Source organism: Dicentrarchus labrax, unplaced genomic scaffold, assembly GCF_905237075.1.
Source record: "Dicentrarchus labrax unplaced genomic scaffold, dlabrax2021, whole genome shotgun sequence".
NCBI lineage: Eukaryota > Metazoa > Chordata > Actinopteri > Moronidae > Dicentrarchus > Dicentrarchus labrax.
Window position 1 is genome coordinate 26,328,976 of NW_026136715.1, and position 137,498 is coordinate 26,466,473.

The window sequence follows — 137,498 nt, forward strand, 5'->3', positions numbered from 1 at the left end:
GAACGTATGTAAAACACGGCTGGGCATCCTGGCAAGCTTTGCTCAAACAGCAGGAAGTACAGCATCTGTTGGACTATTTTGAGTCAAAGATTAATACACGTTAGGGGCGCTCCTGGGTATTTTCAGCAGCAGGAAATAATCTAATTTAAGTAAAATATCTCTCGATTATCCATTCTCAGTGCCACTTTCTAATAATAGCCAATAATATGGGGGATGAGGCTGAGCCTGTAATTGATCCCATTCTTCTTCCTCCTCATCGTCACAGTATGACATTATTGCAACTAACGTTCCTTTGTCATTCACTGTAATAGATTAAATCATGATTTGGTGTACAGCTGCAGCTGTATAATGTAGCTGATTTTTAGGCTGTTCAGCCTGGTTGGAGAAAAGGTATTGATCCAGAAGTCAAGTTGATTTTATTTAAATGCCTCAAGGGACTTATAACTATAATCTGTACAGCAGCCACAGAACAACAAAGTACTCCCAAAATAAAAACATACCGTCCTTTTATCGACAAACTCATTAACACTTTCACATTGTGCAGCTGCTATTTACAAGTGATTACTTGACACTCAACCATAAATGATTAATTTCTACAATGATACTCAGCAAAGGGTACTTGCACCCCAGTGGGTACTTCTGCAGTTACGGGGGGCTTTTTTTAGTCAAGTATGTTTTATTAAAGAGGGGTTTCAAGATGTAGGACATGAGAACATAATCTACAAGAAAAACAAAGATAGTATCCAACATAAATAAACACACCACAAAAATATATACAGGCTATTTAAACCTAACATACCCTCCCTCCCTTTCTGCTCAGTATGTAATATATGACAATAAAGGTTGCAATGGTTGAAGTGAAAAGTAATAATGGATTGTCGACTACAGAGGTATGGCTTATATGGGTTGATTCTTAGGTAGCAGATCAAAGGCAGTCAGATCTATTGAATTGAATTTCTCTGTTCTTCAGAGACAACCTTATTTTTTCAAGGTGAGTGGTCTCACTCATTTCACTGAGCCACAGCTTGAAAGTTGAAACTTTAGTTTCAGCTATAATCAGACCATAGGAGACAAACTGCTGCTGTACTATTTTTAATACAGATGTGGAATCTGAAGTTCCCAGTATGTATATTTTCCACATTAAAATCCTTAAATCCTACTACTTCTACCTCATTGAAAATTCCTGAATTTTTCAGAAAGACGCTGTACTCTCAGGCAGGCATAAAAAAAACAGAAAGGAGAGCTGCACACTCACAACTCTGATGCCTAACGATCAACATTTCGGCAAACAGTACTCTTCCGGAGAAGAATGGTTACCTGACTAGCATTTTTACTACTTTGAACAGGTGTTACAAAGCAAGGCGGTGAACTTGGAGCTGACTGAAGAACTAACACCAGAACCCTGTACACAGTACCAACGAAATTGATGGGTCACAGGTCACCCAGTTCACTCTTAAATTATGTCTATAAACCTATTTCAAGGTGACCTTTGACCGTTTAAGTCACTAATTCAGTGTCCGACCATCAGTTGAATTGGTTCGTCCTTGAGTCCAAGTGGACGTTTGTGCCAAATGTGAAGAAATCCCCTTGAGGCCTTCCTGAAATATAATCTTCATGAGAATGGCATAGAATAGACAAAACAGACTATTAAATGAAAATGACTGATGATAAATAAAAGGGACATCATAGTGGGTGCAAGAAGTATTATTAAATTACACAAATGAAATATTCTGACACTTGTTATAGAATCAACAGCAGAATAAAACATCACTGAGGCCGACAACAAAAATATATAACCAATATAAATTTCACAGTGACTGCATCTACAAACATGCATATTAAAGCAAAGAGACACACACAGTATGCACAGACATTGGTGCGTTGCTAGGCAGCGGTTGCTGACGCTTTTACCTGTACAATGAGTAGAGTTGCAACAATAAGTGAGTTTCTTGTTGTACTCAACTGCCTGAAGGTCAGTCTGTCAGCTTTATGCAGTTCTCCACAGTCTGTCCCTCTTTAACCAGTCTACCCAACTGCTCTCCCTCTCACCGATGGCCTTTGCCACCAATTCAACACATCGGCTGGAAAAGCCGCAAACGAGGGCCGATGGCGGCTAAAGAGTGCAACAGTGTGGAACACACCACAAAAACTATAGGCTACAGACGCTCATCGACAGCCCAACATTTTCCAATGGCCGACCACCAGCCTGGTGCATCAGGACCTTTATAGTGATGTGGATTCTCAAGATTAAGAGACTAAGACTAGGCTCTGGATGAACGACTGTGTTAGCTCTTTTAAAAGGTCCAGTGTGTAGGATTCAGTGACATCTAGCAGTGGAGTTGCAGATTGCAACTAACTGAACACTGCTGGTATGTGTATTTGATGAACTGGCAAGAGAGTAGGACAGTAGCTGCAAAATAATGCGTGTTGTGGAAATGTAAAAGGCTCCATCTACAGCCAGTGTTTGGTTTGTCCATTCTGGACAACTATAAAAACATGGTGGTACGACATGGACTCTTTGGAAGGTAACCATTCTAAGGTAGCAAAAACACAATGATTCCTATATTCAGGTGATGGCACACTAATGAAAACATATCTAAGAATATTATATTCCATTTCTGCCAATAGATAAATGTTACACACTGGACCTTTAAATGTACATCTCCTAGAGCTGGGAGTTTGTGGAAATCCTGCCACGTACAATATCTCGATTTAAAATAACAGATTTTAATAACATGGGTAAGAATGCCACATAATGTTCTAACTTTGTGTCCAATAATCCATAAAATAGTTAAAACATTGTTGTTGACCAAATCTTGTGTTTGCACTATTCTTTATACCATGTGGCTTGTTCTTGTACTACTGCTGTGATTTAAGAATTAATTAAACGTCTGTATTTAAAAGCAGAGAATATCATACCGGGAAAACCTCCAACTGGTCTTTGTAAAGATGAAAATGATTTATTCAGAATACTGAGAATCACAGCAGTGAATTAAATAACAAAAGGGTGGAATAAAATAAAGTATGATTCAGGAAGTACAATAAATGGAGGAAGTGATAGTGAAATATGGAAGATGTGTTTGAGAAAAGATGGACTTTAGATGATGGAAACAACACTGCAACTCTGTCCTTGTGTGCCCTCTATAATAAATAACTTGTTGATATCTGTGTATTTATGTTCCAGCTTATTTTAAAAATTTCTTAGAAGGTCTTCTAGCCTAGTCTTCTTCTGGCTCTCTTTCCTCTTCCCTTAAATCTACCATCCGTAATCTAGGTGTTTCTACAGACCAGCAGGAGTCTTTACCAGCATGTAAATTGTTTGGTTCTACCAGGTGAAGAACATTGCTAAGTTCCCCATTTATTTCCTCCCATCTTGACTGCAGCAATTTCTTTTCCACCTGCCTTAGAAAGCCATTCCTGAACCGCTTAGAAGAAGTCCAGTTTGCTACTGCAGAGATATTGTCCATGTCCTCCAAAAGGTCTCATGTAACACCAATTTTGATTTCTTTACACTGGTTTCCCATCAAATTCAGAATCAAAGTCCTGGTCAAGTCAAGCTCAAGACCTATATTTGTTTAGACTTGCTTTTGTTTGGTTTTAGTGTATTTAATCTTTACACTTTTTATGTTTTCAGCTTGATGTCTGCATTTCATGGCTGCTGCTCTGTTTGCACTTTTGTGTTGGTGACTTCTGCTCTTGAAAGGAGCTATATAAACTTAATTACTTACTTATATAGAAAAGATCTGAGGTCAAATTCTACATTGAGATTGAGCAGATCCATTGTCTGTAACCTGTGGATCTAGGTTGCCTCTCTTCTCTAGTCCACGTCCCAAACATTGTTGGGGTAGGTCAGCCATCTCAAAAGAGGCGAATGTCCGTCACACAAAAAAAGGTTGGTAACAACAAAAAGAATCTATAATTCCACTGTGGGGAATTCTGTCAGATCAAAGGAAACAGCAATAATATCCTGTGTTTCCTCTCAGGGTTAGTGTTTCAGTCCTGCCCTTTTATTGCAGCACCCTCCACTGTCTTGTTTCATCTTTTTAGGGTTTGATATAATGTTGTATCAGCCCATCAGCGTGTAGGTGTGTGCATTCAAGCTGGCATGTCTGACAACAACGCCCATGCTTTCTTTTCATCCATGCACACCTTTTAGATGCATCACAAAATTTTATGGCAGGATTCAATTTCATGGCTGATGTGCGCTGGATAGGAGTCTGAGGAACAATTCTGTGATCAAACCTCTGTGTAGGGTTAAAGGGGCTATCAAAGGTGTGATGGCAATAGCAAAACCATTACAACAGATAGACACAGGTTCTCCTACACTGAGTGTCCATTAACTTAGTCACTCAGCTTCCTTGGGTAGTCCTAAATGGCTTTGAGGGGCAACCAAAGGGAATTGAGCTGTGACAGCATGAAAGAAACTACAATGTCTAGTTTCACTTCTTTCAACCATTTTCTCCATTTTTGTCTTTTTTGTTCTCACTGGCTTTGTTGTTGCTGAAATGCATTCAGAATACCGCTCGGTTATTTAGTCTGTTAATGTCTTTTGTGCTTAGAGAAATTCATGTACAGATATCAGATGTAATCCTGATCTACACAGGAACAATACAAATGATTTTGAGAAATAACTGGCAGAAAGAGATCCCTATGCACTTAAATGTTCTCATAACAAAAAAGAAAATCTTAACCCTTTGATGTGTGCTCATGTGCTCACACATTCCAACCGGAACCGGGGATATTATATATTCTTTACAGCACCTGCCACCTTTGAGTTCAATGAAAGAGTAAAAATGTTAAAATGCAGCATTAGTTGAGATCCCTTTATGACATAAACAGGAAAAGTTCAACCAGTGGATATCTTTAATGATGTTTCACAATAACATTCTTGCATCACCAACACTGAGTTCATTTAATAAACTATTAATATGGGTCTTATACAGATAGTACAGACATGTGGCTTCACCCTATTGTCTGTTTTAATCCGTGTAAGCCTATTAAACCTATTTTTAATTAGCTATATATTGTGGAAGACACAGCTAACATGTCTGACAAGTTTAAATCTGTAGAAGACTGAAGACTGTGACGATTTGGTCAATTGCACTGCAGATCCTCTAAAGCAGGCACTGGAAATTAAGTCTAAACATGTTATTCATTTAAAAATTGATAATGATTTAATTTAATTAATTAAGGTTTTAGAATGCCTGGGCAGATGTTATTAGTAAGTGAATATCACAGCAGCCTCCTCATTTGGCAAAACATGACTCATACACACAAATGTATGTTCTGTGTTTCATTACAAGACTGAAGATGAAACTGATTATCCACACTCTGTAAACATTTGCACGCTTCATTTATGGTTTATGGAAGAAGAGTAATTAGTTAAAGGTCCTGTGTGTAACATTTAGGAGAATCTATTGACAGAAATGGATGAATTAGTGTATAATCATCGGAATATAGAAATTAAGTTTTTGTTACCTTAGAATAAGGCTTTTATATCTTAAATGCCATGTTTCAACAGTACACCAGAAGGGACAATTATTTTTGGTGTAATACTCCACATGGTTCAAAACTAGGTCCTTGATCCAGAATGGAGCCGGTTTCCTGCCGTTGGAAAAGACCTATAGTGGCACTAGAGGAAAAGTCAGGGGATCACAACAGTAATACATCTAGGAACCAGGAATGTCTATGCCAATCCATGATGAAGTTGTTGAGATATTTCACTGGATTAGTGAAAACTCTGACATATTGGTGATTACCAAAGTCAACAGGCCACAGATTTACACACTGGGTTTAACTTCCTCCATCCATTCAAACAAACAATCCTACTACAACATTATGGCAGCAATAATGAGATACTTTACTAGGTTTACAACACCAGAGGAGCTTGGATAAACAAACTCTTAATTAAAGTGGGTAAATCAACGTCAAACTGTTATTTACTTGTGCAAACGCTGCTTATTTTAACAGAAGGGGCTGTAAGAAAATGCAGGATTTCAGAAAATTTCAAAAAGAAAAAGTACATACTATGTCTAAACAGTGTCTTATGAAAGCCTCAGTTCCAAAAAGCTCTGTAACCTTTTGGCTTCAGAAACAGTCAACATGAACTGTCTCAGTTGTGTAATCTGGGTCAAGCCACTAACAGAAAGCATCTCTCGTCATGTTTGCAACGTCAACTCCATGTGGCCGTCTCTACTGTCAACACACTAAAATGGTCGAAAGAAAATGATTGACTTTGTAATACAAACAAGCACCAAGATAGACTGGGTGCAAGTTCACTGCACTGGGCAAGCATCCATAGCCTGTGAGATACTGGTGTTTAGTTCCCATAAATATAGTTGGTATTGACTGACCCCTTTCTCTGCACATGCAATGTGTCCTCTTCACTCAATGTTTACACACACACACACACACACACACACACACACACACACACACACACACACACAAAGAGAGAGAGATAAGTGTGAATATGATATGGTAGTGATAGATTTATATTGTATTGTCAGAACACATTACATCTCTACTGTTATGATGCACAAGTTCAATTACACATATGCATGAAAAAGGTTTTACTGCATTTTACTGCAGGTAAAGAGTGCAGTAGGAATATTGAATACAATATGTGGTTTATCAAACTTAAATTTACATTTTTATTAAACTAACAAGTTTAATTTTTATTAAACTAACAATTAAACTAAAGGACCCCTTCAGAACTCCAAAGTGCACTGGTCTGGATTACTGGTGATACTAGCAAGGAAGCTGGAGTACCAAGGTGAATAATATAATGTTAGATATGAATACTTACATTTTTTTATTTAAAAAACACTAGAAAACTGTGACGCCAGGCCATGGGAAAACAATGGTTTTGCAAGCGACACGTTTATAGCAACGCACCTCTGCCCTTAAATAGCCAATAGTATGGCTGTAGACTTGTAGTCTTGTTAATTTTGTCAATGATGAAAAGCCACTTTTCATATTAAATTAAATTTTTGAGTTGTTCAGAGGGTGCACTGAAGGAAATTCAATGCTCATTGCTAAATATATAAAATAAAAGTAACAGGGTGTTGTTTTACGAAAAATGGTTAGAACCTGAACTAAGAATGAGCAGACAGGAGTAAGTGAGAAATCAACAGCTTTTGGACTGTTATCACAGTCAGGATTCTCCCACACATCCACACTGCTGGGAGGAAAGTCCATAAAGGGAGATTTTAGATGGAACTGCTCTCAGTCAGTGGAGCACATTATTGCAAAGTCCAGAGGCTCTGATGAAAAGACCCTGGTAACATTTTCAGTGCAAACTTAGGAAAAGTGTATCTGCCTGAGTATCCCAGGAAACTTTCCAGCTCAAAAGAGTCAAAAGGCTGCAGCCAAGGGTCATAAAGTAATAAAATGAGTTCCTAAATGCATTTTGAAAGTCTGTTAAAGTTATGGGATACTTATTGGGAAATCATAACCAATTACTACCATCTAAATATTACAATACATAATAAATACCTCACATTACACTATTTTAAAGTGCAAATGTACATGAAGGTTTTGACATGTCTTATATATTGGAGGAAGAAAACACTTGCTGCCTACCAGATTACTTCAGCATAACCTTGACAGGTTTTCTTTATTCATACAACACTTTTATGCAGGGTGATGAATTACTGCAAAGTAAAGACAAGGACAGCAATTCAAATTCCTTTCATGCAGCAGGAGAGTAGGTAATGGAAATGAAACAGAAAATGTAAAGATAAAACAAATAAAATCTTATATGATGCTGTAACTGTGCTAACCTTCAACATGAATGAGATCAATGTGGCCTCCTAACTGCCTCTCTATCTTTGATGCCTTGTCACAGAAAATCATGTTCATTTTGATACAAGGGTTTGAGGCCTTTCTCAGTTTCCATGGCAACGCCCAAAAAGTTTTATTTCCCTCAGTGTCCCTGAACACACCTAACTGTCGGACTAAATTTCTAATGAGAAGTGAGAGCTTAATGGTGCATGTATTAATCTGTGTAAGCATAAAGGCCTCATTCAAGAGAACAGGTTGTGTTTATAGTCCCAGCAAAGTGATAATCTTCCTCTTTTCTTTACCAGCTTCTCAATTGCTTAGGCAGCACAGAAGTTCATTTGGCTCAGGTTTTCTGGTGTGTGTGTATGTGTGTGTGTGTGTCTGTGCCCATCTTTCCCCTTAGACTCCCATTGCCATTTTACCAATTGAGCATGATATTAGAGCTGTGTTCAAGCTATTTGTAAGTGTGATATAGTGCTTTTGTGTGTGTGTGTGTGTGTGTGTGTGTGTGTGTGTGTGTGTGTGTGTGTTTGTGTGTGTGTGTGTGTGTGTTGTGTGTGTGTGTGTGTGTGTGTGTGTGTGTGTGTGTTTGCAGGCAAATTTGACATGTGCGTCACTGCCTGTATGTTGTTGGGTGTTTTTGTCACCTGGACAGACTGAGAAGGTGATTTTCTCACACTTTCATTTGCCACCTGTAAAGCCTACAGACAAAAAAACAAACAAATAAACTAAGAAAACAGTGATATCTCTGCTAAGTTGCTCCCCTCTTGAAACTTTCAAATTGAACTTGAAATTGAATTCTTGATGGACCTGCTCCTCTGTAAAAGTGACGGGTAAATAGCAGGGGGAAGGGATAGAAACTGAATACAAATACAGAACTAAAGAAAAACCATAATGCATGTTTGCGTCTACGGATTGATGAAAGGGCTACACAAAGGATGGCTGACAGACGCTTTGAAATGGAAAGCCTCTTTATCTGTCATGGGACATCTTTCCCACAGTGAGAGAGGTAGTCACAGACAATCAGGAAAAGGCTGTTGCCTCTCTAATATGTCAGAAAGACTGAAATAAGTGGTCTAAGTTAAGTGGACCCAAGATTGACCAATTGATAGCACAGTCCTCCTTAGTCACTGTGGCCACGCCTGTCTACACTTTCCAATCGTGCACGGTGCGTGTAGTTTACAGGGATATGGGTGCCAAATTTACCATCAAAATTTGTGGTATTCATGGATTTCAGACAGGCACACAAAGGTTAGCCTCTCATTCTAGCCGCGCCCATCGCTTTGCCAACTGAACCGACTACTGTCGCTAATGAAGCTAACATTAGCTCCGTGAGCTAGTTAAAAAAATCTTTGAAATGTCTTCAGCTGATTGTTTTCAAACGGGAATCTTGTAAAACAGGGCTGAAATACTCAATCAATGGCAACATACTACATATCATTGGTAAGAGATTGAGGCTAAAGCTACATGACACAGGCAAAAAGTTAGCATCCTCGGTTGATACAGTATAAACTTCCCCAAATTCAATAAAGAGCAGGAGAGCTAGGGTGGCCATTTCCTTCACATCAAACAGGAGGACACTTTGCATACACGGGGACACGCAAGCAGATATTTGTTTGGTATGATCCAGTTTTAAATTTGAATGTTTTTCCACCAGATTACATAAAGGTGCACACACATACCACATAGCTAATAATAAATATACAAGATACAGCTCATGACAACGTGCCCTTCCAATTCAGATTACATAGGTCTAATAAACATCATACAGAAACTGTTCTTAATGTTTTTATCTGGATAGATAAAGGGGGAAAAACAAAATACAGCACCTTCTGTTTCAGATGTATAGGCTTTACCTAGGCTTTGTCTATACATCTGAGTATCTGAGTCCATCTGTGTCTGTGAGTCCTCAAGGTTGCTTCACAGAGGCTGGACAGAGGTAAGTCAGAGGATGGTAGGAGGCAGGTCGGAAGTTGGACAGAGGCTGGTTGAGGCAGGCCACAGAAGGCCTCAGCATGGTGGACCTGTAGCATCAACAATGAAACACAAGAGAAATCCCACTGATGAAACAAGTTGAGACACAGAGGCTTTCCTTATCCATATTGCTAACTAACATGAACAGGACAGAGTTGTATGACATTCTCACCTGGAGTTCAGGCAGCTGGTCGCAGCTGGCCACAGGCTGGTTGAGGCTGGGTAGAGGCTGGGTGGAGGCTGGGTAGAGGCTGGTTGAGGCTGGGTAGAGGCTGGGTAGAGGCTGGTAGAGGCTGGTTGAGGCTGGTAGAGGCTGGTAGTGGCTGGTTGAGGCTGGGTAGAGGCTGGTAGAGGCTGGGTAGAGGCTGGTTGAGGCTGGGTAGAGGCTGGTTGAGGCTGGGTAGAGGCTGGGTAGAGGCTGGTAGAGGCTGGTTGAGGCTGGTAGAGGCTGGTAGAGGCTGGTTGAGGCTGGGTAGAGGCTAGTTGAGGCTGGGTAGAGGCTGGTTGAGGCTGGTTAGAGGCTGGTAGAGGCTGGTTGAGGCTGGTAGAGGCTGGTAGTGGCTGGGTAGAGGCTGGTAGAGGCTGGTTGAGGCTGGTAGAGGCTGGTAGTGGCTGGTTGAGGCTGGGTAGAGGCTGGTTGAGGCTGGGTAGAGGCTGGTTGAGGCTGGTTGGGTAGAGGCTAGTTGAAGCTGGTTGAGGCTGGTTGAGGCTGGCAGAGGCTGGTAGAGGCTGGTAGGGGCTGGTTGAGGCTGGTAGAGGCTGGTTGAGGCTGGTAGAGGCTGGGTAGAGGCTGGTTGAGGCTGGTTGAGGCTGGTAGAGGCTGGTTGAGGCTGGTAGAGGCTGGGTAGAGGCTGGTTGAGGCTGGTAGAGGCTGGTTGAGGCTGGTAGGGGCTGGTTGAGGCTGGTAGAGGCTGGGTAGAGGCTGGTTGAGGCTGGTAGGGGCTGGTTGAGGCTGGTTGAGGCTGGGTAGAGGCTGGTTGAGGCTGGTAGAGGCTGGTTGAGGCTGGTTGAGAATCTGATGGTAGAAGTGAGGTCTGGCCTCTTGAGACTGGCACACAGTCTATTTGTGATACTTCAGCCCTTTCCTGGCTGCTTCCAAGAGTTTCTTGTTCGCAAGGAATTTCTTGTATATCTCTGTGCACTGGTCTGTGAAACTGATGCAAAATGGCAGCTCTGCCTCGACACTGTCCACTTCCAGTCGATTTCTCTCATTTCTTGCACTCCCATTGTTAGCTCGATGCTTGTCAGTGCTAGCATGCCTGTCGATAGCTGCTTTCTCTTTGCTGCTGACATCTACATGGCTTCGACACAATGTACAAAAAAAAGAAACTTATCCTTTCTACTTTTTGTGTTCTTTTGCCCATTCTGGGTTAAAGGAGGTCTTTCGCTTCGGCATTTTCAGAATTTCAGTCCAACAACCGACGTTAGCTAACATTACGCTCTCTGTCGCTGAGAGCCTGGTGGTAGCAACTGCCAGGAGCCTGTTGTGGAATCAACACGCGGCTCATTTGAATATTAAAATTAGCCACGTGTTGTACACACAACACGAAAATGTTACCAGTGAAATTACTTATTTTGACACACATTTTTAGCCAATAAGTATTAAACTAACAAGGTAATGTTTCACAACACGGCTCTCACCACACTTGGTTTCTCTACAAGCCATGAATGGCCACTGAAGCGTGCTCTACCTACGCAGGTTCTCACATTCTGTTGTTGTTTTAAATCCTCATCTTCAGCTTGTTTAGCTGACACACTTTAGCCTTACTTTTGTTTTTAGGTCCAACCAAACATTGAGCAGTGAAATGCCTGTAAATGTGTGAGGTAGATGTTATGTCATGAATCACATTCACTCACACACACACACACACACACACACACACACACACACACACACACACGACACAGATAGCATGACAAAGCACATGTGCTCTATATTTTCTCTTCTTACTTTATATTAGCCAGCTGAGGGCCAGATGATCAGAGAAAGGAGCATTAAATCTTCTATGGATCTGTCAGTAGTGCAGCTCGGGGCTGTAGCAATGATTTATGTCTTGACAATATGAAGTGCTGTCCCTCTATGCAATTTCAGTGTCTGGCCCTTTGCTTGAGGGCATTTAGGTGCTCCTTGCAGCTCATTTGACTCCCTATCCAGACAGACGACAGGAGGTGTCAGTGTAGTAGAAATGTGGAGCTCCACCGTCGTCTTCATCTTACCACTGTCTCTATATTCCATTAAACACATCTCAGAAGTTGAGAGGTGTTTTCATCTCCCACTATTTAATATTGCTATTCATTTCTCTGACATCTACTTGAACCTCGGCTTCTTTTCACTTCATTCTCCCCTGTTATCTGTCCATCTGTCACTTAGCTAATTGCAATTCTCTACCTGCCGTCCTGTTGCATTATTCCAGCCTACAGTGGATGACCTATGTGGCAGATTCTTTATTGTCCTTTCCAGGAAATGTGTTGCCACAGTGTGTACATAGCCTCATATACATACATATATACACGATAGACATCTACAACAGCAAATTTGTACATACATTCCATTTACATAACATTTACACATAACGGCTACAGAGGTGTTTTTTTGAGTAATGCTATGGCAGAAGGGACACAACTTTACACGGCAGTGATCTGTATCTGATCCCGGATGTGCAAAATGGGTTGAGGGGTGTTGTGCGAGAATATAATATTCATAGGTATGTTTTCATTAATGTATAATCACCTTGAAATAAAAATCACTTTTGTTACCTTAGAATGAGCTGTTTTTATTTACAGAGGGAGGGGTCCTCTTGAGTCCGCCATGTTGAACTGCCATGTTGCTACAGTAGCCCAGAAGGGACAAACCATGGCCACTGTAGTTTCTCCTACATGCTTGATGACTTGTTCTAGTTGTATTAAGCTGGTTGCAATCTGCAACTTCACCGCTAGATATCATCAAATCCTACACACTGGCCCTTTGAATAATGATAATTTCTTTTGTATTATATGAAACCGTAAAATAGGTATACCAATACCACATCTTCAGTGGATGCTGCAGGTTGCAAACTGTTATGTATGTATGAGCCTGTGCTCCATTGTGGTAACACCACAGAGGAGTGGGGAGGAGGAGGAGGAGGAGGCGGAGGAGGGCCAAATGCCTCAGGAGCCAGACCCCTAATATTTACCATAAAAACTGTTCTGTGTTTTAACATGAACATGATTAAGTAATAATAAACATAATGCAACATTTTTGGCAGATCATTTGGTGGTATTGAATGTTTTTAGTCTATCAATTATGCATTTACATCATAAATGGTAACACATGGCTCTCCCCTACATAATAACATAAGCCACTATTATTAATAAAAAGATTTGACACTGGCTCTGGTATTAATTTTGTGGTATCAGCCACCTCTACCCTAGAGCTCATAGCAAAACTGGAGGCCTTCATCAATCATAATGAATACAAATTGATAAGTTCTAAACATATAGGCAGCGGGAGATTAGTGTAATTGAAACAGCTGCCTGTGGACTTACACTTCACAGTGTGCCAGAGGAAAAGGAAATAGACTCTGAAACAAAGCCCCCCCAGGTTTTCTTATGTTTAAAGTCTGAGTGGATTGATAGATTTGATAAAATGGAAGTGTATCGGTTCCATCAGACTGGCGAGTGACGTCAGACAAGGGCAACTATTTACAGCATAGCTACATAAAAATAATAGCTACAGTAAAATAAGCTTATAATGAGTCAGATCAGCCAATGTCAGAAAACACACTAGAAACACAAGCTAAAGGCTGGTAGCTCAGTGTGTAGGGACTTGGCTTGGGAACCGGGGGGTTGCCGGTCACTCCACCATCTCTCTCCCCTTTGCATGTCCACAAGTGCATGAAGTGTGCATTTCAGCCTGTGTGTGTGTGTGTGTGTGTGTGTGTATGTATAAAAAAAAAAGGTGAAAAGAACAATTTCCCCTAGGGGATCAATAAAGTATATCTTCTTCTCCTTATTCTTCTATTTGTCTCTTTCTCTCAAGTCTTCTTGTCAATTCGGTATCAATATAATCCATAAAGATAAACCATATTCTGTACAAACGTGTCATTTTGTTGCCTCAGCGCATTCAGCCTCTGTTGTAGTTATGATCTTTCAGTAGAAAAAAAGTGTAGTATTTGAGTGGCGGACTGTTTCAATAATTAGCCATTTCTCACTAAAATTAGTGCTGTTTGGTAGATCAGATACACGCCAACGTGAACACCGACTCACAACACTGCTTATTCACTGTCCATTACGTGTGTGTCCGTATCTGAGTAATGTTAGCTTTTTTCAGCTGTTACCAAAGTACCGGTTCACTGCTTCCTGTCTGGTGCTGGAGAAAGAGGCTACCTGTGTCTGCTCTCGCTGGCTGTAGCTCATTGCATGGCTCCCCCAGTCGTCTCCAACACCACCAGATATTTAGCTTTGAACTGTAAATTAGCCAAGCATAGGACCATGACTTAACTGCAGCAGAGGAAGGTGAGTGCATTATGATAAATGACCTGACAGTCTAATATTATCACCACTTACATCTCATCAGTTATGCCTGTGTTCATGCCATGCTAAGCTATGATACAATCAAATTCTCTCTGCTCACCTGTGAAGTTTCCAAATGTCTGTCTGGACGTCTGGAGAGATAACATCCCACAGAGAGTTTTCTGTTTCACAAACAATGAACCCAAAAGCTCATGGCTATCTCAAACTTTCAAATAGTTGGAAATAGAAAGCTATACCTGTGTGTATGTGGGGGTACTTGATGAGGGGCATGACAAACTGGTTTGTTTATTTTACGTACTGCAGTCTTTCCTGAATGAAACAGTTGGACTATCATTTCTCAATATCAAGCTGAAGCACAGTCTCATATTTATTTTGTCTGACGGGAACTTTATCGTTGTTATTTACAAGGTTTCCAACAGTTGCTTTTCCTGCATTTTTCAGTTGAATTCTCAATGCATTACTCAAAAACATCAACCCATATTGTCTGAATGCATGTATACCATAGAGTGTTTACTGCACATGCGGTATACTGAAGTCTACTACGCAGTAATTCTCAACCCAGGGTCGTTGTGGAAGTTCCAGAGGGTCCATGAAAAAATGGAGAATATTTTAATTTCATGTAAATGTAACCTGCACGCCTGTTGCTGGTAGGAGCCTCTCTACACCCTCTGGCACTCTGCCATATGTGTGATGGGGTGCTGTGTGGAGAGAAGGAAGCACTGGGCACAGGGCTCAAGATTGTGGTTGAGACCTTGGATGCACTTTAGTGATTCACCTCTTTGCTGTGTCTCACAGTGGCTGCTGGCTTCTCCACCTGATAGGTGCAAGATTTTGCAGAACAAATTTAGTTTTTACCACAACTGAAGACGGACCAATGATTATATCTGAAACTTATGTTAGCTTAAATCATGAAAAATCAAATTTAGTTTTTACCACAACTGAAGACGGACCAATGATTATATCTGAAACTTATGTTAGCATAAATCATGAAAAATCAAATTTAGTTTTTCACTGACTTAGAATTAGACAGAGAGAGAGAATGTATAATAATGACTGTTCATAGGTTTCACATTCCTCACTGTTAATCTACAGCAGGGGTTCTCAAACTTTTTGGGGCCAAGAACCCTTTACAGGGGAGAACGTTTTCCAAGGACCCCCTTATATTCCTCATGCTGATTAAACATATGTTTACTGACATTTGTACTCCTAGATGGCATAGGAGTTATTTATATTTTAAACTTTTCAACCTAAATATTTAAGGCCTAGTTTCATAGAAATGAACTTAAACAAATTAAATTTGAATAAATGTTAATACAATTTCTATACTTTTAAACACAGGGTTATTTTTATTCAGATTACATTATGACCTTACAGGATTTCTAATTTTCAAGTAACAGATCTTAAAGCTTTCAGAAAATGAACAGTAACAAGACTGGCAAAGTTCTAATGAACACGGTTCATTTTTCAAGTTTCATGGCTAAAGCGCCTTGAGGGGTTAAATAAAACCAACAAATGAAAAATCAACACATTTTCGAGGAAAGGAACAAATATTTACATGGTAGGGCCATTCGAGCCTTATAAGGATGACATATTTTCAAATGACTATAGATATGGACATTACAAACCTTTACTACTGGTTGTCTCTAACCTGAAAAATCTACAGTTTATGAGGTAGCTTCTGTCCATCTATCACAAGAGAATGTAAAACACTGAAAAGGGAATGTCAACATAAAGATACTGTGTATGACTACCTTTAGATCCGCTGGTGCTCTTACCGTCGCTGTTCTGAATAAACCCAAGCTCGAGATAACTGTCGACATATCTTCTCAGTTTAGCTGTTTTGGGCTTCACATCACTTGATGAAGTGGACGGTCTTAAATAGGCATCCATCGCCACTAGCCAGCTAAACATCAGCAGGAGCTGTACGCTGAGTGCATCCTGAGCAAGGTGATGCGAGCGAGTGATGTGTGTCAGATTTACGTGATACAATCCTTTAGGAGTTTTGATTGGCCCAAAGCTAACGTAAGCGGGAGTAATTGGATCAGTGTTTTTGTTTTATTGGCGCAGTGGTTCCCATGTGTACTTATGCAATTTTTAATGATACGGCATAACTTTAATAATTTATTGCAAATTATTTCGTGGACCCCCAAGCTATGGCTCGCGGACCCCCTGGGGTCCGGGGACCCCAGTTTGAGAACCGCTGATCTACAGTATACACAGTTATGGAATAACTCAATCTTATCAGACGGGGGTCACTGAGACTACATCTTATCAAATTTGGGGTCCTTGAGGTAAGTGACCCTTCCTAAGCCCTGCCCCTTTTGGAACCTCATTCTAGTTTCTCCTTTCCGGCGCTATGTGTTAGGCTTGTCTATGTTGGAAAGACAAATGTTACACAACATATACTGTACTGTGTATATAGTCACATCTTAAGTTAGCTAATCTATATCAATCGTTAGAAAGCTAATAAGTTAGAATTTGCTAACATTAGGTATCAGTAACTAGCTAGTTAGTGATTAATGTAAATTAGCAGGCTAGGGTTTTCTCTGTAGCACACTAGCTAACTAGCTAACTAAGTACAGGAAAGGAGAAAATTGACTGAGGCTTGCTCAACTGTTATTGGAGCACAGAGCAAAAAGGGGCGGGACTAAGGAAGGGTCAATTATGAATCTCAGTGCTTTTCGTGCCAAGACAAGCCCTGCGTAGCATTCAGGTGCTAGGCAGGTGCCTGGTGACATACAGAAAGCTTATTTTAAAAAGCCTATAGGAAGAAAGCAGTGGTGGCTTAGAAAAATATCATGGTTTGGGTTAAAATAGACACTTTCACAACATTAACCACATGTTACAAAGCCTTTCAGGCAGAAAGCGTCTCACCCTTGCACACGTCATTGACCCCAAATATATTTAGATTGAGAAACACTGCTCTACAGTGACATACTGTGCAGTATGTGTTGCACTATATACCAGGGTCCTTTTCTCCTGGAACAATGTGTGCCTGTGTCACCAGAACAACTCCTACACATTTTCATTGTGAGTGCTGATTCTAATTCTCTGCTGATGAAAAATAAATTGCTTTGTTTTATAAAAGGAGCTGGTTCTATCAAATTTACCCATCAAAGAAAATTGTCAACCAACAAATTGATTATCAGTTTGAATTACTTTTTTGATAAATTCCTAACCCTGAATGACATTCGAAGGAACACTGATTCACTGACTGGATCACATACATGATACTTTACAGGCCTACACTTCACTTACTGGGCTAGGGCCAAATTATACTTCTGACATGCTTTGTGACACACTCTGACAATACAGTGGCTTTCCATTCACACAAAATCTTTCCATTCACTACATCGTGCTAACAGTTGACATTTCAAGCTTTCATGTTCTTTTTGTATAAAAACATTAAAACAGGTGGATGGAAATGCAGTTAACAATTCTACAAATATTTGTCCCTGCTTTTATTTTGCTATTTACTAATTGTATAGCTGTAATTTTTCATTAGTGTTTTATGCTGTTTTATTATTTGCAATTTCTAAAGATATATAAATGAATTGCCTCACCTTGCCAATTAAATTACACAATAAAACTGATTTGTGCTGCAGCATCTGTGTGGCTTTGAAACAGAATGCCTACATCATAAAAGCTGAGTTTACAGTAATAAAATATTTTACCCTGACCTAGTCAAAATTGCATATAAATAAACATAATTAAATTTTTATAAACACTGCTGCCATTTTGAAATTTTTCTTTCATACATGAGAATATACGATCATCACTTACCAATTAAATTCTCTTGTGAGAAAAATGATCTGCCAGTGCTGTAAATTGCTTTGAAAAATATGGAATACCAGATAAAACAACTTGCTGAGTGTGCTTTTTTTCTGATGTGGGCCGTTTAAGCAAAGCTGTCAGCCGAGAGGAAATCAGTAAAATGACGCTGATCCTACAACTGTGGGAGCCTGTTTAAAATACAGGGAAATGTGAATACTTGTGTATGTTTGAGGCCCAAACAATGTGGTTTTCCTCTGTATGGTGATCTCACCTGGACTGTGAAGTCTATTTATTATATATAATACTATATAGCTTCTGGCTCCAATAAGGTCTTAAATCATGTGTTTTACGCTATCTCAGCTGGAATCACACAGTTCTTGAGGTATGTGGATGCACAGATATGAAGCACATAAGAGCGTAAACACCCTCTGTCTGAGCCCTCTCCCCCAACACATACTCCCATTTCGAAGTGAAGGCGATCATGATCTATAGGGGCTGCATGAAGTGACAATGAATCAATTACGATGTAACCAGCTTGAGGCTCTGTCAAGAAAAAACAACAATACACACACTGCGAGCTGACATCCAGATAAAAGCTTTCTGCTGCATTCTGCTGTTTATGTGGATAGAAGCTGCTGCCTTAAAGAGAGGTATGTAGAAAATCAACATTCTCTCAGACCATATTTTGTCTGGAATTCGCTCAGTACACACAGATACACGAACACACACTGCACCATGGTAAATCAAAGTCACTTCATAAGCAGTAGTTTTCCCCTAAATACCCAGTAAGAGTTTCAAACTATGTGGGAAGCAGAGCTTTCAATGTGTATGTACCAGACTAATGCAGTAATTTCTTGTAAAATTATAAAATGTGTTTCTAAAGTCTTATTGTTGGACTTGATGTTCCCTCATACAGTTTCTTGTGAAGGTTACTGGAGACCACCTTTGTGCTTGTCAATCCCTGTTTTGTGGGCTTTAACCCAGTGGTTCCCAACGTTTGTCATTAAGGGACCCCTTTACTACAATTATGTAAACTGACCTCTGCTTAAGTGACATGGTTTATGGATAGTTCATATCATTTTCAAAACTGTACATTGAATCCAAACAATATACTTTACATTTAAATTACTTCCCTGAAATGCTGAGATATAGGCCTACTGTGTATATTTTTTAAATTCTCCTACGCTCCTTAAAATCAAAATGGCCTTGCGACCTCCATGAAACTTTGGCAAACACTAGTGGTGGTCCCAGCCACTGCTTTAACCCTTTTGTCTTCATAAGGGGATACTGTACACAACACACTGTCCCATAGGATTTTGTTCAGCCAGGGTTGAGGACCTCTCTGTAGTCCCACTGTAAGGGCAGAATTTTACACACAGAGGTGTGAACCCGTGGCCGAAACCATGACACAAACGTCCACAGTCTGGAGTTGTGGGTTTGTCTTCCAGTGTTTTGGTATCACCTGTGTTTTGTAAATATACACACGTACTCACACACACGGAACAGAAATTCTAGAGTATTTTAGCGGCACACTAGTTGTTGGTATCAGCTGCAGCAGGCTAGACTAAGCTGATGAAGTATCTGTGTCCCACTGTGTGGGAGCAAAAATGGTCAAATTGTGTGCCGATATTGTTCAACTGAAGTCAGGTTTATCTGTGGGAACCCATATAACCTCCAATAAAAGGGAAGACACATCATACAGCTAACTCACAGGCTTGGGGAGTAACTTTTGGAGAGTTATACGTTGTGTACTGGTTACTTTTTGGGTTATGTATTTACAGTTCAGTAAGCCCTCTGACACCAACAAAATTATTACTCAACCCTAAACATGTCACATTCAAAGAGAGATTTTTCTGCCACAAAGCCTCTGGCTACCTTTTAGCTGTGTTTTGCAATATGACACTTTTGCACAGAGCATATACGGGTACACTTATTCGTCCAACGTGGTGCTACAATTACTGGACCAATGAGGTGACATATTTGTTCCTGACTGGCTCAGAGGGGAGCTATATTTTCATAGTACTTTTCATAGTACTAGTAAAAATTGTAAGTAAAACTAACAAAATGTATTAAGTTAAAAAATTCTTCATGAAGTAGGTTTAGTAAATTTAAGTAACACTGTTTAAACAAAATACCTAGTAAAAAGTACTTAATCAAGAATGTTTTTTAATTTACAAAACTGAGTTTGTGTTCCCTAAAACTTTTGATGTAACCCATTTCAACCATAATCAATCCATTCAATTTTTTTTTTTTTGTTAAAATAATTTATTGCATTAGTGTTTCCAGCATTTAGCTAATCAGCCTGGAGAGGCTAATGTGTTGTTTTCCTTCAGTCAGACACCGACCCTACATGACCTACTTGACCAAATAGGCTCCTGCAGTAAAGCTGATCACCATGCAAGTGTTTGAGGAGCCAAAACATCCATGTGTTTACTCGTAGTTTCCTCACAGCCATATTTGCGACGGCATGCATATTCTGTATGTGTCAGATTAGATTAAGAAGTGCAGTAGGGAGGTTTTGTAAGAACAAAGACACTGCTCAAAGACATTTCCTCAAAATATGAGATGATCCAGTTTATGTAAGAGATGATTGACTCATTCATTATTTATTTCTGTAGATGTATTCATGGCCATGACACAGAAAATGGACATAATAAGGTGAATAAAACTTCATTAGAGTGGCAATTATGAATGCACCAGATGAGTCACTGCAATCAATCACCAAGACAGTGAATACGTAAGGAAGCCTTTTCAGGCGTTACATTCATTTCTATGATAATAAAAAAATTATACATTCGTAGTAACCATAAAATGCAAAATTAAAAGAGGTTGGCAATCATCAGGAATAAAGCTGCATTAACTGTTAAACTGCTACTGCATAATGTAGTTGTAGTGAATACTGCTGGAAGGAAAGTACAGTACATGAGAATGGAAAGTCATTTTAGTCTAAATAAAATAAAGAACTACATAATAAATAATCAATAAAGAAATATGCCTATTAAATTAATACTGAAATTAATTAGGCAATACATGTATACATAAATGTAAATGTAGGAATACAAAAAAGCTGGGAAATAAACTGGTTGGTTTAATGGATATGTAATAGAAGATATCAGTATCGTCACCTAGATATAAAGTTAAAAGAAGAGGTGAAAATATAAACACAGTTCCTAATTAGCAGTTAGCAAAGCAACGTTTTCTATTTTTAACATAAAACATACATGTGTTTATTATGTGTCTTTATCCAATCACACTGTATGGCCAAAACAACACCTTAAGAATAGTCAAATCCTTTATTCAATCAGCTCCACTGAAAAGCTTCTCGAGTTGCTAACAGCAGTCGATTCTATGATAGCTTTCATTATGTGTTTCAAGTATAAAACGACATGAGTCCAGAGAGACACATTTTAATATAAAGACACCACAAATTTGGTTGTTCTTGTGTTGTAATATATATGGCTCATTGGCTCAGTGTAGAAACAAGCCGGGGCATTCTTGAGAGCAGTGGAGCTCAGATAGGAGCTGATAGCTAAAGAATGAACTTTAGCTGCAGGGAGTAAAGTAGATGGCGAATTTTAACGTCAGGCAGACATCCTTGATTCGGTGAGAGGATAAATTCTTAATCCCCTTCCCTGTCTGAGAGTAATAAGATTAGAGAAGCTGAGATGGAGCGTGGTGTGATTGGCAGAATTCCTGGCAGAGATTTTAACTTTTGCTCCCCATGTGGCCCTCGGAACCTTTTCCTTTTCAGCCGTTGCTCATTATATGTCTCATTCCCTACCAAACGCTCCCCCTCGTCTCATTCATGATTGCCAGTGTGGAGGAAAACATGAAAATATCAAAGAGTAGGCCCAATTTGCTTGGTTCCTCTTAGGCCCATAGGACATCATGGTGGAGCCCATCCCCTGCTATAGCGGCTTTTTATGCTTTGTTTATGCATTTGAACAACACTGACATGCTTGGAGCGCCTCTGTCTCGTAGAAGGGACCTGATTTCTTCCCAGTCAGGTTAGTGACAGGATACTGAATCACAGGTCTAATCATCCCTTATATGATGAGTATGATAAGATCAAAATGTTAATTTGTTCTAACATACTGCATGCATTACAGTTGTTTTCAAACTGTTTTTCACTTTTAATGTTACAGAAGATATTGTTTTGAGGATGAGGACTAACAGAAGTGTGAGTTGTTAAAGCTTGTATAGCTGAAAATGTTTGTTTTAGTTTAGTGTTTGATGCACCAGAGTGCCAGCTGGAAAATCACAACACAGCAGTACAGCATCCAACAATGGTGCTTTCACTGTCAGGATCTAAAGCTGGGATACAGCAGGAGACCACAGCAGCCCCACAGGCGACCAGGAATAACTCTCAGAGCAGGTGGAGCAGCACTGACATCCGCCCACCCGTCCATCCCAGCAGTCCTTAAGCTGGGTTTCCTTTAGGAGCAGCCTGTGGAGACCCTGGAGCCCAGGTGAATACTAAGATCGGACTGGTTGTGAATATCAGCAGAACTGAGAAATGTAAATATGCCCCACATTAAAATGTAGTTTCTAATAACAGACTCTGTTATGGAAGTTAAAAGTATTACTGTCACTGTTCAGACAGTGTCGGTCTGATGTAATACTAGAGCACAGAACAATGATGTAATGCAGCAGAATATAGGACAGGTAGATTCTGGCTGCCTTTTATTTCATTCTCATTAAACCCACTGACCTTTAATAACTTTCTGATGCCATGACTGCTCTCTTTAAATCTGCTGTCTGAAGAAACCGGGTCCCCGCTGTGATCTAGCCGCTGCTTCCGGTGGTTGACTCATACAGTATATTTTATTTTCATTTCAATAGCCTCAAATCTCTTATAATAAGTGCTTCATTATTGGTGGAAGCTGTAACCTCGTGTGATCAGTATTACTCAGAACTGTATTCTCAAAATATTATGACTTTTCTTAAAATTATTTTAACTTTAATCTCAAAATTTCTTAATCTTTCCCCATAACAGTGGCCTTAATATTCCTGAAAGCTATCTGATGAATTAAAGTTGTTTTATGGTTCCTTTGTAAAGCCCACCTATAGTTAACATAGTCCAATTATTTGATAAAGATAAAATCTAAAACTTGGAAGTAAGACGGCATCTGAGCTGCTCTGTTATTAAGCCCAGTATTAAACTGCTGCAGTGACTTTTGTGAACTGATCCCTGCTCGATCCTGATTCGTGATGGCGGACCGGATTGATATCTGAGTCACTCAAGGATGAGTAAGGAACGATCAAATAAAGGAATCAGGATGAACCCAGAGACTGAAAATCCACCTGGGAACTGGCTGAGTCATAGCTTCTCTGTTATCTTGTATTTATTGTAGGCTTGAAAAAGAATCCAGATTTTTTTTTTTGTGTCTTGAAAGATTTCAGTAGTTGGCAGTGCGGTAGTAATGACCACCTTTGTTGAGTCCAAGACAAGCCGAAGACCAAGTCCAAAGAGGTTCAGGTCCAAGTCAAGACAGAGTCAAAATGAGACAGAAATAAAGGAAGGTTTTTGCCATTGCCAATGAGATGAGCTTTGGCTGCCAGGCATACGACTGCAAGTGACATCGACTGGCTATAACTTAATTGACACTGACCGATGTCAAAGCCTGTAGTTAGATTTTGAATCAAGCCAATATTAGTTTTCTGAACAAGTGTGCTTCATCAATGATCAACGTCAAGAGCAGACTTAAGTACTACAGCACTGGTTGTTGGTGAAAGTCTATGGTGACTCATTTTCCGTAATTACATTTCTTATAAATACTGTTAAATAGTGGGTCTCTGTTTGGCTATGTTGACTGTAAGGTAAGAAGGAACTGCGTATCCCAGGTTGAAGCAAAGGTGGATGCAGAATTTAATCAGGGACTAGGATCTCAAACCAATCAGAGGGTACTTGATACACACTGATGAGATGCAGTATAGTGATGACCATATGAAATGCTTCAAGTATCCATACTGTTACTTGTTCTTGCCAGAGGTCTTGTCCCATAAATGGAGCAGTGTGGTTAGAGAACTCTCCTGGCAGCTTTGCAAATGGAGGATGATTTGCATGTCTAGAAGAACATCAGAGTGCTCCATCAGTGTCCTTTTATTTATCACTAATTCCGCCTACTCTGCTGCAGGCTATGCTGTTGTATGTTTATGTACTTAAGGAATTAGTAATGATAACTAAAAAAATGAATTTTAATGAGGCTACTGAACTGAATCTCCAAACAAACTGTTGGTGGCTGAGTTGCATTGTGGGTAATGTAGATACCAGGTTTTTGTTTGAGGAAGAAGAATGTGTGGAATATAATAGACTATATTTCTTAATCCATTTTGATCCTTTAAAAAACAACAACAACTAGCTATCATGAGTAGCCTACAACAATTTTGCAGGAGTGCATGCTTATTATTAGCTCTCCTTATTTGGTGAAGTACTCCTTCTGAAAGCACCGTTACATTGGAATCATGTTAGGAAGGTTTCTCTTTACAGCTTGTGTAAAGAGTCGGACAAAAACTGAAAAGAGAACCTAAATAGAACCTGTCCTTTAACAAACAGAGAAGTCAGATTCTCATGTGAAACTGCGCGACTCTCTCTGTTTACACTCTCCGCTGACAAAAGCAAAGACCGTAAGTCGACAGACAAATTTATTGGGAGGAAACTGATCGAATCGGAAATCCCAGTACCTCTGGCTGCTGCTGCTGACCAGTCTGGCCAGACTTTTTGGTTTCAGAGAGATTAAACAGGGATGTCAAACAACAGTCAGTGCAAAGCATTCACCAATCAGCCATAACATTGTGACCAATGTGTCCTAATGTTCTGCAGTCCCATAACAACAGACTGTGATGCACTGTGTGTTCTGACACCTTTCTATCAGAACCAGCATTAACTGTTTCAGCAGTTTGAGCTACAGTAGCAGTAGCCGATCTGTTGGATCGGACCACACGGGCTAGCCTTCTCTCCCCACGTGCATCAATGAGCCTTGGCCACCCTGTCTCCGGTTATTTTCCTTCCTTGGAGCACTTTTGATAGGTGGTGACCACTGCAGACCTGGAACACCCCACAAGAGCTGCAGGTTTGGAGATGCTCTGACCCAGTCGTCTAGCCATCACAATGTGGCTCTTGTCAGAGTCGCTCACAGTCTATTACATATGTTCAGTCATTGAAACTGAGGTCTCTGTTTACTAAAATGTAAAACCTGAAGGCCTGCTTTTCTTAAGATGTCTTTAAGTTAAATAAAGTTATAAATCTAAACTCTTAAGTCATTATGATAACAAAGAAAAAAAGAGAAATCTAAAAACCTGAAATAGAAATTTCATGTCCCCCTCCTGCATGTCCCTTCCTAAGTGTGCCACCACAATAACACATCATACAGTAACACATTCTATATGCTCTGCTTTAAAAAATCTCCTCAATGAAACCAATTTCTCCTGTTGTTCAAATCTCTCTTTGATCAGTGTCGTCTCATCTACACCTCATTCATTTTTTTCCCAATTTCATTTACCTTCATGTTCACTCAAGCAAAATGTGAATGCAGTATAATTCTAATTAGCAGTGAATGATAAGACCAGATAATAACATTCAAGTGCATGCATGCTCACAAATACAAGAGCCACTTATGATGTCATTTGCCTGAGTGTGATTTCTAAGTGTGAGAGCTGAGCAACACTGTGGTGTCACTTTAATCACTCTTAACCAAATTCAAGCAAAGTTGTACATGCGTGTGTGTGTGTGTGCTGGTCTGCTGTCTTGGGAGAAATAAGTGATAAAGAGCAATACGGCTAGATGTCTTTCACTTGCAAATTTTCAAAGCCACAGTGATTGTGTGCTGTCATCAGCTGCTCCACCAATAACCTGCAACTTTGGAAAAAGGTATGTTCACAAGCCTCACACATTCCACAGGCCTCTGCGTCATGAAACCAATATCACTGCTAAAAATGAGCAGCACAACTGCATTGCCTGTGGTGTACGCAGGCCTGTTGATTTCCTGGTTTCTTGGCTGAAATTCCACTTTTAAAATGTAATGTTTCAAGTTTGTATTAAATTATGTATTTTATCTGATTACAATGTAAGAAATCGTGGACTGGTGGGTTTAATTTCTCCACACAGTGCTTTCATGTTTAGACTGTGGAGGTCGGACAGAAGCATTACTGTAATTTTATTCCCAAAGCCTGTTTCACACCTGTGTTTTGAGACCCAATAACAGGCAGTTTTCTTCTGTTGATAATCAAGACCACTGCAATAATGGTGATGTCAGTGTACAGCATAACCCATGAATTAACCAACAGTTTAGTCTATAGCGAATGACAAAAGACACTTACCTTCAGCGCATACACAAATTTCAAGGTTAACTTGTCACACTACAACACGGGTTGCACAACAAAATGCAAGTTGTAATCCTTTTATGTATGTGTGAGGATGAGTTGTTGAGTCTTACAGCCTGAGGGAAGAAGAAGCTGCTCTGTAGTTTGGTGGTACGACAGTGGATACTTCTGTATCGCTTGCCAGACAGCAGCACGGTGAACAGGCTGTGGTTGGGAGATTTGGGGGGTGGGTATGGTCTTTTAGTATGCTGTGGGCTCTGTGGCTCACCTCACTGATGCTCAGTAGAAGGGTACCAATGATGTTCTTGGTGATTTTGGGTGGGTGGTTACAGTCGTAGGTGTATTGCGTAAACAAGAAGGGGCTGAGTACACAGCCCTGGGTAGCTTCCATATTCAACACTAGAGTGGAGGAGGTGTGACAGCCATTCCAAACTGTCTGGGGTCTGTTTGTGAGGAAGTCAAATATCCAGTAGCAGAGTGTGGTACCGACATCAACAAACAGCATTCTGACGTAGGTGTTGTTTTTCTCTAGGTGTGTGAAGACTGAGTGGAAGGGAGTTGAGATGTCTTCTTCCGTTGTTGGTTCTAAATGCAAACTGGTGAGGGTCCAGGCTGGCAGGAATGTTATTTTTTATGTGCTGGAAAATCAGTTTCTCAAAGCATTTCATCAGAATGGGGGTGAGTGCCATAGGGTGGTAGTCATTTAGACTAAATACTGTAGACTTTTTAGGTATAGGGACGATGGTGACTGTCTTTAAGCAGGTGGGAAAAATGTCAGTAATGACATCAGCTAGCTGGTTGGCACATGTTCTTTTTACACAGCCAGGGATGTTATCAGGCCCAGCAGCTTCAGTCATATTCACTCTCAGCAGGGTTCTTCTCACATTTACTGTGGATAATGAGAGTGGCTTCAGTAATAAAGACAAAAAGAAAACAATACAAAAATGTAGCTATGTTTATGGAGCTAATGGACCCGTCAACATGGTAACATGTTATAGACTTGCAATATCTGTTGCATTAGTCTGTTTTATTTTGGCAATTTAAGTATAAATGGTGGGACATAGTTTGCATTTAATAATGCAGTAAAAAACTTTATTAGTTTGAGCAAAATACTCAACTGTACTTGTAAAGAAAATTGCTAGAAATAATTAGTTCACCATATCATTAATATGTAAAAAATCACACCAGCGGCATCATTGAAAACGGCTAAAGCAACAGGGCTTGCTGATAAAGATAATTAAGTTGTCTGCATGATTGACGGACCATGGGAGATGACTGAGATAGAACATAACAGCTTTGTGTGTGTGTGTGTGTGTGTTCATATTTGTGTGTGATAATTTATTAATAGGTCTGCATTTTGTGTTGGTTTCATATTATTGGTAAACAGATGTGCAGTTCACACAGATATGGTTGGCTGACGTTAAATGACGTTATGGTTGGCTGACGTTAAATATGTTATCTGTTAATTCAGAGAGTGGCGGACCTGAGAGTCGAAACAGCTCTGACAAAGTGTGTGATACCTTCTCTTGGTGGGAAATCAACAGTGCCTCTTTGGAGGTGTGGGAATTTATGCATTTGTCTGGGATGAGAGCCAAAGAAGGGGATTTTATTTAGCTACTTCAGTGAAATCTCTAGCTTTCCTGTCTTCCACCAAAAATGATCTGTAGACTCCAGACATTCATTAACCATTGGGATTACCTCACTGCTGCCTGGATGATGCCTTTTAGCTGATTTAGTCCAATTTTTACTTACCCTATTAAGTTTCTTGTAGAAAATGCGAAAAGGAAAGGTGGAAAGTGTATTTGATTAGGAAACACAAGTAAAGTTGCTTTCGTAAATTATGTTATATATTTTTATTATATTTTTCCTTGATCCATTATGATTCAGAAATCAGATGGTAGGTGAGAGAAAAAGTCACAATTAGGAAAGGTGTTCAATGGCAAGCAAAGCTGGTGGGAAGAAATTGGGGCAGAACTCTGAGAGCTAGGCTAGCGAGCTAATGGTAAGCTCACTAGCAACAGCCGTTTACCAACTAGCCATGCAATCAGTAATCAAATAGTACATCACCAGGCTACCGGCTCACATGTTTCATGTGGATAAACGAATGTCACTTTATGATCTGTCAGCTGCTTTAGTGCAATAAAATGAATTTCGCAATATTTTCTACAATTAGTTTTGAATTTTATTTTGTAACTTAGCTATGTGGCTTATTTCTCCTTTTATGTTTTTATATATTGCTCTCCCTTCTCCTCCATCTCCCTCTCTCTTTTCTTCTTCTGTAAAACAGTTTGTAACTACTTTTTTTTAAATGTTTGCCTGCTTGCCCTTAAATTACAGTGCAGTCTTGTCCTATTCATGAGTGTCCTGAGCATCCATTTGTACTATTCAAGCTGGTAATAATCATCTGTAGGCCAAATGTAAATGGATCCACTTACTATTCCATGTCCCCGTCAGTGAATGCATAGATTATCCGACAGCTCTGTTTGTGGTTGGCGTCCTTCTATCAAGAACTAAGCTTTAATAATAAGCAGAGGAAATGCTTTAATTGTCATGGTAATGATTTCTACTTTCATTAATGCCAAATTTATTCAGAAGGCCTTCCAGAGCATCTGTGACCATTTTATGACTGAATGATAACCAATTATGCTCCCCAGTGTAACTGGAGCCCCGGCTCAGCTCTAGAGTATATTTTCACAGCAGAATAACTTTGGACCAGTCAGTGTCAGTCGTTTAACCTGAAGGAAAATGTGACTCTGCACCCTCAGGAATTCAACACGAGTGCCATTATTGACTCTCCACCGCTGTTTGTGTACACAGCCATCATACAAACAATAATTTTGACTCACACCACCCAAGCGCTGTTTATGTTTTTCAAGTTGCTCATTTGAGAATCTGCTTTTGTTGTTTTTTACTGCATGTTCTTGCTCAGCTGCACAGCTTTTTTATTTGCCTATCATACAGCCTGAACACAACGCCGAGACATGCAATCCATCACATCCAGTCACAGTCTCATTAGTGCCATATGAATGTCAGACAGACTGCCATAGTGAAGGTCAATCAGCATTTCATATCCAAGGTTTAGACAAGACTTGGCATGAATGAGTCTCTATAATTGATTGATGGGTCATTGCTTCGTCAGTCTTCTTCCATCTCTCTCTCTGTCTGTCCAACCTTTGCATTCTTCCAATCTCTACACAGTTAGTATGTCTGTTGTTGCTCAGTTTTACTGCACTGGATTGTGATTTATTCATACTCACTGCTTTCATGCCTGTCTGTTCATTTCTAGGAATGTTCTTCTCTCTTTCTGCAGCTTTAGCTACAAATCACTAGGTCAAAATTAGGCCGCAGACTGAAAGTCCCATGGCAAGAAATCCTTTATTCCATCAGCTGTGGCCATCCTCAGTGAATCTGTTTAAATAGGCCTCTTGGAATTTGTCTGGCCCCATTATAATATACATTTATTTTATTGATCGACCCATTACATTACACTTATATGCCACTGGCGACTCAGTCACTTTTATTTTAATTCTCTTGTAATGTAGAATTATTGTCTATGTTATGTATTGTTATGTATGGTGTATGTTGTCCCATATGCCAGTGCCACAGGGAAATTTAGATTTTATGTAAATTTAATGGACTGAAGAGCTGTTGTGGAGCTCAGTGTGATTGGCTCTGGCTGTTACCTTCTTGGCAGTCCTGACTCCACCGGCAAAGACGTGTAGTGAGGGTGGAGCTGAGGTGGGCCAAATTAAGCCTGGTTGCCTTTAACCAGCCACCTGAACGCTGAACTGCCTTAATATAATTCAAACAGGTGAGTAATATAAAAATCCCCCCCATCATTTTTCAGCCACAGAAGTTGCCGCTTGATCGACACAATACTGTCTTAACTTTACCAAGTCCCACAGGTAGAAAATCAAACCAAAGACGAGGGGTTGTTTTGAGCCAGTGTTGGTGTCTATTATTTTTGGGTTATTTGCCCAAACTGCTGACATCATGTCCAGGCTAACCTCTGTTCAACTAGCTTCTGAAACAATGCAGTATGATGAGCATTTCCTTCATTAGACAGTTTGAAAGAAAATTAACTGCACTGTAGCACTTACTATTAGAAATTACAACCAAAGTGATTTTAATAAAGTTAGACAACGATTACTTTGTGATCACAGAAAAAACATCAGCCCTCATGAAAATCTACAAGCACAGCAAGTACTTATGTCATTAAGTCATTTCCCACATTTATAACTGTAATCTCTGCTCTTTTATATCAGAATTGTTATTGTTTTTCATTTATTTTTCTCAGTTTTCCGTGTTGTATACTTTGTATGTATACTTACACGTAGGATGTTTATGTAGGGGTGGGAAAAAGGGGAGTCTGATTAAAATGAAAAATGAGTGATATAGAGGTACTGTAACAGAAAAACTAGTAAGGGTCTACCACAGAATTCATCCCACACAGTGTGTGAAAAGTATCAACACGTTTCCTTGTCTGCATGCCTCGTCAGGTCCACGTCTGCCAAACACTCTTGTGAGCGTTGAACAACTTCCAGAACAATGTCAGGAATGAAGCCAAACCTGGAAACAATGCCTTGCACGGCCTTTGCTCAAAACTTTGGATAAAAAATACTGAACTTGGTATGACCTTCACTGTAGGTGTTAAATAAAGGTTACCTAAGGGAAATTATATTTTGAATGTGAGCCGTGCACTGCATTAAATATGGTGCATCAAGTGTAGTGATACTGTGTCACAGAGGTTCAGCCTATATATATTTCAAATTCCCATGAGTACAGGGTCATCTTGGGGGGGGTGCACAACAAGGATTTTCCCGAACAATTTAAAATTAAATGAAGTGCAGAGGTCAGATCAATACAGACTCAACAGTCAGAATGAGGCTTATTTGACACGTGAAATGCTGCTGCAGTTGGAGGCCAGCTCTCATTTGAGAATTGTTATTGGGTGAGGGTGGTAAGGAACAGACGAGATTCCTCTCTGATGGGAATGAAATCTGCCACTACCCCATATAAAACCTGAAATTACAGATGTCCTGTAAAACTATTAAAATAAGAACAGGACTTAAGGCTATTACTGTACCAACAAACGCACTTATACTGTTACTTCACTACAAGGGCATAATTGCATATGTTTAAGCTATTTCCTCTGCAGTGGGTTCTCTCTGTATTCTTTACACACATCAATTAATTGCATAAATAAAAATAAACCCACAGCAATTGTGCAATTGTCCCCTTGTGGTGAAATGAAACACATTTTGTTTTGAAGGATGGGTTTGGCTTTGTTTGCTTTACTCCACAGTAAGCTCGGCACACCAGGCACTTCTCTTTGACTGTCCTAACCTCAGAATCATTCAGGACCAGGATCACCGATTGCCTCGCTTAATCCTTGGGCAGGCAGGACCACCACCCCAATTTAATTCCGCACCATGTCCAACTCCCGATCATCATCATCTCTGTGTCTTCAAAAACAAGTTACGTTTGAGCATATTTGCATTGATTTAAGATATAGGTAGGGCCTGATGACCATGATGTTACTGCAGACGGAGAGAAGAAGAAAGAACATGAGAGAAAATATTTGGTTGACTTCTAGGTCTGCAAACATGTTGGAATTTTTTGGGGGAAGTGTGGTCTTGAAAAGCTTCAGAATAGTTCTAGAAAACTGGAGGATCTATACCTACAACGCTCTGCCCTGCATGTTTTAAATGTCTCCCTTAGACACACAGACTCAAAGATCAGATTGTCATGAAGCTTTACAGATGCTTACAGTCATTGGAATCAGTTGAGTCTAAAGAGTCCCAGACACACCTGACAACCCAATGTCGGGCTGTTGGTGTTAGTGTTAGTGTTAGTGTTAGTTAGTTTTTGTTTTGTGGTATGTTCTGCAAATGTAGTGGTATCAAGCGATGAGGTTGTGAATTGCAAAGCCTCAGTCCACCGCTCACAAAAGCATTTCTGGACACTCCAGTTATTTGAATTATGTAATTGTTTTTTGTTTTTTTAGATATGCTCAATTTTATTTTTGAGCTGCTCCTCTCCTCCGCGGCGATCAGCTGACGCCACTGTGCATACCAGTCACCCAGAGTGCAGAACATGATGATGTCAAAGATGGTAGCCTTAGCTAAAGAAAAAGAAAAAAAATGAATGCTTTAGCTATTATAGTTTTCATATTAGATTGATTTAAACAGGATGAAGCAGGTCCGTTTTTAGAGGGTAAAGGCATACAGGGCGGGGGTCCCCAAGAGGACAACGATTAACAAACACTGTACGAAAGGTATGGAATGCGATTGATCCTTCCATCATGTGGTATCTCTTGACAGGGCTCAATTTAGTTGAGTAGTTTTTGTCTGCTGATTGTGAAGGAGACCCCTCACGCCTTGTGGATGGGGACCAATCCTATTAGGATATTAATGTTTAATCTTAGAATGAAGGTGATCACTCAGAATATGTTTGTAATGATTAACCACTCACCCTGAGGAGAAAATGTACATGGAGAGTATGCTAAGAAAGCAGTTCCCATACCATAACAGACAACCAGTAATGGCTAATAGCTCAAAATGATGTGTTCACCGTAAGGGTTGGGTTTTTACTCTAATCCATCCCTACCGGTTAAATGATTTGATTAAGTTGTCAGATCAAAAAGCCCTGTTGTGCTGTGATAGAGTCCTGATTAGATTACTTACTTAAGTCAAAATGCTTGCTTTGGTTTGGGAAACAGTAGAACCGTTGACTAGGCTGCTGTTATGCTGATGCAAGCAGGGTAGCAGGAACACAAGGCATTGGACATAAATGCAAGACAGCTTGTGGCAGAACTGTGCCTCAAGATTTATTTCACAAAAAGTAGGAAAGCAACACAGATAACAAAATACAAACGAACAGGCAAAATCTACAAAGTCCAGAAACACTGGGGAAAATGCTTCACACATAGACAAAGACAGCGACAAGTAATAACTTATTTTTAAGAGGCAGAAATCTGGTGCTGACCCCGGCTCCAGTCGGGCAGCTGTCTGCCTCGCCTTCCTCGGTTGGGGTTAGAGAGAGAGGGAAAAAGGGGAGGGGGCGGGTAGTAAAGAGTGAAAGACAAAGATGCACAGCAACACCCACCCGTTACGAATAATAATAATAATGATGATGATGATGGTTAATGAATAATAATAATAATAACAAGAAGAAGAAGAAGAAGAAGAAGAAGAAGAAGCAGTGGGGGTCAAGCACAAACAGGATCCATGAGAACCTGAAGTGAAGTTAGTAACATGCATTAATGGGACATGAATGAGTGCAGAAAGAGAGGGACAGGAAGAGAAGAGCTCAACTTCATCATGCAATAAGTCTCTGACAGATTTCTGTCTTTATAGGGCTGCCCTCGCTTTGCTGCGGTCAGTCAAAGAAAGAAAGCAAACAAACACCGGCTGGCAGGCGGTGGAAGTTGCTATTGACAAGGTGTCAGGTTCCAACGAACTGTGGTGATAGTGTTAATTCCTGCCATGTTAACACCACAAATCATGCTTATTGATGTCATGTCTGTCTACATTTGTCTTGACTGGTTGTGACTGGTTAGTTGTGTTGCAAACAATTCCCCCTAATTGAGCTTTCTAAATGGACCTGGTAGGGTAGCTTAGATAACAATTGTGGCAATCACAGAGCTGGTCTGTTAATCTTTCTTGTCTTTTCTATTTTTTATTAAGTTATTAATTTAGAAGAAAAGATTTCCGACAGTGCTGTTTCATAATATGACACATTACACAACAGGGCAATCAGCAGTGCTCAAATGTCCTGCTGGATATTGTTCTGCTGCTATTAGCATATAAATAATTCTTACCAAATGTATAATCATATTTTACAACCCACACTCTGTCACTCTCTCTCTCTCTTTATCTTTCTCTTTAGTTATTTTGGTTTATATAAATAAATAAAAGCAATACATGTGGTATATGATAACCTCCTTATGGGTGCTGAAATAAATGAAATAAAATTTAAATGGCTCAAGACCTAAGTTTTGGTATGCGGCAAATCCTTCCAAGAAAAAGAGCAGCATCAGTTGTTTTAGCATAGTGAGGATAAACGTGTGTCATGTGACGTATAGAGAGGTTTTTACCAAAGATATGATAATTATAAGATTAGTTTGATAATTCAGCCCTTTGTATCAATCGGTATTTCTAAGAAAAACTCAAAATGTATGATAATTTCTAACTGACAAGGCTGTATTTACCCCCTACAATAGTAAAATGGAGCTGATTTCTAACCAGTTTGATTATCCATTCTATAGCCTGTCAGTAATAGACAACTGACCCAAAATGTGCACATTTCATTCTTCTGAAATGTCACTCTCACCACTTACATCCTTTTCTTTGTGACTTTCTTTCTATAGAATAAAAGAAAGGTATGCAATAAATTTTTTGTATTGTATCTTATATGTCAACGTTTATGGCTTATATGTATCTCATGGGTTATTTTTTTAGGAACAAAAACATTTACATTGTATTTATTTTTTATTTCCCTTTTTTTAAAAAAAAACAACAAACAAAAAACCCTAACCATAACCAAGTTGTTATTATTTTAACCATGATGTGAAAGAGTCCCCAAATCTTAATAGTCAGTTTAACCCAAACCATAATGTGTCCTTAACTCTAACCAACAATAATCAATAAAACAATAAAAGTAACTTTCTTAATTTATTTAGAAGACATTTGAAAATCTAACCTGATTGTAAGAGATGGAAAGTTTGTTTAACCTGAGCTTTATTGGGATCTTTTTTTATTTCTTAACAGCCTGACTCCAATCAGCATGGCTTTTTCAACTTCAAACCGGCTGAAGCCCTCGCAAGTCTCCGGGACTCTCACTGTCTCCTGGGAAACACACAGCATTAATTAGCACAAGGATGAATACTTTGTACATTGATTATTAGGTCACACTGTCCATTGTATAAAGGGTAATTTCCATTTGCCTCGGGAACAATTAATGGAATCATATATTAAATACACCCATACAAGATTCTCTGTCGTCACAGTCAAGCTCTTGTTGCTTCTTTGTACTCAACAATTAATAGAAAATCATGGATATGACTCAAAGTAAAGTTTATTTTACATATTCAATAGTTAAAAGTTCCCTATGTAAGATTCTGAAGCATTTTATATATAATTCATTATTATACATGTTATTTGTATATATCACTTTTTATTGGCAATGAACTAATGAACAGGTTGTAACACATCTTCAAAAATGAGACCTCCCCCAACTGTCTTGGTTGCTATGGAGCGATTTTAATGTTTCTATGTAGGGATGTGGTTCGGATTTTCCACAAAAAGTCAAAGCATATGAGGTTTAAGTGCGATTTAGTGCCTTCTCCCTCCGCTTCCCTACAGTGTCAACAGTGTGCAAAACTAGCTAATGTTAGCTTATTAATGGAGTCCACTGACATCAACAAACGACTGACACCCACCAAAATACTGCGCAGTTTTGACTTGTCCGTAGCAGGAAACACTGGCGGCTCGCCTGGTCACACACATTCTCATATTACAGATAAACAGTACACTATGATGTTTCTGAAACGATTTTAAGTGAGAAATAGTCAACGCAGTAACAGCATCTTGATACATACTTGATCAGCACTGCCTAGTTTGACAGTTTGATCTGAGTTTGGTGAGCTGGATAGACTCACTGAGAATGACCTGTCAATCAAACGGTAGCCCCGCCAAAAACCTTATTGTCTATTTTACTCTAAATAGGACCATAATTAACTAAATAAACATAATTCTGTATGGAAGACGACTTGAAACTAGAGATTGAGACCATAAACTCATCAGGAAACTGTTTACTGAGCTCATAAATCAAGTGACAAGTCGACTCATTCACCATTAGAGTGAATGGGATCAGTGTATTATTGCAGCCAATGGAGCTCCCCCTGCTGGCCTTTACATAGAATGCAGGTTTTAAGACACTTCGCGTTGGGTTCACTTTTCAGACCTGGAAGCTCTGTCCATTATATATACTGTCAATGTTTCCAACTAGCCAACTGTAGCCTAAGCTAAGCTGGGGTTGGCTGGCTGGCAGTGGGTCTGACATTGGTTGCTTTGTGGTATTGGCTAATGGGGTTTTTCTCATTTTGGATTCTTACACACACCTGTGTGGGGGTCTCCGTCCAGACATTGTTTGACTGAAGGGAGTCTTCAGGCTGTACTGACTATTAATTAGAATTTCTCTCTGGTTGTTGTGACCGCTATGCTTCTTTTATGTCATGCAGAGGGAATGTAATCATTTGAAAGCATAACCCCGGCACCAACCCATTGAGATGGCTCACTGCAGCTTTGTGGCTAGACTCCTGTGGGAGTGACATACACTGTCTTCCACTTGAGTGTAATTCAGGCGACGACCATGTTGCCTTAAGGCCACAAGTGCGCAGCAAATATTTTATTGAAGCTTCACTGTCATAGCTGGTGCCAAAGGTTTTTGAATATTTATATAGTATCTTAAGATTTAGATGGTCTAAGGACCAGAGATCAGATTTGTTCTGATTGCATTGCTCTGTAACTGCTGATGTTGCTGCTGTCTTTGTGGATGTCATTTGAGAATGAATAACCTGTGTGTGTGTGTGTGTGTGTGTGTGTGTGCTTTGTTAATTTGTCTGTGAGAGCTGCTTAATGTGTGCATCAATAGAATGGCTTCAGCGGCACTACCAAGCTAAAAGACATCAATTAATCCTGACAGATGAGCGTCCTGTATTGTTGCAAACACCTGACTTCCTGAAACCTCTGGGTGAAACAATGATCAACACGGCATCTTGCTGAGTCTGAGTAAGGTTTATTACTAGGTATTTCTTGCAAAAATAACCCAGGGAGAGGAATGAGTAAAAGGAGAACAGAAGAAAATCTCTTACTATATATCTTTGACTTGTAGTGACATTGGTTTTCTGTTGACACTGTTCCATTGTAGCCAGAGATAAAATGAGTGACCATTAACAAGTGAGTGTGTTGCCCGCTGGGCTTCTATGGTGTATAGAAAATGGAGGATGTGACACTTTAGCTCTCTGCTGCCAATATGCTGCCAACTCTGACTCTACTGATAAACTTCCTTATCTGTCAGCTTGTGCTATATTGAACCTGCTGCATCCTTTTCACAGCCAGTTTATGCAAGAAAAGTAATACTGTGCTGATATTTTGGTTTTTCATATTAGGGTGGGCAAATTAAAAGTACTTAATCAATAAAGTTGTACTTGTTGAACTTGAAGCTTGTTAAGAATTTTAATATTAACAATTAATAAAATAAATGTGTGTATGGTGAAAGGGGTCCCTTGTAGTGACCATTGACAGTAAATGGACATAATTTCTGGGTCTGTGAAGTGACACCTGAATACAGTGTAATGGCCAGCTGGGGGCAGCTCCACTGGTTGTAATAACACAGTGATACCATACACTCTTATGGAAAAATGACCCTACTTCCCTCTTGATGTATTAGCTTGGTAAAACGTTTCCTAATGAGTTTATGATATTGATTTAGTAAATTATGGTCCCATTTAGAGTAAAATAGACAATAAAGCAAAATATGCTTTTACTGTGTTGACTATTTCTCACTTAAAATCGTTTGTTTAAAATCAGTGTAATGTTTATCCGTACACTAAATACGAGATTGTGTGTGACCAGGTGAGCCGCCATTGTTTCCTACTACAGATGGGTCAAGGCACACAGAATTATAACCTGACTTTAAGGTTTTCTCTCAGCTCTATAAGGTGTTATAGTGTCTTTTAGATCATTGTTTCAGTTTTCTGCCTGCTCAGACATGCTCAGCACCAAATGGTAGACAGACAAGGTTAGTGATTAGCGTTGTGAAAGAAGGTTCCAATGTTCCATCAATCACCACCTCTGGTTTGTTCAAAATAAATCCTTAATGAAGACATAAATGAGAAAAACAACTGTTTCAGTCGGTCCTCTCTTAAAAAGTGTTAAAAAGAGTGTCTCAAATGCACGTGCACGAAGAGACTGGCTTTGTGAACAAATCATTGTGTTGCTTTAAAAGTCTGTGCTCCTATTGTTGTATTGAAAGAAAAATAGACTTCAATAAGCCCATCACACAGGGTGACAGATTGAAAATATTGCTCAAGCAAGAAATTGTATGGATTGTTACATAAACAAAAGTTCTGAAAGGGGCCATAATTCAAACTCCCACTTGCTCACTAGGGATTGCAGAAGGAGCATATGTGAGGTAGTTACAGACAGGAATGGAACTGAACTAATGAACTGATAAGACTGTACTGTTGTGTACTGTTTATACACCTAATAACTGTGATTGTTTGAGGTTTCCAATTTCAAGTTCTTTATTTGTCAGATGCACAACAACTACAGTGAAGCGGTGGTTGACAATGAAATTCTTTGTTCTCGGGCTCCCTCTGACAGTGCTCATACAAAATGTATAAAAAGAAAATCATGCATGTAAAAAAAGGAGAGTCTAAGACATAAAATATGCATAAGTTAAAATATTGGAATAAAACATTTAAACAGAATACAATAAAATATAAAACATGATACTGTGTTAGACTGGTGGACAGTAGTGACTAAACCAAAATTAATACATTTTAATGTAGACAGGTTGAGCAGTAATGTAGTAAATGTATATGTTTTTTTTAGAATGAGAGGCATCCACACTTTCCTAATCTAAGTATGGATTACTTTGATGGCAGTAAACCAAATCAAAATGGGGATGTTGCTGTGTTGATCATAGCTTGCAGTAGAAAAAATATGTACACCCCTTTTTAGCCAGTATCGGAAAATAATTAAATATAGGCTAGTATTACATTTTATATACATGAATGTAATCAGGCAATATATGAATTCAAAGTTAATGCTAAACATTTTCATTAGGGTTGACCGAGTACTCGGCTGAAATTATGTACATTTTATGAGACTAAGCATCAACAGAGTAAAATCCGTAAATTTAGTACATTTTTACGAAAATTAGGATAGAGAAAATGTATAAAATATTCAGTTCTGTAAATACTTCTCTTACGCATGTTCCCAATAAAGGCTGGGTGAGTTCAGTGATTTAAGCAAATAAACGCCAGGGTATTATTAGACATGTTATGGTAATTGGGCAGTCCTATCAGTAACCTATGGGTGACATTACAGATACATGTCCATTTTTATTTATACATATATGTCTATTATTTTGCAGCCACCGTAGTTTCTCCTTTGCACTTGGTTGAGTCTACGGGTTTCAGTTGGTTGCAGTTTCCAATCTCACCACTAGATGCCACTAAATCCTACACACTGGGCCTTTAACACATTTATCAGTACATATAACTGGTATATGGTCTATGTTATTTTGTAACAGGATTCTGTATATTCTTCAAATACTGTAACAGAAGTAAATTACTTTAAAACCTTCAGTTTGGGCATTTTGTGGAAACCCTGTTGGCCAACAAAGTGAGGAATGTTCCAGAGTGTTTTGTCTGTGACCCGGCCATTCTATCTGACTGCTTTCCCTCTTCTGTCCGGCTGCAGCTAATGAGGGCGACAGCTCCCTCATGAAAACCTGTGGGAAAGCCATCTCTAAGCTCCTGTGTTGGCTCTAAAAACAATTTGTTGTGCAAATTCCGCGAGATTGGATTTGGATACCTCCTGTGTTGGTTTACCTACCTCCACTGACTGGGCAGTAACATGCTGTTCATACGCTTGACCAAATCTCTCCCTCTCTGTCTGGTTCTCTTCCTCTCAGTTTATCCGTCTATCTATTTCTTTTTCACAGACTTTCCCTGTTTCTCTCAGAACATCCTCCCTCATGCCTCTTTTTATTTCACTGAGTCCTTCCATGCACGTTTCTCTGTTTTGCTGCATCAATGAATCTTGTTCTTTGGGTGTTTTAAGGCAGGTTTCTTCCAGGTTGTGTAATTTTCTTCAGTGTGAAGAACTCTACCCTGGAGGCTGAGGAGTGGAAGGAGGAGAGTCATGGCTCATTCACTCAGCTAGTGAGGCAAATGAAAAGGACATCAGGAAATATGGCATGTGGCTGGCTCTCTTCACTTCAAATGCAATTTATGACAAAACATGCAGCCAAGTTGGGCTGGATCCATAATTATGACATTTTAAGTATCCCACATGACAGGATCATTAATTTACCCGTCTCAACTGTGCTGCAAAGTCTTTGCGACTAAATAAAAACTAAAACTTCCACATTACTTAAAATGATAAAGTATTTGTTTTTGGAAATGTTAATTCATTATTGTAAATTGGTATACATTGTTACAATTTAATACAATTATACAGGACTTAATCAACCTTAAAGGACCAGTGTGTAGGATTTAGTGGAATCTAGTGGTGTAATTGCAGATCGCAACTATGTTGCTTTGCCCTCCTCTGCAAGCACAAAGGAGGAACTATAGTGGCCGCAAAATACAATTGCCCACTTAGATTTTGGTTTGTACCTTCTGGGCTACTGCAGCAACAGGTTCAATGTGGCGGACTCCATAGCAGGTAAAAAACACAGCGATTCTTATTTTCAGGGGATGATACATTCGTGAATACATACCTAAGAATATTATATTCCATTTCTGGATGGTGATTATGATTATAAATCAAAGAATTAATTGAAATTTCAAGTCCTTTAAATTACTTTAAGTTGCTTTCATCTTTTCCACTGATATTTCAATTACTTTCAGTGCTTCTGACGACTAAACTTCATACAGGTCTTAAAGGCTGTTTTCACATACAGTTACACTAACTGCTTTCACTTTCACTTCAAGACCTTCAACTTAAAGTGTAAGTGCCATACCATATTTTACATGCAGAGAAGTAATATTTAACCTGTGCCTGCAATCTTCAATCAGTGTAATTTATTTTGCAAATGTTAAAAATTGAATTTTTTACATACATATCCACAGTGGGTGATGCATTAAATGAAACAGAGGAAAATACAGTTACTTTTATTCGATGTGAATCGTCTGTGGCACTTGGATGTATTATTAGTATTAGAATCCTTGTGCACTCTGCCTCGCAGGCTGCAATGCATCATCAGGAGTGTCCAGCCTCAGGGTCGGCCAGGCTGCAAATGGTCCTGCCGACTGCCTGTAAGGCTGCTTTGTCAACTGTCATGCCAAAACTGGTCTCTACTGTAAAGCAGCTTACCCGTGTAGGAATGTGTTAAGGTGCTCCCCAGAGCTGGGTGAGTAGGAGTAGCCATGCGAGTGACAGACTAAGAAAGGAGGGATTATGGTTCCTCCTATCTAACTAAGAAGCAGGTTCTTCCCAGAGCCCCAAAGCTTTGATCCACTTTGCCTTATTTGTGTGATTTCCCAAATTCCCGCAGTAGTTCCAGACAGCCAGGTCAGATATGAGAAGAGTTGGTTAATGTTGGAAGAAGTTTACTCTCCTTTCCTCTTGCAAAACAAGAAACCAAAATGTAAAGAAATTCTTATCATGGAAGAAAGAAAGCAACATAAAGAGTAAGAAGCTCTTTTTCAGTTCGACCAAATGGTTTGATTAGTATCTCTGTTTCGATGGATACAGAAAGCTCTTCTGCTTTCTTGAAAGATTAGGTTAAGTGTGTGTGCTTGAATGTCAGCCTGCTGTGATAGACCGATTCAAATGCTGCCACTTGTCTTCCGCAGTTGGTCATTAAAGAAGTGATATATGGACTGGTTAGCTGTGTTCTGCCATGTGCTTAAATTTCCATTTGGCAGACTGCAATAGAGTGGACAGAGATGGACAAGGGAGAGATTTGTAATTTCACACCCAGCTCCTCATGGCAAACTGGATGGAGAAAGGCTTGAGAATAAGGGCAAATTAAAAATTGGAGGTTAAATTTGTGCAATTTAAAATATAAATAGACCTCTAAAATCAGGTAAGTCGCTTACAAGTTTAAAGGTAGGGTAGATGACATTGGGGAAGCTAGCAAGAGACAGCTAGATTTTTAAATCCCTTCCCTTCATCCCTCTTTCCAAAGCCAGTCCACCAAAACACATTCATGTGCAATGAATGCACAGAGTGCGCACAGGTAGACAGGGGGGTAGGCTTATTAATGACCTGTGAGAGACACAGACACAGATGTTTTTTCTCAGATCATTTGATTTGTTGATCGGATTCAACATTTTGCAAAGCCATGAAACAATGCTGAAATTTAAACTACATTTATCTGTCAGGTGGGGGAATACATAGTTCATCTAACTAATGTATTGGAAAGAAACAATCTAGCCTAAGTATAAAAAAATGAACTACATAAGGAATCTGTCATTGTGTAAAATATGTTGGTCCAATCAGAAAAGACAACCTGGAACCAAGTATGAAGAAAGGCTCGAGCACCAGTCCTGAACTGGTCTCGATTATGTTTACAGAACAGGAACTGTTATGCTTATCTAAGCCCCCAGTCAACTGACTGTTCACAATGTGCCTCCGCTGACCAGCAATTGCCTAATCATTGCCTTAGCAACCGTAACCAGGCACAACCACAGGCCTGTTGAGACTAAGGATTTCTCTGCATGTTAAAGTGGCATGGAGCTGTAGTCAGAGATTAGTTAGCAAAAGAAATTGTGCTATGTGTTTAGCATGTACAGCTAACTAGCTTGTGTGTTACTTTCAAAGCCAATTGGAAGATATCATGAACTAATCTAATTATGTTAGTTTGTGGAGCTACAGGTTATGTAAATGGATAAAACCCAGTTCAGACCAAAGTTGAAACCTGCAGCTACTAGTTCATGCAACCGGACGAGATAGTGTATCCTCTTCATAGCAACAACTCTCGCACTATCTATAATTTGTAGCATCCTAAAATATAAAATTATAATGGTGATAGTGAGTTACTTGCTACAGTTGCATTTTATTGATGAAACAATGAGGACTGTCAGTGAAATAAAAGGGTTGAGAATTTGGAGCCATCCACAGGTGCATGGGTGCATTTTAAGGTTTGTGTCAAACAAATGAATGACGTGATCCTCTCTTTCGTCTGTCCAAAATTTTGTTTAGCTGATGAGCCGATTGGCTGTTGAAACAGGTAACATGTCTTACACACTACAACCAGCCACTTGAGATCTGACAATGCCATCAGCCAACTTCTTTCAAGGGGTCTGCTAAAGCCAAGTGTGCCGAATAGTAGCAGTCAGACGAGGTTGTACACTCGATGTTCCTCCGACCGCCTGTGGTGCCTCAGCTCTGCTGCCTCACTTCAGTGGCAAGGTAACATTAGCAAGTGAGTCCACAGATTTGTTGTCATTGTAGAGTTAGACTGCTGTCCTACAAAGTGGACAGAAGCTTCTAAGATGCTTTGGTGTCGCAACAGTCTGCTCAGGACAGCTTTGCTCGCTAGTGTCCATTTTTGTAGCAAACAACATAACATTACTGCTGAGCTGATAATGGAGCGCCTTCTGCTGGATTTTGAACTTAAACAGGTTACGCTTTCAAATAAAAAGCCGTCATCTCAGTAAAAACATACGATTTGCAGATACAAACGGGTATGTAAGCTAAACAGCTTAAACACTAAAAGTACATAAGTATAAAATGTAATTATTAAATCTTCCTCCCAGGAAGATAATATTATTTATTTGAGAACGTGCCTTAGGTGACAGTGGACACATAAAGTGAAGCACACTGCATTGCTTTCCTCCCCTGCTTGGATCCTCATCACTCTTGCAGCATTTTTTTGCAGAGACAGGTGTTCTGCTGTTGCTAGGAAACATGTACTCAGCTTTCAACCACTCGCGTGCTGTGGGAGACACATGATAACAATCAACAGCAGCTACGTTCAGGTGGTCAAAAACAGTAATACGGTCTAAAGTGTTACTGATCCTCGCTTTTATTCCTCTAAACTGTCTATGAAAACAATATTTCCGGCTGGTCAGCAACTAGAAACTCTTTTAGTTTCCATTGAACAGCAGCCACAGTGCCATCTTATATTCAGCTGATATTTCCAACATCCTCTAATATTTACTGTACACTCTGTAGTGGGGTTTGAGTCTGTGCTTCACATGGTAATGTCCCATGTTATTCCTCAGTTATCATCTTAAAGCTGTAATATGTAAGACCTGAGACTACACTCCACCTGTTGAAATTCATACTCCAAAACGGTATGGGGAAGCAAATCACGCATCAGGTCTTAACTGCTACTAACTGCCTTACTGAGCTAGTGAGCTCAGTTATCTGTGCAGCTGACATCCAAAATGGACCAAACACAGTCCGAAGGAGGGCAGTTTGTCAACAGGGAATACAGTAGGTGATTTAGTGCCGCTCCAACCAGGACTGTGACTCTGTAATACCAGGGATGGCACAGACATGGTGGGTTCAGGTGGGGAAAGCAGAGGTGTCCAGTGGGAGAGGAATGAGAGAGAGGTTGTTACGAGTTTGTGTTAGAGTTTGAATGAAGTGTTTTTTACGATGAGTTAACAAGGCGATTCTGCATATGCTAGTCTTAGTTTGATTAAAGGGTGAAACTTGAATTCAGAAGGTGTATGCTTGTATTTTTCTGTTTGATAAGGAAAACTGCATAAAAATATTTCCTTGTAACATCACATAGTGTAACATAGGAAATAGCTAGCTTGTTAGTATGCTAAGTTTGTTTAATATCTTGGCAACAGATAACATATATGTCTTTGACATAACATCAACACTATTATTTCCGCACACTTGATAATTTAGGTCATTTTTTTAATATTTTAAACTAAATATAAAATTCTTATACACTACTCACAAAAAGTTAGGGATATTCCACTTTCGGGTGAAATTTATGGAAAATGTAGTTGATGCTACAGTGATATTATATCATGAAAGTAGGGCATTTAAGTAGAAGGTCAAATTAAGATCACCTGGAAAGGTTATAGTGCATTTTATGTACATTCTGAAATTTCATCCGAAAGCCGAATATCCCTAACTTTTTGTGAGTAGTGTACATTGCACCTTTAAGTATGCCATATGGCTTGTTTGATAAGGCAGCAGCCTTCTGTGCCTACATGCTTTGTGAGTGACATTTCTTTTTTCAAGCCCTCACCTGTTAATTGTCATGAGTGTACTTCAGAAAAGGTCAAACACTGTTCTGCTAAGTGGTGAGTGTGTGTGTGCATGAGTGCATTTGTGCTTGCATACCCGTGAGAGAGCCTATGTGGCAGCATACTATAAACAGCAGTCAGTACATCAGAGTGTTGTATATCTTCATTCTTTTATTATTTCTTTTTAGAATGAAATGAAATAACATTGTTTGAGAAATGTGTGATATACAGTTAAACATGGCTGATCTCAATGAAAACTAGGCCAAGACACATTCAGGTTACAATATTCATGTACAGGTCTGTACAGAAGAGTACAAAAAACAGATTTCTAACTGCATTTGCAGTTTGAATGGTTTGCAACATTAAAGGGCTATACAGTGTTTTTTCATGTATTTCATTCAATGCGGCTGTCTGGTGGATCTGTGGACTGGGGAGGTTGATGTTGGGTTGATTTAAGTTCTAAAGGAGTGGCTAAAGCTTCAACAGATTTAACAACTACACAGATACTGTACAAGAACACAGAGCCACATCAACCAATACAAAGCATAGCTAGTAACCGTCACTAATATTAAATACAAAAAGTTAAAAATGACCAGTCATGGTATGATAAAAACAATACATAGCGGCTGAGCTTTTTTTGAAAATGTACTGCTGTTTTATCATCAGGAACAGTGTCAAATATTTTCAACACTAAAACTGGGGCACTTTGCGAGGTTCAGTGGGCAAAAGCTATCGTAATGCATCAAGGTAGAAAATACCCTTCACACCACTGTAGAATTTTTTTAAAAATTTTTTTATAGATTACCCATGCTAGCAACATGCCTCTATAGAGTGCTTTAGGAATGAGTCCTAAAACTCAGAAATGAGTTAGCATTTTTGCACTTCCGGTTCCCTTGCTGCCAAGTCAATGGGTTCTTTGAATGGGTTTTTCCTGAAGTAAGGTCTTTGGTTAACACAAGAGTAAGAGATTTTCAAGTTTTATTCTGCAACATAAAACACATCAGTGAATGAGTGTCTTAAAAAAGGTGGTTGCTAACAAGTGGCTAAAAGAGACTACAGAGGTTGTCATGACAATGTCAGCGTGCCAAACACGAAGACTTATCTACTCACTAATGCAAACTATTCAAACTAACTAACTCAAACTTTACAACTTGTAGGATTTAATTTCAATTTTTACTTACAAGTTGGAAGTGGTCATGTGACCGTAGTGTAGTTTATTGCCTGATGTTAACTTTTTACTTCTAGAATCACAATCTTCATCTGTGAAAAAACTAAAAATGTATCATAAACCTTTGTTTGCCACAGTTTTTTTTCTGCAATAATCCAAAATCCATCCCATTGACTTTTGTCAAAGGAACCAGGGTGATGCTCAATTCCAGGTTTGGCGGACAAGAACATCTCTGTAGCACTATGGATGGCAATGTTGGTCATGAGCCCTGGTGATTTTGGTGATCTCCTGACTTTTCCTCTAATGCCACCAGTATGTCAAAGTATTCTTGTGAAATATCAAATCATCTACTAGATGGATTGGCAAATGTATACAAATACTCATTTTTCATAAAATTTGGTACGGATATTCATGTTCCCCTCAGGATGATTTGCAGTCAATTTCAATTTGTCCAATACTATGAATCAGCCCCAGATGCATTTTTGTGCCTAAGTACAGCCTTACAGAGCTTCTATCATTGCAGCAGATGCTTTTATAATCTGCTAAATTGACTCCACTCTTTCATGGGACTTTGTATACACTCACAGTACATCTCCTCAACTTTTGGTGTTTAGCCTGGTAAACATAAAAACAGGCTACATAATAAAAAATTATAAAGTAGGACTTCATAGTAACGTAATCACTACAGCCTATTATAATGAAATACATTGATTTCCTTTTGCAGCAAATTGAAATAAGTGTATAGAAGCTTCTCTCATAAAATTAAGTAAAACCCTTGTGAATAAAATGGTCAAGTGTTGATTCATTCATCCCATTTGTTTATATTAAAGCAAGCCAACTTCTGCAGAAGCACATTCACATAATATAAATTGTAAGTTACATGTTCTCTGCGGGTGCACGCATGGAGAAAGCATTACTCTTACATACTGTGCACGCCTAGACTTCAGAATACTGACAATACAAGCAACAAGTCACTGCTAGTCCATTTATTTTCTAGAAAGGAAAACATTTCGAATAATATGATTATGATGAACCATTAAAATGCATGTCTATGGCTCCTGGGAGTGTATTTCAGGGTTATTTGTGTATAACTGAAAAGAATAAATGAGTGAAAAAAAAAATTTCTTTCACTCATTAAAGGGATTATTAAAGTAGTTCTGCTTCTATTTTACAATTTGCTTATACAGTGGCTCAAGTTTGTAATCAATACAGTCAATAACAGGGTGGACGATTAATCTTACATGGCAGAAATTAGTAGTGTACGGTAGATGCCAGACAAAACCGTCAATATTGCACAATCCTGCAAAACCCCTGATTCCGTTCAGTGCCACATCTTTTTAAGTCCATTGCTATCATTTTCATAATTCTCGCTACTGTAATCTCTACGCATAGAAACTATGGTATTGTTTGTAAAGTTTGTGGTTATGAGCTACCCGACATCATTCATAAGAGAGCGACTCATCATACAAGCTCCATTCTCTTGGCCTTTCAAAATGCTTAGAATCATAGATAAATGCTAATTCTCCGTAGCATGTGAGAGCCCAGATTGTTTCACATCTTCGTGTTGCTCCTAAAGGAAACTTTGGAGTCCCCAGATCACTGCCTGCCACTGATTCCTCAAGCAGCAGCTGGTGGGGAGACATCAGAACAGGTGCTCCTGTCTCTGGCCCCCCACAGACCCAATGTTACATTTCAGGTAGGCATGCTTGTGTCTATGCATCACTTCATTTCCAACATGTGTTATTTGCTCCACATGCTCACTACTGTTTTGTACAAATCCTTAACCAAATAATTGCTCACTTCTCCGTGTCTGTGTCTACCCACTTCACATTTTTAAAAGGCTGTTGTGAATGCAGAAAACTGTTATCTATTAACAATTCCAATAGACATTCATATTACAGTCTAAGCAGTGTGATGATTACCTGGACCCACCCTCTATTCAACAAAAAGTGTTATTAAAAAGCTGCTTGTGACAAAGCCAAGAGAGGCAAGAGAAGTCAGTGGTAATGATGTAAGTGATTTATACAGCTGTCACTGCAACTTGGATTCAATAAAGAGTAATACCTACTCTCTGCCTCTCTTTCTTCTAACATCAAAGCCAGGTTTATCCACAGATGCTCACACAAAATAGCACAAAGGAAGGTTACATCAGAACTTTTGCGGTGGAGAAAGCCAGAAGCCAGTGTTCTAGAGAAAGTACGTTCCGAAATGTTAAATATTAAAGCATACAAAACACAGAAATAGTGGAGTTATTTACACCATAGAGCACCAAGCAAGTGTGAATGATCTAAAGTCCAATAAAAACACTTACATAGAAATATACTGTATAAAACATTTACATATCAGTATTTTAAAAGATACTCTTTCACTGCTTGTCCTTCCTTTTTTTTCCTTCCATTGTCATATTTTGTTTTTTGATTTCACTAATGTGTTTTTATTACGTTATACTAAATAAAAACACTTACAATAACATATAATAAAATATGCATCAGAAATAAAACCACAGTGGGCACTTGACCGCACATGACAATGACGGTGACCCCAGTACCAGATCAGCCTGTGCTAACAGTCTCCAAACCGGTACCAGAATTTCATTGATGAAAATGAATCAGTAACCACGAGGTGGGTTTACAGTATGAGAGAGTGTGCCCCATCGCAGCCCAATCAGTACGCCGTCTCTTTGATGATGTTGGTGGAGAGGGTGTGGTTGCTGGAGATGCTGATGGAGTGGCGGGTGAGGGGGTGGGGGTGCCTCCTGGGTGTATGGCGGCAGGGCACACAGAAGTACCGTAACGTGGAGAAGAAGATCTGGCGGTAGGTGGCAGACACCAGGTTGTAGAGGATGGGATTGATGGCCGAGCTGACGTAGAAAAGTACGTTGGTCAGCATGTAGAAATAGTGGTAGAAGTCATACAAGTCACTGTGAACAAAACAGAAGACAGAAAGCAATTGTTATGTGTGGCATATTTAACATATTTCTTGAATATAAAAAGGTGGCATCAATGCAGGATTATCAAATTATATACACAGACTTTTTACTGCATTGGGACACAAATAACTTTTGGTCATGACATTTTTGTGACTTGAGTCCAAAATCAGTTTTGTCCCAATGTCTGCAATTAAACACAGCAAATCTCTTCTACAGAGAGCACCTTGCAACACCACGGACGCCATGAACGCAGCATTTTCATTGCCAGGTAACTTTATGAAGGAGTAAGCCTCCTAGAGCTCTTTAGAAATGACTGACAGCTAACTGTTAGCATACTGACAGGTAGAAAGAGTCCTAGGCTACTGACAGCCTTGACAACTGACTGACACAAATACAGATCAATCAACCAGTATCGAATTGCATTGCTTAATTGTTTGTTTTTATATTGGAACAGAACTGGGACAGAATATTAGAAACATCTATTTAAGTGCTGAAAACAAGTATAATATTATAATAATATTTTAATTGTGGTAAAAACTGGGACAGTTCAGTGTTTGAGATAGGTGTTCAGATGTCAGGACTCAGGACACCCAGTTTGAAACTGGGACAATCCCAAACAGACCAGGATGTCTGGTCAGGGTAGCTACTTAGCATGTCAGCAGTTAGCTCGCCAACTTCAGAAGTTTGCCTAGTAGCCCTGTGAGTAGTTTTACAACCTTTTAGAAGTACATATTTCACAAAGGATTGGTGCGACTTGGCCTTTATAATTATTTACTTAATTTAATTTAACATCAAAACACTAAAATATAAACTGTAATATATCTAGGAGGACAAAGAACATGTGGTTATGTTTTTTCCCAAATGTATGCATCTGAAACAAATATGAAGTACAGTACCTATAAATACGTCTTTTGAATTAAGTATGTCAACTGTCCCGTCAGCGAGCGAGCCAACAACCTTGCTCGGAGAGTTGTTTTTCCACTTTCTAGTGCTAACATTTTTCCGGGTAGCCAGCACATGGATGTAAAAAGGGACCTGGATACAGCTCAGTTCATTCCTACAAAAGCTGCTCAGTGGCGCATGAAGCCAAAACAGCCCCTTCCCGCTGCAAAGGAACTACATGGATGAATTCGTACACTGGAGACTTTTGCTGGCAGGGGCCAACTAACTTCTGGTTTAACCCTCTGTTAACTTGAATGGAGATAAATAATTTTATGTTGCAAATCTTTTAGACTTTATAAATGTTATCGTTTTACATCCCTTTCTTTCACAATGTAACCTTATGGGTCTCTTTGAGTGCATTACGTGACTGACGACATTGCTTTAATTACACAGTTGTCAAATTGGCTTCAGAGCTTGCCGCTCTTCCTGGGGGCCTGGGCTAGCAGTGTTAGCGGTTAGCTCCTCAACGACAGTTGTATACTAACTAGTATACAAAAAAAAATCCAAATGGCTTATCCTTGTTTAACTGTAAAGAATGAACTGTATAGTGGAAATCATATCTGTCTGTATACCACTGGGCACATACTTAAATAATTACTGTGGTAAGAATTGACAAGGAGATTTGTTCAGCCAACCAGAGAGCAGCTGGTGGTGAGCATGTTTGACACGAACCCAATAATCTTCTCTTTAGATGTCACTGCTCATTTTAGACTAGAAATGCTTCCAATGTCATTAACAGATCAGCTATTCAGGAAGCGTCTCCAAGATTGTAGTGTGTTCTTCCCACCAGCCTCTGGCTTTATTAATACTGTCAAAGCTACAGAAAGAGGAAGGGAAGAAGAGACATGTTCTATGCTGGAATTAAACAGATGCATACCCAACAGTAAGATTGCTTTTAAAGTCCTGGTACGGATCTAATCTTACAACTATACATAGAATCAGATTTTTCTCTGCATCACAACCATAGAGAGCTCTACATCCTTACATATTGCAATCCAATAAGGAAGGATTTGAATTTCTTATACTACAAACTATAAAAATGTAATCCTTTTATCTTTTCCAGGTTATTATTTAACATTGAATAACATTTTTTGAATATATGCCCTGCAGTACACAAGTGTTTAAACCTATGTTTTTAACTGACTGATCTCATTGGTTGCTGTTGAAAAGGAGGAGGAAGAGGGAGATTAAACTACACAGCAGGAGACGAGGGGACATTAAGGATATAAAGATTACATAAGATGGGACAGAGGATGGAGGGGTACGGAGATATTAACAAAAGAAGGAACCAGCAGATGAGGGTAGAATAAAAGGGACTACAACATATAAGTATGTAAGAAATACTGAAGTAGTAAGACACACTTTAAAGGAATACAAAGTACAAGTCACCAGCTGTTTTTCCCAATTTTTCAAAATACCATAAAACTGGTTTTAGACACATTTGTGGAAACTGCATTTAATCTTTAAGCCTCAGATTGGCTGTTTTCCATGGCAGCAGTTGACTGACATTTGAGAGCCAGCATTCACACTGTCAACTTTATTTTGTACACTACTGACTAGAGCACATCATATATTGTATAAATACTGATACACAGCAGTGACTTCCCTTTTTTTTAAAAGCGGTAGCTATAAACCACTTGTGATTCAAGTTTTCTGTCTCTTTACAACATTAAACTTTTGGGAGGACTCATGCTGTTCTTCTCGAAAGTGGACCTGATGTTACTTTTCGTTTATGTAATTTCAACATATGCCTTTAAAGTCGGTCCGTGTATCTTTTGGTCATTCGATTTTCCTTTCAGAAACGGGTATTAAAAAACAGAAAACGAGTGGTTATTTGATTTTCGTTTTAAAATACAAAAATTAAAATTGAAATACAAGGCGTTTCTCTTTTTCATGGTCAAAAAGGGATGAGCTTTTCATTTTCTATTTCATATAACAAAAAATAAAATCACTAGAAAACAAAAAAAACAAACGGAAAAAAGGGCATTTTTTTTCATATTCTGAGACCGGATGTTGTCATTTACAGGACGGTGCTGTGTAGAAGAAACAGTAGGCTAGTAGACTGCGGTCAAGCCAGCTGTGACTCCGATCTCCGTGGTCAAATCAGCCGCACTTAAATTTCGAGTGTCCAAGTATTCTCAGCATTATGGTAAATGCGGAGAAACAGCGTATTAGTATTAGTAGACAAGTTGAAACAAACACCAATGATCTGCATTATATGCTGATTTCCAAACCAAAATACATTTTAATTAGTTTGCATTGGTGGAGTGCCAGAGCTAATGATTTCCCAAGGAACATATATGTGATCTTGATGGTTATGTTCTCATCTCCTTCTAGATAATTCAACCACCAAGATGTCTCTCATGAGCTCATTCAGCATTGTATATCCGTATGTGCAGAGGCAAGGATGAAGCAGGGTCACACATGCGACCAAAATTTTTAAGAGTGCGACTAATAATTTTTCTAGGTCACACTGGTGCACCTGACGCTGCCCGGGTGAAAACATAACACAATTTATTTCGCAAGCGCATCATCTCTCTGTGTTCTTCTGTGACCAAACTCACACACTCATGGTAGGATCATATCGTGTTCTAAACCAATAAGAGACAGAGCTCGGGTGGGTCTTTGCCTCTGATTGGCTGTGGTCCTGTTCACCGTGCTAAGTTGCGTGTGTTTAAAAATTGCGCGTGACCTTAGCGCGAGAGTAGCTGTCTAACTGAAACGGAAAAAAATTAAGAGAGGCAGAAATATTGAAAGTTTTTTCATTAAGAAAACCAAGCCTACTCCCATCCATACCCACTACTGAGAGTCCTTCCCGTCAAGACACGGAGCCCTCGGTCCCTGGTGAGATACCAAGCCCCGGTCCTTCGGCGACAGCATCAGACTCGGAACCAGAGGAGGAGACAACAGAGTCTGGGATAGAGCCCGGCTCCGAGAACCAAATTAAAAAGGCCAAAATATATTCCTTCAGACAGGACTGGCTGAAACTATTTCCCTGGCTGAGGTACAACAAAGGACGTAACGCAATGCACTGCGTGTACTGTCAGCAGTGCGGTCAGAATATGGCCGGAAATAGTGCATTCGTGAGCGGGTCAACAACGTTTCGTATTGAAACTTTAAAAAAACATAACATGTCTAAAAAACACACGATATGGCGTGACAAGTGTGTGTAGAGAAAGTGGCCCCTCTGCCAGCTGCATTTCAGCGGCAGGTAGCAGTAATCATTATTATTATCATTAATAATTATTTTACTTGAAATGTTTGAGTTTGAAATGTTCAATTTCAGCTCAGTGAAGCAATTTAAGCACAAGCACTTTTATTTGGAAATGTTTTATTTTGCTTAGTGTTTTAGTTTGAAATGTTTAATTTCAGCTCAGTGAAGCACTTTAAAAACTTTATTTTTATTTTTATATACAATTGTGCTTCAAATAAAGACAAGCATTTCTCTACACCTTATTCTTGTTTAAAAATCATTCACATTATATGAAAGTTATGGAGAGTGATAAAAAGGTGACCTTATGGCGTTAAAGGCAAGGCAATGAAAAATTTAGGTGTACCTAAATTTTGTGCTGGTGGACCTAAAAAAAAAAAGTTAGACGCACCAGTGCAACCAATGCAAAAAGTTAGTCTGGAGCCCTGTGAAGTGTTACTACGTTGGAGAAGAAAAGACTAGTTCACATACACAAGTGACGCAGCAGACAATAAAGGAAAAGCAAAAGGTTAGAAGTCATAGCACATCAATATTTCCTAACATATAGTGTAGATCCTCCTGAGCGTCATCTCAGTTACCAGAACCTGGTGTATTGATCTGTTCTGCTCTTGCAATTGACAAGGGTCACTAGAGTGTGCAGAGTCAATGATGTGTGTGTCTGTGTGCATACAGGGACACCATTAAAGATGAATGAGGACAGGATTGAAAGGGACAACAGGGATAGTATTGAACATGACCTTTTCATTATATATACTCAGGTAATTCTGTGGGCTGTTTACGTAATGGGGGATGACACATGAGCCATGAGCTAGTCTTGTCTCTGGTAGAATTTCACCTTTGATTGGAATCCCTCAAGCAGCTGACATTTTTCATTGTAATTACACGAGACGCTGGGCATACTGTGGACCACAGGTGCAGCATTTTCAAACGTGCTGATTCTGTTCTTCACGCGCATCAGTCAGTCAGTTTTCTCTTGTGGCAGATTCACGCAGGACCCATCTCACTGTCATGAATTGAGAGAGGACTGCTATTACCAGCAAAGAAAAGCAAAATATTTGACTGGCTGTCACTGCTACCAGCCCCTCCAACACTGACTGATAGACCCTAATCCCATCCATCTGCACTGGCTTTTTAGCACAAAATCAGCACTCAATCAGAATTCAGTCAACATGCCCTGAGCCTCCTGTGAAACACATTTTTTTTCCTGTCCATTGCACCACTGATTCCAGTCATTTTTATTTAATATTTATTATCAGGGTAATTCTATACCCAATATGTGGGCCCAATGCAGAACTATAGTGTGTCCAGTAGGGATGGAAATGATAAATCAATAAATTGATAATTGTTTTATTTTATTTTACTAAGCTTATGTAGGATGTGTATGTATAATATATCTAAAAAAGATCTTTTGTTCTGTTTATCTTACTTTTTATAATCTCTTTAGACTGTTAATGTGTTCCTCTACTTGTTTCCACTTGTTTTGTAACCACATTATTGCACAGTGTAATAGTGATGGGAATTCCAGCTCTGTATAGTGAGCCAGGTCAATAGGTTCAGCTCAGTAATAGGAGCCGGCTCTTTTGGCTCACAAACGGCTCTTCGTTAAGTTCTAGTTCTGGATTCATTCAAATGTTCTTTTTTTTTTTTTTTAAACCTATGATTGCTATATATGCACGTATATAATTTTAAACCTTATATAAACCTTATAATGATCTGTGCTTTGTATATTGGCGACTAGGGCAACATAAAACATTTTCACCATGCTGTTATTGTTATTGTTATTTTGTTGTTATTGTTATTACCAACAGTTTCTGGATCATATTTAACAAATACGAATACAAATAATGAGAAGACGGTTATCGGAACCTCAGACACCTGAGTGCAGAGTGTGTTGCCTGCCTGAGGTTGTTGGGTTTTTTTATTGTGTATTTTGTATCTTACAAACAAAACCAAAACGGTGTGTTTCTCCGCTTCAAGTCACCTCTAACCTGCCTCTGTCTGATTGACCTCTGGTCTGGTGCCACATTGATGATGTACTTTGAAATTCAATCTGGAGTCTGGAATCATCATCATCATGGGCATATTCCCAGGCCCCTTCCAAGACACCTGCGAGAGTGAAGAGTTGGTCTGTTGTTCCACGACCAGGACGGAACCCGCACTGTTCCTCTTCAATCAGAGGTTCGACAATCAACTACAAAAACAGAGTAAACTTTCCCAGGGAGGCTGAGTAGTGTGATGCCTCTGTAGTTTGCACACACCCTCTGGTCCCCCTTGTTAAATAGGGGAGCCACCACCCTAGTCCGCCACTCCTTCGGCCCTGTCCCACGCAATGTTGCAAAGGCGTGTCAACCAAGACAGCCCCTCAACACCCAGAGCCTTCAGCATTTCTGGGTGAATCTCATGAATCCCTGGGTTTTTGCCACTGTGGAGTTGTTTGACTACCTCATTGACCTCTCGTAGGGAAATTGATGTAGATCCCCCCATCATCCTCCAGCCCTGCCTCTATCACAGAGGGCGAGTTTGTTGGACTAGTCGGGTTCAGGAGTTCCCCAAAGTGTTCCTTTCACCGCCCAATTACCTCCTCTGTTGAGGTCAGCAGCGTCCCATCCCCGCTGTACACAGCTTGAATGGTTCCCCGCTTCCCCCTCCTGAGGTGTTGGACAGTTTTCCAGAAGTGCTTGGGTACCGTCTGAAAGTCCTTCTCCATGACTTCTCCGAACTCCTCCCACACCCACTGTTTTACTTCCCTCACAGCTGAGGCTACAGTCCTTCGGGCACGTCGGTACCCTGCAACTGCCTCGGGAGTCCCCTGGAATAACAAATCCTGGAAGGCCTCCTTCTTCAGTCCAACAGCTTCCCTGACCACCGGTATCCATCACTGTGTTCGAGGGTTACCGCCCCTTGAGGCACCCAAGACCTTAAGACCAACCACTCTGGTTCAATGTCCCCAGCCTCCACAGTGATGCCAGAGAAGCTCGGCCAGAGGTGGGAGTTGAAGGTCTCTTGGACAGGGGCCTCCTCCAGACGTTCCCAGTTCACCAGTAGGGGCAGCTGTGGCTCAGAGGCACAAACAACAGTCAGAGTTTCCCCCCCACAGCCCGTAGGCATAGGGAGGCAACCTTCTCGTCCACCGGGGTGAACTCCCGGCCGGGCTCCATGGCAAGCCTGGCCGGGCATAGCCCAGCCGCTTGCTTCCGGGCCCCCCCTTCCATCTTCCTTCTCTTTACACCTTCCACCTACTTTCATGGGGTCTTCTGTGAACCATTCTTAGTCTGGCCCCTCACCTGAGACCACTATGTCTTGGGAGACCCTACCAGGAGCATATTACTCCAGACAACACAGCTCTCAGGTTCATAGAAGCACCCAAACCTCTCCATGATAAGGTGATGGTTCCCGGAGAGCATCTGGAGTCTGCAAGCTGTATTTTATTTAGGGAAATTGACTGATCTGCTCTGTACAACTTGGCACGAGTGGGTCATGGCTTCCTTCAAAAATAGACCAGACAGAGCGTAGTGACAACACACTTCTGCCTTTGGAATGCTCCACAGCGCTATCACCCCCCAATGGGGGGGAAGTCTGCCCATCAAAAGGAGGAGGCTGTCCAAATATAGATATGAATGGCAGACTGACCACGAGTGGATTAGTCCCATCAGTGGAAATCAGTATTAATGAGTATTTTCTGTTTCCCATGGTTGGCTGTCCAACCTGAAGCAGCACTGAGCAGGGGACTACCACATCTGAGTTATTTTGACCAAACATTTTACTATAATTATAATGTATAATTCTTATTTATCTATTTTCAATGCTTCAACAACAGGAGGATCTTTAAAATCTACATTAGTTGATATTAATTCATATTAATATTTTGCCAGCAGTATCACATTATTTACACGATATTCAGCCTTCGTTTTCATTAGAATACAAATACCTGACTTCTTTTCCCTCAAAATAAGAATAGGCTGCTGCTTCAGTCACACTACCCATCCACTCCTTCACTGTCTCTGTCTGCAATGTCACAAAATTGATAGCTAAGGACGGGTGAGCAGAAGAGATTAAAAAAAATCTCATTTTCTGGATATCCTTTCTAACTGACTTTGACTGAGCTACCTTATTTATTGCTGCCTTTTACCACGCAGAACAAAAATATCTCCAGGATAACACTCTTTTACATCTGAAATGTAGCAAAACTGAAGCAGGCTGTCCTTTTATACTGCAGGAGCTTTGACTCACACAGCTTTTATGATGGCCGTGCTGATGCCTGTGGATTCTTTGGTGCCTGTGGCAAAAAAAAACCTACTGAGAGAATAATAACAGTGCCTGCCTCTTAATAATGCCTCCACTGCAGGCATGATAGAGAAACACACATCAACACACCAATGCAGTATTAGCATAATCCACTTATTATAACAGCTGCAACCACAACCAGTGTTCGACGGCAAGTAGCTGCTTAGTGATGTGATACAACAATCAGAGCAATTTCTTGTAAATAAATAATATAACTAATTTTCTAATTTCAGTAATATTACAGTTCTGTTGCCTCCCAGATAAATAAAATTGAAGTTCTTTCTGCCTCACTATAATTTAAAGAAAACAAAGATTGCTTGTTCATTCCTCACAAAAACTGAAAATTGTAGATAGAATAGTTTAGCTGTGCACCAATAACAGAAGCACAAAAAACTGAAGACAGAAGCTTTGGTCTGAAGCAGCGGACAGATAAGCAATACGTTGGTAGCTCAGTATTTCTCCTCAGGCAGCGATAGAGATGAACCCTAGAAATAAGAAATATGACACGGTGTTATCTGAGACACACTCTCACTGATTACAAAAACGTATTACAGCCACTGCAAGTCTGCAGTATACAATAAAATTCTCTCTTTACAACAGTTATTACAAAGTTTTCTCTGATGAGCTCTATTTGACTTTAGCGTAACAAAGTCCAGTTGATAGCTGTGGCTCAGAGGAAGAGCGGGTTGTCCACTAATCGCAAGGTTGTTTGTTCGATCCCTGGCTCCTCCCACCACATGTCAAAGCTTGAGCAAGATACTGAACCCCCGAATTGCTCCCAGTGCTGTGCATCGGCGTGTTAATGCATATGAATGAGTTAGTTTCTGTTCGATGGGCTTTGCCATCACTGAGTGAATGTGTGTGAAAGGGTGAATGTGGCATGTAGTGTAAAAGCGCTTTGAGTGGTCGGAATACTAGAAAGGCGCTGTACAGGTCCATTTACCATTACCATATCTGAATTCTGCCCTATGATCTATACTGACACTACATCTATTGAAATATTTATAATTTTTTTCAGAAGTGTAATAATCTTACCAGGCTAATCTTGTGCTGTGGTATTGAGCAATCAGCGTCCTACTGGCAGCTACAGCATGAGCTATGGGTGTGGTTTAACACTAGGGGCTCTATCTTGCCAATCTGAAACGCAAGTATCAAACGCAAAACGCAAGTAGCTTTGTGGGCGGATCTCGCTGTTGCTATTATGCCAGCGGGATAAATGACTCTTGCGCCCGGCGCAAATCTAAAATGGGTTCGTCTGAAGTAGCTACATTAGTCATAGGTGTGGTTTGGGCGTAATGTGCAAGAAACCAATCAGAGCATCATCTCACATTCCCTTTAAAAGCAGGCGAGCTTGTTCCATGGTGGATTGCTATTATAACGGCGGATTTGACAGGCGCACGCCAGGAGCGGTTCACAGCCGAGGAGACCGACGTTCTCCTCAAGGCCGTAAAATACAGAGAAGTGACATTATTTACATGAAATAAATGTAACACAGCCATACAATAAATCAAAACAATGTAACGCAGCTTCGCAGGAAGAAGACCCTGGCCTCGGGAGCAGTGCGCACGGGCCGAGCAGTGCGCAAGGGCCAGCTGAGGATGGAGCAGCGCAAACACCAAGGTGCAGAGGATCTAGACCCGCTACACACCGGAGGACCACCCGTTCCTGCAGCAAAAACTGGGTCTGACATGCTGGAGCGGGAGCTGTCCGGGATGCAGCACAGTATTAATGCCCGTCATGACCGGGTGGCGATGTTGCTGCTGCCTCTCAGGCGCATCCCCTCAAGTCTGCGCCCTTAAAATAGCATCTGAATAAGCGCCACTGACTTCAGACTAGGTTTTTCCTGGTCTGTGGTGGAATTGTTTTCTGAAACAGCAAAATAGCTCCAGGGAACGTTTGCGCCGGAACACGCCTCCTCTTTTCGCTGAACCGCCCCCCGGAGCGCAAGTTCATTCCCTAATTTAAGGACGTGCATCAGTGGAGGGAAAATTCCAATGCGCATCGAGTGCAAAATAGGAATTATACAAGCGCCAGTGTACAAAGTCAATTGCGCTCAGTGCAAGATAGAGCCCTAGGTGTGTGTGACGACGTGTGTGACTGTTTACTCAAAATTAACAACAGTTGGTCAGAGCCAGCGATGTGACATACTGCGAGTTGAGCTGCTCTCATTAGCTACTCAGTTTCGAATTGTCCGTTGCAGGAAACAATGGCTGCTCGCCTGGTCACACACAATCTCGTATTCCAGATAAACAGCACACTAAAATATGTTTCTGAAACGATTTTAAGAGAGGAAATGGCAACGCAGTAACAGAATCTTGGTTCATATTTGATCAGCATGTTGAGACAGACTCACTGAGAATGATCTGTCAATCACAAGGTAGCCACGCCCAAAAGCATACCCTGCTTTATTGTCTATTTTACTGTAAAGTGGATCAGCCAATGGAGCTCCCCCTGCTGGCCTTTACATAGAATGCAGGATTAAGACACTTCCGCGTTGGCTTCACTTTTCGGACCCTGAACCTCTGTCCAATATATATATTGTGAATGGTCTACACAGGATGCATGTAGGCACAATATTGAGTGTAGGTCACTTGCGTTTTGGCAGCAGTAAGAGCCTAATATTTATACATAAACCAAAAAAAAATGTATCGATAAGAATATGCTGTCTAGGTTAAAAATAGGAGTGTATCGACTCCGTCAGATGCACATCAGACGTACAACTGAAAAACGCTGCTGAAACGCCTCCTGTGTCAACACAACATTAGTGTTTCTTCTGCTGGAATTACTGCCTGCAGGATGTCTTTGGAATGTGGAATTAGAAATTAAATATGTTGACACTTTTTGCATAAATTCAAACCGACGCCTTGTGGTTTGTGTGTCTGATTGACTAAAAAGGGGGTGTCTTTACAGTAAGTAGTAGTTTAGCTGAAGATGTAGGAATTTCCGTTCCCACATTTAAATCCTTCATATAGAGGAGAAGGAAGAGGCTTCCCCAGCGCCAGCATCCATTTACTAAAATGGTGTCTGTTGCATTTAATTAGGGAAACAATATATAGTTTGGAGGGACTAATCGTTAGAGGAGAGAGAGAGAGAGAGAGCGAGAGAGAGAGTGACAGAGAGAGAGAGAAAGAGAGTGAGTGAGTGGATGAGAATGTTAAATGAAGGCAATCTAATCAGGAAGATGTATCTGTCCTGCTCCCCACTGATGACCCTCTAAATGATGGCTATAGCTAATATTTTGTGTGTGTGTGTGTGTGTGTGTGTGTGTGTGTGTGTGTGCGCACGCGTGTAAGGGTTTGCGCATGTGTTAAAGTGTGTGATCATGCATGCAAAGGTCTGTGTGTGTATACTATATGCAGCATCTGTGTGTTTCAGAGATCAAATGAGCAAACAGACCACTGGAGGTTCTCTGGCGTGAGAGGCTGAGAAGAATCGTTACTCACTCGGACCAGTTGGAGATGTAGCAGAACATGAGGCGGCGTGTGTGATAGGGTAGCCAGCAGACCACAAAGGCAATTACCACCGCTCCTGGACACAAGAGACAGAGAGATAGCATCAGAAACCAAAGCATAGTAGACAGATAAGGAGCACACAAAGAAATATCGAGCTGATGCAGAAATTGTGCACAGTGTTCAGAGGATAAGAATGTGAATGTTTAAGAATCAGGCTGAACAATAAAGGTTATAAAGGAATAGAGAAAATAATGACATGTACTTTATGCTAATTCTTTTTTCACTCTGTTTTACACACACATATAGGCCCACAATACAATCAATCAACCTTGATTATATATATATATATATATATATAGATATATAGAGAGAGAGAGAGAGAGAGAGAGAGAGAGAGAGAGAGAGAGAGATAAAGAGGTCATGTGCCACCATCCAATCATGCTAAACAACCCAGTGACAATGTGTACTTACTGTATAAATTTCCCCAGCATATCAACTGGGAAATTATTTTGAAATGTATTCCAGTGTAGTTGAAATTAAAATCCTGAAGTTGCATGAATAAGAGTGAAGTTGTGGATATCTGTTTATTAGAGGTGTGCATCTCTCCTGAAGATATGTTATGTTTTCTATCAATCAAATCAATCTACCAATGATTAAAACATATATACTTGAATAAGTTGATTAAAGTTACATTAGCAAATAAGGATGATTGAGCATCATGTAATAAATAGAAGGATGATATATTGCATGAACTCTGTCCGGATAAACAGCAAACTCACAGCTCAAAGACGATCCAATACCTACCTAGATACATGGGCAACAACACGATTCAGGGATGATGCATTTAATTACATGGAACAATCCAGTGTGTAGACATTTATTTTCCATTCAAAATTAAAATAAGCCAATTATATAATATAAAAGTGACATTGCTTACCTTCAAACACATATATTTTTATAAAATACCAGGAAATCCAAAAAAAAATTATTTAACAATTTCATTTAAGGATTTCATGTCATTGTGTTTATTGCTTTCCAACAGACAGACAGAAAGACTTTCTGCCATAATTATCGTAGACCTCACCCAGCTGGAGCTAAGGTCTGGCTGTTATGTGTTTAATACCCGTGTCTTGCGTGTTGTTGCTTGTGCTAACTGTTTTAGCATCTGCAGACTCCTCATCACCTGCACAGGTATCACCATGCCGTCTCACCAGGTGAGCAAAAAGATCTGCTGGCTACCGCTGTGCTTAACTGCTGTCCAACAGATCTTACAAATGGACATATCTTTGTCCAACTTCCCTTCCTTCCTATAGAATTCAAATGTCTTCCAAACTTTAGATTTTAGATTTGATGGTGTCATGGCAGGGCTGTATCCTTGCCTTTTCCTGGTGTTTCCCCATCCCTTGTGTCTCCTGTCTGTGTGTTGTAGGTGTGATTTTCAGCCTGCCTTCCAGCTCTGCTTCACACACCTTTCTGCACTCAACCCATCAAGCTAACAGTACATCTACCCCATTGCTCCATCTACTTCGTGCCAGCCTAACAACCAGCCATCTGCAGATTACTCCTCACCCTTCTGCCTGCCTGTGAGCCTGCCATCTTCAGTAAGCCGTCTCCTCAACCCTCTCATCATCGCCATAACCCCCTTTCTGGAATAAAAACAACTTAACTTCACCAATCTCTGAATCTGTCTTGCATTTGGGTCCACACCTTCATCCCCTATAAAGGATGGTGCATAGTTCGACATGATTGTTTATGTACCTACCTCACAAACCACTCTGTGCTTACATTACTCTCGTCACATGAATGAAGGTGAATGATGTTTATTTACACACGGTTCCCAGCATAAACAAATCTGTTTCGTGGTCATATGGACATTAAACCAGCAACATACACTACAGTTCTAACATCTATATCTGTAGAATATGCCACAGACATGAAAAAAACTCAACACCTCCTGTATCTGTTTCAGATTAAGAACTCTAGCATTTCTGTGGACAGAATTTTAATTGTATTAATCCAATGCAAATTTAGTGTAGAAAGACAGAGTTGGCAGCAGCAGAAACGCTGCTGGTGTGGACACAGCAGGCGTGCGAGGCAGCCGTATTTTTCACACTTAACACCAAGGAACAGGTCAGAAACCCTGGTGTTATTGACTCTGACCTAAGGTTTGAAACCACATTAGAAATGTGACTGAAGGGTCCTTCTATCACTTAAGGAATTCCACAGTTTCTCTCCCAGGCTGGCAAAGTTAATACATGCTTTTATCTCCAGCAGGCTTATGGAGTTAGATTTGTGCCTTTATTACATGCGAGAAAATAAATGATCTGAGAGAAAAAAAATGTTTGAGAGAAAAAGCATTTTATGAGAAAAAATATTTGAGAGAAAAGGTTTTCATACCAATAGTAAAAAATAATATTTGAGACTAAAAAAATTTTTGAGAGAAATTATTTTCTCAGAGAACATAAAAAATATAAATTTTACATTTTAAAATTTTTTTCTGTGAAAAAAAAAGATCTGTTACTCTCTAACCTGTTAAACATCCTTTAATACCTCTGATCTGTTACTCTCTAACCTGTTAGGGCTACACAGTCATTCCTATGATGGGAATGATTTTGATTACCAACTTGCTCAGCTACCCATCGAGTTGTGTGTGTCATCATCTTACCAAAACATTGGAGTCTCCTCGCTCAACTAAGCATCTATGCCTGTGAATCGACAGTGGTGTAGTGATTCAGTTCGACTCCAGGCCTAGACGATTCTCACCCGACTGGCCAATAGGAACGTGGCCCCGCCCATGACATTATTTTCACAGCGAGAGACACGAGAGCAAGAAATTGCATCGAGAGCAAAGACTTAGGTTTTGAGAGCAGGAAGAAAAACGTTTTGAACACATTTTTTTGAGAGAAAATGTTTTCACCCTGATAGCAAAAAAATATATATTGAGAGTTTTAAAAAAAAAGTATTTTGAGAGAGATTTTTATTAATTTATATTTTTTTTATGTTCTATGAGAAAATACTTTCTCCCAAAACTTTTTTTTCTCTCAAATATTTTTTCTCTCATAAAATCCTTTTTTGCTATCAGTGTGATAACTTTTTCTCTCAAACATTTTTTTTTCTCTCAGATCATCTATTTTCTCGCATGTAATAAAGACACAAATCTAACTCCATACAGGCTGGACTACTGTCTGTCTGCTGTGTATAATAAAGCCATTAGTTAGTTAATCATCGTAAAGCTGACAGAGAGCCCACATTGCTCCGATCTTAAAATCTGTACATGGTTGCCTGTCTGTCACAGAATTCATTTTAAAATTATTTTATTGGTTTTTAAAATCAGTGAATGACTCTGCCTGGTCTTATCTGTCCCACATGGTTAAGACATATGAGCCTGCGATGTCCCTGAGATCATCTGACTCCTGAGGTCAGAACTAAAAGGCACAGAGAGGCAGCCATTGTAAATTATACCCACATACAACATCTTAAGACTCATCTTTTTTTCTTTTTCTCATCTTTCTCCTGTTTTTACCTGATGGTTGTTTTTAAATCAATCTGATCTTATTTTATTAGGGGTCCAGGCTGCTGGATCCCTCTTGTTCTTGTTCATGCAGCAAAAACTAATACCTAGAAAGACCAGGTTGCAAATTGCACCCACTACTCAGATACACTCACTGACCTCAAGGTGGCACTATAATAATATATATGTACATATATATATATATGTATATATATTTTTGGAAAGTTATCTTTTTGGCCTTTTATTGCCTTTATTTGATAGAGACAGCTGAAGATAGACAGGAAAGGGGGACAGAGAGAGGCGACGACATGCAGCAAAGGGCCGCAGGTCCGATTCGAACCCTGGACCGCTGCAGCAAGGCCAGCTCTACTGACTGAGCTAACCAGGAGCCTGAGTCAAAATTCTTTAATCATCTTAATCCCTCAAATGATCTGATTTGCATCTTTTCTAAATAAGACTTCTTTAAAAACATTTTCTCAAAAACCTCAGGATCATCTACGGACTTTGCTGATCTTAAGCTATCAAAGAAATTTCAATATGTCAATTAGTTTCCAGCTTCATGGATTCATATGAAACAATATGTCAATTAGTTTCCAGCTTCATGGATTCATATGAAACTCGGTTTGCATGATCTAGGGTTGTGTTTTTCTCTCCTTAAGAAATCATTTTCAAGGATTTTACAGTATATGACCGCATCCACTGGGCCTCTCAGAATTTCGCTTGGTGGTCCGGAAAGAATTTACTTTTTAGTCTTTTCCACTCGCGTCTAGTGTGAACAGCTAGATGGACTGAGATGGGAGCTGCGCAGTATGACACATCAAAGCTGGTTTACCAAACAGTCGAGATTTAAACAAAGTACACATTCAGGTTAAATAAAGAGATCTTTGTAAGGAGTAAAAACACATTATTTCCAGGATATTTGGGCATTTTAATAAATTCCCAGGTGTTTTGATGACTGGAAAACGAATTGAAATTTCCAGGTTTTCCAGGACATGTGGAAACCCTGCTAATTTATACTCCTCATATGTATATTTATAGATTTAGTCACCAGCATAATATGCAAAATTACATAATATCCAACCATCAACTAAATCAGGGATTTTCAGAGTCTGACACTGACCCCCCTCAGACAAAACTGAGACAATGGAAAAATTGGGACAGTTGGTGCTGAAAATGAGCTATTAGCAGGAATTTGCACATGGTGTACACACTGGATGACTTTAATACTGAAAACTTGATGATACTTAGTTCGGGAATTAAAGGTACCATCTTTTTTATGATTTTACATTTAGTCTCTATTGACATCAGAGATAATGATATCCTTGGAACACACTGAATCTAAAAATATCTCCAGATCACAATAAAGTGGGTCTGAGTGGTCTATGACTTAAAAAATAAAAAATAAGAAAAAGCTATTAACAAAAATCTAAAAAGCTCTCTTGGCCATTTTGAAGGCACTTTTGAGACTGTCACTAACTTCAGTTCATCAGTTTCGGTCAAGGTGCCAGGCCAGGATATGGGATCATGAGGTAAAAATAGAAGTTGTAGGACATCAGTCAGGTTTTTCCAGCACTGTATGATGAAACTTATAAAACTGATGAATGGTTACTGCAGATGAACCTGTCTGAATATTGAACTTAATACTATCTACAGTGCTACATTTTTAGCCAATTTGTATGCATGTCAGTAAATCTGCCTTATGGAGAGCATGCTGTTTCAGTTAATAGCAGTTCCTGTTTGTACTGAACAGATCACCTTTGAATAACAAAAACAAAAGTCAGATGCCGAGCAAATGCCCTCATAGATAATAGCATTTTTAAATATGACCAAAAATCAACAACAGAAAAAATACAACACACAACACAAGTATTAGAGGGGAAATGAACTGTGTGTGTAAAGTATCTCCTTTAATTAAGTTGTTCTGCTTGTCATTCAGTTTTTCCTTTTCTTTCATCTACAGCTGCATTTTTATCCACACTGCTGAGATTGATGACAGTACACAGTATCAGAGGACTGCAGGTCAAACTGTCCTGCAGAGGGTTTCGCAGTCTCTTCAACACGAGCTCAGCCCTCCTTCTCCTTTCTGTCAATACAATTCCATCACAGCTGTCACTACATTCAATAGATTTTTCTTGGTGAAATTAGATTCACATTGCCTCTGCAGGAATTGACTCAAACCTCACCTCAGGTTAAAATAGTTAATTTAGCTCCTGTCTGAAAGCGCCGCTGGTGTTGGGCCTTGAAACCAGTATGAATTGAACAGTATGAACACTGACTGTTTAACTCTGCACAGCAGTGAATATCTCAGCTGTAAAATCTGCATCACTGTCTTCCTGCGTGAAAACTGACTGAATGAAAGATAAGATGTTCCTTTATTGATCCCCTGTGGGATGAATTCAACTATGACACAGCAGCACAGTGCAAATAGTAGAGAAGAAGTGCTCAACCTGTAATTTCTACACGTCAAGGTATAAAAGTAATTAATGCTGGCTACAAAACAGCATGTATTCTCTGAGCAAGTGCCTTAATATATGAATACATAAGAATATGTTATGTCTGTTTTGGATTGTATCCAGTGGCGGTTTCACCTCTGAATCTCCCTAATGGAACAGACAAGTGGGGGAACGGGGGATCCACTGTAAGTCTATGTTATGTCATTCATAATATAATAAATACAGAGCCTATAGTTCATGCACATTTTTGTTTTTCTGAATTGTGTGAAATGGCTAACAAAAATAGGTAATACAAAACGATTATGTAGTCACCAAGGTGATTTTGTACTATTTAGAATATTTATTCTATATATTATTTGTACATTATGTGTAATATTATATATTATTGTTGCTCACTGCTCTTTTTTATATATGATTGTATATATTTTGGCACATTTATGTATATAGTGTATATTTATGGGTGTCCTTGTGATTCTCTAAGTTCTGATAACTTATACTGTCATATTTTGTGCAGAACTGTGTTCATTGTCTGTTGGCAATGTTGGAGGTAGAGATTGTGCACCTTAAAAAGTGTGTTTCCTGTTCCAAGTGCAATAGTTAAATCAAATTGTTCTGATGAAGGATTTGTGCAATAGTTAAATCAAATTATTTGCCTCACTTATGTTGTTATAATAAAACACAACAGTTTGTGCAGAATTTTTTATTTCTTTATTTTTTAAATTGGGGGCGCTCGATGGGGGTCTCGCCCAGGTTGTCATTCAAGATAGAACTGCCACTGATTGTATCTTTGGCATTGTTTGTTTTTGAACTGCAGTACAGGTCACCTGCTGTTCAAGAGGAATCATTCTGAAAGGATTCTAAAAACAGGTTTCAGGTTGCAGACTCAGTAATCAGCCAAAGCAACAATTCATCTCCACTGCCGCAGGCTCAAATTGAATGACGACAGGCTTTGAATAAATCAGCCTTGAAAACACCTTGGCTAGCATGAAGGAAATATCCATAGGCAATATGTAATGTCACTAAAACCACAGGATACATTGTAGAAGTATAGAAGTAATTAGGGTCTAGTTTGGCAAAGAGGTAAAAAAGTTTGGGAAGTTAGAACAAATTCTCTTAGGCTACGTTCACACTGCAGGCACAAGTGGCCCAAATTCATGACAATGTTCAGTGTGAACTGTCATTTCAGAATTCATGTGAACTTTACATCACTCTAGATCTACATTTTCGTCATGTGGATCGCTTCAGGAACGTGACCTGTTCCGTTTGTAACAATATCATTCGCCACTGTCGTTGTTATAATTGTGATGTGAGTATTTAACTCTAAAATACAATCCTCAACTGAATTACTAACTCTAACACCATTTTCCTTTTACCAGTCAGATGTTTGTTTTAAGGTTTGTGAATGGAACAGGCATGTCTATAAGCTGTGGCAGAGGTGGCCAGAGGATCTCAACCCCGTAATTATAACCTTTTTTATTTTGCCAACGCACAGACATAATTCATAGCCAGTTGAAAATAATCACAGCTTTTTCCACTACAGGAACTAGGGTATTACAAGTATCTAACACACAATACACCAGATATGCGAGTGTAAGCCCATACAACATTAGATACAGTAGGTGACCGACACAGACTAGGTTGGGCCAAGTTAAACTTGACACACAGAACACCCAAAAAAAACACTGCACATTTTCCTCAGTCATCCTAAAACACCACATTAATCTACCCAGACCTGAAGAGTCTAAACCCATCAGTAGCAGATCAAATATGCTACTTAAAGGACCAGATTGAGAGAGAGTTACTTTACTGCTGTTTTAATTGATTGTTATTAATTACTAATTGACTGAGATTGATTGTGACTGTGATTGTGATGGAGTCAATCATAGTTACAGTATTACCAACAGTATAATTATAATTAATTTGTTGTAAATATTGTTTTCCTTTATTGTTACTATTATTATTTTTAATTCCAAATGCTTGCTTTGGCAATATGTACAGCGTTACATCATGCCAATAAAAGTTTCGAAATCGACCAAACTTAGTGATGGGAATTCTGTTTTTTTTTAGAGAGCCAGTTCTTTTGACTCGGCTCCGAAGTGGCTCCTCAGATTTTTTGTTGCTTAAATTAATTTATTACCAAATTATGTGTAAAACAAATTACTAATGTAAATACAAACATTATATCAAATGTTTATTATTTATATGGATTTATTAATATACGCAACATGGAACAGAGTGCTACAAAAATAAATTATAAAATACAAAAACAAAGACCCATCTAGATAAGACAAAAAGCTGCTCCATATGAAATTTTTAACTTTGAACTGTCTATCACATTAAAATGTGTCTGTCTATGTAGCGCCAAGTTCTCTCGCTCTCTCACATCTCCCTCCCTCCTGTTCATGTTCTCACTGTGCTGTGTGTCTGTAGTTGAGTAGTCAGTTGTCATTTCCATCCTTTGAGACATACTGCCAGCTGTACTTGGCTGAAACCAAAGAAGAAAAAAAAGTCAAGGATCATAGATCTTTATTGTCCCTGAAGGGCAATTTGTTGTACAGCCAGCAGTAACTACATAACCATCAGACAACGATAAAAACACTGAATTCGCCAAAATCAACACAAGTCTAGTTTATAGCCCTCGATACACTCATGCATCCTCACAGCCATTGTAAAGTGTATGGCTCCTCGCTGTGGGACATGAACATTACTTCTCAGTGATGTGTTTGAATAGTCAACGGCAGTCCCTGTTGGTAATGGCTACTGCTGTAATTTGTGGCTGCTGGTTTACTAGCAGCTTCTTAAAAAGGTCCAGTGTTTAGGAGGATCGGTTGTCAGGAATGGAATATAATATCCATAGGTCTGTTTTCATCAGTATATAATCACCTGAAATAAGAATCACTGTGAGCTGTTTTTATATACAGAGGGAGCACACTTGGGGAGTAATGGATTACATGTAAATTAGTTACATAATCATGAATCATGAATGTAACTAATGGATTACAGTTTTTTCAGACTACAGTTACAATTAATTAAAATTGGGATTACAATTGGCAGGTTTACAATTTTGAATTAAAGCTGCAAGCAGTAATTATTATATAGATGTGTTCAGGATAAGACTCTTATCAAACGTGAAGTTCCATTGCCACTGGACCGTGTACACGTTATAAGTTATAACTTCTTGTTTTTCTGTATGGTGGCGCTATGAGTATGACTGAATATTGGCATGAAGATGTGTTCAGGACGGGATTTTTTTTAGGCAGCTGAAGGTTGGTAGAGATTGGACAATTACAAGTACAATAAAGGTATGACAAATTTCTTATGGAAATCTGTTGACACGCCAAAGACACTTCCTGTGACAAAAACTTATCATCATGGTCTTCGGATTGCACTGATTAAATCTGAAGTCAATCGACTGACTTCCTGTTGGATTTGGGGTATGGTGGGATCGTAGGTATGTGCGGGACCAACAGAATATGTACATTTCTTGTAACATTGTGCCGAGTTTCATGAGTTTTACGGCATGTTGCTTCCACCATAAATAAAGAATAGTAATTCCTTGCATTAAATACATCAATTTTCTTCTTGGTTTCCATTGTTCTGTTCTGTCTTATAGAATACACTTAAATCACTTCTTTTATTTAAAAATTTTCTCGTCTTTAATGGGATATTTGTTGTTGCGGTAATCCAAAAATAATGGAAAGTAATCAAGTTACTTTAATATTGTGATACATGGATGAGGATACTGATGACATTTTAACAGGTAATTAGGTAAATTAACTGGTAAAGTAGCCCTCCCACACTAAGACGGAGCAGGTCCTCTTCAGTCTGCCATTTTGAACCGCAATGTATAGCTCAGAACGGACAAACCAAACACTCTAGATAGGGCCTTTTGTGTTTATTGCAAGTTTCTGGGCCACAGGTTCTCCTACATGCTTGGAAGGGGAGGGTGAGTGGAGGGGTTATCAGTTGGTTGCAACATCGCCGCTGGATGCCACTAACCACCAGAATCATCCCCAGAATTCAAAGCAACTAAGTACTCAGCAGAAAACTGGCAAAATGTACGCTTCGATGGTCCTGTCACTGCGGGGAGAGAACAATATCTTAGCTCACTTGTGTGTTGCTATTTTGGGGCCTGGTCCAATCTCAGTCATTACAAGAACCTCTTCTGGTTTATCTTTGAAAGGGGAACTTATCACTGCATGATAAGCCAGCTACACAACAGAGACCGAACAGATAGTTGAGTGCCAATTTGTATGACTCTCAGGAGAGATTACACAGTTTCTTTTCATCTCTTGTTGTGAGATTCTTCACAGGTGGTGAGTTACAGATTAGGTATCCTACAGGCAACACTTTGGTTGCAGTCAAGAAACACTCTAGGCCCACAATGTGGCCAGCAATTAGCAATGATTGATTTCTGTTCTGTGGTGGATGTACGGATGTGCAATATTCGCTGAAATGTCAACATATCTTAAAATGGCAATTCTCCACTAGTATAAAAAAAATCCACCCAATTAACGCACCTTTGGCGGCTGACCTATGACATGTCACAATGTGTGCCACCAAACAGAACCATCCTGGCTGCAGATGGATAAGGACAAGGAAGAAGTTGGCCAACAGATCTCTGGAGTAAGCTGCACTGTTTTCATAGTTGAATTTACAGTTTCTCGATGGCTAAGACACGCTTAATGAGACTGGGATCTTCTTGATCTTACCATCACCTTCTTAGCACAGCATAAGTTTTCTCTTGCAAATGTTAAGCCTTTGCAAAACGTTTTTCAACCACAGATCTCACAGAAAGACCCAGGACTCTGTTGGATTAACTGTAAAACAAAAGAAAAACATCTATTCACAGCTGATAAAATTTACTTGCATAATTATTCATCTCTAATGCACCTGTCCTTTGCACAACTCTTCAATCAGCAATCATTCCTCATCCATCTATAAAAGCTTGGTGCATTTGCAAGCATGGATCAAAGACCAAAGCCACGTACAATGAGGAGCGTAAAAGACCATGGTAGAGGGGCATGGAATAATCAGATGCATGGATTTGATGGAAATCTGATCTGATGAAAATATGCTTATTCATTTTCTTGCCGAGATCTAGATGAGAAAATTGGAGTGTCTGCTGATTGCCCTTGCAATGTGACAATAAGACAAGAATTCATTGTGTCCGGTCAAGAAAAAATAAATAAATAAAGTAAATATGATGCATGGGCTGGTAGGGGAATTTTGTTCATTTTGGGCCGTTTCCCTTTGCTTCCAGTCTGCTATGCTAAGACGGCTGTAACTTCATATTCAGAGGATACTCCTAGCAAGAAAGCAAATAAATTTTCATTTTCCAAACTGTTCTTTTAGAAAATATAATTAAAAAGTTGTTGCCTGGAAATTCTCGTTTTTCTCATTGTTACAGCGTGTGTCATTAACAATCTCAGTGGCTTGTGGGGTTGTTGGTGGTGATAAGATTAACACCTGAAATCATTTCATTTGGACAAATGAAGACAGCATTCAGGGTGTCGGTCAGGTGGGACGTGACGCAACAACTTACTGACGCATTTTAAGATTTAGGCTGATAAACCTTCTGTATCTTTTGGTTTTGCCACCTGGACTTAATGGAATATGGTAAACCTTAAAGAGGAATAGGAAGACGTCTCAAGACTTGGTGTGCGTTTATATACAGTATCAATCAGAACTCCCTTCCACAGTTGATGTTGGTGCTCTGTGATTAATGTGAATTTAAATTGTCATGTTGATGCAAAAGATTTAAGACGATTTACAAAAAGGATGTCAAATATATTAAGGATTTTGTTTTACTTGGATAAATTGCATTTTTCAGTTTCGCTTTTAAATTGGCTTTTGGAAAAAAAAATGTATTGATCATTCTGCAACTAAACTACTAACAAAATAAAGACTGACATAGAGGCAATATTAATTTTCCTCATATCCTTTGTTCTGTTTTTGCCAGTATGGACGTGAAACAGGTCTTAAATTCCATTCGTAATGGTCTTAAAGAAAAAGAAAAAGCTCTTAAATTGTACCTGTTGAAACCTGCAGAGCCCTGAATATAGGCTGATGTTGAATTGCCAAATTGTGAAACAGCTGGATAAACAAAAGGCTCATTATGACAAACAGGGTTTTGAATTGGGATACATTCAAATTGATATCATTAAGACACACACACACACACACCTAATTAAGTTAAAGGAGGACATGGAGAGGGAGAATGGAGAGATTAATCTCTGCCCCATTCTGGTCAACGTCTCTGTCAACTTTCAGAATTGATGAGTACAGAATGTGCGGCACATTACAGTGAAGAATAGTCCGTCTCTATGTTTCATCTGTGTGATAAAAAAGGCAGTCACTGTCCGAGTAGTATAAGACATAATGTCAAAATCTCTTTTTCCATTAAAAGTGCCTGGCATTGGCAACAACTGCTGTAATAGGCAGTATTAGAGACAAAACTGGACCCATACGGCCCCTACGTTCACCTTGATCCAATAAACCTTTAAATTCAATCAGCGATATGATGACATAGGTCAGAACAATGAAATGGGAATCATTATAGGAAGACATTACTTGTTTTATTACAAATCACTAATGAAATGCCACAAATGTCAAGTAGAGATGTGTTAAAGTTTCACATCCCTGGATTACACAAGAGATCTGAGAAAAACTACGTACAAAGAACTCCTATAGTTGAAAAGACACAGGGAAACATGAATATTTGTATTACTAAATATAGAACACAACATACATTAAAAGTAAAGTTATTTTACAAAGAATCAGCTAATATATAGACAGTGTGCTAGCTGAGTGCTCAGGTAGGCTGATGATGTCACAAATAAAGAATGAAACATCCTAGATAGAAAAAAAAAAGGTTGGGAACTGCTGTCATAGTATATTGTTTAGTACTTAGTATACAGCACTTAAAAACTAAACCAAAAAACAAACAAAAACCCTAACCACTTACTAACAGGAAATGACACAATACTGTATATGTATTGTCAGACGTCAATCAAACTGAGATCAGAGCAGTGTTAACACTTTGCTTTTAATACTTGTTTTCCATGATCTTTCTACGGCTGTTTCACAATTATCCACACTGCAGACTTCAAAAACTATTAAATCTGTGCTCAATGCACAAAGGGAAATGGAGGCAAGTTGAATCCATCGATCAAAAAACGTCAGGGCTTAGTTGGAAATTGGCCATAACTCACTGACCATTTGTCTATCTCATCATTAATCCTGATAGATATCTTCATTCACTGGAAAGGAGGTGTGTCAAAGCAATTTGATCAAGCCCCATAGGGGGCATCCCAAAAACATGTATCTTTGTAATAATTTGTAATGATGAAAGTGCGTGTGATTGGTCTCACTCCTTTAAACTGAATTAAACTAGCAGAAGTGACTTGCTCAGCTTTGTTGAAGCCTGAAACCTGCTCATTGTTGCTTGCAGTTTTAACTATTGTCCATCCATCAACAGCACACTCAAAAATCAACCATATTTAATATGCATTCTGTCTTGTTTGAGGCTATTTTTTTTAGAACGTGTATACTAAAAACCTACCTAGACTTAATATGTAGTATGGTTGGTGTAGTATGGACACGCCTACAACCGTGCGTGGTGTGCTTTTGAGCTAAAAGCTAATGACAGCATACTGACATGCTCACAATTACAACACCAACATGCTGATGTTCAGCATATATAATGTTAATGCTATGTTCACCATCTTTAGTTCAGCATTTTAGCATGCTAACAATTGCTTATTAGCAATAAACACAAAAACACAGTTGAGGCTGATGGGAAACTTTGACCTGTTGGTGACTTAAAGTCAGTGGATCACCAGAACTTAATGAATATGCGTATATCATCTTGATGGCAATTCATTCAACCTCATGGTGGCTCGGCTCCTCATGAGTAAAAGCAAAAGCTTGAAACTGCAAATATGCCTCTGTCCTTTTTTATAGTAACACTACTCAAATATCTGATCTCCTGGTATCACATATCAAATGATAAATATTTTGCTGCATGTAAAATGATTGTCCAGGTTGTAAATATGGCTTAGAATTGAGTAATTATGAAAATGTAGTAGGCCTAACTCTAAACAATAGTAATATCATAAGTGTTATTGTTGCAGTATGATTTGAGGGAGGTTGGTAGACAGTGTCTGTGGGTTCTGACTGGATAATAAATCAGCCACTGACTGGGATCACTCCTACCGCTGCATCACTGACTAGATAACAGTAATGAATATGGTGCTTCTGGAGCATTTGCGCAGTTGGAGTGAGTGAAGTGCAGCTCACTGACAGTTTAATGGAGCGACTGCAGTAATGTATAAGGTCTTGATATCTTTAAAGTGTGAATGTGTAAATAAATGCTGACTGATCATGCTGTCTGCTTCTCATGCTGCGTGGTTGCGTGTACTCAAGAGCAGACAAAAAGGTTATTTTCTGGTAGATCTTCAAGGCTTAAAGAACCAGTGTGTAGGATTTAGTGGCATCTATCGGTGAAGTTGCAGATTGCAACCATCAGAATACAGAGGATCCCTTTGAAAATGGCCTTACCAGGTTTTCCTGGTAAAGATTTAGCCTATTTTTTTTGCATTATTTAGCCCCTCTTCCGACATGCTAGCATGACATGGTTGGTAACAATGGATGCGTTTCACGTAGTCATCTAGTTGATACTGTTATCTTCACTCTAGCCCTTTGCAGTCTCTGAAAAACAGTGCAGAGTGGAAGGGGTAAGGATAATGGGGTGGTGGGTATTCACGTGTCTTGTTTGGAGCAGCTGTTTTGAAACAGAGAGCGTTTACCCCATTGGTGTGATTTGTTTGGGCATATGTGAACACAGCAATCACACACACAGATGTGGGACAAAACACAAAGAGGGTGGTCTCTGTCCCCCTCAGGCAGACTCTGGGACAGATTGTTTGTGGTGTGAAAACAAATGAACCAACCCCAGGAGTTTTTATGATAGAATGTCATTTCAGCCCAATTTCAAAAACAACTATTCAAAATTCCATCTGCTGATTGTGTTTTCCTTGAATAAGTCAAAGTGTGTACTTTGTTAGTTCATTATGTCCATTAAAAACTGCGTGACAGCGATCGCACAGTAATACGCCCCTGATCATCAACGCTAGCATGTACTGGCTGGCTGGTGTGTTGGCGGTTAGCCACAGTAGTTCACCAACTAGCCCTGTGAGATATGTCACATTGAGCCTGTTTTTACCTGGTATTAGAATGTGTCTCCACGTGCTTATGATCTGATCTGACTTCCCTGTTCTATAGGGCTGTACCCCACTCAGTCAATGTCCATTATTACTCTTTTTTTAAGTTCAACGACACACAGGCTTTTTACCTGCGCTGTCAGCAGAAAAGGGAGTCTGGGGATATTGCAATGACTAGTTCAGTGGTCAAATCAATTGAAACAGACAGCGTGTTCACAGACACCAGCCGTTTATCTCAGCAGGTAACAGAGCCCAAGCACATGATTTGCATTACAGTGAACCAAGCAGACAGCATGTTTAATTTGTACTTACAGGATGTCAGTTGAATGGGCGGTCCTTCATTGTGGCACAGGATGCATTAGCACTTGCACTTCAAATGGATGCATTAGCACTTGCACTTCAAAAGATATGTGATCAAATGCGTCCCAGACCACCTCGGCAAGTGGTTTCAGTGTTCAGATCACAGTATGTCTTGGTGGATGTTTAACTTGAATTTAGAGCTGTCCACTTGTGATCAGATCATCCAAGACACGTTCTGATACCAGGTCTATAAAGGCTCTTAATACCAGGTGTAAACAGGCTCATTGAGGCTTTACAGTCAGCATCACCATAGCAGTCAGACAAACGAAGGTAACAGCAATGGCTGGACATACTGCAGACGATCTGAAAAAACTGGTTGTCAAAACGGTCTCTATATACTAGTAGGATATGATATGGGATATGTTGGAAAATATCACACAGTAAATCTTTTAGAGGAGCACATTCAAATAACCCGCTCTCCTTCTGTATGTACAGTATGTGTGTGTGTAAGTGGGGAGATATTAACTTACGGAGAACAAGAACTCCATGCCGAAGCGACTGAGCGCGGTTGGGCTCCACAGTGACATTCAGAATGGTGGGATTTCCTCCGATGATGCACACACGGTTCTCTTGCTCTGCCTCGCGGAACATTCGCAGCAGCTGGTTGGCTATGACCCCGTTCAGTGCAGATATGGCCACCATGGGAATCACAAAGGACAGGAATGCATTTACCTGTTCAGGGAGAAAACACAGAAGGCTGTAACCACTTTCACATGAGTGAAAAACATCATAGTTAAGATTTATTATCAACAATGAACTTCTATATTAGTGGTATAATAATATTCCCAAGCTAGGGGATTGCCAGTGAGTTGCAAGATAACTTTGAGGTGTCACAAGATGATTAAATGGATAGAAAAGGGCCGGGGGGTACAGAAAGCTGGCACTGTTGGTCCGCATATTTACACATAGGCAGGTGGGGAGGGCAGATATTGATTGACAGTGCCAGGCACTCGCTCGTGTGTGTTAGTCTCCACTGCTATGCAGCAGTGCTTGACCTGCGTCCGGACAGGTGCCGTTGTTTCTTGCTGCTTTGTCCTGGCAGTTGGTTGCTGCGGCTGATCGAGCTAACGGCACCAAGCATGCACTACTTAGCAATCCTTCCATTTGGACCTCAGTACTGTGACATTATTCGCTGGTTCTGTTGCCCAATAATAGCAAATACTGTTAGCAGCAGTTAATTAAGGGTTAGCTAATGTTACTTTAGCAAGCAGTTAAAGGTGTCTGTCCATTGGGAAACTGTAAGTTCTGAGTTTAAACTAAGCAGCCGGAGGACATCAGAGGGAAAACAACTAAATATTTTCTCCATAAAATATGATCCAGTATCACCTAAACCAGTGAATAAAGTCCAGCAGCATCATAATCGAGAAAGCATTTCATTGGATGCAAAATTAGTATACACCCCCAAGCAGGGGATGAGTCATCAACTACTTTTTATAGTTTTTCAGGAAATGGCAAGCTCTAAAATACCATGAAAAATATTTTAAAATACAGACAAAATGACTTTTTTTTAAATATAGTTGACATTTAGCATGAAGCATATGAGATAAAACACTTAAACATCAATTTTGACTTCATGGGGACTCCATATTATTCCCGATGTTTAGGCCAGCACCTTCCATGGCCTTTAAATCTAAGCTGCAAACGGATCTGGCCTGAACTTTCTCAATACCTCAGGTCTTGAACCTGCTAATTACCCGTCCGCCGGGTCGTTTCTTAGTCTCGGTGAATCTATTAACATTAGGATTTATAGTCCATGTTTGTCTGCCAACACGAAATCAATAAATGAACAGCAAACTTTCCGATAACCACTGCAATTCTCTAACCTTCTGCTCTTTTTGTTTGCCACAATCCGCCAAGCTAAGTGTCTCTCACGCTCTCTTATCTCCCTCTCTCTCCCTAGTCTCTCCTTCTCCTGTTTTTTCACTCAGGACTACTGACCATCCTGGGACCTCTCGTTGAACCATTGTACCTGGATCATCGTCCCCCACGACGGGGCATGCCTCTTTTTCCCCATTAAAGGTTTTATCCTTATCAGAATGGAGGGTCTAAGGACAGAGGGTGCTGTATGCTATACAGAATGTAAAGTTCCCTTGAGGCATATTGTCATCCAAGGAAAAAAACAGATAATACAGGCAAAAATAGAACAACAACAGTAATGAATAATACAGATAAAAGAATACATTCATCGTTAATACATTGCGAAGAACCAGGAAAAGCTCATTTAAAGAGGCAAGTTTTCAGTTGGAGTGAGTACTTCAAAAGAAATGCTGTATTTAACTGGGAGCTAGTGTAGTTGCTGATGGGGGTGATGTGGTCCCAGGGCTGTGTATGGGAGAGGACTCTTGCAGCTGAATTCTGAACATACTGTAGTCTGTTCAACCCTTGATTGGGTACAGCAAGGAGAAGGACATTAGAGTAATCTAGGGAGAATTTAATAAAGGCATGAATCAGAGTCCGTACAAAAGAGAAGGGAAAGAGAGGGCCGTAGTGCGGAGATGTTCTTCAGGTGGAACAATGAAGTTTTGGTGATATTTTTGATATGTATTTCAAAACAGAGGGTAGAGTCTAATGTTACACTAAGAGTTTTCATTTCAGCGACGGAGGATGTAATAAAACCAAATCAAGACGCAAGACTTTGTGAAATGTGGCTGGGGAAACAATTAGGATAGCCTCGGACTTATTCTGATTAAGTACTTGCTGGTCATCCAAGCATTAATATCATTTAATAACATTGGTGTGTACATATAGTTGCGTGTTGTCAGCATAGCACTGAAAACTAAGGCTCTATCAAGAGGTAGAACCTTAATGGTCCAGTAATGGTTTGTGATATTAGGCTATATATATATATTTTGACTTGACTAACTCTCCATCAGTGTGTGAGTGTGTGTTTAAAATGTTAAAGGTGCTTTTGGTTTGCTTTTTCCGTACACACTCTGCTCCAGTAACTAGTCATGCTGTCGCTAGCTAGCTAACTAACTGAATCTTCGCTCAGTATCACTAAAAGTTAAAGATTGATTGACGAGTGAATGCCATGATATTGTTGGTGGAAATGGGTGACGTCCCATGCAGTTGTAGCCGTGGCTTGCCATCTCCTGCGGTTGGTTTGTCGGTAGCCTGACATTTTATTATTGCGGTTATTGCAACAGCCCTAACAACAATAACAAAACTGGTGGCTCATTTAGCGCTGATGATTGATTCTACATAAATAAAACCAAAAACTCTGCTGCATGTAGTCACTCTCTTCTCTCTCTCGTCAGCTTTATAATGAAGTCAGTGGGAATGAATACTGTCACATCAAAGCAAACATGTATTTGTATGCAAATATTGCAGATTATTACTTGAAAGCAACCAATGTTTCAAATCATGGGAAATCCATTAAAAAAGGTTAAGCAGACACCTCTTGACAAAGAGGGATGACAGACAGGGTGAAAAAAGTGGTGGAGGACACAAGAGGTGAGGGTGAACTGTGGCAGTCGGATGAATCACAGACACACCTATAAGGGAAATTAAGGCTGCAGCAAAACAAATTGAGTGAGCCACTTTTTGTGCTTTACAAAACCTTTTTGCAACCAATGTAATGCACTCCTTTCATTAAATTAATTCAACAATAGTATTTCATGCTTGCTTTGTTTTCCCTGGCAAAGGAACGATACAAACATATTGACTTCCTAGTCATTTTAAGCAATTCAAAAGTTCCACGAGAAACACTGAACGAAATTACATTTTACATTTTGAGTGCCAACTCTGATAAAATTCCTTTTGGAAAGTTTTGCCCAAATCATTTTCTTCACAGTGCGCTGCCTTGCTGCTGATAGAACATAAAAGAGGGAGAAGAAAGTAGGCAGTGAGGATTAATGAGAGGGAAGAACGGAGCAAGAGAGCGGAAAGGAAAAAAGGAAGAAAGAGAGAGGACACGCTGCTAGACATCAATTATGACAGCTGACTTCTTGCTAGAGCTACCATGTGGAAGCTGTACGAGAGAAAACGTGCATGGTGCGTGAGGTGTTAATTTGTGTACATATTTGCTTAATCAATGTAACTGGAAAAGCTTTTACTTCAGTTCTTCCCTACAGCATTCCCACTCCACCTCCTCACTCACACAGACGCAGATGCAGTGCTGTTGTTGTTCCAAGGGATAATCACGGATGAAAAATGTTAATGGTGTTAATGAACAAGCTGGCTGACTTCTGAGGGTCCCCTGCCTCCTAGACACTGATGACTGATTAAAGTTGAAAAGGTGAGCAGAAGAAAAGCACTGAGGCAAACCCCGGATTCAGAGTGAGACCAAACCCCCTGCTTGGGTGGAAAGAAAAAATTATGAATAGCAGCCAAAAAACTGGCAGAGCTAATGTGAATAATTGGGACTGAAGTGCAAGGAAATTGAGATATTAGACAATAATGATTGTAGGGGAAAGGGTGACACACAGAGAAATAACTCAACGTTTAAAGTGTCGTATTTTGTCATTTTGATATTCTGAATCTAGATATGAAATCTTAAAATTGATGTGCTGTAGGCCAGAAATGATAAGAGGACTTTGATGTCCCCTTTGCTGACTGCTGCCTGGGCTTCAACTGCGTACAATATATAACCCTTATCGAGCGTTGAGAAGCCATTTTTCTAATTTGCCTCCTTGTCACCAGTGATATACAACCAACTTTTGTCTCACTTGTCTTTTCTGGGGGATGTGACTAAAAGTGGGTGATGGGTCTATTTTCTGGTTCTGCTTCCAACCCTGATAAGAACACCAATATATTTTAATGAAACGCTGTTGTTTTCTTTTTGAATTTAATGGTAAAAAATCCATCCTGCTATGTTTGTGGACACAGTTGTAGTGTTTAAGTGATTTGCTTGGTTTGTGCAAGGAAGCGTGTGCGCCAGGGGTGTGCATATTTGTATCTGTCCTTGTTTTTTGCTACCAATTTTTTATTTAAATTACCTGTGTAGTTTGGCTTTTTATTTATATAAATTTACCTGATTGTTACATAACTTGCTAAAATCATGATTACAGCTCTGAGAGGAAACAGACTGCTAGTGTCTGACAACCCCCAAATTCCACAGAGCAAATTTCGTTTCGCTCTGCTCCATGTAGAATACGCATCTAGTCTATTTTTGACAGAAGCTGCGACTTACCCCTGTCAAGCAGCACAGAGCAGATCGCACTGGCAGGAACTCAAACACAGAAAAGCATAGGGAATCCAGTCAATTTTCAAAATAAAATACCTGGATCAAATTTCGCACTACATCAATATTGTGGCACCAGGCCAGAGGCAGGTAAGAGGACATTTTAAGCAGAGAAACACATCGTTTTGTATGCTTTTTAAGGACATAATACACAAATAAACAACGTCAGGCAGGCGACACGCTCTGAATATCAGCTCTACTGAAACACTTGGTGGGATTGGAAAATGCACAGAGCCAAACCACATCAGCAATACGACATCACAGAGCCGTGCCCAATGGAGTTGAGGGGCTGATCAGAGAGAGACACACTACAGGCACAAGTAGAAGTAACCGGTATGAAACTCACAATATGAGCTACAGTATGAATTCCCCCTGTCCCTCTCACATTGCATCTATCACGTCATTTATAAATAATACATGGATAGGGCCTCCACTAATAATAATGATAATAATTATTATAACAATGCATCCCGAGTTCATCCCAAATTGTATCCAATGGATTTTGGAATACCATCCCTAATACAGACATTTATGATCGCCAGAAGATGCTGCTGTTGACTTTGATGATCCAATAACTTTTCAACCATTAGTTTGGTATTTTTGATTTTACGGAAATACCTTGACAATTATTGGGTAGACTGCCAAGCAGTGTGGTGGTGTTAGTTTTAATCTAGTGCCATCATCAGGTCAAAATGTTCTTTGGTTTGATTTTGTTATTAATGAACATGTCCAGGAGACACTATAGACACGCATTAACATATATAGTTGTAGGTACGTGGAAGGACAGTATTGGTTTAAGCAGCGAAATTATTAATATAATTTAATATTATATATATAATAATATAAAATTATTTGTGTTTGGTGAAAAAAGACAGAAGAGCATCATTAGAGGACATAGATGGAACAAGACTGGATTTCGTATCATCTGAAGAGATAAAATGATGATTAACAAGCTACATTCTGTACTGAGCTCACTTGATTTACGGAAGAACCCTCCATCACAGATAGATTAACTGTGAGGGAGGACGGCCAGTCATTTTTTTTAATGCATGAGGTGCAGGTGAATGCACTGCATTCCTTCTCCAACCTACAGACAATGCTGGGTTTTTTATTTTCTAGTCATGGTGCCACTTTTCCAGTGGGGATTACACCCTTTCTTAAAGGGGAACTTGGCAACTCTAGCCATTTCTTTGCTGGTTTTCACTTTTGTTGTCGCATGTTTTCTCAACGAGCTCCCCCTACAGCTCTGGGATGTATATTTCAAAACACTGTCGTAAAAAAACTCACTTGCGGCACCCTCCTCCCCCTTTCTACCGCTGCTGATGTGCATTTGTTGCCGGGCAAATTTTTTTTCGTGTGGAGCAATGTCTACTGAGGTGGGTAATACATTCATCGTCACTTGATCTTACAGCCGGTGTGGCTAACCGGTATTGAGGGGGGCGTGTGCGTTTATGTGGAATTGCCGTAAAGCAGTTTGTGTTTCTCGCTCGTTCTCACTTCTCACGATACTTCCTATTTCCAACCTAACGGGACGGTAGTCCCAAAGTTGCAAGGTTGGTTTTCCGCCTGGGGACCCTAGGGGGAGCGGGGAAAGTCACCATTTTCACCGGAACAGGCCATTTAACCATCCAGATGATTTCTAAACAGGTTTATTAAGTTGAAATAGTTGCCAAGTTCCCCTTTAAGATCCTTATCCCTCTAATCTTTGACAGCTCCAGTTAGATTTACTCTGTGTAATCTTCCTAAACCGTTGTCAAAATGTTATGTCAATTATAAGCCCACAGCAATAGAGTAGTAATGTTGAAGGGGTTTTTTGGGCACCCAAGATTTCGTTAGTGGAAACAAAGCAGTGAATTAAATAAAACGTTATTTTCTGATTGTTTCACAGCGGCTATGTTCCAAAGCACAAATACACAAGGCCACCATCCTCCCTGCGGTATGTACAGTAATTTTTTATTGAAGAATAGCCGCTAACTAAGCTTTGCTAATTCAGTGATAAACACATTAATTTCTTACAAATTCTTCCCAATAAAATCTTTTATTTTTCTTATGCATTAACTTAACCCGACTCCTATACAGCTGAAAGCGAACATGAACTAGGAAAATGAAGCAGATATCTGAAAGAACAAACAGGAAACTAAACTTCAGACCACAGAGATACAGAAGCAGAGAAACTGAGAGCTGAGATGGGAGGGGGGTCGTCATGGGTTGGCAGCAGTTGATGAAAGCACTTCGGCTCGACACTGGAAAAGGTCCTTCGTTTTTAGTCATGGCACATCGCGTTTAAACTGGTAATGGAAACGCAATGGTTTGACTCTTTTTTCATTAGCCAAAAGGGCCAGTGGAAAAGCCCCAGTAGAGCACTTCCACGGCTTAATGGGCAGATCCATCTGTAAGAGATGAACAACTGTGTTAGAAAATATCTGCTTCTTTAAACAACAGGCCTGTCTACTTCAACTCCCAAGGTGCATTTCCACCACACCCTCACTGTCAACACTAGTAATCTCAGTGTCACTGACAGCCTCTGAGAGACAGACAGACACAGGGGAGAGAAAGAGAGCAATGTATTATTTTAACTGCTGTTAGAATACAGACACACCACCCAGTTCAGTTACTCTAGCTATCGTAACGGATGTGTGAATTACTACTGCCATGTTTTTTCTAAATGTGACCATTTAATTACTGTCTCCATTGTTGAGAAAACCACTATAGCTAACAAGCCATGTTAACATAGGTTGTTGTGTTATTTCTATGAACACATCACATGTCGTAATGTTATATAATTCCTCACTGACCCTGACCCTGAGGTTCACTCATGATAGCTTGTAGGGGGTGAAATAGGGTGAGTAATGAATGGGGAGAGTTTCTGCCTGAATCCTGGTTTCATTAGCACTATCTCCATCATCATTACCCCTTTATGCTTGTGTGTCTGTGTGGGTGTTTTCTGGACAGTTGTGGTATGCTTCTGGATGTGCACAACAGCATCCTGCTAAGCCACAGTATATATATTATATCTCAGTTGGAAAATATGAACAATATTCAAACATTTGGTTGACATGTTGGCAGATTAGTTTTTTCAGTTATGTCTCTGTGAAGTACTTTATCACTCAGCATTCAGCAGTAAAGAATGGTAGAAGGTCACAAGGAAGAAACTAAAAATGAAAGGTGCAAGCAACAATGATCAGGCCCACACAGTCCCTGTGTTGTTGTACTATAGAACTCCATGGAAGGCGCAGTGTCTTTCCAAGGTAACGGAAACACAATTATGAACACAACTATACTGAGGAGGATTTACACTAATGTAAAAATACCACTAAATATTACAATCCATTTCTGCCAATAGATCCTCTGGAATGTTAGACACTGGACCTTTAAGGGAGGGGAAAAGGGGGGAGGGTAATATATGAAGGGAGGTAGGCCTGATTTTTTTACCTCTCCCTTTGTTTTGTGGACAGACCTGACAAAGCATAAATTCTGACTTTTTACGTTATTTTGATCAGTTTTCTTTTGGTTTCATAGCACTGTAGCCATGAGGGTGAATTTGCACCTGGCGTTTAATCGCATTACTTACTTCAAGTAATTCATTACATTTTTTAAGTAACTTGCCCAAGATTGTGAGTCATGTTAGCACAAAAGCTGATCTAACTATGTTACTAACAATGGGCAGTTAGCTCCTCTGGTAAGAGTACAATAAGTACACACAGCTTATTCAGCTCTTGTCTGATATTTATCTATAAACCATTCCTGTTTTGTGGAGCAGTTAAGAGATTAATTGATTTTGCCATTCAATTTTGCTGTTTTAAATGCTAGTGTGACCGGGCCCCAAAGCATTATAATTTGCTATCTACACAGCCGCAGCTATGCTCTGCTCAGATTTTAATGTGTGGGTGTACACCAAGAAACTCTGCAACTGGAAACATGATTTGACTACTGATGGGGGTGTGGGGGAGCAGCTCACAGCAAACAAGAGTGCTAATGCTTTTGTAACACATGTTGAGAAGCTCACACGCTCTGCCTTCTGGCAAAAATGTTCACCTGGGATATCTTTTAAAGCAGGCAATTTGAACTAAAAACAGACCTTCTAGGAGCTTACTCATAATAGGAAGCAATAAACTTCTTCTCAAGGTAGTTTTTTGACATATTTCAACTGGGGTTGTATCATGAAATTCAGGTTTCAGTTCCCTTTATGCTACTCCTACTATATATATATTAATTTGTTTTATTAATAAAACACCAGGATGCACATATCGAGACAGAGACATACATGAGAATGAGAATGAGCGATTCAGCTTGAAGAATAAATGATGCACACAGTGGGGCTGTGTGTGTCAGCCAACATGACTCTTTTGATGAGATGTCACTTAATGATGCAGCACTAGACAAAACAATTACCGGAGATGAGGGTAAACAACCTATAAATGTTTGCAACCAATTTCTTGCCTCAGTCTTCAAGCCCTGCTGATTTTTCAATCACTGTTAAACTTTTTGATAGTTAGAAGGAGGATGGCAGAGAAGCCTATGTATGTTTTGTTTTCTAATATATACCTTGTTTTCTCCGTTCAGCCTGCCTGACATCTCACTCAGTTGTGCTATATAAAAATTTAACAACAGGGACAAAGACAGACAGATTGCAGCATACACACACACACACACACACACACACACACTGACAAGAACAATACAAGTACAAAGCTCCACCTGCCCTTTCCACGGTGTGTTTTGATCACCATGCTTCACACCTTCGTCAGATCTTGGCCCCCGCTTAGATTTCACCTCAAGTCTCACCAGAGACAGTACACGCTTTTTCCATGTTAACAGCCTTGCTTTCATGCCTGTGAGCTGTCCGTATCGATAAGACAGTGTTAATATTTATCTATCAGCTACAGTTTGTCTGGAATGGTCTGAGAGTACTTGCTGAAGCATGACTTTTCCAGTAGTGTGCATAGTGAACTCATATACCCAAAGTGAAATTAATGTTCACTGGTGTGCAATAGGAACATAGTGTGTACACATTACAGCCACGCCTGTAACAACAATGTGAAATAAAGTACAGGTTTTTCTACAATGTAAAAATGTATCCTATTGTAATGTGCTCAATGTTCTCTAACGCCACACGGTCATCTAAATCTGAACTGTGTTTATTCAGTGCATTCGCTAGCGAGGGAGAAGTAATTGTAATATCTAAATTTTGACATGTGAATTTGTGATCAATAGCAAGTCATTTGGTCAGTGCTGACCTCTGAGGGAACGGAAAGTCAGAATTGGAGGAATGGAGGAAGCTTTCATATTAGCTATCTTGCACAAATACATAATTTGGAGAAATTGTGTGAACTTTTTGTCCCGTTACTAACAAATTTGCTCACTGACCGATCCAACATCGGCTGTCAGTACACATGAGCTAGGGTTCATGAAGTCGTATTCATAGTTTGTCCTATTTACTGAAGTAGTGAACAATGTTTCCTTTGCATTAGAACCTTAAGGGATGGTAATGATTATCCATCCAGGTATTAAGATGGGTAGGTAATGGATGACGTGGAGGCCAGAACCCTCCGATGTGCAGGAGCTGATAATAGGCACCTCATCTCGCATTATTGGGCATTATCCCTTACCTAATGGACACCCTGCACTCAATCAGGAGTGAGTATTCACCCAGACTATGGTATAAAGCCCATATAGCTTGTAAACACAGTTAATGTAACTTAATGCAGAACTATACTGAAATTCTACTGGGAAACAATTATAGACAAAATCACTTGCAAATGTGTTCCAGGAGCATATTGGCAGTGGTGGCAGTGGTGCAGATGACAGCATCATTGTCCCCCTGAGAGAGTGTGCAAATTTTCTAATTATATTCAAGTGCGTACAACTCAATTTCTCATTGTGAGTCTTACTTGAGACGAAGAACTAATTTGCTGGTAGTGCCATTCATCTTTGTTTTTACAACTGAGACAACAACCTCTGCCTGCCACTGTTTAAAAAATGTTACTTTGTTTATGTCATAGAAAAATGGCATGGCAGAAAATTCAGTCCAAAAGTATAATTCAGTTTTTTCTTCCTACAGTCATATTCAATTAAAGTATGTTTCAAATGACTGATGTTGTTTACCAGAACCTCATACTATACGTCATTTAGTACGTAACCACACATTTCTCTGTCCCATGCTCTCTGGACTCAATTGCCATTACACAATAATATAGTTTGGCCTTAAAGGACATACTGTGCATTCTTCAGAAATGTTTTATATTCTTGCTTACATCATAGTAAGTAAACAGTTTATACAGTTTTATCTTTGTCTGCCTTCAGTTGCTAGAATGACCATGGCGAGGCAATGAAACGGCTGTACTCCTCACCTTTCAATAAGATAGGAGCAGAGAAGGGAGAACACACACAAAGTCAATTTACTCCCAAATGACTGAGGAATAACATTAAATAACTACGCTATCGCTGCCATGTTCACTCAAACCTTTTCTTCACTCCCACTATAATAGATTTTGGATACAACAGAAAGTTTTTAGAACCGTCTCATCCGCTCTTATTTTGTTGTAGGGTTTCTGGGGAGACATAATGTAAATAAAAGTGCAATCAATAAACCTGTAGTTTTGCACTATGGTCACTACAACTGAGTAATATGGACAGGTGTAATATTAAGGCCTAGTTATATTAGGGGTGTGAGAAAATATAGAAGAATATTGTATCGCAGTGTTTTATTTTACAATATCGATTCTCAAAAACACTGTATCAATGTTTGAGACCGCCAAGAGCAGTAGTATAAACCTAAACGAAGGGCTATGATGTTACAACAACTGTGATAAACACAAATGCAGATCCCACTGTTCTGGTCGCATAAAAAAAACTAATCTCTTATTTTATTCATACAGTGGTGTGTTCTTTATACTATGACAGTTTTCCTAAATTAGATTTTTTTTATTCGCCTACCTCTACCGGAAAAGAGAGCTAGAGAGTCAGTTAGCAAGCTTGTTATCTGGGAGTGTTTTCGGTCTTTCAGCAATCAGACACCTTCGTCCAGGTTGACCAAGCCCTGGCTTCTGTCCACACAGTCCACTCTCCTCTCCTAATCCACATCCACAGTGATTTCAGATGCCTTAGTGACCATTGTGATGGCCTCTTCGCCAGCTGGCTGCGATGATGCTGAGCAAGTTGTAGGTCCTGCAGAAGAATTGATCTTCAAACCCTTAACATACCTCAAAGGGCTCGAACATTGCTTGCTATCCGTTGCTGCGGCATTGTTTCACCAGCTCCGCATACTTTGCCCTCTTCCTCTTAGGAGGGTGAGTTCTAGGAGGATGACTTGCTTGGAAGCCACAGAGAGTACCACCATGGTTAGGTAGGTAGTTTTATCTGATAAAAGAGATCTGCAAAGGCTCTTCTCATGTATCCAAGCCCAAGCCTCTTTGAGGATCCCTCCTTGATCCCTGCTAATCAAGGCATAAATAAGACTGCATTAATAAGTCCTTCATAACGGTGGATTGATCTTACAAGTCATAAGATCAAGAAGCAAGGACGGATACAAATAAGGGATGTAGGAGGAGCCATTGTCAGGACAGACAGCATATCAGGGCTGATGAAGTCAAAGGTGTGCAAAGAAAGAATGAGCATGAGCAGGTGGGGTATGACTGATTCTGGAAAAATCATCTGTCATTATAACATGCTTAAGAGTTACAATTCTGTTTCAAGGCTTGGACTGAAATATCCTCCTGTCCCTAGTGGAAAAAAAAGGAATCTTTTGTCTTGTTTATTGCCCAGAAAGTGACTTCCTACAGTGAAAGTTTGCAAGACAACCCAAACAAAAGGACTGTTTGTCCTTGGTTTCATCCCTTGAAAACTTGTACTGGCCTTTCATAAAATCATTTATAAGAATTATTACCCTTAAAGAACTAACTGCCATTTAGTGAGTGTTTGTATACTAGTAGAGAGCCGCTTTATCTTTTCCTCCGGCACACAGCTCATTTGCTGGTACTTCATATCTACATAAACATCTATCTCACTTTCAGCAGGGGATAATCCAAATATTAGCATCACGGTGACATTGTTTAGACAAGGGTCTCTGCACAGGCTAGATGCCACGTGTCGTGTGGTGTTTTATAATTGCACGCAGATGCAATCACTGATGTAAACACATCTGACTCTTGTCACACAGAGCGGAGAACCCAAATATGTTTTCACAATGACCTGCAATGATAGGCCTACTTCATCACACACTTACAATGCAATTTGTGAACTATTTAAAATGTAATGAACAACTGTGTTATGCAAATCTACTCTCACCCCCTTACCCTCACATAGCTTCTATCAGATAGCCCATATATATTGTGGTCTGGTTACTGATGCAGAACGGAAGAAGACAAGCAATTTGTTTGCTGTTCTGTTAGCACTCAAACAAACCACAGCCTGAGCGTAATCATAACGTTACATTATTACAGTAAACAAAACTTAAGGCCTAGTTACACCAGAAAGTGACAGCAGATTTAATCCACTTGGTAACAAAGTGACTACTTACACAGTTAATTTATGAACTACTATAGCTGGCAAGCTACCTGCTAGGTCATGTTAGCAGTAGTCAGTCAAAATAGCTTCTCAGACTTATATATATGGATATATATAATTATATATAATTGAGTTTTTGGAGTATCCTAAACCTGGATTAGCCCTTATCACGGTTGTGAGAAAATATGCTAGCTGTAATAACATGAAAAAAGTTTTTACTAACATGCTAACATGATAATAATTATTAGTTTCACATACAAAGCTGAGGCTGATGAGAATATCATATTATATTGTACAGTGTCTTTAATATTCCGAAATTATTATTTCTGAATATTATTAATAATTATTAATATTATTATTTTATTATTATTATTATTATTAGCTTTGTAGGAATGAAGTCATAAACCTAAGTATTAAACTTTCACCCTCTGGTGACACTACATTAAGGGATCAGTACAGTCATTAGGATTTATCCTGACATGGCTGTCTACAAAACTCCATGGCAATCCATCCAGTAGTTGATGAGATGACGACATTGCCAACCCGAGAGCTGGCTAAAATACTGGATACTGTGGTCTACCTACCTACACCTAATCCATGTTTCCGATGAGTCTCTCTTGGTACAGAAATGAGCTGAGATGTTCAGCATTCAAGACACTCCTGCACCGATGGTAAGAAACTGTATTTTGTTATGATCATGTAGGGATATGAATAACTAGGTTTTTCATGTTCAGTGTAAGCATCATATCCTGAATATGATCAAAGTCAGGCTACTAATGGGCATTCAAAGATTGGCCTACTCATTTAAAAAAAAATCATTACTAAACTGTGGTACTGAGTGACGAGTATTAGGGCCAGACTAAGAGAAAAAAATATTTTATTTTATTAGACTGAGACAAACAGCGGCTGTTGTTGAGCTGGTCACGTCATATCTTGATAACTCTATCAAAGCTTTTTTCTCATTAAAACGACAATTTTTCATAATTTCCCCCCAAAAAAAACTTTGCCCTCTGTAGAAGATACATTTTTCCATAAGAAATATTTGGTTACATTATGTGTGCATTCTGTCATTATAAGTTCACCTCTGTCGATTACAGGTTGGTTGGTTATAAAGTACCTCCATTCTGGAACAACAGAGCTGAAAAAGTGTACTGGATTTTGTCTGCAAGGCCAAAGCTCCATTTGTGATGTGTTCAGCTACTGCTGCTGTGAGGATGTAAACATAACAGAGGCTCTGTTCTGCCTCTGATCCAGAGGGATCTGGACTGGCTTCTTTTGAAGAGGAAAATCAAACACAACGTGACCGGATATACTGTAGCCAGGAAGGATGTTTAAAAGAAGACTGCTGAGAGTCACTTTATACAGTTATGTGTATGACAACATTGAGGTTTAGCAGAAACCCCAAGTTGTTGTTTTAAGTTTTGAAGATGTTTATTTACTAACTAGGCAGGGTTATTAAGGGTATTTGTGATCAATAAGCTTCATACTTTAGGACTGACGAGTAATCAGAGGTTAAAATACTGCACAGGCCAGCCTGAGATCTCGTCAACCACCTGTTTTTTTGCCACAAAGGTGCTAAGTGTAACACTTTATAAATTAATAAATTACCACCATATTCATTTCGAGAGTACACTGTAGCTGTGTAATGACTGTATGCAACATCTGCTGCCTTTTCTGGCCCATATGTTCCAGTATGCAGTGTGTGCCACCAGGTTACATTTTGTGGACAATGTGCCGCATGGCCTCATGACAACAAGAGGGATTGAACAAATGAGGAACAATGTGCTACTCTTCTTTCAGTTCAATTTGAGCTAGAGTTTCCAGAGTTTCTGGCAATGGCAGGTGGTAAAATGAGCTGATGGAAAAATCACCTTCAACATGTTCTCCCCAGAAAATGCTGGGAGGGTGGCAGATAGGGACATATGTGATAGGAAGAAGTAAAGGGGTTATGAGAAGTGTTACCTTTATTTGGGCCAGTTTCACTTACAATTCCACATCTGTGAGATAGCGCTTGAGGCCTCAATGCTACTGACCTCAGTCTCTTCAGTTTTTTAATATGGTATATGGAGTTACATTATTAAACTACAAGTTAAAATATTAAAGAAAATGTTAAACATTGCACTTCTAAATTGAAACTGACCCTAGGAGTTATGAGAATGTGGATTAATCAAGAACTCAACCAGATGTGATGAAAATACTTGAACCAAGAAGCCCCTATGAACATTATGAATTATGATAACGAAGGATTATTTTGGGTCAACTATTCAGGGACTGCCTCTGAATGCAAAGCTAACAACCAAGAGAGGATTTATTTTTTTCAGCTGCAGGCCAAATCTCATCATCCACAGAATAGAGGGTTGCTGCCCTCTATCATTTAAGCTGCAACAATATTTCTTTTGCAATTTTGTCATCTTTTGAATATGTGGCTGCTGTTTGTAAATCTGTTTCCCATACACTACTTACACTGTATCATCCTCCTAAACTCAAACATGGCTTCTTAGAAGAAGGGTGTAAAGTCTTACAGATACAAGTCAATAAAATCTGAAGTTTGGAAGACATTTGAATTATATAAGAAGGAAGGAAGGAATTTGTAAGATCTGTTGGACAGCAGTTAAGTACAGTGGTAGCACGACAGATCTTATCATTCACCAGGTGAGACGGCATGGTGATACCTGTGCAGGTGACGAGGAGTCTGCAGATGCTAATTCAGCTAGCACAAGCAACAACACACAAGACACAGTTATTAAACACTGTTTGCAGAAAGTCTTTCTGTCTGTGTCTATTGGAAAAGCAATAAACAAACTTTTCCACTTTTATTGTGGCTTATTTGAATTAGAAAGGAAAATAAATCAGATTACATCAAATCACACCAAATTGATTAATTATATATTGATATTTATGATGATATATATGATTATTATTATTATTTATTGATTATTAAAATGCATCGTCTCTGAATTGTATCGTAGCCCATGTATCTAGATAGATATTGGATCATCTTAAATAGAGAGATGCACACCCCTATGATTTCAATCAAATTTTACTGCATTGTCATCTCAGGGGACAAAACAGTTTACTGATCTGCTAGAATAATTTGATTTCTCACATTTTACAGGGCACACTCACAATAAATACATGCCAAAAGCCCCTTGAAGAAATGGAGAAACAGTAAAAAATGCTAAAGAGAGCCTGCCAAAAGGCTGAGCGTAAGTGGCAGAAGATCAAGCGGCTGGTTCACCTCAAAATCTTTAAAAATGCAGCTATAACAAAAAAATTAAGCTTTCCAGACAACCCTACATTTCCCAGATAATACATGATAACCATAACAATGCTCAATTTACTATTCTTTGCCACTGAGAAGCTGCTGAATCCTTCTGAGCTTCTCTCATCAATGAACTGTCATGAATCTGCATTTTTTCCTAGAAAAAGTCTCTCATATAAAAACTTTACAAACCAATGGATCTGGTCCATCTCCCCGTCATCATCACACCACCGTAGGCACAATGTAGTTTTTCACCTACAACCTCCTGTGAACTAGAAGAGGTGATACAGCAGATAAACCTCCACTTCTCGGCTCCCTCAATCCAGTTCCCACAATATTTTTTTTGTGTGTGTTCCACTGTCTGTCAAATTAAGTATTAAATATTGTAAACAGTTCTTTACAATCTGGAGTCCCTCATCTCTCAGGCATTCTATTATTACACCATAAGCAACCAAAACCTGAAAGAACAACTTAGACCCATGAGTGATAAGCAACTAAAGAACAATCTCCAATATCCCTTTCCTTAGCACAATATATGAAAAGGGTGTCTACAAACAGCTGCATAGTTACCTATCACTGCACAATCCGTATTATATGTAACAATGTGGCTTCAGGACTAACCACAGTAATCAGTTATCTAAAAATCAACAGTCCTGCAGGCAAGCCCTCCATTCTCATGTTGCTGGACCTGACTGCAGCCTTTGACACCATCGTCCACAACATTTTACTCATTAGAAAATGCAGTTGGCCTCTCAGGCCATGTCATTAACTGGCTTTTCTCCTATATAAACAGGTAGGACATTATCTTTGTCTCTCAACAACCATACAAGTGGAAGGTGTAACAGTTGTTGTGGTGTCCCACAAGGCTCAGTTCTAGGCCCATTACTTGGATCCATCATACAAAAGTACAATGTATCTTACCAATCTTATGCTGATGATACACAATTATATGCAGTGCTATGTCAGTCTGTGAGGTTAACATTTACGTTAGCTTAAACAGCTCCAGAGGAGAACGTTCAACTGTAACAATAGTTGTCATCACTCAGATATCTTAACACTAACAGATTGGAGCTAACAGAAGTTTGTCATTGCCAGAGCCGTTTCTTGATATATGCGGACTATGCAGCTGCATAGGGCCCCGCAGCCACCAGGGGGCTCCCAAACTGCAAGTTCAGCCTCATATTTTATTATATTTTGGAGAATTAAAAGTACCTGTCTTTATTTGCATGTATTGCATGCATTCATTATGCATTTATTTTCAAAGCATGTAAGTGTTCGTGGGGTAATCGTGACGTCTGCCGACAGGTCTGACAGGATGATTGACAGCCGCCCACCTTCCACTGAAGTGATGAGAATAACGGTAGACACTAATTACAATGTCATCGAAACGTACTTATGCATCTGGTGCAGAGAAACGCAAAAAGAAGAAAACCGATGAAGAAAAACGATCACAGGATAAAGGTAAGGCATTTGATGTGGGGTGGAGGGGGACACATAACGCCAACTTCTGAACAAGTTAGTTTGTTACTTTTGTCATGCTGGCTAGCTCAGCTAGCCTCAGATAAGTGTTAGCTACCTCAGCTAACGGGCTATGATTGTTTGTTTGTATGTAAATAAAGTCAGCTTTATCCAGAGTTTGCTTTACAAAAAGGCTCAAATAAATGTGTCTCAAGCATAGACCTGTGCTACTATTTTGTAAATAAAACCAATTATTATCAGACTGATTATTGTTACTTTTAGTAGTAACGTTAGTAGTAGTAGTAGCAGTATAGCAGTGGATTATTCATATAGCACTATGAGTTTTAAATGATCACTGTGCTATAAAATATTTTCCAATTCTTTTCTCTATTGTATTTTTATTTACTGTGGTTTGGTTACTGGACAAATCTGCTTAGTTGAATTCCCCTTGCCAAATTTACTAGCATATATATTGTGACAATGTAGTTTACTAATTTGAACAAACCTGTACATTTAAAGTGTCCTGTACTGCATAGGACTGCTAGTTGTCCACTTTGTAATGCACTGCAAGATATATGCAAACATATTCCCTTTATATCATATGGTGCTCATCACTCATTTACCTTCATTTTTATTAATTAACTAGTATAATGTGGAGATAAACACAGAAAAAACTGGTAGATGCTTAAACAGGGACACTGTATATTGTAATGTTTAATATAAAAACAAATTGAGAATTTTTTGCATAGTGCAACACAGCTGCAGTTATATGATATGAATATTTGCTTCTGATTGCTTGGTAACCTAAGGAGCTTTGTCTTTGCAGGAGCAATTTCTTACTTCAGAGGTCCAGTTCAAGGAGAGCCAGGGGGACTTTCATCAGCTTCTGACCAGGAAGCAGAAGTTTTGAGGAGGAGAACGTAAGACTATGACCATACAGATCCTGATCACAAAGTAGTGATGTTGTACAGTTATATATGGTTCATTTTAAACTACAACTACAGTATATCACTACATAACTAGTTTTTTTATTGATTTTTTATTGATTGTGCAATAACATGGATGCTGGTCAATTATATACTTATGTATTTAAGTAAGTTTAGTTATTTATTTTTTACTGTTTTGGAATGGTGGGTTAAAGCTTTTTTATGTTATGCCACCTCAAAGTTTACATTTAACATTTTTCAAGAACATACTGTATCTGTGGCAATTATTAATGTACTCTAGCCTGATTTACTCTTAAAATGTAACATACTGCTAGATCATCACAGAATATATGAAAAAGTTAGGAATCTCTACCTCAGAGTTTGAAAAAATAGGGGCCCCCAAATAGTACCTCGCATAGGGCCCCCAAACAGCTAGAAACGGTCCTGGTCATTGCCATAACTGGCCAAATATACAGCTGTTATTTAATTATAATCACAGCATTCAAACATGGTGTTATATTTATTTAAATGATTAAGTAATGTTAAGTATATCACCAATCTAGTATCTTAATGCAAGTGCAAAAGTGCCCAGTCTTTCTAGTTAGGCAAGATTACTTAGAAATTGACTTTTCTCTGGAAAACAAACCTGTATGGTCCCCAACAACAAGCATCTACATTGTTCAATTCCAAAAACTGAGAAAAAAAAAGATAATTTTGTGATCTTGCTATTTGTTGTCTAAACAGTATACTGTTTGGACAACAAATACAGATTGCTCTTTAAACTAAATAATCACAATTTAAATTGCAGTTTTAATATTTTCAGATAAATCCCAACTAGATATTTTCTACAAGTCCTGACCTCATGTTTGCACTACTGTCTGTAAGAGCCCAATTCAACAATTCAGCCAAGAAGCACTGACAGACATTTTATAGTTTCTTGATTGTACTGTGTGTGAATGTTTATGATTCTAAGAACAGTGTGAAACCAGTGGTGGAAATATTGGCAGTACAGTCAATCTAGTTGCACTAGGGCACTTGAGCTGATGTGTCCCACACATGGAGACCATGAAACAGTTTATATACTGTAGCTTTAATTGTTCTATAATTGTTAATATTACATTTCCAATGTACGGTGGCTGAGAGAGCTCAACACACTGCAACTTGAGAAAAAACATGTAAATAGACAAAACACAAGCAAATTAAGAAAACACATTTTTGACAACACATGCACAACATCTAAAAAATATGCTGCAAATACATGAAAAACCATCATCTACTCAAAGATTTCAATACATTCAATACTGTTTTATGACCAAATTGCTGCACAACTAATGACATGCTCATCAGCCTCAACTCTACTTTCTGTTTAGTGCCATTTAGTAAATGTTAGCATCCTAACACCCCGAGCTTAAACGGGACATATTATGCAAAACCAACTTTTTAATATGAATGTACATTTGGGACTCTGATGAGCACCATATGATATAAAGGGAATATGTTTGCATATATCTTGCAGTGCATTACAAAGTGGACAACTAGCAGTCCTATGCAGTACAGGACACTTTAAATGTACAGGTTTGTTCAAATTAGTAAACTACATTGTCACAATATATATGCTAGTAAATTTGGCAAGGGGAATTCAACTAAGCAGATTTGTCCAGTAACCAAACCACAGTAAATAAAAATACAATAGAGAAAAGAATTGGAAAATATTTTATACATTTGGGACTCTGGAGGGCCTATCAGCAGGCAAAGTATGAAAAAAAATGACTCAGTCATGTTTTTGTGGGCTGCCTCAGTCAGAATATAGGAGAGAAATCACACAGGTTCAGAAGTGTGTAGTTTGTGACGTCACATGCTCTGCTTGTTGCCACCCACCTCTCTTTACTTCCTGTTGACTATCGGAGCTCCGCCATTGCTACTATAAAAGGCAAGCTAGTGGAGAACAAGCAAGTCCAGCCTGCAGCCTGCAGCTTAATGTCTGGGCAAAGGCCTCAGCAGACAAACTGTTCAGTCATTGGCTGCACAGCCCAACACTAATTTACATATGTAAATTTATGTAAATTTATGTAAATTATTTTTTACGGCAATGTCCGGCTAGAGTCAGAAAAGGAATGTGTGTGTGAACCACTTTGTGTCAGACTGTTTTCACAACCTCGGTCAGTACAACAGTGGACTGACTGAAAGACTGTTCCTGAAAGAGGGATTGTACCAACTGTCTGTGGAGAGACAGCAGAGGAAGTCACTGGAAGGATTTTTAAGAGTTTATGCTGTTTTTATTGTTCATGTAATGCTAGCTCATGCTAACCACTGTTAGCTGCAGGAGCCTCAGTGATGCTAACGTAGTTATTGTTTGTTAAATGTTTGTTATTGTTTGTTAAATGTTTGTTATTGTTTGTTAAATGTTTGTTATTGTTTGTTATTGTTTGTTAAATGTTTGTTATTGTTTGTTAAATGTTTGTTATTGTTTGTTAAATGTTTGCAAGATGAACATGAAACTTATAAGGTGAAGTTAATGTATTAACCAGCTGGTGCAGATGTCTCCATATTCTCCCCTGCTGATATTTTTATAGAGATTCACACAAAGTTTATTATAAGTTTATACAGAGAATCATCAAGCTTCGTGTCGGGGGGGGCTGTAACTCTGTAACTCTGTAACTGTTGTGGGTTTTTTGTCATGGGTAATTGTCTTTATGTTGGTCTGTATTGAGTTAAAGTGCTCAGTCAGTAATATGTTTGTGTCGCTGTTAGAAAGAACAGAAAACCTCCGAGTGAACAAACTGTAGCTGCTCATCAGCTGTTAGCTCGCTGAGCTAGCGCTAGCTTTGTTATTCCGGAGCCATTGTCCTGCTCTGCTCAGGTGTGTGTGTGTGTGTGTGTGTGTGTGTGTAAATGTACCGGAGGTAAAGATAGAGCTACCGTGAGAGAGAAATAGTCAGACTGTGATCAAGCCTCCTTAGAAGCTGACTGAATACAGAGAGTGAGTTATGGTGATTATTGTGTAACTTTATACTGACGTGCTAACGTTATCTCAGCTAGCGCTAGCTTCGTTGTTTCTCTGCTTCGTTCAGGTGTGTGTGTGTGTGTGTGTGTGTGTTACGTGTGTAAATGAACTTGATCAACGTGTACCAGAGTTAACACTAGAGCTACAGTGAGAGAGAAATAGTCAAACTGCAGGGATTCATTAGTTTAGTATTACTGTGTAACTTTGATTAGCACCCAGCAGCTGGGGTTGCTCTCTAGGCTTTATGTGGAGTCAAACCGACGAATAAAAGTTTTCTGATCTGTTTATTTAGCGTTACTGAAGTACTGCTATTACTGACGATATAAGTGTAGGTCCAGTGTAACATCCTATACTCATATAATCTCCTGTTGTATTATAAACACTGAGGCTCACTGCTAAATGTCTGTTATTGCACCGGGAACTTGTTACAACATCAGTTACAGTCAGTAAATGTCCTGTGTGTGTGTGTGTGTGTGTGTGTGTGTCTGCTGCCATTAGATAGACATTGTGTTGGTAACCTCAGATTGTTTCAACAACACATCACTACAGTTAGCTGCAACAAGGAACCACCAGAGACACTGCTTATTATTTTATTTTATAACTTAGGACTACTGTGAGCCACAATGAGCTGTTGTACTTGTTTTATATTATACTGTATTATATTATACTGTATATTATGTGCTGTCTTACAAGTAACACTGAATCTTCCTTGTTTTACAGGTGACCTGATGAAGCTCAGAAGTTCCTGGACCCATCAGAGGACAGAGACAGCTGCAGCATCAGGACAGTCTGGGTATCCAAAGGAAGACTCGTGAAGCTCCATTACCAGCTCACACTTCAGTATACTAGAAACCATAAACCTTGATGTAGGACAGGATCTGCACAGTTTACATAAAAGTTATAGCTTTGTTACTTACAACATGTGTAACTGGAATATAAATGAAACATAAATAAAGTGTTTTACTTTTAAGAAGAGTTTTGGTCATTTTTAAATTCAGTAATAAGTGTGGTTTTATATAAATAACATGTTATTTCACAGAGGTTTTATGAAGATTTCCTGGATGTACAAGAGTTGAAAACCTGATTCGTGTAACATCTATCAATATGAAAATGTGGAACTTAAACCTGTATTAATGACTGTAAGCAACACAATACATTACTGTCTCACATTCAAACTTTATTACATTGGAAGATAAATGACATCATAATACAGTATGTGGTATAAATGATAGAATATTCAGTATACAGTATTTTTAATGGGGTTCAAACATAATTGCAGCTTTTACACATATCTGAAGGTGAACTTTGGTAATAATACTTTTAAGTTAAAATATCAGACTATGAAATATGGATACAGTACAGTTAACAGTTGGTTACTTGGCAGTTTTTAAACCACATGAACAAGTTACTTTATTAGATGAGTGATTCCTTCGGTTATGTTGACATGTACAGGATAAAGTATTCCAGGTTTCTGTTTCCATGGTCTCAGTAAACTAATGTGTATAAAGAATATAACAGATGGGAGGTTACAGTAATCATTATACTATTACTCTGATTACTTTGGTACATTTACTGGCTGTTTCTTCACTAGAAACAACTGCTTGACTAATGTTAATATTATGTCATATATAATATGTTTAACTTCACTGGGCTGTGTAGACTGTAGGTCACTGCTCACTGCTGTACCTGTAAAGACATAAAACACAGTGTTGGTTCTCATAGTTAAGGTATAAACACTAACATTATGTGATAGATAGAGGTTATATATATATATATATATATATATATATATATATATATATATATATTAGTTATATGTATGTATATGTAGTTAATATAGCAGTATTTACCTGAGGAAAACGTCACAGAAAGCTGTAATCCTGATTGTTGATGTTGTTCATTTCTCTGTGATTTCAGGTCAGACTCCCGCTCTAACATGTCCGCTGGTGAAGTTTTTGCTTTAGAAGCAGTTATTGAATTAATATTGACGGTGGAAATGCAGCTAATCTCAGTAGCAGCAGAGAATGTCTAATAAGGGGAGAAGTTCCACTCTCGGTCTACTTCCGGGTTCTGAACTGTTGCAGTTCCACTCTGATTCCATGTGAGGGCGCTCACAGGATGAGTGCAGAATGAATGGCGGTCTATGGAGCTATACCCTCAAAATCCACTTTTCTCAGGATATAATTTTTTGTCTAGTAATTTGAATGTTGCATTCGAAAGGGGATGCAAAGAAATTACACATTGCTGGGTGTTAGATTTTTTAGAGTCACTTATTTGCTTTAAAAAGTCTTTTAAAATGTCAATGACGTCATACACATCGTACGGCCAGAGATACTGCTTTACAGCAAGCCTTGAGTCTCTTTGTGCTTCCGCGCTCTGCACTTCCTTTTCTCTTGAGGCATCGACGACACAGTCATAACGATAGGCAGATAAAAGTACCAGCAACCCAAAAAAAAGTTGCTGTGTTAAAAAAAAAGTACTTGGGCGAAAAAATCCGTAACATTCTGGTCGGGCTTCGGATGCCACGATGCCATCAAGCGGGATCGCTGGTCGTAATCAGTCCTTCACTGACCAATCAGCATTCATTAGCAGAATGCTAGCGCGTTATGGGCAACAACAACTCAACCTGTAAGAAATCGAAAGGACATAAGTACTCGTTCATTCAACTTTTGACCTATAACCCATGTTGAACTTGCAAAAACTACAATCAAATCTGAGATTTCTCAACGAGAATCGGGTGAAAGAGACAAATTTAGTCGTCTAGCTCCATCTGCTCCCATTCATTCTGCACTCATGGGCGATCGCCCCCAGTGGAACTCTGGTGGAACTGCAACCAAAATTCGGTACAATGGGACTTAATAGAGAGTGGCCAGGCTCTCCGTAGACGGGCTCTGGTAGTAGTGAGGAGCTACCTTCCGGCAACCAAGGGGAGGGGCCGGAGCGTCATCCACGTGAGCCGCGTCATCCGCGTCATAATGCCGACCAATCAGAGCAGACTGGGCTTTTTGGGAGGGGGGTCTTAAAGAGACAGGCACTAAAACCCAGCGATTCAGACAGAGGCTGAAAAGAGGTGCTCAGCTGTAGGCAGTATGAGAAAAATAATGTGTTTTTTGAACATTAAAACATCTAAACCTATTTTAGGAGAGCCACAAAATACAATTATGAACCTGAAAAAGGGGCATAATATGACTCCTTTAAACATTATAGCATTTAGCTCAAAGCCTAGCAGTGTCTAATTATAGTCCAAAGGAAAAGAGAAACATTGCATTATTTTCACAGTGCTTTTTGTGTTTTGTAGGGTTGCCTCCCAAACTAAAGATTTTCCTAGTCGTATAGTAGTTGTTAGTTCCTGCCATTAGTCCACTAGTCTTTTACGTTTATGTTTTTAATTTAGTGTGTAGCCAGCGTGAAACAGACTTAGGAGCAAATAAAAATAAATATAAGTACAAGAACAAGGCTTTAATCCTTAGTCTATTGTAGGATGATATTGCGTATACGAATGCATCTCCGCATCAGCCACAGCGTAAAAAGTACAAAACAGTCTGTGGGACCGAAAGCTCATGATTGTGTCGTACTGGCAACATACAGCTCAAGAAGCCACAGGGCTCCAGTCTGTAAACACTCTCTCCCTCCTAAGAAACCCTCTCATGATCTGTGCACCGCTCCATGGGATCAATAATCAATACATCCACGGGCTCTTCTATAAATGTAATTTTCTAAGAGAATTGATTGGTCAGTAGGCAGTGTTTTTATAGTGTTGATCTCTTACCTCGAACATAACTTGCTACCGGTGCAGGTTAGCTGTTCAGCATGGCGATATACTCCAGTAAGAACTGAACCATCATCACAGGACTGAAAACCCAGGGTTAATCCTGACCTCGCTAACCCTAAATTCTGCTTCGTAATACAGGCCTGAGGATCGACTTTCAAGCTATTTGTGATATCACAAATCCTGCTGATAGGCCCCGCCCCTTAAAATCTGATGTTTAATGAGCACAGAGAAACTTTCCACTTTCAGCAGATTCTTGTAAAATCATCCTTCTAGTGTCAAACTCTGCACATAAAGCATTCAAACAGCACACTGTAGGAACACGAAGAAACACTGATTTCTGACTGGAGAAGACTTTTAAGTTTTAAAAAAAAGTTACTATTCTTGTCCAAGATATATTAATTCAAGCATTTTCAGTGACCCATATGTATTTATGTCAATTTTAAAAAACTTTTGATTTGTTCCTCCTCAAATTCACAAATGTTCAAAGATTTCAGGGACCCATGGGAACCAATGGAAGCAGCATATAAATCCATCAAACTCATTCTTGAAGTTTCTCTTTGGGTGAGTCAGTCGCTTTTGGAGTTCAAACTCATCCTGCTGCACAAACAACATCCCCTGGTACAACCCAAGCAGAGACTCCTGCACAGCAGGAGACCACTCAGTGCGAGCGCAGCAAACAAGCTTACAGGTGTACAAGCCACAGTAAGTGCACACAGCAGCACGAAGCTAAACACACAGCAGGTAAAATGTAAATTTATTGGAAATATCTGAGCTGACTGTCAGCTGCAGCGAGTTAACTTCACTTTCACAGTCTTGGAATTAAAAACAAATCCTCTCTGTCCACACGCTCTCTTCCTCACTCACACACTCCTGCACCACACACATGTTGACAAGTTTTGTTTGTTTGTGGTGGAAGGAGGGCAATAGAACTAGATTTTTATCTAGAAATCAATATGAGAATCTTGAATTGCTAATCTAGAATTTTGAAAATAACAGTGGTAGATTTTTTTCATTTTTTAAAAGAAATTAAGACTTTTCTGAGTCAATAGACAGGAATAACTTGGTATGTGCAGTATGCAAAAACATAATCTACGAAGTAACTAGTACCTAAGGCTGTCAAATGAGCGTAGTGGAGTAAAAAGTACAATATTTCCCAATGAAAAGTAGTGCAATAGAAATATCAAAAGCATAAAATGGAACTACTCGAGTAAAGTTCAAGTACAATTGAACCTATGTAAAGTCATTTTATGAAAACCATAATCAGATAGGAGCACAAACTGAGGTTCATTTTCATTATTGATTAAGCATTACTTTCTTATAAATTGGTTAATCCATAAATCTATAAAATGGCAGCAAACTGTGAAAAATGCCAGCCACAAATGACCAGCTATCTTAAATGTCTTGTTTCATCTACATTTTTGCATGACAAATGACTTAAAAAAAAGCTTGAAAATAGATGCATTGAATAACAGCAATAGTTTCTGTTTAATTTGGTGCCGATCCAGTAATCGATTAACTGACTAACAATGAATCACTGCGCCTCTAAATCAGACATATCGTCCCCCCCCCCTCTCTCTCTACCCCCTTTCATGTCTATCTTCACTTGTCTTATCAAATAAAAGGCATAAAAAGCCTTAAAATATTTTAAAAAACAAAGAAAAAAACATGTCAGCATTAACTTCAATCATAATTGATGGAGAGTCAAACTCAGGTTTGTTCGGAGGCAGTTATGTGTACCTCCAATGCAGACAGTCATCAGCTTGTTTGTAGGGTTGCTTTGATGAGGCAACTATTGCATCAAAAGACAGAAGAAAAAAACGTTTCATGGAGATACAGACGTTTTTTTCAAGTTCTAATGCTAAAGATTTTCATGAAATCAACAGGGGGGCAGATCTTGCAGCAGCTGCCACCCCAAATTGGTGTCAGATGCTTTCAAATTGAGTACATTCATTTAGATTAATTTAAAAAATAATGCGTTAAAATGATTTAATGATATGGCCACATTTTAGACTAAGTGATAAGCTTAAGTTCAATAAAAAAAAAGACATATATTTGAAAAAATGTCTGAAGAATAAAACAATTTATTGATTTCTAATTACACAAAGTAATACATGAATTGGTAATCAATGAAACACTCACAACACAACACAACACAAAATAAGGAAACGCTATCTCATCAGTTTGCAGTGAAGAAACAAGATAAGGAACCATGATGTGACTTTTTTTGAGTCCCACTTGCAGTGCCACCGGCTGCTGCCACCCCTTCTCTTAATGCTACATCCTGCCGGGCTGATGGCGCTCTGGATGATTTAGGAGAAGATGGGCCTAAACAGGTCAATCTCCACGCCTCCCCATGAGCCTGTGATGATGTTTTCTTGCTGCCTTGTGTCAGAGGAGGCACTGGCTGGAGTACTCTGTGAAAGCGGCTTTTTGTTATTTGGATTAATTTCAGTCAGTGTAAAATGTTTGTCCTTAAATTTATTTGCACCTAAGGGATTTCTACTTTTAGACAGATTATTAGGACAGCGACTATTTTTGTAATTCTTCCTTAAAATGCTCTCCCGGGGAGACAAATGGTTTCACTGTGCATGAATGCATTGTGAGTTGCCAGTAATTGGTGCCCCCTGCTATAAGACCCGTGCCTCCCCCGGATATCTGTTCTAGTTCTGACACTGCTACCCAACATTGAGGAACACTAACCAAGCTGCAGTATTTTTGTTGCTGCAGTAAATACGCCATCTGCTCTGACGTATTTCTGACAAAGAAGCTGCTCCACGAGCGTTTGCTGGCCTCTGATTCTGAGACCTGCAGTATGAAATCTCATTTGTTGTCACCAAATCAAACAGGACTGAAATCTTGTCATCTTGGTCATGTCCCTGCCTCGGAGCTCATTATTAAAGCTCCCCTCCAGTAAAAAATCTGTTTCTATTCTTCTCCCTATAGTGTTCTGTTTGAATGCTGTCTGTGCAGAGTTTGACTCTAGAAGGATGTTTTCACATTCATCTACTGAAAGTGGAAAGTTTCTCTGTGCTCATTGATCATCTGATTTTAAGGGGCGGGGCCTACCAGCAGGATTTGTGACATCACAAATAGTCTGGAAGTCAGTCCTGGTCCAGTATACAACTTGTACAGTGTGATGTAGAAACTTGAAGCCACCAGTGCACATCCACTGAGAATGGACTTTACAGTGAAGTAGGATGGTGGTTTTCAAACGGGGGTTCTGGGATCAACAGGGGTCCATGAGTGGGTTGTAGGGGGTCTCCAGCAATAGGAGGAACAGAATGTTTTTTATCACTTCATCACTTTACCAAGTTTTCTGGAAGCTGGAACAACAACAATAATTTATATTGATCCCAGTTTGATCATTGATATTCTATGAAGAATGTATGGTCTTTAAATCTAATAATAATAATCAAATAATAATAATAATAATAAGACTTCTCAGACAAAAAGAGATAAAAAAGACAAAATCCTCTTAAATTGGGGATCTGTGGTCTAATGTAAATCCATTGTGAGGGTCCTTGACATCAAAAAGTTTTAGAGCCACTGAAGTAGGAGACATCTTGTGTCCAGCAGGAAAACTTAAGAAATACACTTTTTTATTTGCAATAATAGATTCTGTAATATTTAATGAGGTAGCAGGAGTGGATATGTGTTTAAACTAAACTTATTTGTGGAAAAACCATATCAGACACACATTATTGCTCCAAGCAGACTATTTGTATATGTGTTTTAATACATGTCTGGGGGGATCTTTCAAGCTGAAAGAACCCGTAAATCAAATGATAACATATTTCAATCCCACTGAGTCTTCCTTTGAAGGTCTTACGAAGTTAAAACACTTTTCAAATGCTGTGCATTATTTATATTTCGGGTACAGTTTTACTCACAGCACTGCAGTCTGCCTGCTAACTGCAGGGGGAACTGAACTCCTAACCCAGGCAGTGTGAGCATGCTCTCCGACCTCCTCATCTCTCCCCTTCACTTCAGTTTTCTCTCACACGCACACACCTTCTCTCCCCTCGGTGTCACTTATGTTGTCAAAACAGGCAGGGTGTTTTGGGACCCTCCATAGCAGCGGGGGCGCCACTTCAAGCAGCTTATACTGCATCTTTCATATACACATGCACTGTACAAACAAACGCGCGCTTAAACGTTATGGGAGGAATTTGATCATTTGCTCTTTAGCAGTGTACATAATGTCCCCAGACTCGACTGTCCCAATGTATTTACTGTTCTGCTTATTGCATCAAGGGGGAAAAATAAAGTCCTATGTGATTTCTATAGGGTAAGACCCCTTGTGTGGGAAAATGTTTCTTGAGTGACAAAGACCATTTTCCTAGAGCCGGGCTCACGAATGCCAAAAGCCTCAATGAAAGAATCGGACGATAAGAACTGTTGGCCTTGGCGCTGCTTAAGAACGTTATTGTCGCAAAGGAGTGATGAATAGTGGAGGCAAAACACACACAGAGAAAAGCTGTGACAAACAGTGGAGAAAATATCTGTAGGAAAGTGGGAGAGAGCAAAAGCAGACAGAGAAGACTGCAGCAGATGATGGTGATCGTAATGATTACACAAAAGCTGAAGACAGACGTTCCCAGATTCACACCAGCAGATGTCACATTCCCCTTTGCTTTCGTCTCATGCCAAGTGTCTGCAAAGCCGCACAAAATGCCTCACCTAATCATTTCCAATTCTCTCATAACCCGAATCTGCTTCTGAGTGAATGCCATGTATGTGCATGGTAAACAAAGCTGAGGAGATTGGCCTAATCATTTATACAACCTACGACCTGCAGAATAACACCATTTGTCTCAGGGAGCAGTGGGGACAGACTTGAGAAATAGCCTTTTTGTTACAAGGGGCTGCTGTGCTCAGAGTATGGAAGAAATGTGTGTGTGTGTGGGGGGGGGGGTTGCGCGCGTCTCTGTCTTTGTTTCTCACTAACTCGCTCACTCACCCACTCACACACTGATGACTCACAAGCACTTTACATTTACAGCCACATTCCCCCCTAATGTACACATAGGGTTCAAGGAATTATCACTATAAAATGGCAGGGGATTGTAGAAGAATTGCCCGAGTAGTCCCAGTTTGTGCCTCTCATAGGTATTTTCTGCCAACAGGGAACTGGCTCCATTCCGGTTCAACCACCTAGTTCTGAACCATGCGGAGCATATTGACAAAAACTAAATTGGTTCTGAACCTGAAATTGGTTCTGAACTGGAGCCAAAAAATAGCAGGTTTTCCTCGGGAACCAAAGTGGCCGTGTCATATTCTATAGGTTGTTGTGCATTGTGCAACGCCCTCTGTTGAGGATGCATCGGATTACTATAGTTCCACTCAAAACTGGTGGAAACGCAGGCTGGTTTGCTAGATAGCACCCAGGTTCCAAGAATCTTGAATGGAACCAGTTCAATAACCAGAACTAAATTGGTGAAAAACGGACCTCATAGGTCTTTTCCACAAACAGGGAACAAGCTCTGAAAACAGCAGTTTTTCCCTGGGAACCAAAGGGGCGTCATATTCTCAAGTTCAATAAGCAGAACTTATTTGATGGAAAAACACTACGAGAGATTAAATCATCCAGATCTTTGAAAAACACAGGTCATTTAACAACACTGCTTTTTCTGAAGGTAGTTCCAAAATCCTCCAAGACTCTTCTAACAATCCAGATGAAAGAAATATTCAGTCTGATAAGCCATCTCTCAAGTTGTGACTGTTTTCTTTTTTTCAAATCTAGGCAGCAAGAAATTACTTTTTTGTGATAATAAAATACAGAAAATATATAAAATAATATGGCTGCAACTAACGGTTATTCCGTTGATCATTTCTCAATTAACTGATTAGCTGTTTGGTTCTTAAACTGTCAGGAAACTGTGAAAAATGCCCATCACTGTTTCCCAAAGCCCAAGCTGGCGTCCTCTAACGTCTTGTGTTGTCCACAAGACAATGTTCAGTTTACTGTCATAGAGGACTAAAGAAAGCAGAAAATGTTTACATGTACTTTAAAAAATGACTCAAAATGATTAATCTGCTCTTTAAATAGTTTTAAAAAACGAATTGATTCATTGATTAATTGTTGCAGAGCTGTAAAGTAAGTTGCACTTTTCATAATATAGTTACAGTGTGCTTTAACAAAGGACACAAGATCATCCAGACAGTTAAGACTTTTTCTGGAAACACATTCACAACAATTAACAGAGGAGAGGAACAAACTGGGGCTTGACTCCAAGGTGACTGTATTCAAATGGTCCGTCCTGAAGTCCAAAAAGCCACAGATATTCAGTTCACTCTAATGCAAGGAAAGAAAAAAGCAACAAATCCTCATATCGGAAAAGCTGGAACCATCAAATCAATCTTTTTTTCAATCAACTAATTAATTACCAATTATTTGAGCTCTGCATACACAAGTACAAATGCACAAGAACTGAGTCAACAGGACACCCTTCCACATCACACCTGTATCATCACCCTGCATTCTGCAACTGTTCGTATCTGGTCAGCTGTTTATCATCTTTAGATTTCCGCCATAATCATATCATATTAATATAGAGGCTACATGTTAAGAACTTGAGAAGGGTCTGGTCATCAGCAACATGTTTGATTCATTTCGCAGAAACAATCGTCATGTTGTTGATGTTGGTGAGTCTGCCTTGTTCATTTCCTGGCAGACATTAACCTGCAGTGAAGTTGGATTACTAACGACCCTAAGGCTAAATTCATTTTTTAATATACCGAATTAAAGCCTAATGAGCTTAATAAAGTCTGCATCCTCTCTGTGTGGGCAGTGGTTGAGTTTCTTTTTGTGGTTTCAGTGAGAAAAAAAAATATATAGAGGAGCGTTTTGGACACAAATGCGCGTAAAGCCAGTTTCAAGCTATGGCACGCATGTAGTACAGTGTTTTAAAAAAAACACATTTCCCTATTTAATTCTTTCTGGTGCGTAAAGCGCAACCGTGGAGACACCTGCGCGCAAAGCCAACACACAAACCAGCGTTTGGACACCTACCTGAAGCACAGTCTTAATAGTGACAGGTGAGACGATGGCGGTGCAAATCTTCTCGCTCTTACGCGTCACCTGGCCCATGATGAAGAGCATCGGCGTGGCGAGGGCGAAGGACGCGAGCCACATGGCGCTGATGAGCTTCTTGGTGCGGCTGCGGGACATGATGCTCTTGGCTTTGAACGGGTGGCAGATGGCCATGTAGCGCTCCACGCTCAGGCTGGCGATGTTGAGCGCGGTGGCGTAGGAGCAGCTGTCCCGGAGGAAGTAGTAACCCCTGCACACGGCGTCCCCGAACACCCACGGGTGGTGGAACCAGATGAAGTTGTAGAGCTCGATGGGCATGGAGAGCACGAGGATCAGCAAGTCGGAGACGGCGAGGCTGGCCAGGTGGTAGTGCACGGTGCTCTGGAGGTTCTGCAGGGTCTTTTTGGTCAGCAGGGTGTACAGGGTGATGGAGTTCCCCAGAGAGCCCACAGCGAACAGGGCCACGTAGATGATAGTGACTATCACCCTGGAGTAAACATCCGTGTTCACTTCCAGGTCTTCCTCCTCTGGTTTGGACGCGGCGGTGTTGTTATCAAACGCAAAAAGTGAGTTATTCCCAAAGAGTCTCTGCGCCAGCGCGCCCAAGTCGGCCAAGTCTCCCTCTGAGAGCGTGGAGTTTAAATCCATTATGCGTCTATGTGTGAACACATGGAAACAGAAAGTGGGACTGTTTAAGCTGAATGCACATTTGTTGATTTTCACTAGTTCATCAGGCGGAGTAAAGCGGGTTCAGTGTGTGGAAGTCGGAGGAGAGCAGCTTTTATATTTGGCACGACAGGAGGCGTTCTCGCTATTGGATCTGCTGCGATGACGCACAGCCATTCAGTGAGTGGAGCCCTTGCCTTTTGGTGCGTTCATGTTTCACCTTGGAAACCGAAAATAACGCCAAGGACCAACACATCGAAAATCATGGGCATTTAATTCCACTTTCTGAGACACATTTTTTATTGTTTGTTTTGCAATTTGGCTGCCCTTGACACCCAGAACTCTCTTTCACAAACGCTTCTCTCTTTCCTGCTCTCTCACTCAGGCACACAAGTGCAAATAAATAATGTTAGGCGACAGCTGGAGACTCCGCTACAGTAGATCAGATTATGTTGGAAGCTGCAGTGTTAAGATGGTGTCTTTAGTGCTAATGATCCAGTCTCAGTGTGGAGAAATATCATCACAGGCAGAGAGGAAATGTTACACTAATGGTTACTTCGAAACAGCTGCCACTGCTGGGACCAGTGTAGCAAAGCAGGCCCTCCTCTCTTGGACACACACTCACACACACAGTTTAACAGCAAGTGCTACATCTAAAGAATAATTAATGTTCTTTTATACATATCATCTCAGTACTTTTAGTGGGCATGTCCCTGCCTCAGAGCTCATTATTAAAGCCCCCTCTAGTCAGAAATCAGTGTTTCCTCTTGATCCTACAGTGTGCTGTTTGTATGCTGTCTGTGCAGAGTTTGACACTAGAAGGATGTTTTCACATTCATCTGCTGAAAGAGGAAAGTTTCTCTGTGCTCATTGAACATCTGATTTTAAGGGGCGGACTATCACAAATAGTCTGGAAGTCAGTCCTGGTCCAGTATCAACTTGTACAGTGTGATGTAGAAACTTGAAGCCACCAGTGCACATCCACTGACAATGGACTTTACAGTGAAGTAGGATGGTGGTTTTCAAACTGGGGTTCTGGGATCAACAGGGGCCCATGAGTGGGATGTAGGGGGTCTCCAGCAATAGGAGGAACAGAATGTTTCAACTTTTATCACTTCATCACTTTATCAACTTAGGAGACATCTTGTGTCCAGCTGGAAAACTTTTCAGTGAGTTCTAAGCTGCTTAGATTGCCTACATAAATATAAATGTTTTTGCTTTGTGCTTTTACATCGTTAGATAGTTAGATTCTCCACAATTCAATCCTTCACCTCATTTTATAGAAACCATGAGCACCAAAGTATCAAGTGATCCAATGAATCATTTGTCATTGATATGTATTTCAATAGTCTAATTTTTATACATGTAATATTCATACTGGTTTAAATAAACAGTCTGATAGTAATTTCCATCTCTGCTGAGCTAGAGTTTTGTGCAAAAGGAATTAATCTGATCTGTTCCAGTCACTGGACTCAACCTGGAAGTGGAGGTTAATTTCTCCAGTCAGTGCCCTTGACCACGGCTTAGATCTAGAGAGAGCAGTGGCTCCTAGTACTTAGGGTGGGTTAAATGCAGAGGACAAATTTCACTATACATTGTACTAAAGGGCTGCATTGGGAACAGGAGCGGGCGGGTCCTGGGATTTATCTAGTCGATAAATTAAGTAGAGAGGAATATTAAAGCAGATTTTTACAAAACAACAGCAAAGCATGGCAAGTCTGGCATTTGGAGAGGTTTCTCAGTTGTTACTGAATGAAACGTTCCCACCTTTAGGACGCGGGCAGAAATCTCTATTGTGCAGGAGTGAATGGTCAGAACGCTTGTGGGAGTGGACGGTAACAGTCTGAAATCCACCTAGAACAGGCGCGATTAAAAAAACAGTCCCACGCAGGGCTCTACATTGTCCTGTGTATGATTGTGTATGTGTTGCATGCAAAGGCACACATATACTGTAGCACATCAAAGCTTGTGTGTGTTTCTGTGCTGCAGCATAACATCGGCTCTCTGCTGAGGGATTCTGCTCGGCATCAGCAACCTGCTGCTGTGAGGAAATGCCCTTTTGGTTAAATAGGAAATCTCTTCATGTTTCTGTCCCCCGGGGGCCAGTGTCTCTTTAACTGTACAGAGTTCATTGTGTTTTTCTGACAGGCTGCCACAGAGGAATGAAACATGTAGAATTACTTATAATAACTGTCAGCTGCTCACAGTTTGGCCTGTTTCCAGTCACAGCCAAAGATATGTGGATGTATAGTACATACTGTGTCTTTGCAATACCTTAAATATGATGTTTACTGTGGGACAGGATGTCATTTTTTACTAATGGTTTTTCCCTTATCTCATCCACTTCCCAAAGGGGTCAGTGGGGGTCAGTGGGGGTCAGTGGGGGGTGGACAGTTAGCTTTGCAATAAAAAGACAAAAACAGATTCACACATTGGGTTTGTTTTCCTGCTCAAGTCAATTCAAGAGTTAAATGTTGTCAGGACAGTGGTAAATGTGCAGCTAGTGTGGTTTTGCTGGGTGTCTGAATTATTTCTTTATAATTTATAACACATAAAGCAGTATAAGGCAGTTTAAAAAGACCTTTAATACAAGAGTTAAATAGAAAATAAAAATAGGATAAAATAAGAGAAAGCTCCAGTGTAAGATATTAATAAAAAGCCTCAAATTGGATTTAATAAAAGGCTGCAGCAAACAGAAACTCTTCAGCCTTTATTTAAAAGAGCTGAAAGCTGCAGAAGACCTGCAGCTCTCTTGAGTTTGTGTTGCATTAAAACTCCATGTTTAGTTTTGACTTTGGGGACAGAAAGCAAACCTGTCCCAGACGACCTGAGGACTGGATGCTTCACAACGTAGCAGACGATCAGAAATACATTTTGGCCCTAAACCATTCAGTGCTTTATAAACCAACAGCAGTTATTTAAAATCAGTTATTTGACAGTCAGGAAGTCAGTGTAAAGACCCCAGAACTGGAGTGATTATTGGGTCTCAGTGAGGACACAAGCACATTATGGAGTGTGTTTTATGATCCACGTGTGTATGCGTTTTGTTAACAAATTATGGGCTTCACAAATGTGTTTTCTTGTAAATCAGTCCTGGTCAGACAAATCATAAAAATCATGTAAAATCAGTTCTGAGTGTAAGGACCCAATTTCAAAACCCTTTAACACACTTCTTACCCCTGGGATTGTTGTGATCGATGCAATTTTATGTGGGAAAGATTCACTAGTGGCAGCTGATATAGTGAATGTTTGAACTGGAATGAATAGACCCTTTTTACTTTTTACTACCGATATGACTCTGCAAAGGTACTCAGAATGCTGCTTTCTTAAACAAATACCTTAATTAAAGAATAAGTAAGTTGAACATTCTTTAACATGATTAACAGACCAATATGTCTGCGATAGGCTGATATTGGCTCATAATATCAACTGACAGATATATCAGTCAGGCTCTAATAGGAAGAAACATTACTTTGCACATTTGTAAAACTTTTTTCTTTAATTTATGGATCATGAAACACAGATTTCTCACTACTATTGCCAATCATTTTTACTCCATAATGCACAATGAAAAGAAAAACTTCAAACTCTAAACTGAATGTGGAAATGGGATTCACTTCTCTCCCTTGCTTGCCTTCCCAATCAGCTGCTGACTTGATGTGAACATCTTACTATAGTCACTGCACATGAAAATACAGTCATACAGTATTAAGGTTATGTGTGCACCTCTTTTCTGAATGTTTGGGGAAGGCTACAGTATTCAGTAGACTTTTTTTTTATTTTCTCAGGGTTTGTGACAGGATTAAATAAACCCGGCACCATGAAATATAACTGGCAAAAAAACATTTATGAACCAAGCAGCTGGCAATGGTTGGGGCAGCCCTGCAGTCCATATATAACTGGACCGTGTGACAAACAATGAAAATTCCTTCACTTGGTTTTCACCTGACAGCGGCAACGTAAAATAAATGGTTCAGTGGTCAAAAGACTGAAGATCTGCCATCTAATCTGAATTCCTCATTTGCAGTCATTTCCTGCAGCTTAAAGCAAACATACCCGGCCCAGTACATATACAGTTAATGTACACATCTGAAGGGAAAACCCAGAATGAAGCAGCAAAACACTTTCCTGATCTACTGTTTGTTCATCACTACAGGCCCAAGATAAGGTAAAGTGTGTACAAAATATTCCCATTTTGCATTTATTCCAAAAAAGAAAATATTCCAAAATAGTTGTTTACATGGCAATTAAAAATGAACATTCCACTAATATTCCTGTTCACATGCAGCTGTGCTAAAAGTGGAGCAGCTGGAGCTGCTTGATCCATTTAGCCTCCTTTCCACCACATACATGTCCAAAGAATACTCCTAAAACCTGAATAATATCTACATCTGAATCAGAAAATGCTCCTTTCTGAATAAGGCCTCATTAGGACTATCCAAACTGAATATGCTGTTTACATAAAACTACAACAACTAAACTTGTTATTCTTAAACGTCACAAATGTACAGTGCAAAAAGGGAAATTTGCAAATCTTGTGATATCCTGGGTAACACCCACTTTGGGAACCAGACAAAAAAAAAGAAGAATAGGTGGTCGTAAAACTCATGCCCATATCTAGAGCCAGTGTTTAGTTTGTCCCTTTTAGGCTACTGTAGAAAGATGGTAGTTCAACAAGGCAGACCCCACAGAGGGCGATCCGCTGTGTCTGTAGATAAAAACAGCTCATTATAAAGGTAACACATAACGATTCTTATATTCAGGTGATTATACACTAATGAAAACGTACCTATGAATATTATATTACATTTCTGCCTATAGATCCTCCTAAATGTTACACATTGATCCTTTAAAGTATAAATGGAGCAAAGCCTGCAAGCTAGTTCAGGCAGTCAACTCAAGCTGCGCTGATATACACACATGGCATGCCTTATTCCATAATCACTAATCAAGCGCACCCTTCCAATCTGGCGGTCTATTTAAACTGCACACTTTCCCAGCTCTCCCTCTGCTCTGTTAATGCCGCTGTTGCCCTGCATCTGTATTGCTGCTGCTGCGCTGTACGCCCCACCACCACCCCAGCATCCACCTGTAGGCTCTGGCTAGGGGTTTAAGGTATTTGCTCATCACTCTCTAATATCGCTATGTAAACATATCTGCAGGGACTAATGAGGTCGGAGCCTAGACACCAAAATCTAAATATGCTATACTGCTGTAATAAACATTTCAAATGTGAGTTGTCTGACTGAACTACAACAGTAGCTTTAGCTTTTACAAAAACAAACAAACCATAAGTTCTATGACTTCCATGTCTTCCATGACTCTCACAAACATCACTGGAGGAAGATGTTGAGTGACGTGTGTGAGACTTTTATTTGTGTTATTGAAGAAAGAATATTTTTCTTGAGACAAACAATCCCTTCTAGACTTCTTGGGCCATTACACCCCTGATTCCACTGCTGCCCACCCTCTGCACCCCCCCTCCACCTCCCCATATGAATAATATGCTTCTGAGAAATAATCCCTATAATATGCCGCTATCTGATATTTTACATTAGGTAGCCTACTATTCATTAAAATTAATGTATTAATTTAAGCAATGTATGTTGATGTTATTTTCTCTTCTCTATTTTAAAAAAAACAAAAAGACATTGCAGTATGCAACACTTCATTCATGTCCCTTTAATGCATGTTACTAACTCCACTTCTTCCCCGGGTTTTTTTTTTTCTTCTCCCCCCGCTTCTTCTTAATTGGGGGGGCCCCCCCCCCCCTCCCCCTCCTTCTTTCCCCACAACAAAATTTCTTTTTTTTTTTCTCTCTTTTTTTTTTTTTTTTCCCCTTCTCTCTTTCTCCCTCTCTCTCTCTCCCCCCCTCCCCCCCCCCCCCCCGAGACAGAAAAAAACACACCCACAGCCGGGGGAGGGGTTTTATTTTTTTCTTTTTTTTTAAAAATTTTTTTTTTTTTTCCCCTCCTTTCCTTTTTTTTTTTTGTTGGGTTGGGTTTGTTTTTTTTTTTTTAAATATATAGTATAGGGTTTTATTTTTTTAATAATAAAAAAAAAAAAAAAAAATTTTTTAATTAAAATAAAAAAAAAAAAAAAAAAAAAAAAAAAATTAATAACTCTGAGATTATCAGTGGCCCCATCTGCCCTATGAAAAATGTCTATCTCCAGTGATTGCAGCTGTCAATACCATTATGCTGCTAAAAATGTACCCTTGTTATTTTCTGTTCTCTGTAAGATTTCTGTAGAATAAAACTCCAAACTCTCTCTCAACTATTTCTTTATTATGTTCTGAGGGAAGAGAGCCTTTTGGAGACAGTATTTCCTGGTGAATAGTATTGCCAAGAAACTATTTGAATCTCTGCCCCAGTATCACAATTCTCAGTTCAAAACAACTTTGAACTTAAAGAAACTAGTGGTGAATGAAAAATGGAATCAATTGAAAAGCGCTGATGTTATTGTTTGGTATGTCGTTTTCAGAGGGTACCACAGTTTGTTCTCTCGCTCCACTTTCTCTACATCACAACTTTATTAATTCAGCACCCTACTTCAACAATCTTTAGACAGTGCTTCATGGATTAAAAGACAAAACATTTAAATGTGATAAAAAAAAGCATTTGTTTATCATTACATAAAAAGAGAACATTAGATGACATAAAAGATACAAAATGTATAAATAGCCTACTGTTCATAAAGCCAGCCAGTAAGAATGAGGGTTTTAGCACATGACAGGTGACAACTATTGAAGTTTATTCTACAGGTAAAGGTAACGGTACAGTCATCATCAGGGGATCTTACACAGATCACTGGTTCATATACAGTTAAGGGGTCCATAATGAAACTATAAGCCAAACAAGATGTGTCATAAAAGTTATAAATAAAATCCTAAAACCTGCTCCAATGCTCACTGGTAGCAAGTGAAGAAACTGTTCTGAAAAAGATGGAGCCATGCAAGGATGCAATTTTTTTTCCTTTTTCAGAGTGCATTGCCAGCATTACACTGAGCCAAGACAGGATATGATGAATGAATGGATGACAGTTTCAAGGTTTTAGGCAGATAAAAATACCTTTGGATCTTTGTAGCTTTCCTGAGCTGAAACAAACATACCTGCTGAGTCATTTTAACTTAATAGTTAATATATATTATATATACATATTAATATAATATTAATGTAAAAATACACCACAGTTTCTGCGACGGTAATTTTAAGTTTAAGTAATAAAGTTGTGTTTTCATGACTCATGACCAGAGATTGTGTTTCAGCTTTTGTTATTCACATAAGGTTTTGGTTCCTCCATCTATTTTAAATATATTTACAACAGACATTTTGAGTTGTCATAGTAGTAACAGCACATGTTACTAATACCACTGATCTACTGTTCTATTAATAAGTGTTCCAGTGAGCTATGGTTGTGAGCCAGCATGAACAATACCAGAGGCCTGATGCATAAAACTCTGTGATTATTTAGGTGTAAGCATAAAACTGGAAACGTTTCGTTAGATTTATAAAACCTCACTGTTTTATAAATCCGTCTGTTCCTATGTGTTCTTCCCTCATACATCTCAGTCATCCTGAAATTCTGCACGCCTGCACGAGCCTTGTGACCATTCCTGTGATTTACTATAAATGGCTTGAAACACACCCCCAGTTGCCTGATTTGCATAAGATCAGCATCTAGATACATTTTGAGGAGAAATGACGGAAGCACCAAAGAAGCAAATAAAGAAGAAGAAGCACAATTTTACTGAATGTGAACTTGAGGTAATGGTGGATCAAACTGACAAAATAAAAGGTGTGTTATATCTGTTTGTTTCAAGCCTCGGACCCTGGATACTCGTTCTCATCTGAATTACACAATAACAATATCTTCCATTTGGCACGTTACCATTACACACAGCTACAGCCTTTATATAGAGGCGCTTTAACAACCTGTTCACCGGTCACTCACACCTGAAGGTCATTCTTATTCCTCAACAGTGATGGGAATAACGGCGTTATAAATAACGGCATTACTAACGGCGTTACTTTTTTCAGTAACGAGTAATCTAATTGATTACTCTTCCCATCTTAATAACGCCGTTACCGTTACTGCCAAACAACTATAAATGAAGCTGTTTTTTTTCATCAGACCAACTAGATCTCTGAGCCGAGAGGCAAAGACTTTTTTTTACTGTTCTTCCTTGGTTAGTGGGCAGTGCACGCACAAGCGCATCAATGCTGACGATTGGCTGACGTTGAGTAAAATTTCATGGTAAGCCAATCAGAGGTAGAGTTGGGCGGGTGTTCGAAAGCACGCATAGTCCAACACACAACGAACAACACAAGCGAGTCAGTCAACGAGAGACAGGTATGGCGAGTTGTGTTGCATCTTATTACATTTGCACTAAAAAGAGTGTATATATTGTTTGAATATATTTTTGGTACATTGCTTAAAGAGCATAATTTAATTTAGATTTATTTGTTGGCTGGCTGCAGCCTCTTGAAGTGAGATTGTCAATGGCCAGAGAAAGAGCTTTATTTTTATGGAGATGTATTTTTTATTTCTTATGTATTACCTGTTTATATTTGAATTCCTTTGTTTTGCTATACATTGTACTTTTCAGTTAGATTGAAAGCACCTCATATTGTTACACTGTTCTACTTTTTCGAGGAAGAAAATACTACTTTTGTTTTATTTACACTACAAAGAGTGTATATATTTGTTATTCATTTTTGGTATAGTGGTTAACAAGCATAATTTAATTTTGCCCAGTTGTGGCCTGTTGAGGGGCAATAAATATCAAAAGTTCCAAAACATCTATTGTGTTATTTGTATGGATCCACTATATAAACATAATATCTACATACATGGCATTTGACTGGAGGCTAGTCTCACTTTGTCTCACAGCAACATTAAAATAGTTTAGACTTGTGTACATTGTTTCTGTTAATAATGGATTGTATTAAGTGTCCATCTCATTATAATATTCAGATTTATCATAAATAATTGAACATGCACATGTATTTTGAGTTCCGTTAAAGAGGGGTGGAGGTGGGGTCACATTTGAGCATTTAAAAATGTACTTGAAAGTAACGCAATAGTTACTTTCTGAAGTAATTAGTTACTTTTAGCATTTGTAACTGAGTAACTAATTTAATTACCTTTTGGAAGAAGTAACTGTAACTAATTAGTTTTTAAAAGTAACTTGCCCAACAGTGTTCCTCAATAATACAGGATAACAATGGCTGCTTTTTTAAAGATTATGTATTTGATTATTTATATATAGAGTATTATTAAAATAATTATTATAATACAGTGACAAACATATTTACTCGAAAGGAAGAAATTCTGGTCAAAGAGGTCATTAATTACACACGTTAGTGAAGTGTTTTTTTAAACTGCAGATTTCATGCTAACACAGTGCAGTCAAAGAATGAAGCTCTAAATAAGGTGTTACCCAGATTCACACTTTTATTTCTCCCTTTTTTGCCAAATTGCACTTGCATTGCATCACACTGGAACACTCAAAGGACTACGCATGGTGTTAAAGATGTGTACCTATACTGCGTGTGGATTTTTATACATTTGGATACCTGTGTGAAAAGTGGTGTAAGCACACTTTTTGAAACTGAAGCAGCTAAATCGAATTCAGCCATTATTCATTTTATTATTTCCAGCTTTGTCTTTCCTACTGTTACATGTCAAAATGTTTTTTTGTGGAAAAGGACTATATCTAAGAAAGAGGGAGTCCTGGTCACAGGATTAGTAAAGCTGGGCATCATCTGCAAAACAATACAAATATATATTGTCTGTGCAGTAAACAGGGCTGCTCATAAGGGGTGGAAAAGGTGGAAAACTTTCTGGGGGGCCATGGAAGCCAGCAGAAATTAAATTCATCCTAAATATAAGAAACCAAATTTTATTTTGAACCAAAATTACTGCTGCTTTGGTAAAATGTAGCCTGTTTCATAGTGAAAACCCCCACTGCAATTGAGTAGTGGCCAGCCACATAACCTAAGAAATACTTATCGTACCTCACTACATCAGTGAGGGAGCCATAGCACCAGTGTGTGCCTATATATACCTATGTTTCCACCGTCACTAAGTCTCTCTCAGTTACCATGTAGTATGCATTGATATTAGTAAAGCAGATTTGGGGAGGGCCCATTCACTGGAGCTTTTTAGGCACCCAGCCATTACTGTGGGCAAGCCTGGCAATAGGGGGGTTTCCTGTTTACAAGCAAGCATGATAAGCGCTCAGCAGATGGTTATGAAACAAGTTGCCACAATGTTATTAGCTTATGGACATCATTCATTATTTAGAAATGAAGCCACTTATTCAAAAAAGGTAAAATTACTTTTTACAGGTGCGTTTGTCTTCACATTTCCAAACCTTTTTTACCATACCATGATCATTCTCAAACCTGTGGTGAATATTGTAATCGTTATTATTGTAACCGTGACAACAACATTAGTAAAGTAGTAGGTTTCACCTAAACCTAACCGAGTCATCATAAAACTGATTTATTTTTCAAAACTGATTTGTAATGATTTTGGAGGGCACAAACAAATGATGTCATCATGCTGATTGAAGCATCAGATCAGGAAAGGCTTATCTGTGTCATTCTAGAGGGCATGGACCAACAAGGCATGTGATTGGAATTCCAGGGAGAAACATTAGCATTTATAAATGTCCTGCTGTTTTCCTGCTGCACAAGTTCAGAGCACAGAAGCCCTCTCAGTCTAGATATTACATTAGTATTGTCACCATCTATGAAAAACCTGCTGTCTGACACTAGACATGTGTAACAAGGTGTTACATCAGTGCAAAACCCAGTATTAGATGCCTTTAAGCAGGCAAAGCTTCTCTCAACTTTGTCAATACAGGAAATAATAACTATTATCAGCCACAAGGGATCATGAAAGGAGACTGCACACCTGTTTCTTTTCCCGGCATAACATGATGCATTTTCCATCCAAAGCCATCAGTCTGCCCTTCCATCAGCTGTCACACGCTGCAACTCTAGACTAAGATCAGACTGACTTGATAATGCAGTAGAGCCTGAGAAACCTTTGCACTTACATTAACCCATTCAGAAACACAATTATGTTCTAAACACAACAAAAATGTAATGGTGGATTGATGCTCAAAATGCATTAAAATCAATAGCATAAAAAATGTATTTAACTCCAATAGACAGAGAATCTGAACACAAGACTAATTTTAAACATGAGGTGTAAGAGTTTATTCATTTTTCATAAATAGCTAGAACTAAAAAACCTTTTATGAAACATTGCTTATATATTTTGCACAATTTAAAAAAAGAAAAAAGGAAATTAAACAATCAATAAGTAGATTTAGTCTCTTAGTAGTTGAATATTCTATATTATAATCAATAGACATTATAAGCTGGTTGTATCATAAGAAAGTCAAATCTGGATGGTATAAATCAGACAAACAGTATTTCAGTAATAGTATTTTAATGATCTTTTCTTCCTGTAAAAACAAAATGTCATGAGTGCTTATGTAAGCTGGATGAACCTATTCCAACCAATAATATCATCACATTCACCCATCAATTAATCTTTAAATTTTAGCGACACAGAGCTAGCTTCATTAGCAAAGACCATTGTTTCTGGGGAAATTGCCTCATTGATTGCTGTACAAAAACACAACACTGATCTGGGTGAAACGGGATTATATTTTATGGGGAAAAAATGTTCTGGTTTTTCCTCTGATGTCCTCAAGCTGCTATGCCTCTACTGCTGCTATAGCTGCCATTAACATGCAACCATTGACAGTATATAATTAATGGACAGAGCTGTGAAGTGAAGCCAACGCGAGAATGCGTGTGACCAGGCAAGCCACTATTGTCGAAACTAAACCCAGACAGTGGTAATTCTACAGGAGACAGTAATAGGTGCTAGCAAACACTGCTTTCTGTTTCTGTGGACTTCAATGTGAACGGAGGGCGATATCCATGCTTACAATCCTGTTTGTGTGCTTGCAGAAAAAAACATTCATATAAGGAAATGTAGTTTCCTCACCAAGAGGGAGTGACTGCACCTGCACAAGCCCACAGACACACCAGCATCCCCATTGTTGCATATTTCCACAAAAATGATGATAATTTTTCTCTAATAAGTTAAAATCCCCTCATTTACAGTTAAGGGCTCTTTAATCAAAAAAGGTCAAACTAAGCAAAAGGGCCTTAGTCAAGACCAATGTTTGGTGCACAGAGAGCCAGAATCCTGATTGCTGCAAAGTTCATCATGGCTTCATCCTTCAATTTGTAACTTTTTGCATGCAAAGGATAAGCTATTTTAATCAATGGAGATGATATCTGACTGTTGCTATTCATTACGTATTCAACAGCTGCACAAAAAGCAGGTGAGTGTGAGCTGTGAAAGTCAAAACATTGAGCTTCCTGTCTGAGAGGCGAGGTGACCTCCAGGCCTCTTATAAATGCCAGCAATAGGAATCCAATAATAACCCCTTTCATCCCAGTGTTACTGTCCATCAGGAGGCGGTGACACTGAAACACTGCAGCATACCCATGGGCTGCCAGCATCTATTTCTCACCAAGTCAGGGTGGGTGATCAGAGTAGATAGCACAGTGCACAGAACATCAGAGCCTTGGGTCCATGTATCATGATTCTATTGTTTCATTCATTACAGAAAGCCCAAAACCCCAAAAATTATTTTTAGTTTTAATTTTTGAAAAAATGGAAAATGACTGCTTTCTGGTTTTGCACACATCTCACCAGTGCAGAATAAAACAGTCACAGTGATTACATCAGGTTCTCAGCACGGCCAAAATGCAGGTGATTTACATTCAATACTGTCTGAATGCATCGTGTGTTGACACAAGTGCGTACCTACCGTGATGTCACCCATTGGTTTGTGGAGTACCGTTTTGAAACCTCAAGTTTGGCCGTTGAGCTGCTATGACGATGAGCTGCTCTCATTGGCTGCTCAGTTTAGACTCATCCGTAGCAGGAAACAGTGGTGGCTCGCCTCGTCACACACAACCTTACAGCTAAACAGTACACAAATATGTTTGTGAAAAGATTTTAGGTCTGTGTGTCAAAGCAGTAACAGAATCGTAGTTTCCTTTTTGATCAGCACTGCCTAGTTTGACAGAGTTTTGTGCGGTGTGCTGGACACTTACTGAGAATGTCAACCACAAAGTAGCCCTAAAGCATACCCTGATTTATTGTTTATACATCAATGCTGTATGAAAGAAAAGACTGAAACTAGAGATTGAGACGATAAACTCATTAGGAAACTGTTTACTGAGCTCATAAATCAAGTCAGAAGACGGCTCATTTCTCCATAAGAGTGCACTGTATCCTTTTTTAATGCAGCCAATGGAGCTGCCCTGTGCTGGCCTTTACACAGAATGCTGCCTCGTCGTCACATTTTTGGTTTGTTTGCCATTTATTTAACTTTTTACTCCACAACAACTCATCCAAGAGCACTGACATTACTGACAAACACATCAGATATTTTAAGTTGTGCTTAAGTTTATTCTTCATTGTTACAATAAATAATCTTTTTGCACGCTGTGTCTTCACCCATTTTGTCATGGTCTATGAGCCAGGTAATGACTGCTAAAAAAATGTCCTTTTTCACTTTGGGGTTGAGGTTTGCTTGTATCTCAGCCCGTCACAAATTACTGTGAATGCAGATTTCCCACTTCAAGACGAAAACAGACATTTTTCATTTCCCATACCCATAAAAAACCCATAACTAAACTAACTAAATCTTGATTGGTGATATATAACATTGCAAATGTCAAATGCTTTATGGGATCAGCAGGACTCAGGAATTGCGTCCCATCATGTGCGCTAAAGCAAGGTTAATCTTAAATCTGAGAAAAGTCCAGCTCAAGGGCATCAGCAGCACATGGTCCCTTTTATGTGAAATGGCGGGTTAGCTGCTGATTTTCCTTCAGTGAGTACTTCAGTAACATCCACTTGACATTTTAACATTTTAAAAGGTTCCACTGCCACATGAATGATTAACTAGGGACTTTGGTGGATAGATTCTTCTAAGGAAATGACAAGTAGGCTCCAGCTGAGAAAGTGCTTTGACCATCAGTACAGCTGTTTGTGTTCTGAATAGTGGTTTATATTTCATCCATAGTGCACAGGGAACGCCTCGAGGTTGTGGGTTATTGATTCAAGTATGCTGTGAAATTGGATGAGACTGAGCGGTTGAAGGGATTTAAATGAAAAACCAAACTGTCAAAGTTGGATATGGGCATATGGGGAGGTTGGCGTTCAGGATAATTTGTTAATAAACACTTCCACCCTACGCTTTAAGAGTAGATTCCTAAATGAATGTTGGTGAAAAACAAACAAGCTGCTAATTTGACAGGATAGATTTTGGGAGGCACAGGAAATTATAAAAGGGTAATGTCAGGGCAGGGAGAAATCCTCGGTCTGGTCAAGTTCCTTATGTACATCACATTTTATCTTACTCTCAGGCAGCTCCAGCCATTACACTTTTAGCACGTGAGCAACATGACTGCAGTTTGACAAGTAAGGAAAAAGGAAGGAAATGGAGGGAATTTCCTAACCCTAACCCTTGCTTTTATTTCCCCCTTTGATCTCATGTGTCCTGTCATATTTACTCATACTGTTACAGGATGACTAATGTGATTTTATGTCGTTTAGTTCAAGTTTTCGTGGCTCAGTGCAGTTACTCACAAAACCCACATATAATCATGCAAGCGTAATGACAAGTGCAAAAGCAGCAGGTCTTGGGTGTGCAGACTGTGTGGGGCCAGGAAATTTGTAATTTCATTTTAATTTCCCTCCAGCAAATGGGATGCATTTTCTGAAGGGACCATAGACAAATTTTATTGGTGGACATACTCGTATTTATATATTCAATTCAATTTTTTAACGCAATTTTATTTGTGTGGCACCAATTCATAACAGAAGATAAGGGGGGGGGCTGATGAGTGACTGATGGTGATGATGATGATGAATATGAAGAAGATGATGATGACGATGTCAACAACAATGGGGGACAATGAGCAGTGATTATTGTAATAAAAGTAACTGTAGTAATAATAATAATAATAATAATAATAACACTAATATCAGTGATATTAGCAATGGCAGTCAAGCTGGACCATGGCAGGAGGCTCCACCAGGATCCATGAGAACCTGTGAGACGAGAAAGCACAAGAACTCTGGGGAAGAAGTGAAGTTAGTAACATGCATTAATGGGACATGAATGAGTGCATAAAGAGAGAGAGAGAGGAAGAGAGGAGCTCAGTGCACCATGGGAAATCCCCCGATAGTCTAGGCCTATAGCAGCATAACTAAGGGATGGTTCAGGACTCACCTGATCCAGCCCTAACTATAAGCTTTATCAAAGAGGAATGTCTTAAGCCTACTCTTGAATGTGGAGAGGGTGTCTGCCTCCCGAACCACAACTGGAAGCTGGTTCCACAGGAGAGGAGCTTGGTAACTGAAGGCTCTGGCTCCTGTTCTACTTTTAGAGACTATAGGAACCACAAGTAGCCCAGCATTCAGAGAAGGTAGTGTTATAGTGGGGTAATAGGGTACTATGAGCTCTTTAAGATATGAAGGGGCCTGACCATGAAGAGCTTTATAGGTGAGGAGGAGGATTTTAAATTCTATTCTGAATTTTACAAGGAGCCAGTGCAGAGAAGCTAGTACAGGAGAGATGTGATCTCTTTTCCTAGTTCCTGTCAGTACTCGTGCTGCAACGTTCTGAATTAATTAGAGTGTCTTAATGGACTTATTGGGGCAACCTGATAATAAAGAGTTGCAGTAATCCAGCCTTGAAGTAACAAATGCATGGATTAGTTTTTTTGCATCTGTCTGTGATAGAATGTGTCTGATATACATATATATGGACAATTTAATCATAAACATAGTGTGCGTACACATACAGACTGAAATGCCAAATGGTTTTTGTGATATGATGAAAAAAAAATTGTTTGTTGACTCATGAAGAATAATGAAACTGGAAGTCATAATAAAGAAATGATTCACAAAAGTGCAAGGTCTGGTAACAAGAGCACGGCCATCAGCTAGAAAAAAATCTTCAATAAAGTCTGTCCTTGACTTTTAGACTTCCCTGGCACCTTGGTACAGAACACACACACACACACACACACACACACACACACACACACACACACACACACACACACACACACTTACACAGTGGACCAGTCAGAATGTTGCTGATACAAAGACTCTTCATAAAATGAACAATATCTGGCTCTAATGTCCTTAGAGGCATGTTGGTGTGTTAAGTTGTACAGAAATATTTATCAGTGAATATGTTAGTGTCTGTTTTCATAAGTCTTTAGAGTACTGTTTAATTCACAAGGCCTTCATGAATGCTGAGCAATTAAGACTCGTCTTAAAAAGCTAATTACCACATTATCAACATACACAAAGCAGCCAGCTGGAATGCTGAATTACAATAATATGCATCTGCAGGCACTCGGGGCTGTTATAGTTATCATAGCTTTTACTTAATAAAGAGAGATCATTACACATTTTTAATTGTTAATTAATAATTTATTTAGTCATCAAAAAGACAGTAATCAATTTGAAAGTAATCAAACAATAATCAATACAATTTATAAACCCTTAAGTATGTCTTACTAGAAACCACTTGGTAATATTTGTTGTAAAATGATTGACTCTTCAGTAAATGTTTATTTCTATTAGGTATTTTTATTAGTTTCACACAGTGGGTATGCATTTGACATCACCATATGCAGAAGTGGTGCATACCTTTCACTTGTTCTTTGTAGTGTGTTGAAGACCACAGGCACGCTCATGGCTCTGTTAGGCTGTAGTTAAAGATATATAAGACTGATAACATTAATATAGCAGCAAACAACTATTAGCTATGTAAAGATTTAATGGAGTCATGGTGTCACACTCCCTCTGCCTGTGTTGCTAACGCAGCCTCTCTGTGGTCTGTTCACATAGCAGGTCTGCTCCTTGTGCAGCTGAGCAGAGCGACTGAAACTGCTCATCTACGTCGGTGAATTTAGGATTTATTTCGACCAAACCAGAGTAGGTGATCATTGGAACAGTAAAAAGATTATTAAGATGATATGCAATGGTGGTTTTCTGATCTGAAGTTAATGATATTGTGATGCCACGCATCAATGGTGATGGATGAAGAATCGCAGTATTTTTATTAAGTGAATTAGTCATAAATCACCCTCATGTACACATCATATGATATGTGTAGGTTTGGGAACAAAGACCACGCCCTGCAATCATCTCATTTCCGCTCAAATTTACTTAAGCACACCTTATTCGTTCACTCCCTCCTTGACTCATTTTCCACAGCCCTCCCACCCAAACCCTTTCTTTTTCTCTCCCTCTCTTATCCAAATACAGGAACCACTGGGGCTCTCTACAAGAGATACGAAGAGACAGCTCCCCCACTCAGTGTCTCGCAACCCACTCAGGTCCCTCTTACATCGCGCCAAACCCCTCTATCCATTCATCGATCCGCCAACTGACCTTCATTCCTCCGACCTTCATTCCTCAACCCTACCTCCATCCCTCATCCCTCGACCCTACCTCCATCCCTCATCACTTCATCCCTCATCCCTTCACCCCTCATCCCTCAGTATACCACATCGGTTCACATTTGTTCATTATGTGCAATAAACTTTTCTTATTTCATACATTCGATGGCGTGGTTGTTAGTGAAATATCAATAGTAGCCCAAGTTAACACATAATCCATGACAATGAAGATGTAAAAAGTAGAAATGCATGGTAAAAATAACATGTCTTGGAGACCCCCCACAAATCATCTTGTCAGGGATGTCATGTCTCCCCCTGGCTCCCCTGTAGTTCATACCTTGACTTAAGGGTTTATTTTGACTAAACCAGTGTTGGTGATTGTTGGAAAGTTGGTTTTGGTGAGTTTTATTATGTTTCTGATGATGCTGATGCTCTAGTGCGACATCCAGTGGCAAGTGTTTCATATGATTAACCTTTAATCACAGTGGTGCTTTGAGCTAGGGCACATAATGTTATATAGGTGGCAGGCCACATTTCATCATCCACAGGGCACTCTCTCCCTGATATATCATAGGGATCATTATCATTTCCCATGGCCTTTACCTTTTTGAGAAATTATTTTCTGTCCACTATCACAGCTCTCACCTTTAATAAATTGGCCTTTGGTTTACCAGGTAACAAGTGAACATCTATTGAGCCATAAATAGTATCTCAAGTCATTTTTATGCACCTGGTGTGTCCTGGCTGAGCCGAAGCTCTGTCTTTGCGGCTTGTTTTCCATTGCATGTTAATGAGGTTAGTTGATTGCTTACTGCTCAAATTTGTTACACTTTGACCTCCCGAGGAGAGTAATTACGGTAACGGGCGTGAGTCAGAACTCATTTTTGAATATGTACCATGTATATAATTACATGGACCTTTTAGGTTGCTTGTGTTTGCGTGTTGTGGAAGAGAATTGATTCGATCCATGAAAATGCTCTGTGAATGACCACCTCGCGTGTTTTCTTGTCAACAACACTAAGGTGTCCCAGGGCTTGTGCTGAACCTGCAGAGATGCATGAATGAAATGGAACCTGTGAAGTTAATTTAGACACTACTCATAACAGCAAAAATAAATTTAATATAGAAAATAAGCATTTCTTTCTTGCTAATCAAGCGAGGAGTGGGAACAGTTGACAATAAAAGGACAACAAATAACAATCCTGAGTCGCAAATAGATTTCTACTGATTGATCCTCTCTGTATTTAAATATTTGGCAGCAGCCAGTAAGAAAAACTCCTTGGAATAATGAAAAGCTTTATCTATATACCTGAGACAAAACAAGCCTCATTTAAATTCAAATGCATGAGGCAATAGTCAATAAAAACAATCAACAAACCACTCAAAGGATGCTGGAGGGCTGTCATTATACTTTCATTAACTCAAAAGGTCTTTGTATTTTACAGACATGGTGGAACGTGGCCACAAATACAGTCCATCTACATCTGAGTCTGCCTTGTTGAAGCATTGAGAGCTTTCATAATGCTATTGATTAACCTCAGGGAATACAGTACTGATGGAGCCTGTAGGACAACAGGCCCACTGACGCAGCAGCAGAGAATTCACTTCTCTCGGAAGAACAACAGAGACCTTGCAGGCTGAAAAGGATTAAGTAGGATAAGAAGCAGACCTCCCGCATCCCGCTCCACCAACAGCAGAGGACACTTAAGCAAGAGAGCAGAATGTTTTGATTAAAGCAATTATTTAAAAAAAATAAAAGATAAAACAAGCAATGGTTGGACATAATCAGAAAAAGTTTGTGGTTGTAAGTAATTTGTGCTCTGATTGTCTGATGATACATGAATGAATTAATCAGTAATCACAATTATTAACATAGTTGATTGCTGTTAAAGTAATGACAACCAAGTCATTACGCAGAATCAACAATTACGACAGAACTTTGATAATTTATCCAGTTTATTTTTAGTTTAATCTTAAGGGACCAGTGTGTAGGATTTAGTGGCATCTAGTGGTGAAGTGGCAGATTGCGACTAACTGAACACGGCTGAAATCAGTATCTGACAACTTGGAAATGAGAAAGGGTTGTGAACTGTGTAGGAAAAAGTACGGTAAGTCAATTATTTACACAAGTATTGATGTGTTTCATCAATACTACAGTACCTCTCTAAGTGTGTGTGTCTTCAACCATATTATCTGCCAAGAGAGATTCACATGCTATTATTATTGCTATTTACATTCTGCCCATGTGGTACAGGGACTGGACCCAGATATTTGTGCTATACACCCCTGAAGCAGAGGATTACTTTAGATGGAGAAGAAGGTTTTTGGGAAACCAATTTGTTCACATCCTTAAGAGTGCTGAGTCAGAAGACAGCAAAGGGACTCCAACAAAATCACATAGCTGATTTTGTCATATTTACCAGCTACAGCGGAAAATCCTATCGTACTAGTATTCATATTCTTTCCACAGTGATGTAAAAATAAAGCTAGTGTTTGTCTAGGCTAGGTCCATAGATGAACATCCTTTTTAGTTGCTCAACAACCCTAAAAGCCATAACAACAAGCCATCAACAAATTTCCTGTTACAAGGTTATATATGTTACTTTCAAAACGTTGTTAGTAATGACCCTAGTGGCTGTTAAGTGAACTGCAGTCAGCATCCTGTTGATCGTGCTCCCACGGTGCTAGCAAGCTAATGTTAGCCGGCTCAAACTACAATATTAGCTTTAACCCTGGACTTTGTGTCTGACTCAAAACTACATTTCTATGTGAGCTAGTGTTGACACTCTCGGGAGCTGAGAGAGAAGGCACAATAATGTTTGTCTTTCTGTTTCAAGTCTGAAAAACAGATATATTGTAAAAGCAAAAGGCAATACTGAGAAACCACACTGAATACAAAATCAAGTTGATACATTACATTATGAAAAGGGTCCATTTGTATTCATGGTATCCTTTCAAGACAAATGAATAAGCCTGGGACTTGTGGACTGTCTGGCCTGTCCACTCAGCGAGGGATTACTGACTGATGTCCTAAATTGTGGTGTTTTTGTGGGTAAAGTAAGTGTATAAGATAAATAGGTTCAGTGATGATGGCTGTAAAAGACAGCATTCGGTTATGTTAATGAATATGTTTCATGCAAACACTGGACTGAAAACTGGGTGAACAGAAGTAATGTCTTACCATTGCTATGAAGAATAGAGACATCCTGAATGTTAATCTGAATAATATTTGAACGAAGTACACGTGACTATTAACTAATCCAGATTAAGCAAACTGCATAATAAACTGAACAAATATTAACCAGAAGCCAAACTTAATACACTTCTCTACCCTTTTTCCTCCTGACTATTAGGTGCATCCTAATGAGTTGACTGGCATCCAATTGACACAGCTATGTGCTGTGACTGCATTCTCATGCCCACACTCCAGCACAATATACCAAAAAATCCTGCATTAGTTTGCTCCTGTCGATATTACGGAGCCCCTGAAGTCCCCAAAAGGAAATAATTTTTATCTTGTGCACACAAGTTACTTATCTTATGGCTTTATAGGCATATGTTTGCTGATTTCTCCACTATGTTTAAAACATTGCTGTGTTCATTCCTTTATTTAAGCAGTCAATTTGCTATGTTATTGGTGGGTGAGCTGGTTGATAAGATAGTTGAGAAAGATAGCTTTCAGTGTCCATGCCCCTCTAAACAGAATCTGGCAGACATTCAGATTTCAGCAAAGCAGCAACAATTTCATGGTATGACATTCAGAGGTGAAAATAAAACTTAAAACTACTTACTTAAAATAAGAACTACAGCTGAGTTGTCTCCATTATATGACAGCTGTGTGCATCTGAAGCCGTTAGAGATGCATATGAATTTATAGTAAATTATCTTGTGCGCACAAGATATATAAATTGTGGCCACAAGTCTCGAGGCATTGTCCGCCTTTATATCTCATTTGTAAATCCTTAATAAACCATAGATAGTGCTCACTTTAGATGAGCTCGTGCAAAATACTTAATTAACGAGTAGTAAGTGCTTTGTAACTGTGAATTCCTGCATTAATAACTGTTTATAGGCCATCATTAGAAAATGAATTTGTTGTGAGTTTTTATAGAACATCTGCTAACACAGTCACTAATCATTAATACATGTCTGAATAGTGGATGTGCAAGTGCATGCAGAAATGTACAGTACAATGGAGAGTAAAACATTTATAACTGTGATTACAAACCACATAGTAATGACTATTTACAGCAGAAACATGCTTTGTAAATGATGAATTCAGTATTTACTAATCCATAACTAATGTGCTTATCAATGATGAATAAATTTTTTTTAACTGTGTTTATAAACTACATACTAATGTGTATTCATGCGTTATAAATGATGAATTCAGTAATTATTCATGCTTAACTAATGCTTAATAGTGTGTACTCATTATAAAGTGTTACCGTAACGTGTGCACGCAAAAATAAAAAATATTTCCTTTTGGTGTGTCATTTTCACCTTAGTGAGGGGATGTTTCCCAGCTCCCTCGCAGGGCCTTTTACACTTTCGTGAGTTTTGTGGCCACCATAATTTCTCATACACATTTTAAGTGCTAGGGTGAGGCGAGAGGATCGTAATCTACAACTTCACCACTAGATGCCACTAAATCCTACACACTGTTAATTAAAGAGTAATACAAACATGTCTTACAGATCCAAAGTTAAAAGATTATACTAATAAAACACACTGAGAATACAGTCAATAAATAAAAAACGCATCTTTTCAAATGGTGGCAGGATATTCACAGAGATGTATGTAAAATGTAAAAATGATGTAATACGATGTAATAATAATGATTTAATACTAAAATATGGTGTATGATTTAGTTGTTTTTTGTGTTTGACACATCAACAGTTGGACACACTGGATTGGAATTTGTTGCCTTTAGCACAGTATATTGCCTCTCAAACAATGAAAAGAAAAACCCTGCATTCACACAATAAAAGTCCTCATTGACTGCAATGTTATGTTATAACTTTGGTACTAGCTCCCTCCAGTAACTACAGACCAGCTGTTCTTTAGATTCTGACTGATGGTTTGTTAGAAGTTCACCAGATCAGGATTACCCAGTATTGGGAACTATGAAAAATAAATGTTACCTTGTTATAGTCTAATAATATCTATATATAATCTCAGACTGATGAACACAAAAATGACTAACCTGCTGACTACACTGACACAAATCAGATCAACACAAGAAACACAGATTACCTAACACTTAACACATCTTATTGGCTGCTTGTTTCAGAGGGGAGGAAATATATTTGTAGGCCAGCAGCAAAAAATAAATTGTTGCTAATAAAGGCCAGATAAAAAAAACAAATTGAATACATGCTAATACCTTCAAAAGAGGTACTGCACTTGTGTTTTTTTTTTAGCTTTAAACTAAATGATATGACTGTGATGAAACAATCATGTTGACATCCTCAACAAATCACCCTGAACCCATTTCATATTTTGTTAATAATGTATGCAACTGCAATTAATGAGTGACTTTATTTTTTTATTTAGTTAGTTATTTCTTCATTTGCACAAAAATAGTTAGTTACAGGGATGAGATAGGGGTTAGTTAGGGAGTTAGGAGGGACTTTTGAAAAACTCCATTTAAGCATCTCATTGGGAGGGAGTGCCAGCAGTAGAGGTAATGAAACAGACTTTATATTTTACTGCTGTCCAGATTTGTCCTGCCAATGAGAATACTGTACATTTTCTGAAAACCACTGCATATCTGGAACCCTCTGTTTGTGTCCCACAAGCACAGCTGTGTGCCTATCTCTTCCTCTCTCTCCCCTTAGTTTCTCTGTTGGTCATCCTGGGGCCTCTCTCCCCTGGGTGTGGGTAGCCCATTCCAGATGTTTTGAATCTGGATGTTCATCCTCCTGGAGATTAAGCCTCCTCAGGTTTCTTCTATTTCCTCCTTATTAAAAGAGTTTTTAGGGAAGTTTTTCTTATCTGAATCAAGGGTTTAAAAGATACTGTAGAGCAGTCAGACTCAAGGCCTGTGGGCCACTTCTGGCCCATGGCACAATTATATCAGGCCCGTGAGAAAATATCATATGTCTATCATACCTGGCCGGTATAGGACGCACACCGCTGATACTACAAGTCCCAGAATGCACTGCAACAGCTAGCATGCCAAACCTGCAAGCCCAGCCGCACCTTCCTGCACACTCATCAGAGGTCAGAAGTCATCTATGCTCGTCACTTTTAATTACATCTAAATAAGCCTCCCAAAAGAAATGTCCAAACAAAAAGTGGTTTCTGAAAACAGTGTCTTATAAGACAGGTGGGAGGCAGAGTATCTGTTTACTAGCATTAGTAGTAAACCAGTTTGCCTTGTTTGTGGAGCTGGTGTGGCAGAGGTAGAGGAGTTAAAAAAGACTCTGGTGTCTGTCAGACTGAAAGACTGCCATGAAAGCTGGTTTTGTTGTGGCCAAAGAAATAACTAAATCAGCCCAGCCTTTTACAGAGGGAGAGTTTGTAAAGCAGTGCATGATTAAAGTGTGCAACATGTGTCCAAACAAAAAGCAAGCACATTTAAATATCAGGTTGAACAAAAATACTGTTGCTGATTGTGTATGAGTCTGCCTCCGATTTACAAGCACAGTTGATGGAAAAGGGAAAAGATCTTATTGCGTATTCCCTTACTATGGATGAGAGCGCCGACGTGACTGATACTACACAGCTGTTGGTATTCACCCACGGAGTGGACTCCAGTTTATTCATTTCAGAGGAACTTTGGGGAATTAAATCAATGCATGGCACAACCACGAGAAAAGACATATTTGAAGAAGTATCTAAATGTGTGAATGAAATTAAACTGCTGTGAGATGAACTGACGGGAGGGCACATGAGGAAATCTGGCAGTTTTTAAGAAAGCAGAGACAACACAGAGCTCTGGGATGAAAAATGCCGACGTGAGCTGGCCTTTTTGTGCGACATAATGAAGCATCTCACTGTTCTAAATCTCCAGCTTCAGGGACAGGGATGTGTGATCAGAGACACACATCCCTGTCAGACACACTGTATGATGCAACGAGAGCTTTCCAAGCCAAGCTACGCCTGTGGGAGACCCAGATGCAGCAAGGAAACTCGGGCCACTATCTGTGTTGCCAAACACTGACAAATTATGTCTCCGACGCTGTGATAAACTGGGTGCACTTGGTACAGAGTTCACTAGGCGATTTGCTGACTTTGCAGCTCAGAAATTTAAATTTGAACTGCTCAGCAATCCATTTGCAGTTGATGTGGAAAGAGCCCCTTTGAACATCCAAATGGAGCTGATAGACCTCCAGTGTAATGACACACTCAAGGCAAAGTATGATTCTGTGGGAGCTGCACAGTTCCCAAGCTTCATCCCTAAAACCATGCCTCAACTCTTCCTACATCCTGATCAAATGCTCTCCATGTTTGGAAGCACATACCTGTGTAAACAGCTTTTCTCTGGGATGAAGATGAACAAAGACCCACACAGGAGTTGTCTCACTGATGCACATTTTACTCTGCAGCACAGAACCTAACCCCAAACACTAATGAACTGATAGCCAGGAAAAGATGTCAAACATCTGGCTCTGGCACATGTAAATAGAAGAAGAAGAAGAAGAAGAAGAACATAGTCTACCTAAATATGTTTTCTTTTGCACTTGCGTCCAATATCCTGTTCGGTAAATGTTCACCCTTTTTGGCCCTTGACATAGTCCCAGTTTTTCATTTTGGTTCTCTCTCTGTGATTGAGTTTGACACCCCATTGTGATATTAAGCTATATAAATAAAACTGACTTCAGAAATGAGATGTCCTTTACTCTGAACTTTAATCTCAGGTTATTACTGCTTCGAATGACGTCAGCACAGCTGAATCAGCTGTCATTCCAGTTTTTGTTCCCATTATATTCACACAGATGAAATTTACTGTGCACACAATTGCCAGTACACAGTTTGTGCTGTTAAGAGCATGATTTTTGATGATGATTTTTCCTTTCTCCCACACAAACACACAATTATACACGAACACGTCATATTTAACAGATTTCCCCTGTAAAATGTGGTTATTATGCTAATTTAAAGTGTGGCCAATTAATAATACTTAATAATAATTAATAATCCCAAATGTTTCCAACAATGTTCAAACCCAGAGAAATCTGTCATTTCATTCAGGTAACGCTGTGTTTCACCGTCAGAAGCTGTCATACACTGACTGTTTATCCAGTCTGAAGCCACATTTTTACCATCCACTGTTTAGATCTTGGTGCCTTTTAACTCTAGATTTGAACCGGATGAAGGATTTTAGTCATCGGACGTCTTGATCTTAAGATATCAGAGAAACAAGCTGAGCTAACGTTAGCAGCAGCCCGGCTCGCAGCCCCTCCAGGACGTCCTTTATTTGCTCAACAGCATCAGAATCAAGACAGATTTTTAAGGTGGAACTGCTTTATTCTGTGTTTTTATTGGTTTTAATCAGTGGGTTTGTTTTGGAGAGGAGGAGACCTATGTGGATATTTGGGCTCCTTGAGGAAACCTCCTGAACACTGAAGGAATCCTAACCAGGATAAGCTGACTGTAATTACAACAACCCCCTAGCTGCAGATATTACATATTGTATGATTAACTTAATCAGTGCTTGCTAATGATGGGAATTGTTATAAATATTATAAAGAAGAACGGTCAGGACCTGCTCTCTGTGAAAAGTGCCCCGAGATAAATAAGGTATGATTTGGCACTATATAAATAAAACTGAATTGAATAGCTATGAAAAGATGCCTTGGTTCATTTAAAACTCAAAGTGACATCTTATAACTATATTTTTTCCTTTCGGTATTTGTTATACATATCTTGTACATACTGCACATGATTTTCTGTAATACTGTAAGATCACTTTTGGAGCTGATATATATTGTCTTTTTTCTTCCTCAGCTGAGTCAGCAGAGATGAGTACACTAAGGATCAATGTCCAGTTCTCTGATGCCTTCTACAGATAAGTACAGGAGGAGTTGTTGTAGCAGCTGCTGACCATTAGTGCAACTGAGTACTCCAGTTTCTGTCACAGTCAGAGTGAAGCTGATTGCTGCTGCAACAACAACTGCCTGGGCTACATAACTGCCTTTGATATTAAACAAGACAGCACCATATATGCAGCCACAACAGAATTTCCTACACATGTTTCATTTGGCTCATACAGTAGACACTGCTAGGGGCTACAGTAGCTACAATACTTCCCCCCAATAAGGAATTGGGTATGAGGAGGTACAATTTCAA

At 39.3% G+C, this 137,498-nt stretch overlaps 1 protein-coding gene across 1 annotated transcript; it reads right to left on the reverse strand.

Moving 5' to 3' along the window:
- Positions 1-45,476: 45,476 nt before the first annotated feature.
- ntsr1 (neurotensin receptor 1 (high affinity)) lies at positions 45,477-110,768 on the reverse strand. The gene is made up of 4 exons (XM_051425826.1): positions 109,981-110,768; positions 77,330-77,531; positions 61,303-61,387; positions 45,477-49,413 (listed from the first exon to the last, which is right to left on the reverse strand). Exons 1-4 carry the CDS (start codon positions 110,647-110,649, stop codon positions 49,158-49,160), a joined length of 1,212 nt encoding a protein of 403 aa, XP_051281786.1. The 5' UTR covers positions 110,650-110,768; the 3' UTR covers positions 45,477-49,157.
- Positions 110,769-137,498: the final 26,730 nt, after the last annotated feature.

Bases quoted from the DNA above. Each gene is read 5' to 3' on its own strand.
- ntsr1 (XM_051425826.1), bottom strand. From the start codon at position 110,649: ATGGATTTAAACTCCACGCTCTCAGAGGGAGACTTGGCCGACTTGGGC. The intron at 77,532-109,980 runs GTAGGTGTCCAA...CTCCCTGAACAG, and splicing joins CTATTAAGACTGTGCTTCAG to GTAAATGCATTCCTGTCCTT. The intron at 49,414-61,302 runs GTGAGTAACGAT...TTTTGTTCACAG, and splicing joins TACATCTCCAACTGGTCCGA to TGACTTGTATGACTTCTACC.